Source organism: Pyrus communis, chromosome 4 (assembly GCF_041283825.1).
Source record: "Pyrus communis isolate YQ-2024b chromosome 4, ASM4128382v1, whole genome shotgun sequence".
NCBI classification, from domain to species: Eukaryota; Viridiplantae; Streptophyta; class Magnoliopsida; order Rosales; family Rosaceae; genus Pyrus; species Pyrus communis.
Genome location: NC_142568.1, coordinates 14721121 through 14865299, shown reverse-complemented (window position 1 = coordinate 14865299; position 144179 = coordinate 14721121). Strand labels below are relative to the sequence as shown.

The 144179-nt window shown below is 37.8% G+C and overlaps 6 protein-coding genes, 4 long non-coding RNA genes and 6 pseudogenes across 20 annotated transcripts; 13 read left to right on the top strand and 3 right to left on the bottom strand.

Moving 5' to 3' along the window:
• Positions 1 to 14573: 14573 nt before the first annotated feature.
• On the bottom strand, positions 14574 to 20097 carry PRR7 (pseudo-response regulator 7). 2 transcript variants are annotated; one of them, XM_068461812.2, is made up of 10 exons: positions 19632 to 19972; positions 19058 to 19209; positions 18588 to 18929; positions 17985 to 18146; positions 17727 to 17860; positions 17249 to 17407; positions 16744 to 16915; positions 16122 to 16572; positions 15208 to 16015; positions 14574 to 14966 (listed from the first exon to the last, which is right to left on the bottom strand). In XM_068461812.2, the coding sequence occupies exons 3-10, from the start codon at positions 18916 to 18918 to the stop codon at positions 14865 to 14867; spliced, it is 2319 nt and encodes a 772-aa protein (XP_068317913.2). In that variant the 5' UTR covers positions 18919 to 18929; positions 19058 to 19209; positions 19632 to 19972; the 3' UTR covers positions 14574 to 14864. The 2 variants fall into 2 exon arrangements, with proteins under 2 accessions (XP_068317913.2, XP_088548710.1); XM_088692584.1 differs by having other exon boundaries at positions 18588 to 19209; positions 19632 to 20097.
• Positions 20098 to 22599: 2502 nt separating this feature from the next.
• On the bottom strand, positions 22600 to 24291 carry LOC137723295 (adenylate kinase 1, chloroplastic). Its single transcript, XM_068462449.2, has 4 exons — positions 23925 to 24291; positions 23686 to 23826; positions 23193 to 23465; positions 22600 to 23035 (listed from the first exon to the last, which is right to left on the bottom strand). Exons 1-4 carry the CDS (start codon positions 24237 to 24239, stop codon positions 22892 to 22894), a joined length of 873 nt encoding a protein of 290 aa, XP_068318550.2. The 5' UTR covers positions 24240 to 24291; the 3' UTR covers positions 22600 to 22891.
• A 24409-nt stretch (positions 24292 to 48700) lies between these two features.
• On the top strand, positions 48701 to 49711 carry LOC137722007 (zinc finger BED domain-containing protein RICESLEEPER 2-like). The gene has a single exon (XM_068461014.2). It carries the CDS (start codon positions 48701 to 48703, stop codon positions 49709 to 49711), a length of 1011 nt encoding a protein of 336 aa, XP_068317115.2.
• Positions 49712 to 51500: 1789 nt separating this feature from the next.
• Positions 51501 to 54018, top strand: LOC137722006 (putative disease resistance protein RGA1; annotated as a pseudogene). The gene is made up of 2 exons (XR_015961633.1): positions 51501 to 52721; positions 53167 to 54018. The product of XR_015961633.1 is annotated as a putative disease resistance protein RGA1 (transcript).
• A 2074-nt stretch (positions 54019 to 56092) lies between these two features.
• Positions 56093 to 57476, top strand: LOC148697513 (uncharacterized). The gene is made up of 4 exons (XR_015961244.1): positions 56093 to 56193; positions 56725 to 56841; positions 56901 to 56993; positions 57088 to 57476. It is a non-coding gene; the product is annotated as an uncharacterized LOC148697513 (long non-coding RNA).
• A 3039-nt stretch (positions 57477 to 60515) lies between these two features.
• Positions 60516 to 61248, top strand: LOC137733698 (uncharacterized). Its single transcript, XR_015961626.1, has 4 exons — positions 60516 to 60652; positions 60739 to 60846; positions 60952 to 61078; positions 61190 to 61248. It is a non-coding gene; the product is annotated as an uncharacterized LOC137733698 (long non-coding RNA).
• Positions 61249 to 64503: 3255 nt separating this feature from the next.
• Positions 64504 to 66166, top strand: LOC148697512 (uncharacterized). 3 transcript variants are annotated; one of them, XR_015961624.1, is made up of 5 exons: positions 64506 to 64570; positions 65044 to 65155; positions 65274 to 65413; positions 65505 to 65550; positions 66081 to 66153. It is a non-coding gene; the product is annotated as an uncharacterized LOC148697512 (long non-coding RNA). The 3 variants fall into 3 exon arrangements; XR_015961625.1 differs by lacking the exon at positions 65044 to 65155 and having other exon boundaries at positions 64504 to 64570; positions 66105 to 66166; XR_015961622.1 differs by lacking the exon at positions 65044 to 65155 and having other exon boundaries at positions 64504 to 64570.
• A 631-nt stretch (positions 66167 to 66797) lies between these two features.
• Positions 66798 to 67855, top strand: LOC137722004 (putative disease resistance protein RGA3; annotated as a pseudogene).
• Positions 67856 to 73478: 5623 nt separating this feature from the next.
• LOC148697511 (uncharacterized) lies at positions 73479 to 74482 on the top strand (annotated as a pseudogene).
• A 5413-nt stretch (positions 74483 to 79895) lies between these two features.
• LOC137722003 (putative disease resistance protein RGA3) lies at positions 79896 to 90221 on the top strand. The gene is made up of 4 exons (XM_088691940.1): positions 79896 to 81168; positions 86443 to 88203; positions 88482 to 89628; positions 90193 to 90221. The coding sequence occupies exons 1-4, from the start codon at positions 80020 to 80022 to the stop codon at positions 90219 to 90221; spliced, it is 4086 nt and encodes a 1361-aa protein (XP_088548066.1). The 5' UTR covers positions 79896 to 80019.
• A 54-nt stretch (positions 90222 to 90275) lies between these two features.
• Positions 90276 to 96484, top strand: LOC137723176 (uncharacterized). 6 transcript variants are annotated; one of them, XR_015961632.1, is made up of 10 exons: positions 90276 to 90698; positions 90814 to 90914; positions 91736 to 91795; positions 91981 to 92120; positions 93086 to 93145; positions 93984 to 94101; positions 94634 to 94983; positions 95093 to 95160; positions 95271 to 95420; positions 95511 to 96484. It is a non-coding gene; the product is annotated as an uncharacterized LOC137723176 (long non-coding RNA). The 6 variants fall into 6 exon arrangements; XR_015961630.1 differs by having other exon boundaries at positions 91909 to 92120; XR_015961631.1 differs by having other exon boundaries at positions 91724 to 91768; positions 95263 to 95420.
• A 345-nt stretch (positions 96485 to 96829) lies between these two features.
• On the top strand, positions 96830 to 98531 carry RHL2 (Spo11/DNA topoisomerase VI, subunit A protein). The gene has a single exon (XM_068461957.2). The coding sequence runs from the start codon at positions 96856 to 96858 to the stop codon at positions 98365 to 98367; it is 1512 nt and encodes a 503-aa protein (XP_068318058.2). The 5' UTR covers positions 96830 to 96855; the 3' UTR covers positions 98368 to 98531.
• Positions 98532 to 101834: 3303 nt separating this feature from the next.
• LOC137722002 (subtilisin-like protease SBT2.4 pseudogene) lies at positions 101835 to 102405 on the top strand (annotated as a pseudogene).
• Positions 102406 to 109536: 7131 nt separating this feature from the next.
• On the bottom strand, positions 109537 to 111438 carry LOC148697510 (uncharacterized; annotated as a pseudogene).
• A 5570-nt stretch (positions 111439 to 117008) lies between these two features.
• LOC137722903 (zinc finger CCCH domain-containing protein 11-like) lies at positions 117009 to 120562 on the top strand (annotated as a pseudogene). The gene is made up of 6 exons (XR_015961176.1): positions 117009 to 117115; positions 118822 to 118916; positions 119015 to 119208; positions 119335 to 119464; positions 119648 to 119750; positions 120042 to 120562. The product of XR_015961176.1 is annotated as a zinc finger CCCH domain-containing protein 11-like (transcript).
• An 18084-nt stretch (positions 120563 to 138646) lies between these two features.
• LOC137722904 (zinc finger CCCH domain-containing protein 11) lies at positions 138647 to 141764 on the top strand. Its single transcript, XM_088692583.1, is given in 9 exon segments — positions 138647 to 138932; positions 139561 to 139645; positions 139735 to 139875; positions 139979 to 140070; positions 140218 to 140369; positions 140371 to 140407; positions 140534 to 140664; positions 140847 to 140949; positions 141251 to 141764. Coding segments are annotated over 9 exon segments (1071 nt in total). The 5' UTR covers positions 138647 to 138761; the 3' UTR covers positions 141410 to 141764.
• Positions 141765 to 144179: the final 2415 nt, after the last annotated feature.

Genomic DNA, 144179 nt, shown 5'->3' with positions numbered 1-144179 from the left:
ACGTCTTCTGAAAAGCTGAGAAAGCGTCGCCTAAATTACGCCGGAAATTCCGGCTTTTTGAATCGGTGGACGCGTCGCCTTGGCTTCTTATTGAGGTATCAAACACCGCCACAAACACACTCTGAAGATTTCCCATTCTTGAAAACCGACTCCGGCCCTTTGAAAATTTACTCCATCCACCCATTCTCTTTGAAGACTTTTGAAAAAAAAAAAAAAATGGCAAACTCATCGAACCTTAGCTTAGATTTGAGTCTCAGCAGCGATCCGGTTGCGCCCCGTCAAGGTAACGTATGGCGCCCTTCTTTTTTTTCTTCTAACGGTCCTCTTTCAGGTGAAGACTCTGTGATGCAGGACGCCACAACAGCTACAATAGTAGCTAGGAACCTCCTCACACCAAAAGATAGTAGGCTGCTGTCAGGACGGTCCGATGAGTTGGCCGTTCAAGAGTCCCTCGCACTTAGTGTTCAGTGTGCGAGTTCTGTGTCCAACATGGGCCAACGCCTGCTTGCCCGCTCCCGTCAGGTGGAATCATTGATGGCAGAAGTGGAAAGTCTCAAGCAGGAGATCCAGCAGCTGAAGTATGAGAATAGAAGTTTGCACGTGCTTGCAAACAACTATTCGACGGGCATGAAGAGGAAGCTTGATGAGCTGCAAGAGTCTGAAGGTCGGATTCACAGTGATCGTCAAAGGTTTTCGTCTTTCCTCCAGAGGCACCTTTTTCCTGGCTCATCCAGCGCTTGGCCAAGTATTGAGGCCTGGAATGCTCTATCTTCGATGCCTTCCGCTCCGATGCCTTCTGCTCCTACGCCTTCCGCTCCGACGCCTTCCGCTTCAAGAGTAAAGCCACGTAGTGGGGCCTCAAGCAAACAACCTTTATGAAGCACCATCTTTCTTTGTTTAGCAGTGCCTATCAATAAATCAAACATTTTCTCAATGTTACAATCATTGACTCACACAATTAATAAACAAACAAACAATAACAACTAAACAACCTAACAAGGCAGAAATGAAATAGCAACAAAGAAAAGAATTTTTTTTTTTTTTTTTTTTTTTTTCGGAGTTTTATACCAAGACACTATAAAACACACTAAAACACTCTAAAAACGCTTAAAACAGCAAGAAACAACATTCTAAGTGAAAGGTGAATAAATCCCACGAAATTCATGCAAATACAAATTGTTTACCCCCCTACACTCAAATCAAACTTTGTCCTCAATGTTTTAAGCAGAAAGTCACAACAGAGCAAGCAAATAAACAAATACGAGAAAGAAAGCAAAGTAAAGGCAGTAAAGAAAAAGAAAGGAATAAAAATAAGTCTCTTAAAGGGGTTTCCAAGTTCTTCTCTATTCGGATGCATGGGTTGCCTCCCACGAAGCGCTTTCTTTTACGTCTTGCAGCCGGACGGTACCTCCGTTTAAGCTTGACTAGGTTCCACGGCATGGAAGGGTACCTCCTCCACGACATGCTCCTCAAACATCTCGTAATAGGGCTTCAATCGATGCCCATTCACTTTGAATTCTTGCTGCGTCCTTGAACTTTTGATTTGCACTGCACCATGAGGGAAAACATTAGTAACAACAAACGGGCCAATCCATTTAGAACGCAACTTACCAGGAAACAAACGTAGGCGAGAGTTGAAAAGTAACACTTTCTGCCCAACTGTGAAGGTCTTGGTTCGAATCATTTTATCATGGAATGCTTTGGTCTTGGCCTTGTACATCCGGGCATTCTCATAGGCTTCATTCCGAATCTCCTCAAGTTCATTCAATTGGAGCTTCCTATGAACTCCCGCTGCATCTATGTCCATGTTGAAAGTCTTCACGGCCCAATGTGCCTTGTGCTCTAACTCTACGGGCAAATGACATGGCTTACCATAGACGAGCCGAAAAGGTGACATCCCAATGGGTGTTTTGTATGCCGTACGATATGCCCACAGTGCATCATCTAAACGTAAGCTCCAATCCCTCCTTGTTGGTCCAACGGTCTTCTCCAAAATTTGTTTGATTTCTCGGTTAGACACCTCGGCTTGGCCATTTGTTTGAGGATGGTAAGGTGTGGAGACCTTATGGTTGACATGGTACTTTCTTAGCAACGCCTCAATGGTCCGATTGCAAAAGTGAGACCCTCCATCACTTATGATTACTCTCGGCATTCCAAACCTAGCAAAAATGTTAGTTTTCACGAAATCTGCAACCACCTTAGAATCGTTAGTACGGGTGGCTTTTGCTTCCACCCATTTAGAAACATAATCAACGGCTAGCAAGATATAAGTGAAACCATAAGATGGAGGGAAAGGGCCCATGAAATCAATGCCCCAAACATCAAAAATTTCAACATTAAAGACAGGGGTTTGCGGCATTTGGTCCTTGGTACCTATGTTACCCATTCGTTGGCAACGATCACAAGACATACAAAAGGTTCTAGCATCCCTAAATATAGTCGGCCAATAAAAACCACACTCTAAAACCTTGAGGGCAGTGCGTTGTGTGCCAAAATGACCACCACATGCATATGTGTGACAAAAGCTTAGAATTGAGTGAAATTCAGAATCATGCACACATCTACGTACAATTTGATCTAAGCAATACTTCCACAAATAAGGGTCATCCCAAACATAGAAACGTGCATCATTTTTAAGCTTATCACGTTGGTGCTTGTTTAGTTCATTTGGAATTTGTTTAGCCACCAAGTAATTCACTAAATCTGCATACCATGGTTCACTTACCTCAATGGAAAGCAGCTGCTCATCGGGAAAAGTTTCAGGGATAGGTACGGCATGTTCATGCTCCTCGTGGATCATTCGGCTTAAATGGTCAGCCACTACATTCTCGCTTCCTTTCTTATCCCGGATTTCAATATCAAATTCTTGAAGAAGAAGAATCCAACGGATAAGCCTCGGCTTTGCTTCCTTTTTCGTGAGCAAGTACCTCAAAGCTGCATGATTAGAATAAACGATTACTTTAGTACCAATTAAATATGAACGGAATTTATCTAAAGCAAAAACCACAGCTAGAAGTTCTTTTTCCGTCGTGGAGTAGTTCAATTGGGCATCATTGAGAGTCCGAGAGGCATAGTATATGACATGCGGCCGCTTGTCTCTTCTTTGTCCTAGAACAGCTCCTAATGCATAGTCGGATGCATCGCACATGAGCTCGAACGGAAGGCTCCAATCTGGAGGTACAATAATGGGGGCCGAGACTAGCTTCTCCTTGAGTTGGTTAAATGCCGAATTACACTCTCCATCAAACTTGAATGGCACATCTTTTTGAAGCAATCGGCAAAGAGGGTTGGACATCTTGGAGAAGTCCTTGATAAAACGCCTATAGAACCCTGCATGGCCAAGAAACGAACGTACCTCTCTAACCGAAGTAGGAGAGGGTAAGTGACGTACAAGGTCTATTTTTGATTTATCTACTTCAATTCCTTTTTCTGAAACAATATGTCCTAAAACTATACCCTGTTTCACCATAAAGTGACATTTCTCCCAATTCAAGACAAGGTTAGTTTCAACACATCGTTTCAAAATTAAGGTCAGATTATCCAAGCAATTATCAAATGAACTCCCAAATGCACTGAAATCATCCATGAAAACCTCAATGATCTTTTCAACAAAATCGGAAAATATACATACCATACACCTTTGGAAAGTGGCCGGTGCGTTGCATAAGCCAAATGGCATGCGACGATAAGCAAATGTTCCAAAGGGACATGTGAATGTGGTCTTCTCTTGATCATCCGGGGCTATCACAATTTGGTTATATCCAGAGTATCCATCAAGAAAACAGTAAAAAGCATGACCGGCTAACCTTTCGAGCATCTGGTCGATGAATGGCAAAGGAAAGTGATCTTTCCTAGTCATGGCATTTAGCTTCCGGTAATCGATACACACTCGCCATCCAGTCTGAATGCGTGTAGGCACGAGCTCATTCTCATCATTCTTGATAACAGTTACTCCGGACTTCTTGGGAACGACTTGAACTGGAGAGACCCAATGGCTATCGGAGATAGGGTAGATCACTCCGCAATCCAAAAGTTTGATTATTTCCTTCTTCACCACTTCCATCATCGGAGGGTTGAGACGGCGTTGAGCCTCTCGAGTTGGTTTAGCCCCCTCCTCAAGAAGTATACGGTGCATGCATGTGGTAGGGCTTATTCCTTTAATGTCGGCCAAAGTCCACCCTATGGCCGTTTTGTGCTCTCGCAGCACCCTCTCAAGCTTATCCTCCTCCATTGCCGTGAGACTTGATGAAATGATGACGGGCAATGTTTCGCCTTTTCCCAAAAACACATACTTCAAATGGTCCGGCAACGGCTTAAGTTCAAGCGATGGTGCCTGAACAACAGAAGGTAGCATCTTAGTGGAAACTGAATTTGAAAGTGAGAGTGGAACCTTACCATATTGTTGTGGTAATGACTCAAGGGCTGCCACAACCTCAATTATTTCTTCACTAGAACCCATTGCAAAGAATTCCTCCTCCTTGCCGTGGCCTTGCATTGGCCCAAATCCTTCGTTTTTGCGCTCTATGGCCTTAGTGATGGTTGTTTCCAGGGCGTCCTCATTCAATTCTTCAAGGTATACCTGCGCCAAAGAATCGATAACATCAATGGAAAAACAAGAATGGTCATCAACGGGATATCTCATAGTTTCAGAAATATTAAAATCAATCACTTCCCCATCGAATTCCATTGTCAAGGTGCCTTTGTATACATCAATCTTCGTTCGGGCCGTCTTCATGAATGGCCTACCAAGGAGAATCGGCAAAGATGTAGAATGGGCTGAATCCTCCATGTCTAGGACGTAGAAATCAGCCGGAAAAATTAAATGGTTCACCTGCACAAGCACATCTTCCAAAACTCCTTTTGGATACGCGTTAGAACGATCGGCCAATTGTATAATTACACCATCTTGTTTTAATTCACCCAAATTCATAGATGCATAAATAGAATAAGGCATGACATTTATGGATGCACCTAAATCAAGCATGGCATGTTCAAAACGATTATGTCCAATCACACAAGGAATCGTGAAACTACCGGGGTCTTTGCACTTGGTAGGCAGTTTACGTTGCAAAACAGCGGACACATTCTCGCTTACCTTCACTACCTCTTTGTTTGCCCTTCTTCTCCTTGTATTGCATAGGTCCTTGAGGAATTTAGCATACTTTGGAACCTGTTTGATTGCATCGAGAAGCGGTATGTTCACTTGCACCTTCCGGAACGTTTCAAGAATGTCCTTCTCGCTTTCTTCCTTTTTTTCTTGCATGAACCTGCGAGGAAAAGGTACATTGGGCAGATTAGGACGTGAAGTACATGAATTTGAACTTAAATTACCTGATTTGGCCGAGTTAGGGTGATCTGCCTCAGGTTGTGTCGTCTCTTCATCTACTTTCTGGGCAGATTTGGGATTGTTTGGCTCGGTCCCAACTTCTTTTCCACCCCTTAGGGTGATGGCCTTGGCGGATTCGAATCCTCCCTTTGGATTGACTGTGGTTGAGCTAGGAAGCTTTCCTTGCTCTCTAATCTGTCCAAGGAACTCAGAAATCTGCCCTATTTGTTTCTTCATATCCATCATCTCCTTCTCGTTATTTTCTATCCGGTTGTTTTGATTTTGCAACCCCTGCGAAATAGAGGTTAGTAATTGCATAGCTTGATTACTTTCCAAAGACGTACCTGAATGAGATGATGCCGAAGGTTGTTGGGATTGTTGGGGTGCATACGGCTTGGAATAAAAACCAGGGGGGTTTGGCCTAAATCCTCCTTGTTGGGCAGCTTGTTGTGGCTCCCTCCATTTGAAGTTTGGATGGTCCCTCCATCCGGCATTGTAAGTGTTCGAGTATGGGTTGTTTTGATTTTGTCCTTGGAAACCAATTGCATTGGCAGATTCCCACCCACCATTCTCGATTAGTTGAGGGCACTTGTCAGATGGATGCCCTTGAATTGAGCACACGCCACAGACTTGGTGTTCTTGTGCTTTTGGACCAATCACAACCTGAGAAACAAGAGAAGTAAGATTAGCAAGTTGTGATTGAATTTCAGAAATAGCACTCACCTCATTTACACTTTGTTGTCGTGGGGCTTCCCTTTGGCCCACTCCTTCATATTGTTGAGCGTTGAGCGCTCGGTTGGCTATGAGAACCTTGGCATCCCTTGGTGTTTTGTCCACCAATGCTCCTCCCGCTGATGCATCAAGCATTTGACGTTCGATAGGAAGGAGGCCCTCATAGAAATATTGAAGGAGAAGTTCCTCCTTCATTTGATGTTGAGGACATGAAGCTACAAGGCCTTTGAAGCGCTCATAATAAGCCGGGAATGTCTCACCATGATTCTGTTGAATACCACTAATTTTCTTCCGTAGGAGAATCACTCTCGAAGTAGGGAAGAATTTCTCCAAGAAAGCACGCTTCATACTCTCCCACGAAGTCACAGTTCCCGGGGCTAGTTCGTAGAGCCAATCTTTGGCCTTGTCCATAAGTGAAAATGGAAAGGCCTTCATCTTCAATATACTCCCATCCACATTGACGGGGGTCATGCTCGAACAAACCACCTCGAACTCCTTCAAGTGTTTGTTGGGGTCTTCCATAGACAAGCCATGGAACTTCGGAATATGGTGTAACAAACTGGATTTGAGTTCAAATTCATCGGTCTTGCCTTGGGCAGCCGTGGGGTATTGGATACAAAGAGGCAATGCATTATCCAGACCCGAGGCCGAAAGCTCCTTGATGGTTCTATTATCTGCTGCCATGGCTTGTTCTTCTTCAAAAATCTGATCCGTGGGCTTTTCTTCTACACCTACTTCGTCTTCTTCAAGCCCAGGTTGTGGTGGAGGTTGTGGTGGCTCTTGTTGACTCCTCGTTCTCCTCAAAGTGCGTTCAAAATCACCGTCAAAGTCGGAGATGTTCTCTATAATAGGCCGAGAGCTACGAGTCATACACAGTACCTAAAAAAAAACAAGGAAACAAACAAACTAAGAATTTGAAATAAGAATGCACGAAAAACAAAATATAAAAATAAAGACAAAGGATTAGCAAAGTTGCTAATCCCCGGCAACGGCGCCAAAATTTGATGCGAGATTTACTTGACACTCAAATTAAACCCTCGTTTGACAATTGTAGTAGAATGGATAAGTGAGGGATCGTTCTAGACCGGGGATTAGGAGGGCTTGCTAAAACCTTCTAAATTGACTTAAAAACATAAAAACTAAATTAAAATACTCTTAACAAGACTACTATGACTCAGAAAGGCTTTGAAAAACTCAAATTGTCTAAAACAATCAAATTGACTCAAATAGAAGCTAGAACTTGATTTAGACGAATTTGCAATTGTTTATGACTCCAAAAGCTTAAAGATACAAAAATAAAACAAATACGAATGATTAAGACTTAACAAAATAGGGGGGGGAATTGTGGTTGGACGATATTAAATTAAAAAGACAGAATATAATTAAAGGCAAAATGTAAATATGATGTGATAAAAATATGGATGATGGAATAGCCAAGGGGTTCTTCTCCACACATGTTACACTTGCAAAACAAAATTGATTCTCAGTTGGTCTTTCGATAAGTTATGAAACTCAATGCTCCAAGTTAATTAGGTCCGCTTAAATTAACTTTCAGATTTCCCTAGATTCGTTGGATTGAATGGAATACGCATTACAACCAAATTATTCTTAATCAAAGTCCCTAACTATGGAATACGCATGATAGAGACATTCAACAAAGATCATTAAGTTCAACGGAAATCATAAGCATTGACGAGGCATTCATTACTATGGAATACGCATGAAACTTATGCCAAGAATTCGTTTAACGCGATTGTTTATAAGCAACCTCCACTACTTGTGAATATAAGTTCATAAGGATTAGGTGAAACTCACTTATATTCTAGCGTCATATTCATGCATGAAAATTAAGCTTGCAATCTCAATGAACATACATAAATAAGTTATCAATCAAACAGTTAAACGAATTGAATCCACAACTTATGAAATTCCAACCAAAAGTAATCAATTCATATTGCAAATATAAACATAGTTTCGAATCACCCCCTAGCTAAAGGGGGTTTAGTTCCTCATAACTTTGAAATCAAAGAAACACCTAAACATTCCAACAACTCAAACGTGAATTGTACGAACGTTTAGGCACTCTTCTCTTCCATTCTCATACGTACAAAACAAAGAGAATTGAATTTAAACTTTGAAATCAAAGAAACACCTAAACATTCCAACAACTCAAACTTGAATTGTATGAACGTTTAGGCACTCTTTTCTTCCTCGTTGTTGTAGCACAAGGTCTAAGGTGAGCTTTGGGGATTATGTGAAGTGTTTTGGAGGGATGGGAAGTGGTTGGATAGTGGCTGCAATGAAGGAGAAAAACTGCACAGAAATTGGAAGGGGAATTGCGGCAATGGATGTGTATTTGTGTTGTGTGAAGTGTTGTGAATGGAAATATGAGATATGAATTGAATGGGGAGTGAATGAATGCAAGGGTATTTATAGGAGTAGTGGAGGGAACATATGGTTGTTTGTTTAAGATGCAAGTGGCTAATTAATGATGGAAAAGTATGTGATTGAATTAAAGGATGCAAAGTGAATGAATCATGAATCATTGTGGATGAAAGGTGGAAGTGCATGTGTTGATGACTAGGTTAGTGGGTGGAAATCTGAAAATGGCATATAGGAATGGGAGCTCACGGTTTGAATGTGTAAAGTGTGTGTGAATGCATGTGAAGATGCAATAAATAATGCATGTAGGGTTAGGAAATAATGAAGAAATGCATGTGAGATGTTTGGAAAGGAAATGGGAACCCACGGCAATGAAGTTGTTTTGTGTTGTGAATTATGATGAATGCATGTGAGTTAAAGAGGGAGAATGTGGTGAAATGATGAAGTAGGAAGGTGGAAATGCATGTGAGATGTTTGGAAAGGAATAAAGAATGAATGGTGGAAATGTGAGTGAATGATGTGCATGTGTGAGAATGCATGTGGAATTAAGAGGAGTATGGAAGTGAAATAAATGAATGATATGTTAAGTGATAAGTGAATGATATGTAGTGAGTGATAAGTGAATGGTTTGATAAGTGATAAATGAACTAGTTTAAAGGGCTAGGGTTTAAGTACATAGAATGGGCCTAAAATAGGTTGGTTTGTATGGCATAATGTGTTTGATTGGGCTAGAGGTTTTCCATGGCTCAAAGGATTTGTTTGATTGGGCTAGGCCCTTTGTTTGATGTCCCCAAAGAGCATACAAGGCTTCAATTTCGTCCATCCTCTTTGCTCCATGATTAAGCTATCCAAATCATGCCCAAAAATGCTCCAAATGGCCTCAAAATGCACTTTCTTGCTCCCTAGGCCCTTAGAACCTGAAAACACACAAAAGAAGCATAAAGGACTTAAAATAACAAGAGAAACATAACGTAAATGCACGAGAACAAGCCATTTAAGTCGCATGAATATGCTCCTATCAATAACAATCTAGGACAGGATTGGCATCTACAATGGATCCAAAGTGAGCATACGGTGTGATGTGAACATACACGTGAAAGACAGGCCCTAACCTCGGGCGAGTACTAACATCAGTGCAGCACACGATGAGCAAATAACATAAATATAGTCATGCTAGAGTGATTCGATAATTCTAGTCAACATAATATTATTCATAGCCGTATATCTAATTAAGGCATCCCATAGGATTTATAATGATTTCCTAATTCTCATCGTTACGCCATTTCCTATAAACATTAATTTAATTATGGCATCACATAGAAATTTCGTTATTAGTTGTACATATAAAAACTAAACAAATATATATACTATGTCAAAGAAAAGACCCACTCACAAATCATGTTGTCGAGTCGAACCCCCCTTGTGGGCATCGAGAGTCCTTGTGATGCGCATCTCCTAGAAACAAAACCATTTACATAAATATTTAACGTACTAAAGTATAAATGCATTTTCATATAAAGTACGACTAATAAAGGAACTATTTTAAAATGGTCGAATTTCAGAAAATGGACAGTGGATTCGGGTTCAGCATGTTGAGAAACCTAAGGAGGGACATCGGGTTCCTCCACGTGCCCCCGTACATGCTGCCACAAGGTGACTGTACTGGCAGCCATGCCGAAAAACTCAAATTTCAAACAGAGCTCCGTGTGAGCTTCTGTGCATGATTTTCAGTAACCTAAAGCTTGATTTAACTTTGTAAGGTCGAGGGAAAGAAGGTCTAGGTTCTGAGGCTCGCCGGATTGGCAATGGTCGTACATGGCTGGGGTGATGGCTCGATGGTGTGTGTCTTAGGTAGCTTTTTTGCACTTGTAGAGAAAGAGAGAGACCAGTGGGAGCTAAAAGGTGAAAAAGAGTGAAATGAGGGAAAAAAAAGATGAGGTGGTAGCAAATGAGTGGAGAATGTTGAAAAAATGGGTTTTCTAGGGGATTGGAAGATACGGGAGAGAGGGAAAGAGTTAGGTGTGGGCTCCACGTGGCTCACAAGACAAGCTACAAAATATCTATAAACATGAAATTACCAAGTCGCCCTTCACTTCGTAAGTCCGTAAAATGTCTATCGTAACTCCAAATTCGATTGTGCTTATGCCTACGCGTTCATAGCAACGAGTATTACGACGATACACTAAAAGAATGTTTCATACGTCTCACTATACGTTGGTCAACGAAAGTCAACACCTTCACCTCTAGGGACATTTTCGTCAATTCACTCTTTTAAAATTAATAAAATCGTAAAATTAGGAACGGGTTGTTACACAAATAAAAACCATTAAGGCATGTAATTATAGTGAAGATAATAGACGAATACAGTTTATCAAGAAATCACTAATATGACTACCATTTAATCCAACGGTTAAATGTTTTAACAATTTTTGATAAGTACAGATAATATTTAAGGGAAGAATATAAAAATAATGGTTAGATCATTCACATACAATGTAAAATGGATCCTACAAATGATCCCTCAAATAAACTTATCTGAAAAATCACTCAAATGCGACAAAAGGAGACATTTCACAATGAAACTTTTCACGCGTATACCGACACATGCCACCTTTGTTGTCTAGGTTAGCAATGTGTAAGAATGTTAAACTCAGTGCACACGTAAATAACTATTGGCTATATGTTTAACTAATACATGAGAGAATTGTTTAATTATGAACATTACCCCAATTCTTCTACGAGATACAAGGTTTAATCAATTAAAATAAAGGAAATTAAACAAACAAATAAATAAATAAATAAACAAAATCATGCTGATCAAAGAAACCTGTCACACAGATTGTATTATATATCCTCTGGGAATTGTGCGGGGCGCCGCACATCAATGAAACTGTCAAGGCTGCAGGATGATGACACCAGTGAACTTATTAGAACCTGGGACTGGGTCAGCGGGACCCGGTTTTTCTGCCATCCCAGTTTCTATACACTCTCATCTTCTTCTATTTTATGCGGTCAAGGTTAAGTCACGTCAATATTTTATATTAATTTTTTTTCTTGGAGGGCAGAGAAGCCAGGTCCGGGTCACTGGGTGCATGTTAGTGATTTATTTATATAGTTTCAAGCATAGTTATTAAATAAGATATTGATTAGACTAATCTTCACTAGTTCATCAATTCAACGCAATTAAATAAATGCTATAAATGTAGAATTATCAGAGAGATGGACTGAAGATCAACTTCTAACAACACCGATATTATCTCTAACTTAGTAATTACCACCTACATAATCCGTCAGGTGTGAGATTTTATCATAAGGCCTTGATATTAGTTAGAGTGTGGTTAAGATATTTAAACTCTTCTTTTCTCATTGATACGATCGATGTGAGACAATTCAACACGTCCTCTCACATGGGACCCGATTCCCGATTAGTGGGTCACACGTGGGAGATTCACACATCGACAACCACATGAAGCTAAGGGGACTCACCCTACACGCAGGGCCAAGGCGACCCACCCATCACGTGGCAGTACAGTACAGGCCCGTTCCCTGACTCTGATACCATTTAGAATTATCAGAGAGATGGGCTAAAGACCCACTTCCAACAACACCAATATTGTTCCCAACTTGGTTGGTATGGTAATTACCACTTGCACAATCCGTCAGGTGTGAGATTTTATCACAAAAGACCTCGGTATTGGTTAGAGTAGGATTATGATATTTAAACTTTTTTTTTCTTATTGATACGGTCGATGTGAGACATTTCAACAATAAATACCCTCATACATGTAAGTAACATATACCCAAAGAAGGAGATTAATCAAATTCCCGGAGATGCGCGTTTACACTTGGGTCAATAGGGCCCCATCTTCCTTGGCACATATCCTCAACAAGGTCGGTCTGCCTTGTCCTCCTCCAGCCTAATTTTGTTTAGGGAGTAGGTGGGGTGACGCTTGCAATTATTGTGGCGTCATCTCATGTATCCCCTATTCCAATCTTATATGTGTAGTTATTTTTAATGTTTTCCTTGCTTGCCTCTCGTGGGCTCTCATGTGAATTTCTTTGGCTTTTGCCTTGGTAATGAAAATTTCAGTTTATCAAAAAATAAAAAAAATAAAAAAATAAAAAAATAAAAAAAGAAGAGAGGGAGGTCAAGCTCGAACATGTCAAGAGGTCCTATTCTTTATAGAGAACACTATCTCCAACTTGTGGTGGAAACAAAAGGAGAAATCAAACACATATTTCCGCACATAAGGTCATAAAAATATACTCTTAATTGCTTGAGATACAAATTTTTGTAGGTCGAAAATTTGTTGCATGGTTGAATAGAAGAATGGATAAAAATTCTTTGATGAATTCGATATCTTAAATAGTCATAATCTAACTGGAAGACCTAACATATGTTATTAATTAAAATAACTACTTATTGAGATAAAAATTAACCACATCAAATAAAACGGACATGTGGACTTTTAGTTCAATGTGACAGTTTGACTTTCTTTAGGCGGTGGTTGCTTGCACAAGGACATCCGAGGACGTGTCTAGGATCAACTTTGTAACGTTGGATGTCTAGGGGCTTTCATTTGAGTTCCAAGATTGTAAAAACTCGTTTACCTCGCACAATTGTAAATAGTATGGCTTATCGCCCCCGTCAAGTCAAGTTTACATAGTGTTGATTTAAAGGTTTAGTTTGAAGAACTCTTGACAATATAAGAGACGTACTCTACCAAAATTTGTATCCTAAGTAAGTTTCCTTGAATAAAGCTATCGTTTTCGTTTTAAAAAAATAAAAATAAAAAAAATTGCTAGCAAATACAGTGATGAGGACTATAAAATGGCCTTTTTCTTTTGGATTTCTTCCAACTGAATCCGACCAATCAACAGAAACTTTAAGACATTCCCGCATACAAGGAAGAAAAATACAAAGCAAAGCACATCGTGCTTTGTTTGGAGAAAAGCATATCGTGTTTGTCGGTTGTTTTGAACACTTCTCCTAGTCAAACAAATTAAGCTCACGATTTCTGAACTAACAATGCGTACAAAAAAAAAAGGAAAATAAATAGATACAAAGACAACCAAGAAAAATAAAAGGAATTTGTATCTGAAATATATGTTGTAAGCTGAACTAATTACATTGCGGTATTAACTTTATCTTTCGTGTGATGAACGGAACCGAACCCTTAACCTTATCTTAATTTTGATTCTTTTTTCTCCATCATTCTTACCACCTGAATTAACTCGAAATTATTCAAATCGCTAACAACTTTATGATACAAACGCGTCTATGTAGATGTTCACGGCAATCGTTTTGCCCTTCTTCAGGACTGTTGGCTCCGATGATAATTTTTTTTTTTTTTTTTTTTTTTAAAAGAAGACCAGCTGGTGGCTTTACCGATGACGGTCCGATCAGGTTTAGAGTTTAATGATATCATGTCAAAGTTGATAATTCAATTGCATATATAGGAGATTATTAGGTTTATTATTTTCCCTTTTTTCTTTCCCACTTTTGTTTAGAGTTACAGCCCAAGGGCCGAAAAACAAAAATTCGAATCATAGATAAACTAGGCCCAACCCAGATCTTTACTCCTCCATATCCAAAATGTGCTAACTGCCTGTATTTTTAAGAAAGGGAAGTGGCAGAATGTCACTCCATTTTTATACACTTCTTCGCTTAACTTTGTCTGTTGATTCTTTGTTGATTTGTTCAATCCGCTGATTAAAAAAGAATTAAAATATATATAAAAAATAAAAAATAAAAATAAGAAAGGAAAAAAGGAGCACGTGCACAAGGTCAAAAGAAGAGTGCAAAAATCACTGGTTTGCAAGTAATCTCATAATTCTCCTTCTAACGTTAAATCAATTCCAATTTTAACATAATGGTTTCCATTGATTCATGCAATCTGTTGATGTATATACCTTGGTAAAGAAATAATGCTTTACTTTTAACTACTCTAATTTACGAAGAGGGAAATTTGAACTCAGATTCAAGATGGCGGGCAAACTGCCTTGGCCAACCCACCTGCAGTAGAGAGAGAGAGACCAGAACTCGCATTATTCTCCGGTGAAAGCAACCTAACCTCAAGTGAAATATTGGCCGGCTCTCGGCCTAATGCCGAGAAGCCAATAGTCTAGAGAAGGCATTGAAGATATTTTATTCTTTAACACGAAATAAAGGGACACTGATGGCATAAAGCCGATGGCCTCCTGTTTAAAGAAGCAATTTGAAATCCACATTAATCGACAGCAGCTTCAAGGTGTGGTCTTGTCTGGAATTCTCACGTCCTACACCTCCAAATCTGTCTACACAAATATTTACGTGTAGTACCTTGCTCATAAGAGTTGCAAGAAAATACACATATGCATTTAACTGATAACAGCTCATAGGTAATCACCAAGTTTCAAACCTATGTTACCGGAAGTGCCCGAGTTAGCTATCTGTTATCCTGTTCTCGCTCATTGTATGCCGCACAAACTGTCCTCGAATTCGAGGTCGTTGATCTGCCAGTTTCTTTCTGTTTTGATACCGAACCTGAAAAACCAACCGAAAATCAGATTCAACAAGCTGTCTATATTTTCTCCTATTTTCAGAATTCGGCAACCTTCTGAAGGAAATCAAACATGCAAATGCAAGAAAGGGCACATTTAACAGATTGAACTTAATCATTTAATATAAATGTTGCACGTACAGAAGGAGGAACGAGCAAATTTTTCATAAGCACTTATTCAGATCTATTATTAGGATGTAAAGTTGCAAACTGAATGTTAGTTACCTTTTTTCGGAAGCATCTCTCTTTTCTTTTCTGACGGAACTTGTTCAAGGCAGCTTCTCTCTGCTTGAACTTGTTTTCATCTACTCCATTTCCACTCTGGTTTCCGCTAACATCACCACTTCCACTTTTCCCAGCAACTCCATAATCACTTTCTAGCTTTGTACCTCCAACATTATGTCCACCGCTGCCTCCAGTTTGCCCATTGCTCCCATGGTTACTACCCGAACCACTCCCATTGATGCTATAATTTCCAGGGTTACCTTCAACAGGCCCGGTCAGGGCATTCGATGATCCACAATGTGGGGCACCTGCAGCCAATTTCTTCAAAGATAAATCATTATTATCACGCAGCTGTTGCTCTTGCATATTGTGGACAACATGGTGATGGACCCGATGCTGATCATAATCATGATGGCGGTTCTGGATTTGGAGTTGCTTCTGGGTGTCTCTTGATTGAACCTGTACTGTTGTTTCCACATTGTTAGAATTATCTACTATAACATGTTTGGTAGCATTCTTAAGGTCCTTCACAGGATGGAAAGTAGATAACGGATGCAAAAGTTGGACTGTGGATGCTGCTGCTGACTTGTTTGCAACTTGAGATTTCGGAAGGGCATTATTAGTAGTGGATCCCATATCATTGATATTGCTGCCTCCTTTTGAGCATTGATTGGGAGGGTTATCTCTTGAATGAGATCGAATGTCGCGAAAGAATTCCATTTTTGTAACTTCTCCACTATTATCATGTGGAGAATTGCTTCCAACATGCCCAGAAGGACCCTTGTTAGCATTTGAGGCTGTGTTATACCTGCACAGGAAGTAACATGGTAAAGGAAAATATAGAAAGTTCAAGTGAACGCAGATTCAAACTTCCACAGATAATAATAACTTCTAGGTCCTCCTGGTCCTAATACCTTGAAAAGGCTGAAGAGTCTGACCGTCTCAACACATTGCGGTCATCTTGTACTGTTGTCTCAGTGCCTTTAACTCCTCTAAGCCTTTTCAAACTGAGCTCCACAGATGACATTTCATGAACATTACTATGCGCCTTATTGTTAACGTCTAAGGCGTTATAATGTCTGTTAGAAGCTTCAAATTGTGTGTTGTCCATTTGGGAATCAGTGGGATTAGTTACAACACCTGTCATTGTAGCACCATCATACTTTAGCATGCTGGAAGGACTCTCACGATTCAAGTTCAGCTTGCCCTTATCAATTTTCTCGTCAAGTTTACTGGAACCTATTTCAAGCAGATTACTCTGTCTTGCTCCTGCTAGTTTTGTTGAAAAATCATTACGCTGCCCATGCTGTAATTCTTCAAAATTGGTCAGGCCTGTCTCCAGATCTTTTCCCATTGCAAAGTTGTCTGAAAATAGAAAATACAGCCTAATCACAAAGAAAGTAAAACAAGTACATATGCACGTACATACAATTAGGTGGGCTGTGCGCACACACATCACTATATAACGAAACTGCATAATAACATTTGAATTTAGCACACATGGAATCACACAGCTTTAAATAATTCCAGGAATACCATTTTGTTCCTTCTGTTGCTGGCACTCCCTTGTTGCAGCTGCAGGAACCAATTTGTTACCAAGTGATTCAGCATTTGAGTGAACTACTTGGGCACAAGTACTATCGGGATGGGGCCATGAATATGCATGTTGCGGACTGTCAACTTCTACAGCTCTTTTTGTCCAAGAACTCTACAAAATGAAACGCACTGACACAGTGAGACTGCAGCGTACATATCTGAGTCCAGGTCATTCTTTGAATTTACAGTTTAATCTTTCTTTAAGGAGATGATCATAAAATTGATACTGAGATTGTGCAACAAAAAAAATGTATTAATGTAGCCCCTTTAACTTGTCCACACCACCCCCCCCCCCCCCCCCCCCCCCCCCCAAAATATAGAACTCATATCCCAAGCGTTATATCCTTAGGCATATCTGCAAATTTGTGGATTGTCCTTAATGTCGGCAACACTCTTTTAATAGGTATGTACCATCAAGATATTTAGTATCCAATAACTAACATACCTGAGTGCCACTCCCATTGTCACTTCCATCTCCAACATTCAAATCAGTATCTTCCTCATCATTGCTTCCGCTATTGTTCTCAGACTTTTCAACACTTTTTGATCTTACAGACCTTTGAGTTTGATTGCCACTTTCACTTCCCGTTCCACTACCACTTGACTGAAAAAATAAAGTTTAGATACTAGTCATACAAAAAAAGTAAGAGACATAATATAAACTGCAATGTGAAACAACCATAACCATTTAGCAAACATATTAAATATCATCATATAATTATAAAGCTCTTCTCATCAACATTAGTGCTGCTCAATTCCAATCTGAAGAGAAAATATTACTTTCTTTAAATTTCAGTAGAAATTTATGTATCAGGTAGGGGAGGTGGAAAAAAGATGAAAAAAAAAAATCAAGAAATGAACAGAATTATACACACTTGTGGGCAAACATTCGAATACCAGAACAAAAAGTCTTAAGGACTCACACTATGGCATCTCCTCCAAATGTGCTGCCAGAGGTTCTTAAGCTCATTCTTTCGAATAGGCTTCACTAAAAAGTCAACAGCACCCTTTGACAAACACTTAAAGACGAGGCCCATTGAATCATGTGATGACATCACTGCACACACATATCAACAAAAGGCATAATCAAATGTCTGCTTTCTAAGCTGCATCAAACCTCATAACGGAGATCACTGCTCAATACAGTTGTTAATGAGATGGTCATGGGGAAAAGAACTTACTGATCACAGGAACATTTTTCCGTGTCTTATGGCTCATAATCTTGCTTAAAAGGCTGACGCCTGATACACACGGCATGACTACCTCAGTTAAGACTAGATCAACATGATTAGTCAAATCTTCAAGAATCTTCCATGCTTGCACTCCATTTGCTACCGGAATCACTGAAATTATGAAGATTTAAGTATCACATCCTCAGACTAATAAAAATAAAATATATAAAGAAGATGTGATTAATGCACAAAGTAGTATTGTCTGCTGACAGTGACAGTGTACGAGTTTGTGTGAAATTGGAAGCGATATATCATGTATTTGCAATGACAAATGATTCTACTAACAACATTGATTTCAAATGCACCAATATACACATTTATGCTATTCAGTAACCAAAAACATATAATAGCATATCCGATGATAGCCTCCGCATTATTTGTGAAGAAAAAACAAAGGCTCATACATGCGAACCCTGAGAAGTCGAGTTAACAAGAAAATCAACAACCCCATAAAGTTGATAATGCATCCGTTCAATTTTTCCATAAACAGCAGTTCCTAGACATTGTCATGCATAATGAAGCACTAGGGCTCTCGGAAGTCAAGTTACTAACCTTCATAGCTGCAATTGCGAAGCAGTGCGGTGACAACATGGCGAGTAGAATCATCATATTCCACCAGCAAAACTTTAAGAGATCTTACATGTAGAAACCTCTCCCAGCAAACCGCCGACCCTTGAGGCTGTTGAGTAACAGTCTGGGCTTGAACAGGCCCTCCTAGCCGACCTTTTACATCTCCAGCTCTTCCATTACTTTTCGACTCATCTTCCTCGACTAACCTCCTTTCCTCATCCTCCACTCCATTGTTACCCCTCTCCCCCTCGCCCTCCCATGAGCGGTGGCTTAGTTCCAACAGTTGTCTGTCCTCGTCACTATTAACATTCATCAGGACACTCCCTGTCAGTCACACAAAACACTAGCAGTAAACGCGGCCCAAGTTCAGAACGAAAAAAATATCTTCTTGAATCGGGAAAAAGAATAGCGGACAGCGCTGATTTCAAAAACAAACATCCGCAATTACAGACCCTTGTAAATCTAAGACAAAGTGCGTTGACCGATTACAGAGTGATGCCGAAAGCAAATCCATAACCGAATATATACACAATGGATGCGAAACAAACGCCAAACGTTGTTAGCTGCCTAAAAACGGCTTGAAACCCAACAAATTGCTTTCACCCTGTAAGACCAGAACATCATATCAGTCAAAAAAATCCACCACAAAACATTACCAACGTCATTTGTTCTTAAAGAAAACATACACTTCTTCAGAAATGACAATTACCAGTATGAAATTTAAAAAAAAAAAAAAAAAAAAAAAAAAATCTCAATAAAGAGAAAATTTGCTGCTCCAAGAACTTGCAACTGAATATAATTATTAGATTAATCAAAAAAATATTCCAAATATGCATAAAATCAATAGAAAATTCTGATTTTAGATTACTAAACATTTAAATTAACCATTCTTCAATGACTAAAAATAATAAATTAACTTGGAAGAACTTCCAATCAACTAATACAGAGTAACTAAAAAACAATAATTAAATAAATAAACAAACGGAGAATAATAAGATCAAAGAAGCAAAACATGGCAGAAATCACCTGCAAAGCTTCATTAATCGCCATAAGTGACCTAGATCCGAACTGAAATTACCAAGAAAATCATTGTAACTAAAAGTTAATAACAACGTCAGAGAATAATCCTGAAAATCTAAGTTTGGATCTCCAAAAATGTCTTAGTTCGGATATTTTCAGATTTTGTGTTTCCGACAACCTTGACCGGACCAAGAAACATAAGACTCTGCAAACAGTTACAGAGAGAGAGAGAGAGAGACAGAGAGAGATCCTTTCGTCAGGGAAAGAGGAGAGAGGAGAGAGAGAGAGCAGAGAGATAGAAGAGGAAAACATATGAGCTCCGAGATGAGCTGAAGGACTGCTGACGTGGACAAAACAAGGGCTGGAGATGCGTAGAAGTAGAACGTTCCAGAACGCCACGTCGGAAGGAAGATATTTCCAGCTTGGCGGAAATTGGGGCCGAGGGGATGCTGCGGTGGACGAAATCTAAAGCAGTGAGCGCAAGGACTCGCTAGGCGGGTATGAAGATCTCTGGGATCGGATTTATGACACGTGTGTGTACTGGATGGCGAGTACAGAGGAGGGGAAACGTCGTTATCGCTGGGACTGCCTACTTTCGGTGTCGGGTCCATTATTTGTAAGTTGACAAAAATGTCCCCCACCCCAAGTGCTTTCATGCTTTGTGTCAATTTTCTTTTCCTCTTTTGGGTCTGAATTTTAGCAGGTCATATGAGTAAATATGTCCTAAAATATCCTAAATTAGGGTCTGCAACTTGGAAGGATTGCATGATGAATAATACATTCTTTTATTTTAGGAATGAATTTATTTTTTATTTACAAATAACGTATTTTTATTATGAAAATTTTATTTTGACAAAGAAAAAAGTTATCTGAATTGTCGATATTTTCACGTGGTGTGTTTTTATTAGTGAGTATTGCCAACATGTTAAAAGTAGTGATGAAAATACTAATTTATACTCAATTCTAACAAACGTATAAATAAAATTAGACAACAGGAGGTTAATTGGCCAATTTTAAAAAATTTAAATTCTTAATTTACTAATAAAAGTTCATGGTTGAAATATTATCCTCGTTAATTTTCAAATTTGTAATAATACTGTCTTGTTAACAATGGTGGGTAGGCCCCTCATGAAATATATCATTGAATACTTTTGGATAAATGACAAACCCTACCCACTGCCTTGTGCACTTTGATAGGCAACATGCTCCATAGTGCTTTTACCTTTTAATAGAAACACATTTTTTGCAAACCTCACATATCTTCTTTTGGTAGATTTTAGGGCCCTGCGACTGCCTCCCAAATCCCAATCTTATCCAACAATGAAGATTTTTATTTTTATTTTTATTTTACAACAACCGATATTATCTTAAGGAGAAGAGAATGAGCTTAGCTTTGCAATGAGCTATCAATAATGAAGTTCAAATTCGTTTTTGGCGAGAATCGAACTAAGAAATAAGTGAAGCAAAACACCACTAAACTGAAGTACAAAGTGGCATCCAACAATGAAACCCTACACAGATAAAAGCAGATGCAAAATTATGTGGACGCAGAAAAGGATGTGGTTTCAAAGAGCTTGCTCATATTCCTGAGGAGATGCTTATTAGCACTAAAGTATGTAATTGCGATTCCATGGATGTACAAAATCCTTCTCCAAAGAGACCACAAAAATGCAATGCATAGACGAGGAGTAATATTCATAATTTGTGAAAGAGAATGGTCTTCAACGAAAAACGTCGAGCGTCTATACTTTAGGTTAGAGTTATACCGTTTTACATGGTTTAAATTCGATCGATACCACCACCTTCGAGTTTCTATATGGTCGAGGCGTTTCACAGTCTTCATCGTCCCTAAACCAACCTCAGCGATTGTCGGCAAGGCGGAGTAGAGGTGGGTAGAGCAAACCAGAACTGGAGTTATTGGGTCGATTTGAGATGATAAGCAACACATAAGATTACTGAAAACATAATCATAGTTAGCCCTGATATTTAAACTGAAACTGTCTGATCAGTGATCACCGAGGTAGGCAACGGTTTGGCACCGAAATGGACTGTGTGTCTGCAGAATTTTTAGCTGCAGACATAAAAAGCAAGACTTCCATAGGGTATACAAATAAATCAAGTCCTAATGGAGAAACCCAGAAGGTTGTTGAAGCTTTAATATCATATAGGCGTCGTCAAATGCACGAAACCAGGAAAAAATAAATTGGAATACGAGGGAGGGAGCCTGGAAAACATTTGGAATGAGAGGAACAAAGACAACCTAATATCCTGATCTAGTACAAGGTTTAAAGATGTGACTCCAAGGACATGTACAATCTTTTTCACGGGCAGATTCGCAACGTTCAACAACAACAAAGTGCATGCAGCGTAACTATCAACGTGTCCGCTAGCCATAACCAAAAAAACCACCAAGAATCGAACATGGATCTTCTCTACAATCTGATCTTCCTCTTCAAAGTTTCAGCTGTAATTGAAAGAGACAAAGTATAACCCACTAAGTAGTTCAGAAACACAATCATTCATAATGCATAAGAACCCCATAAAGTCTAAGCACTGGGATTATAACTACGATCTAATTGTAAAGCAAGTGTGAAAAGATTTTTTACTTCAAATGTACGGCACATTCTATCTTGAAACCGCTCAAGCTTACGCAGTCAAGAGCTGGTATTGTGCCGAGATTCAATATCTGCAACTGATTACTTGATGATTGGCAGAACTAGTGCCAATCAACTCGGCCAGTGCAAGAAAAATCTGGAAACAAACAACGTTGAACGAAATATCAAGTCGCAGAGGACAAAATGAGCATGTATCATAACATCGGATATCTTAGCATGACTCGTTCATCTGATACTATACTACAGTACTCTGTGTGTCACTTTTCAAAGGAAAAAAAGAAGATAAGAACGAAATATCAAGTCGCAGAGGACAAAACGAAAAATCATAGGAAAAGGTTTCAGTTGAGAATCAAAACCAATTATTGAGCCCTACAGGATGCAATTTGCTATATATTAATCAATTATACGTTACAAGAATACAGTATGCTCAGCCTCCTTTACCGGGCCTTATTGCTGCCAAAATTGTAGGTAAATAAATCATCCGCTCAACTAAACAATAGTAACGGAAAGACTCGCTCCCGATGCAATATAACTGAATTCTCTCCATGAAAATACAACCTTCCAAAAAATTGAAATTATCCAAAACCCTAGTTCGCACCTTAAGCGTCATGAGAATGGCGTGTTCACCTTTTCAAGGTGCAATATAATAAATTATGCAGCAGCAGACTGCTTCTCCTTGTAATCATCGAGATTAAGAACTTCAAGCAACTTGGGCCAAGACTCTTGGATCCCTCCTGGCAAATCAAACTCCAACAGTTTCCCCCGACTACGGTAAAACTCCTCTACAGGCCGACTCTGCGAGAATCATTGAGAATAAAATTTATCAAAGTTGAATAATTGAAGATAAAATGGAAAAGAACTATTTTCTCTCTTCTGCCCTCATCGACCTTTTGTATTTAAACATGTTATTCAAATATGCCCCTGATCACATGATAGGAAAATAAAGCAATACCTTCTCATTGTACACATGAATCCGATGTTTAATCACTTCTTCAGTGTCATCTGCTCGAGTAACAAGCTTTGACATACAATGTGCAGGGGGAAGAAGTGGAGCCATGCTAATTGCAGGATGACCATTTGCGCCTGTGACATTAATGGATGCCACATTAAAATTTCCACCGCACTGACTACAAGTTCTCCTCCCAAGGCATTTCTCGAGCAGCACATCTTCCCGGAGCTTCAGATTGAGCACCAAGTCAACCTCCGTCACCCCTTCCAATATTTCCTAATACACATAACATAGTTACACTCAATCAATCCTCAAGCACATTTTCACCAATTCAATACAACGTAGCAGTCATAATTCCAAGATATCAGCTTTCAATCAGTCAATTACTCATTTACATCAATCAAATTCGTTTAAATCGCAAAGAACCCACATACATTTCTAAATCAAAGATCTTTCATACTACTTTGAATCACATTATTCCAGCGAAAACACTTACAGCTTGTCTAATCGTTCGAGGAAAACCATCGAGAATAAAACCCAGTTCCCCTTTAGCTCCCCCAGCCTCCAATCTCTTCGACAACAAGTTTATTATGATCTCATCAGACACCAACTTCCCCTGGTTCACGATCTCTGATAACTACAACACCATAAAACAATCGCAGACAATCAAAACCCAATAAAATGCAGATCTGACGGAAAGAAAAAGAAAAAAAAGCAATCAGAAGATTCAAAAACCTCTTGAGAGAGAGGGCCGGAGGAAGCGAGCTCTTCGCGGACGAGATCTCCGGTGGCGATGTGAGGAACGCCGAGGAGATTCGAGAGCCGGCTGGCGAACGTGCCTTTTCCGACGCCCGGCGAGCCCAGGAAGACCCACTGCACGCTGCGGTCCTTGGGATCCTTGACGGCGAGATTGGGCGTGGGCCCCAAGCGCCGGCTGTAAGGCGAGGCGCCATGAGAGGTGGTCTCAGGGGCGGCGCCTGAGTACAGGCACCGGCTTATGCGGTAGACGGAGGAGAAGGAGGGTTTTGATAGGCGGGTTAGGGGCGCCATTGAAACCGCGAAGTTTGCAGAGAGTGGAAGTTTGTTGGACGTTGGAGAGTGTTTGGTTTTATGCCAACCCTAATGAATAATGTCGTTTTTGGGGGGAATTGGCTCGTGCCTGACACGGTGACCCTAAACTTTTAATGACTAATGTCGTTTTTTAGGCTAAATGGGCTCGTGCCTGACACGGGAACACCAAACTTTTAGGGTTCATTTGTTTGTCATCTTTAACATTTTTAAAGGAGATGTCAAATTTTAAACATCAAAATGATAGTTGATAAATTATGTGGCAATTTGACATTTTATACAATATTTTGCTTCACCCGATATGTCAAATAATAATGTCATTTAATAAATTTTTTATATTTTTGTGGAGTCCAATGATTAAAGCAACCAATCAAATATTTCAAATATATAACAACATTTATTATATATTATATTAATTATTAAAATATCATTTAATAAATTTGACATCTTCTGTCAAATTTGACAGCAAAAGGCTTTGTCTTCAAATGACTCAGCATCACTTAAGAAATTGAAGGCTCATTTGGAGAGAGTTTGCTGTCATTTTTTATTGTTGTATGCCTATGTGGCAATTTTGACATCTCCTTCGGAGATACTCTTAGGTCTCATTGAACTGAACTGGACTGCTATTAATGAGACTAAGTCGGACTCGTTCCGACTAACCGCATCGCTAAAAGTCGCTATCTAATCTGGAGCTACAACACGGTATTAGCTAGGATTATCTTCCTTCTTCCCTTTGCCGTACTTTCCGTAAACTTTTCCTCCTGAAACAGTGTCCTCTATCTCTCCTTCTCCCTTTTGTCCTTCTTGCTTGGGTTTGGTCTTTTGCTTTTCGAGTCGTCAATTGATTTCTAGGTTGGTTTTTCGAGTTGTCGTTCAAAGATGGGAAGGGCGCAGATGTCATACAAATTGAAGAAATTGAATTGTAGTAATGAAGGAAAACATAAATTTTAGAAGAAAATCCAACTTAATTAGGCGCAATTTGCAGTGAGAACAAAAAAATTGTATGGATTGGGCTTGTGCAGTTGGAGTGGCGGTGAGGAAAGTAGACATGAGTAGCGTAGTTTGTCTAGGTTTTACAAATAACAATATGTTTTCTCTTTTTCAATTTTTTTTGTCTTTCACATTTATAAATTCTAAAAAAGAAAGGATTTTCCATTACAATTTTTATTTATAGAGTGCATCTTAGCCTTTAGACAAGAACAAGAAAGTGGAAGTTTTCATATATATATATATTGAACAAATGATATTATCTACACTAAGGTGGAGGGGGGTGGGCTTAGCCTCACAATGAGCTAACAATAATGTGGTTCAAATTTGCTTTTGGTGAGAATCGAACATAAGACCTCTTACTTGCAGGTGAAGAGGATACCACTAGACGTAGTACTCGGTGGCAAGTTTTCATAATTAAAAATGAAAAAAAAATAAAAATTTAGTCCTAGCGAGTCCAGCACGCACCAAACGCTTCACAATTCTAGTACTGCTTAGTCAATGCCAAGCCAATCTGGGTTAGTCCCTTAAGCTAATCCAGTCCGAGATAATCTGGTACAAAAAACGCACCCTTAATGACTAATGTTGTTTCTAACACTATTCTTGTTTCCATCTTGGTCTAAAGTTCAAGTATTGTACGGTATTTTGGTTCACTAGTCGAACTATTCTCATAAAGTATTGTCTTTGAGTACACCCATAATCGTTCATATGCTAGATGCAAAATGAGGCCCCTTAAGAAGTTATTGAGCTTGAAGTTTTACATCTGAGTGCAATTGGCGTTAATAGCTCCACTAAATCAAACATCTCTTTCGCTGTTAATCTTTTGACAAAAACCACAATGTGCCTACACTCCACCCCCAAATTGGTGATAAAATACGTTTTTTTAATACTACGGATTTGAGCTTATTTTATCCCAACGTCTCTTAGAATATGGTCTTCAGAATATGTTTGCCTTGTTAGTTTGCTCACACTGTTTTCTGGTCTGACCCATGCAAGACACATTCTCAAATCAATTATGTCTTTATCGTTAGGAACACTGCAACGTTTTGGAGGTCCACCAAATAGACTTCAGTTGCAACGTCTTTGAATTTGACAAGATCCAGGCCTTGCACGAAGCCACATGTGCATGTGAGAGCCATTTTCTTTGGCCATTTCAAAGCACTTGTATTTTTTCGTCCACAAGTTCCAACGATGATTCATAAAGACAACGTTGCTTGTATCAACTAGATCAAGGAATGATACATCCACAAAGTCAACACTAAGTTTATTGTTTCTCCACCATGTCAGCAAAGCATCAGAAGATTGAAGTCAAGCAAATCCGAACCCAACACAACCTTACCGACCTCTTTACGAAGTCACAATTGAAGTAAATCTTCTAGAAGCTTGTCCAAGGAATTGGCATTTGTAAATATCTCATTTGCAATGCTCATAGTTCTCAAGAGGATTTTATCGAACTCAAGGGGAGTATTCTGCAATATACTCACTTGGCCTTAATGCACTTTTTTTCCTTTAGATCATGAGCATTCTTTCCATTGAGGTTTTGACAAGGTTTTAACGAGGCACCCACATTAGATGGTCATACCCCCCCTTGTGTACTTTCTTACTACTTATGTGTTGAAGATGTTAAGTATCGACATGTTACATTAACTCACATTTTCTCCTTAGATTATGGGTTTTGACTCATTGGCTTTTACTATAGCCAGATTTTGATGAGACTTCTATATACAATCAGGGGCGTATCCACACTTGGACCAAGATAGTCCCAGGACCACCCGAACATTTGAAGAAGCGCCTGTGAGAGCCTCTAAGGACCACCCAACGGTCTGGACATATGGTGGAAGAGAAAATACTACCAAGGCTTTGCTGTTCTTGGACCTCAGTTACAACAAAGAAAAAAGACTTTTTCTCTTCATTTCCCATGTCACAAACTCTCACTTTTATTTTAATTGTTGTTTGTGCCACCTAGCATTTTGATTAGTAAAGAGATGATGTACTACTCAACCAATATTTTTATACCATATGTTTGGCACCGTTATTTTTGAAAAATTCCCTATAAATTCATACAACTTCTGAAAAGTATTTCGTAAAGTACTATGAAATCGTAGCCGCTTGCACTTTCATTTCATACCATCAAATTCACTAAATTACTAAAGCCAAAATTCTGATATTTGTGTATGTTCTATGTTGAATAATAAACCTCAAATTCTCAATACAAGTATAGGTTATTTATTTATTAATTTGTAATTGTAAATAGGCACTTACTTTATGAGATAAAGTAAGTTTCTTAAATCCACCTAGTACTTTGCCTAGACCCCTTCTAGGCGCATAGGCACCCTAACCTGTCGTCGAACTAGCGCCTAACGTCCATTGATTAAGACCACTCAAAGTTAAAATCCTGGATCCTCCATTGTATACAATATCTATTTGAGACTCACGTTTGCTAATTGTGTCAACTTGACGAGACGACTTCATCAACTACTTCTACATTTGCCTGAAGATCTAATGTGCCGACTACTTGAGTATTTGCACACTCAAGGGAGAGTGTTGTTGTTAGAATTATAGAACATGTGTGTTTGTATAAATCCTACTAGATTGTATGTAGTATTCCTATGTGATCTAAAAGATCATGTTCCTATAGGTTTCTTATTACTTGTAGGGCAAGTAAGCCAATTATGTTTACTACCGATAAAGGCACCAAGTGAGGGGAAAAGACGCACAGAATTTCTCAAACCACTCTTTTCTCTCTCTATCTCTATGCCGCCGCATCCATCTCTCTCATTCAGTTAAATTTAGGCCTACAACACAGTAAGATTTTTTTTTCTTTGTTATCACTAAAATTTTCGTTTATTTTCTTGTCCCAAATTTGAAATTTTAATTGTCAAGGATACATGCAATTGTGGCAGTTTAAGGGACTCCGATGGAATCGGTACCTTCAATATATTTGGGTGCTCCAATAATTTTTAGGTAAAATTTTGGTCCTGTTATATTAATTATATTGCTGATAAAATTATAGCTATCAAGCAGAAGATAGACGCACCTGCTTATACATGTCAAGGCAAACTGCATGCACATTAAAAATGTTTTTACCACCATGTTTAGTTCCGGATTAAGATATGGCCAATGAATCCCAGATTTCATTAGCCACGGAGTTGTGTCGTGTTGCTCTCTAGAAAGATAATTGGTGAATGACTTCACTAGTTTTGAAACCTATCTTCATTCACCTTGTGAGTTGTGACTGCTAAAACTCTTTAACACGGAAGTGAGTGGGTTCGGTTCGCTTTTTTGTCGAAACCAAAATTACTGTGCGGTTCGATTTGATTCGATTTTTCTTTCATTTTTTTTTTGTTCGATTTCAGTTTCAGTTTCAGTTCGGTTTTTATTTTTTATTTTTTTTCTTTCTGAAACTCTTTTGCACACCATATAGGATAGGATTGTGCGCGCCCGGCCCCTTGGGTAGATCAAGTTAACTAAGTACTAGTTGTTGCATGGTTCAATATATCACTAACGTATGCATTGTTGATACCTCAAAGGGAGGGCAGATGCATATACATACCATTACTGTTGTGTGAGTTGGTTTAGAATAGGAATGTAAATATTGTGTAAATATTAGAGTCCTTTAGTAGGAATGATATTTCTTATGTCCTTTTTTAGTTTACCTTGGAGAACAAGAATTATATGTATTATATTCCCAATTATGTAATACATGAAAATTAAGTCGTAAAATTCTATTTGGCATCACAGCCACGCTGCCGTACCCCTAGAAATTGTAAAACTTTTTTTTCCTTCCGCTGCTGTGTCGGTCGAATTGGTTCCTGCGCAGTTGTCGCAGAAATCGGTTCAGGTCGTGTATCCTGGCATTGCAGGCTGTGATCCTACTGCTGCTTCAAAGTACAAATTGTGCCGTGTATTGAGGCATGTGGCTTTTTCCTATTTTATACCGTGATTGGCTGCTGTTGCTGACCAAAACAAAAGGGGATTTTGATGCTTCTTTTTGGATGATTGCAGCATGTAAAGGCATTAACCAAATAATAAAATAAAAAAGGGATTTGCTCAACTCTGGTTGCTTGTTGCCTTGGGCAGCGAGTGATAACCTTTAGCACTACAATTACGTGGTCTTCCCTTTTCCCGTGGCCGCGTGGTCTTGTCTGTATTTCCGTGAGTGGTCTTTCAGAAGTTGTAATCAAGCCTCAAAAGCAGCAATCATCGCGCATTCTTGCTACAATTATCGTGTATTGGGATAATTGTTGCGTATTTATGGTTGCCTTGTAATACTGTTTCGTGTGTTATTACAATGGCAAATATTGGCTGGATTTTAGATTCCAGTGCAACGGATCATATGACATATGACAAAACCTTATGTCGATCTATGACACGTCCTCATAGAGAGTATGTGACAACTGCCAATGGTTCTGCTGCTGTTGTTGGAGCAGGAACAGTGTCTCTTACACCCTCTATTCCCTTACATAATTGTTTATTGGTTCCGTCATTGTCCCATCACTTATTGTACATACCTCAAGTCACTGAACAATTGGATTGTGTTGTATTAATGTATCCTTTATTTTGCTTGCTTCAGGATATTCAGATAAAGGAGATCATTGGCCGTGGCACTAAGAGAGAGGGGCTATATTATGTGAATGAGCTAATTTGATTCGTGCGTCACGAATAGTAATCTATAGAAGGTATTGTTAATGCATCGTCATTTGGGACATGCATCATTTGGTTATTTGAAACATATATTACCTGATTTGTTCAGTGGTATTGAAGGCTCAGAATTGAAATGTGAAGTATGTATTTTAGCCAAAAGTCATCGTGCTTCATTCTCTCCAAGTATGAATAGAACATCTTCTCCATTTGCGCTAGTACACTCTGATGTGTGGGGGCCTTCCCCTATTAGTACTACTTCGGGAATTAAATGGTTTATTACATTTGTTGATGATTGCACTCGTATGACATGGGTTTATCTGTTGAAACATAAAAGTGATGTTAGTATGATTATTCAGTCTTTCTCTCAGATGGTGGCTACACAATATTCCTCCGTTATTAAGGTTCTTCGTTTTGATAATAGGGGTGAATATGTTAACTCTGAGCTTTCTTCTTTTTTTTCCGAGATCAAGGAATTCTCCATGAGACCATTTCTCCTTATACCCTGCAACAAAATGGCTCGTGCATTGCTTATTGGCGCGTCTGTACCTAAGAGTTTTTGGCCGGACGCCGTTACGTATGCCATGTATGTCATCAATCGCATGCCATCTCGGGTTGTAGAATTCCGTACTCCACTCCAAGTTCTGACAGAACGTGTTTCGATTGTCTCTACTAACACTCTTACTCCTTGAGTATTTTTATACTCCCGTATTTTCACCCTCCGATCCCAAGTGGGAGAGTGTTATTTGTAATCTTGATGATGTGTTGGGGTGGTTGGATGTCCAAGACGTGCGTCCTTCAAGGGAAGATGACAATATCGTGCCAAGGGAGGAAGCAAGGTCTCAATTGCTTCCTCCTGAAGATGATATAAATGGGCAGCCATTGATTGTCGATAAGGAAACTTGTACCAAGAGCCCTGTGCTGCAGGTGGTGTTCAGCCAGCTGCTACTGAGGCCGAACTAACCTCACCACAAGCATCTACCGAAGCTAACAGTCATGAGATTTATGTCGAAGCTTCCCCCTCTCTCTAGCTCGATCGTGCCATCGTCCAATACGTCTTCTCTGAATATCCCTGAGGTAAGTACTAGTGATGCTCATGTAACTAATGATGTTATAAGTACATATAAACTGCCACCAAGGCAAAATCGTGGTATACCTCCTGATAGGTTCTCTCCAGAAGGAAAAGTAAAGTATCCCATAGAAAATTATGTGTCATGTGAAAGCCTTTCACCTGAACGTCAAGCTTGGGTAAACAATGTGTAGTCAATTCAAGTGTCAACTGGGGTATAGGAAGCTTTGAAGAGTCGAGAATAGGTGGAGCAATGAATGAAGAGATGAAGGCACTGCAGAAAAATAATACATGGGAAGTAGTGGAGTTGCCAAAAGGAAAGAAGCCAGTTGGGTACCGATGGCTTTTTACAGTTAAATACAAAGCTGATGGTTCATTCGACAAGTATAAAGCACGGTTGGTAGCAAAAGGATATACTCAAACGTATGGTGTTGATTACCAAGAAACTTTTTCTCCAATAGCTAAGATGAATATGGTACGAGTTCTTATCTCATTAGCTGCAAATTTGAATTGGCCATTGAAACAGTTTGATGTAAAAAATGTGTTTCTTCATGGACATTTGGAGGAGGAAGTGTATATGGATTTTCCTCCAGGATATGATAATGGAGGAAAAATAGGAGTGTGCTGATTGCGAAAGTCTCTTTATGGGCTAAAGCAGTCACCTCGTGCATGGTTTGGAAGATTCACTCAGACCATGAGAAAGAATGGGTATTATCAGAGTCATTCTAATTATACTCCATTTGTGAAACGGAGGAACGGTAAAGTAATAGCTTTAATTATTTATGTGGATGATATGATAATAACAGGGGATGATTTAGATGAGATTATCAAACTAGAGAATAACCTTGCGGCCGAGTTCGAGATGAAGAGTTTGGGTGACTTAAAGTATTTTCTAGGAGTTGAGGTTACTCGTTCGTCCAAAGGTATTTTCTTGTCTCAAAGGAAGTATGTTCTTGATTTGTTAAAGGAAACAGGTATGCTTGGGTGTAAACATGTGGATACGCCTATTATGGAGAAACATCACTTAGGGATTTATTCGAATCAAGAACCAGTGGATAAAGGCAGATATCAAAGGCTGGTAGGAAGACTAATTTATTTAGCTCATACTCGCCCAAATATAACATATGCAGTGAGTGTGGTGAGTCAATTTATGCACTCACCAGGTGTGGATCATATGGCTGCTGTATTTAAAGTCGGCCCTAGGGAAAAGAATCTTGTACAGAAATTCTGGTCATCTAAAAATTGAGGGGTTCACTGATGCTGATTAGGCTAGTGATGTGACTGATAAGCGTTCTACTTCTAGATATTTTACGTTCATTGGTGGAAATTTGGTTACTTAGAGAAGCAAGAAACAGAATATGGTGTCTAGGTCTTCTGCGGAGGCCGAATTCAAAGGTATGGCGCATGGAGTGTGTGAAGTTCTTTGGTTACGTAAGTTGCTTTGGGGTCTTGGTTTCAAACCAAAGGAGGCTATAGAGTTGTATTGTGACAATAAGTCGGCACGAGAAATTGCAAAGAATCCGGTACAACATGACAGAACGAAGCATGTGTAGGTTGATCGACATTTCATTAAGGAAAAGCTTGAGAAGAAGATTGTGCCGGTACCATTTGTGAACTCAGAAGAGCAGCTTGCGGATATCCTCACTCATGCCGTGTGTAGTAGAGTTTTTGGTGTCTCACTTGTCAAGTTGGGCATGTTTGACATCTATGCTCCAACTTGAGGGGGAGTGTTGCGTGAGTTGGTTTAGAATAGGAATGTAAATATTGTGTAAATATTAGAGTCCCTTATTAGGAAGGATATTTCTTATGTCTTTTTTTAGTTTATCTTGGAGAACAAGGATTGTATGTATTGCATTCCCAATTATGCAATACATGAAAATTAAGCCGTAAAATTCTATTATTACCAAAAACGATAAAACAAGTTAAAGAAAAAAAAAGGATACTAATAATTGTATAAGCTAAGGTTACATGGAAACCAAACAAAACAACTGGGCAAAAGCCTTACTCAAATGTGAAGCACTAACCTCAAATAATTATAATGCAAAAACTAAATTCTAATAATTGTATGCAATGGGAAATCAACATAAAATTTAGTTCATACCGTGTATTAAATATGCAATTGGCTCTGCCAAAATCCATTTCATCTTAAGCAGTTGGCAATTAAAAACAATAACAAATCCTTAAGCTAATTGCACATGTACATAGTCAAATGTATTAGTTAGTTAGGGTTAGTTAAGTATCATAAAACTCGTTTAAGTTTGTTTAGAATTTAGTTTGGTTTGGTTTTTGAACTCTTAAAACCGAAACCAAACCAATATCATTTGGTTCTGTTTATTTTGGTTTCGGTTCGGTTTGTCTTCGGTTTTCAGTTTTTTGAACTCACCCACTGTTTGTAGAGGGAGAACAAAGGAGATGCTGCACTTTCTAAGCAAAAAGGAGAAAACAAAGGTTGTAGATTTATGAAAAAAACTAGGGAAATTGCCAAAAAAGACCCATTTTGTTAATCTTAGGACTGAAATAGGACAAACTGAATATGCATAGAGCATGCACATGCCATGCACAACAATAGGACACATATAGGATTTTCTTGAAACTTATAATTACCAAATTGCCCTCTCATGTAAATGAGTTGCCCAGAAATTTCAACCCTAATTTCTCATTTTGTAGGGAGAGAAACATCATAAATGGGTTCTTAAGCGTAAAGTGCAGCAGCGATGGCTGAAATGGGTTTTGATGAAATGAGTTCTGATGGATCTCTCTCTTACCCTCCCATATAAATGGGTTACCTAGAAATTTCAACCCTTAATTTCTCATTTTGTAGAGAGAAACAGAGAGGAGAGAGAGAGAGAGACATTAGAAGAGTTCTTAAGCGCAAAGTGCAGCAACGATGGCTAAAATGGGTTTTGCTGGCTCTCTTTCTCTCTCTCTCGGCAGTAGCGATGGCTACACTTGGAGGATTTTCAAGTCACACACTTGACGCTTCAATAGGTTTCCAAGATTTATTGTATACACTGCAAAATTTTTCAATGTGGGCGCAAACTAAAAGCAGCTTATAGGAGAAGCGAATGGGAAAGAAATTTGATTTCTTCGTTTCAACATCATGGTTAGTGTTTATATTTTTCAATTTTTTTTTAACTTGAATTTGCAGACAAAGTTGAAGAACAACTTTTCAAACGCTTTGAGGATCGATGATGATGTGAATTCTTGACGATCTTGTTTCAAATGAATGAGGTGGCGATGGTGAACCCTGGAAATCCCTTAAAAATTTGTAGTTCACAAATTTTTGACATGAACTTAGATTCTGAAAATTCCATTAAAAATCATCACTTTTCAGTGACATGCACACAACATGCACACGACATGCACACAACATGCACATGACATGTACATGATATGCTCACAAATCACCCAAAAACACAGAGCTCACAACTCTCTCTTCGAAATTAGAAAAATGACAGAATGAGCTGTGACTGTCTCCTGTTTTACATGCAGGTATTTTCGTCATGTTGCTTTTGTGCATGGTGTGTATGGCAGTTTGTCCTATTTGAGTCCAAAGATTAAGCAAATGGATCATTTTTGACAATTTCCCAAAAAAAAAATATTATCAAAAGAAAGTAGAATGATAATATTATGATTCAAAATGGTGAGCACTAATGTTTTTAAAACTGTAAATTCATTAGGTAAACACTTTCTGTGAATAAAACATTGAATGATGCAGCAATGTGTCCGCAGTGTGCTATTTCAAAAGAAAGCTCCCAGTCTAATCGATAACCCTCTATGTCCGACTAACTGTATCAACCCAAAGAAACAGCTACTTGTTCAAAAAATTATCTTGGAATGCCAATGTCTTGAAGATTTGATTCAACACTGGCCTAATCCCATCAAATCGGAGCTTGTTTGTGTAGTGTCGTATCAACCAAAAGACATTGCCGACTGTTTTTCAAAACAATCTAGCTGCAGAAGTACAAGAGCTGGTCTGAATTTTAGTACTATCTTAACGAAGAGAACAAGACGAAAAAAGAAGAGGTTTATGAAATTTGAGATTCACTGGCCATTCATAAATCTGGAAGTTATAAAGTAACATACTGGTGAAAATTTATTCAATGAACTGCGGTTCGTTGCCATACATATATAGGTGCATCCTTTTTCAGCTTGATAGCTTAATACTCCTAAATTTATCTACAATTTAAATGATATAACACAATGGCAATTTACCTAAAAATAAACTGGAAAGTGCTGAGCTCATCGGAGTCCCATAAACCACCACAATTTGACGTCTCATTCCTTTGTTCACGTGCTGCCCAATGCCTTAAAGCATCCAAGTAACAGAAGTTCCTCTTTTTTTCCATTCCCGAAGTTTATGTAGATCCAAGTAAGTAATCCTAATCCCATTTATTTAGGATATTTACCTAATTACTCTAAAATATTTATTTACACAAATATCTTAAAATATTCACACCCAAAATACCATATAGGGCCGGCCCATTTCCTCATTTTCTCCTATAAATACCCACTTTATCTCCAAACTTCAGTAAGTTTTAGCTATCCTAAGACCATCTCCAATGGTGGGCTAAAACCTAAAATTTCCCTTCCCCCTCCCCCCCCCAAAATCCACTCCAACACATGACCTAAAATTAACCTAAAACCCAAATGGAGGGCAAATACTGGCCCAATTTTAGGTCATAAAGCAAAATCGGCCCCACCAACTGAGACTGAAACGGGGGCTGTGAAGCCCACTGCCCAATCCCTACTTGCCTATGCTCTTCACTAGGCTCTTTTAGATTTTTGTACCAACCCACGTGGGGTTGTTCCCCCTGTGTCAAACCATCAAGTAGCCGTTGGGCTACTTTTCTTCATCAAACAACTCCATTTAAATGGCCCGTTGGTTAATCCATCGGTCCAGATTCAAATTTTTTTTTTAAATTTTATATTTATATATTTATTGAATCTAACGGCTTAAATCGAATATAATCAAATCTAACGGTAAAAAAAAAAAAAAAGATATAACGGTCCAAATTTAAATCCAACGGCTAAAATAATTTAAAAAAATTATTTAAATTAAAATTCAACCAAAAGTCTATAAATACCTATGTATTTGTTCAAACATCCACACAAAACTCACTTTTCTCCTACAATTCTTCCAATTTTTCTTTCTACCATTTCTTCTCATTTCCAATTTTTTCAAGATAGCAAAAGAGCATGTTAAAGGTCGTAATTGGACCTTTGATGAAGATATTGCTTTATGTTTGGCATGAATTTCTGTTAGCAAAGATGGTGCCGTCGGCACAAATCAAAATAGAAAGGTTTTGTGGGGATAAAATCGTTGATAAGTTCCATGAAAACTCCAACGCCAGTCGAAGGGAAGTTGGTGGTGTTTATGATCGGTGGAAGATTATCAACAAAGCGTGCACTTTGTGGAAGGGAAGCTTGGAGAGAGCCACGGTTGACATGCCTAGTGGAAGGGGCGCCTCAGAAATTGTGAGTTTCTTTGTTGATATTTTAGTTGTCATGTACATAATAGTATTTTGCAACAAATTGTTTTTATGTATTTGTTGCATAGGATGACAAAGCAATGGCAATTTACAAGACAAAAACTACACCAAAAAATCAAGCTTTTAAGTTGCATCATGCTTGGAACATCCTCAAGGATTGTCCAAGGAGGGGAACCGATGCGAACCAACAATATGGAAGATTATTTCATAGTGAAGCCCCACCCCCAAATGATGTCAATGAAGGTGTGAATTTTGCCGACAATGAAGGTGTCGAACAAATGACCCCAACTTCTTCTTTTGCAAGGCCCTCGGGTAGAGATAAGCAAAAGGAAGTAAAGAGAAAAGGGAAGTCCCAAGATCCGATATGTGCACAATTTGCTAGCGAAATGGTAAGAATGAATGAAAACCATATCTCTCGGCACGAAGAATTAGCCCAAATGCGTTTGGCCATGAAGGAACAAAGGGATAGGGAGCAAGAAAGGTTCGAAATTAATTGGATGATGGAGGACCTCGGCAAATACACTTCAGAGATGAAGAAATACTTACGTGGTAAGCAAAAGGACATTTTACAAAGGAATGCTACAAGGAGTATATTTTAAGATGATGATTCATTTCAGAACTATCACCCAAGTCCATCATCAAGTCAAGATGGTGGATATCATTATTAAGTTTATGAGTTTTCGATTGTATTAAGTTTATGTGGTTTTCGATTATATTAGAGGTGCAGTTGGCACAAATCAAAATAAAAAATTTTATGGGATAAAATCATTGCAAAGTTTTAAGAAAATTGAAATGGCGGTGGGCGGGATGGTGGAAGACTATCAACAAAGCATGCACTTTAGGGAAGGGAAACTTGGAGAGAGCTGTGGTTGGCATGCCTAGTGGAAGGAGCGCCACAGAAATTGTGAGTTTTGTTCTTGATATTTTATTTGTCATGTACATAATATTAGTTTGCAACTAATTATTTTTATGTATTTTTTGCATAGGGTGACAAAGCAAACAAGACAAGAGTAACACCAAAAAATCAAGTTTTTAAGTTGCAACATGCTTGGGACGTCCTCAAGGATTGTCCGATGTGGGGAACCGTTGTAGACCAACAATGGGGAAGATTATTTCAACATGATGCCACACAAACAAATGCCGGAGATAAAGGTGTCGATGAAATGACCCCATCTCCTTCTTTTGCAAGGCCCCCGGGAAAAGATAAGAAAAATGAAGCAAAGAGAAAAGAGAAGTCCCAAGATCCAATGAGTGGACACTTTGCTACCGGAATTGCAAAATTGAACGAAACCTATAGTGCTCGCCAAGAAGAAACGGCCTGAATGCGTTTGCAAATGAAGGAAATCTCAGATAGGGAGCAAGATAGGTTTGGAATTAATTTGATGATGGAGGACCACAGCAAATACACTCCAGATAAGAAGTTCTTATGTGGTAAGCAAAAGGAAATTTTGCGAAAGTCTGCCTCAAGGAGTATGTTTCAAGATGATGAATCCTTTAAACCCTATATCCCAATTCAATCACGAAGTCCATCACCAAGTGAAGATGGTGGATATGATTATTAAGTTTATGTAGTGTATGAATTATGTGCTTTATTAATTAAGTTTATTAATTGTCGTTTGTATTAAGTTTATGTACTTTATTAATTATGTGGTTTATGAATTATCGGTTGTATTAAGTTTATGTGGTTTATTAATTATTGTTTCTATTATTCTAGATGCCTTCAATAATTATTGTACTTATTATTCCACACTTTGATGTAGAATAAATGCCTTCAATAATTCAACCTTCATTCAATAATTTATCCAACGTAGTAGACAAAATACTTTGCACAAGAAGACACTTAAATTTATTACTAGAAAATAACAACATAGTTTGGTATTGAACGGTTGGTGAATTGAAAGTTTGGTGAAAGTTGAAAGATTGGTGAAAGTTGAAGGCCTGCTTTGTGGGTGCATTGTTGTCGTCAAAGAAAGAGACGACGAAAATTTGCATCCACAATCTTCAATATTTATAAATAAGATTTTAGGTTTAACTTTTATGTTATGTTAAAATAACAAATTCCAATTTACATCATCCATAAATTGAGGTTTTGAGTTGACTGCTTGCCGGTTGGACACAATATGCTTCTTATACCAAACTCACAATATGATTGGACCAAGAGAAACACAACTTCACAATTTGAATCTGAAAACTTCAGGGCACTATCCCTGGTGTTGAATCTGAAAACTTCAAGGCACCGTATCGGTGTTTTTAAATATGATTTCAGAAGGTTTGGTGAACTTCGAAAAAGAATTATACAAACAACCAGCACATTCGTAGCACCATTTTTATATAATTTTTAAAATTCATTTTTGTGAGCCTCACTATGTCATGTATTTTTTTATTTTTTTTAGTACACTATGTTATGTATTTTAACATTTTAAATTGTTTGTTGCAGTCCTATTAAATTAGGAATATGATTGTATAAATCATACTGTATCTAGGGATATCTTTGAATATTCCATTTAGTAGTTAATATCCTATTAGAGTTGTAAGCCTAAAAGTGTAAGGAATTAACCTTTCCTACTACTATAAATAAAGCCACAATAAGGTGGAATAGAACACACCTCACAATTACACATCTCTCTCTTTCTCTCTATGCCGCACCCTCTCTTTCTCTCTATATGGCCTCCATAATTGTTCAGTAAATTATGCCTACAACACGTTATCAATATGCTCTTGACGCTGTGCTAAGCCATGACCCTAGCTTCGCTAGGCCTTATGTGAGATGACCCGCAAGCCAGCTTCAGCTGGGCTTGCTTCCCGCGTTGGTCTCGTCCCAAGAACGCCAGCAGCTGCTGGGCTTCTTTTTCCCTCGGTCGGTGGCCTGTTGACACTTTTGGGTTGCTTTTGCAGCCAACCCAAGCCTAAACCCCTTTGGGCTATGGTTATCAAATCCAATGCTATTTTTTGACATTTTAAATAATTTTAACCCGAATGTTATTATTATTTGTTGCTTCTACAATCGACCCTGTATGGTCCGATTTATTGAATTGATTAAAGTGACCAGTAGTTTATTAATCTGACAATTAATCCAAAATTATTGGCCTGAAGTCCATTTTTTGGCAATTAATGATTCAATAAATTATTTCTCTTCTTTGAACCATTGACTCACTTTTGTAATCCCGAAGCACTCACACTTGAGTTCCTGAAGCAACCCAAATCCACTACACTTAGTTGTATATTGTATTCTGTGTTCTTACAAGTACCTCCTTTTATGAACCGGAAGTTTATAACTAAAATCAAACCTGTAGTTTCGAATTTAGTGCCCTTGAAACTTGAAGTTTTCATAAAACATTACACCTATGAAAACCCAACGTTTTTCATGTAAACCATGTCTGAGAACCCAAATGATCTAACTTTGATGCTTATGGATATCTTATTTCTATAGCACTAATCACAATCTTGTTCCCTCCAATTCAGTGGATTGTCGAACTGTCACAAGTTTGATTTTCCTGATTTGGACGTTTCTAATAGAAACCACTTTATGTGGGGTACAAGACGTAAATCTCCACTTGACTATCAAGAAGCTGAGAAACCATTGAAGTTAACAATGGCATGGAATAGCTAAATAAGCCTCTGCCATGATCTTCATTCGAAGACTTATACCCTAAGCATTACCACGGAAGTACCTCTTGAATGAGGATTCCATGACTCTTTGGCTTACTCCTACGGACCGTCTAATCATGCAAAACATTGCTTGAAGCACACCATGATTACATCAATGAATGAGTACGATTCTGAAGTTTATAAATCCGATAGAAGTTTGACTCGAGTATACTTTTTCTCGTCCTTCCATGTTTCTAACTCACTCCTAAGGCAGCAGTGTAGAAAATGGAAGTTTACCAAATTCTCGGATATGATTACTACCACAAACATGAGAGAAAGGTAGAGACCTAGTTCGACTGGAGTCTACTGAATGGCTCAACCTAGTTCGGTCAAAGCCTACCGAATGGTGGTGCCCTGCTTCAGTAGGCATACACCGAAGGGCATGCTCTACTTCGGCAGAGGTGCATAGAACGGTACTTCTCTGCTTCGGCAGAGTCTTACCGAACAGACCCATCCAACTTCAGTTAGAGCCTACCGAATCCAATTTGGGTATGTCTCTCTCACAATCCAATTTCAAGTTTGTTTTTACAACATATGATACAATCAGAGCCTGCCAAGGTGTGACATCATGCCCGAAGCATGATCCTTGGCACCTAAGACTAAAACTTCAAGAATAAGGGATAATATTCCCAAACCCTAACCCTGCAGAATCTACTTTCGTCTTGATGAAATAGATCATTAGTTATGCACCTGTTTGTGCCTTTACCAATGTTGTTAAGGATTACCATTCTAGTAGTCAATATGTGAGATTGATTTTTCTCCACTGAACATCGTTGGAAGAGTAGAATTTTGACATGGATGACCTTGTTGGCAGAATCCCCTTAGTAAATCATTTACTTCGTGAACATTTTTCCATGTTCTTGGATTCACGTTTGCTGTTTGTTTTACTTATGGATAATCTTATTGATATTGTCCTCGAATATGAGTTAATTGAATCACGTTTCTTGTATACATGTGACCAAATTCAATTAAACACGTGATTAGGTAAGAATGTGGGAAAGTTAGTTGTCTGGATGAATGTGATATTACGCACACTAACTTTACACCTAAATTACATCTTTAGCAACGACTTCAGGTCTATCCAACTTGATTAGGAGCATTGACACGTTCCTCGTTGTATGAATGGTATTGAATTACCATGTCAAAGACCTTATATTCTCCCGGTTTCGAAAGAACGTTGTTGAATTTTAAAAGGATATTCGAGATGACAATGATCATGAATGAAACCACTGATGGAAAATAGAGTGGAATATCTTTGCACCACCTTTAAAAATGAGCCTGAAGCTTTGATTCGGGGCCAATGAGCTACCTCCCAACTGGGAACATGCCATATGTGGGCTGCCTGGAGCTGGGTAATTGAGCAGTTTACTTGCTTTGGCACAACCTTTTGGGACACTTAGGTCGAACAATAATGCTACTATGCATCTCCTTACTCAAAGTAAGGATATTATGCCTACAAGCACACTTTGCCAAGCCTGCTCATTGGGAAATTTGATTTCTATATCATTCCTCGCAAAGATACGACATGACTGTCTTTTTGCAGTGGATTCAAGGGAATATATGTGGACTAATCCAACCAAAATGCAGACCATATAAATACTTATGGTTTTGGTTGACAAATCGACAAACTGGTCACATGTTTGTCCACACACATTGCTGCTAAACCTCCTGGCCAATTAAGGGTTCACCACTCTACTTATCCCATAAGGTCCAGGAGACTGGATAATGGTGGAGAGTTTATATCGACGGTTTTTTGATAAAGTATTGCATGTCTTTTGGGTTTATAATTCAACATCGAATTCCCATGTTCACCCCAAATAACCTCGTCTAGCGATCATAAAGTCCAATTTAAATGATAGCCCGAACCTTGGTGAACGTACCAAGTTTTCGGTTTCTGCCCAGGGCTATGCAATCTTGTATGCAACTATGTTGGTTCGCTTTGAGGCCCATTGCCACTCAACCTATACGACATTACAGTTGGTTACTGGGTACGAACCTAACGTTTTTCGTATTTACACATTAGGGTGTGCATTACATGTGCCAAGTTGTGCCACCATAAGGTACCAACATGGATCCTCAAAGAAAGATATGAATCTTTGTCGATCATGATTCTTTTTCACACTATCTCTCTTAGAGCCCTTGCATGCGATCTTTTTACCGTTCATTTGTGGATTATCACTTCAATGAGACAATCTTCCTGCCGTTAAAAGGGAGATAAGAACATTAACGTTCTTGTAAAATGGCGCGAATTTACGTAGACGTTGCCCACTATGTCTCATCTCGATCCTTATATTGCACAAGTGTGATAAGCAAGTACGATGAATTCTATCTTTTAGAATATTACTTCAGACACATTCCTCTGATCTAACTAAAGTGACGAGATCATATACCAGTTGCAAAAATGCCTACAAAGATAGACATACTTAACGGATGTCGAGTTAACATCCCCGAAGGGTGTGCCGCCCCTATTAGACGGTTTAGACGCCCCTATTGGATGATCCGGTACACCAGCGGATAATCAATCAATCTATCTTAGTCTGGAGCACGACAGATCACTTGGTTCATAGGATTCACTTCCCTAGAAGATGAAGACACAACACAATAATGAATCCATACTAATCGCTATCTCAAATCATTTCCATCTTATGAGATTAATTCGGATTACTCCTGAGACTTGAAGTTCTTGGTCCAGTATACTAGTTTGGATGAGTTAATGGAATTGAAATGAGATTACCATTAATGATGTTTTCACTTATACGGTAGCTACCGACATAAATGAAAAGCGACAATATCGAACTGTGTTCTGTTGATTAAGTGACAACCTAGAACTGATTGGACAATCGAAATTACAATCCAGGTCAAATTCCTTACCAAAGTATGTTTTGGACCTATCGTTCCTATATTGCCCAAGGTAACCCTGCTGTGTTACAATTGAGAAAGGAAGAGTAATAAGATAAATGAAATAATGCGACATGATGCACGCCTTACGATGCAAGGTTTCTCTCAAACGTCTTGTGATTGATAATAGCATTATGAAATGTGGTTAGTGTTTTCTCCATGGGGATATAGATAGAAAGATTTATATGTAAGTTCTCGATGAATTACATGGACTGGTTCAAATAGTTCTAAACCACGGAACACCTTCTTAACTTGTTTAAGGCGTTCACTTACTGATTGAAAAAATATGACGGATTTGGTATACCTATCTAAGTGATTATTTGATCAGTTAGGGATATGAATGAATGCCCTTACGTGTTAAACTATGAAGTCTTATTTCGAATTGCTAAAGTTACAGTTTATGTCGTTAACACGAATCTCACTAAGAGCTTGAGAAAACTGCCTCGCACCTGAAAATGGAATTTGAGATGAAGGATCTTGGGAAACTTGTTTATGCCCTGACCTGAAGTTGAAACATTGTTCTGACGGTACTTTGGTCTACCAGTCGAACTACACCCTGAAGGTGTTACCTTTGAGTATACCTGTATCGTCCATACTTTATATGCAAATGAGACCCTTGAAGAGGTTATGGAATCTGAAATTCCATAACCGAGTTCAACTTTGTGCTTCATTGTACTTAACTCATTGTATTAGATAAGACATCTCATTTGTTGTTGATCTATTGGTAAAGATGCAGCACCGCGCCTACACGCAACCACTGAATCGATATTAAAAATGTACCCTGAAGGTACTATGAATTTAGGCAAATCCCAACGCATCTCAAGTGGATATGATCCCCTTGATTCTCGGAATGATGCTTGCCTTATTTATTATGATGACGCTGGTTACTTATCAAATCAGCATAAGGCAAAATCCTCAAATGGTTATGTATTTACCGTTAAGGGATATTGCAATATCTTGAAGGTCCACGATATGACCTTAGTTGAGAAATCTTTGAAACGTTCCAAGACTCACCTTACTTCACGACACCACAAGTGAGACATGGTTAGAAGTTCTTGTTGAGCATATTCGAAATACTTGCTGTTTTCATCAATCGTTAAGTCCCAACGATGATCCATGAAGACTATGTCGTATGTATCAACCCGACCAAGACATAATACATCAACGAAGTTAACGCCAAGACATATTACATCTGCGTTACATCAGCAAAATATTAAGAGATTGAAGTTATGCAAGCCGATCCCAAACAACCTTGCCGACCTCTACACGACGTCACTGCCGAAGTCAACCTTCCAAAAGCTTGTCCGATGAATTAGTATGCCTAACTATTTGTATGCAATGCTTATAGTTGTCATTTGGAAGTTCTGTTAAACTCAGGGGAGTATCTAGAAGTATACTCACTTGATATTAATGTACTTTTTTTCCTACGATTAGGAGCATTTTTGCCACTGGATTTTGCTACCTAACTAGGTTTGATGAGACACCCATCATGGGCTAATCATACCCTTGTGAGCTCTTCTACTCACGTCCAGAAGATGTATAGTTTTGACTTAATGCAACTTCTCACTTTTCTCCTTAGTCTATGGGTTTTTCTCCCACCTTGGGTTTTACCATAGCGAGGTTTTGTGAGTTTTACTTTTTATGTATTCTTCCGTTGATTTGGGACTTGCATTCGCTCATTGTGCCGACGACTTCATCAATTGTACTTACTTCATCACTGAAGACCAAGGTTCTAAAAAACGCTAAGCGCTAGTAGGGCGGTGGGCTGCGCTTAGTGCCTAGGCGGCTAGGCGGGATCTAGGCGGATTTAGGTAAATTTCTTATATATTATATGAATTGATTAAATTTACTATATCAAATGTAAATAATTATTGAATAATATGTTATTTCTTATATAAGAACATACATATGTGAATGTTTTATGTACATTTCTAATATGCTTGCCTAGAAAAAAAAAATTATCTAATAATTTATAATTTATATAACATTTATATACATATAATATACATGCCAAACTTTTAAAATATAAAAAGCCCACTCCCACGCAAGTGGGTGGTTTTCATAATAAACCATCTGAAGCAAGTAGCTGTCCACCTTAACTCTTTCACATCACCCAAGATGGGCCTATCACCAGCTTTTGACCTTTCAGAAACTCAAGAAGAAAATTTCATTTCTTCTTCTTTCTTTGCCCTTTTAGAAACTCAAAATTGAATCTTTCAGTCTCTCTCTTTCTCTCTCTCTCTCTCTCTCGGCATTCTCTCCTCCCTCATCTTCATTCTTCTTCTTCGCCCTTTCACTTTCAGAACCTCAAAATTGGATCTCAAATCCAACTTGTGCCACCACAGATTGAAATATTTAATACTCTCTCTATCCCCCCTCCCTTCACACTCTTTCTTCCCTCATCTTCACAGAGAAGAGCTGCAGAAATTCGTCGGAGCTCTGCTGCTACGTACGAGATCGAAAGTTGTAGATCCGGTTGCAAAAATTGCAGTGAGTTTGGGATTTGCAGCTAGATTCAAACCGCCCAGACTGCCGCCTAGCCTGCCTAAGGTGCCTAGTGAGCGCCTAGGCGGCCGCCTAAGTTCTCCCCGTCTAACTGAAGGTTTTGGTCTAAATTGGGTTGGAGCTCCGCCGCCCAGCGCCTAGGCGCCACCTAGGCCGATTTTTAGAATACTGCTGAAGGCCTGATACGCCATTTACTTGAGTATTTACACACTCAAGATGGAGTTATTGCAGTTCTATTAGATTAGGAATGTGATTGTGTAAATCCTAGTATATCTAGGGATATCTTTGAATATTCCCTTTAGTAGTTAATATCCTATTAGAATTGTAATCCTAAAAGGGTAAGGAATTAACCTTCCTTACTACTATAAATAAAGGCACAATGGGATAGAATAGAACACACCTTATAATTACACATCTCTTTTTTTCTCTCTATGTCGCATCCTCTCTCTCTATATGGCCTTCATAATTGTTTAGTAAATTATGCTTACAATATTATTTATATTTTAGAATATTATTTGTAGATTACTCTTGTCTAAACTTAGACAAATTTAAAATTATTAATATATTCAATAGTAGTGAGGATTTCAATCAGGGCTGGAAAAAAATCCCAAAAATATCAAACCAAACCGAAAAATTCTCGAAATCGAACTGAAAATTTCCCAAAATGAAATTCCCGAAAATTTTGGTACCCAATATCGAACTGATCCCGACATTTTGGTATGGGAATCGGTCTCAAGTTTTTGGGATTTCGGTAATCCCAAACCGAACCGAAAAAATATATATATTATTTAAATTTTAAATATATAATTAGAATTTTAATAGCCGTTGGATTCTGTTGAGATTTAATCTCAACCGTTGCATATAAATCGAAGTTATCAACCTGTGTTTGACTCTCTATCTCTCTCGGTCTCTCGACATTTACTTAGTCACACACACAGAGTCTCTCAGACCTAACCTCACCTCAGTATCTCTTTGCCGATTTGTCTCTCCTCCCACATCCGTCGCCTGAATCCCGAATCTGCCCACAGCAGTCCTCATTCCTCTTAGTCCTCACTCCTCACCTGAATCGTGCCTTCATCGAACCACCGAATTCGGCTCCTGAATCGAGCTCTCAATCTCAGTCCGCACTCCTCACCACTGCAAAAGGTAAGAAATTCCTGCAATAAACTCAACCAAAGTTCATACAAATTGTTTGATTCCAAATTCGATTAGAGAATTTGAAATTAGATTTCTGAATTAGGAATTTCTGAAATTAGGGTTTTTGAATTAGCACTTTTGGAATTAGGGATTTAGAATCGACGGAAAGGTTACAGAGGGAATATGAGAGGTGAAAGGGGGGAGGGAGCCTGACTTAAATGTTTTGTAAAATACCTTCTGCAATCAGAGCTTTTTTCGTAAATTTTGGCGAGGTACTCAGGTACCCCATTCGTTCTTTTCATAAATTTTTCAAATGGATTTTAGCGAGGTACTCAGGTAGCCCATTTGTTCTTTTCATAAATTTTGTCACTGCAGTTGATTTAGGGTTATTCATATATGGTGCACCAGTTCCATAATTTTATAAAAATGGAAGCTCCATTAATTAATAAGTTTTTATAATTATTCTTAGCATATTTAATTGCGTGTGATTCTGTAATTTAAATTTATTGGAATGGATGGGGTTATAAAAAGGAAATTGTTTGCACGTCAAGGCACAGTTTGTTAAGGTTTTGTTTAGTTATGGGCTAATATTCGAAAGAAAGTTAATGGAGTGTGGTACAAGCTATTGTTGTTGTTCCCTTGTTTGTGTTAAATATATGAAATCTGGGTCATATGCATTCAAACAGACCAAGGCATTTCACTTCTTTCTTTCTTTGTTTTATATTCCTTTTGGGTGAGGAGATGAGGGTCGTGGGTTGTAAATGGTGTTGATTAGTATTGGACTCGGAATATGGATTAAAAACATATTGATTGTAGGGAAGTGGATTAAAAAGTTAGTCTCAAATGTTACCATGATATATCAATTTTCTTTTGTTGTCCATATACAACATAAAATCAGTAATTGAACGATACAACAAAGCAAAAGAGGAGCACTACCAATTTGGGAATCCAGCTTCTAAGGTTAAGGTATTCTTCAGTGAAACTGCATCAGCTTCAGACTTAAGTTATCAATAAAACTGCATCAGCTTTAGACGACGTCCTGCGGCAGTTTTATTGATAACTGCATTATTGATAATTTATCTTTAAAACATTGTTAACTATTACATATTTGAAAAATGGTTTTATATTAAGAGAAATGGTTTTATATTGAATATGTTAATGTTATTGCATTTGAATTGGATATGTGTTATTGTGCTTTATTGATTGGAATTTGGATATATGCTGAACTGTGGTTGTGATATATTAATGTTCATTGTTATTTTATTTGTTAGGATGGACGGGTCTAGTAGCCAATCTAGTACACTTATGGTCTCGGTATTAGGAAAACGAAAACAAACTCAACCTAGTGGTACCCTTCAACTAGGCACTTCCTCACCTCAAGATTATTTGCATAATGATTATTATGAAGATTGTTGGGATGATAATCCGGATGTGGAGGAGGATATTGCATTAGAACAAATAGAAGAAGAGGGGGAAGAGGGGGAAGAGGAAGTAGAAGAAGTAGAAGAAGTAGTGAGACAATGGGATGGTCATCCTCGGAAAAAGGGCAATAGGAGAAAAGGTCCAAGTCCGGCATGGAATGATGCTAAGAGGGTAACGATCACCGATAATAATGGGGAGAGATTGTTCATGGCCGAATGCAAGCATTGCAAACTCTTAGTACCGGCATACCCTAGAACTCATGTGATGGTGGGAATTCTTAAGCATTTGAGGAAATGCTCGGGTTCTAGTCTCTTTGAGAATGTGGATATGAACCAACCTACATTGACACAAGTGAGGATGGGAGGTCCAGTTGTCACTCACACTTTCAATAAAAAAAGGCTTGATAGGAGATGTGTGAGGTGGATTATAATAGCGGAGATGCCTTTTAGGGTGGTTGATCAAGAGGACTTTCAAGCTTTTATTCGTGACTTGAATCCAAAGTACAAACTTCCTAATAGGCATAAGGTGGCGGCGGCGGTTTTGGAGTTGTATTTTGAAGAGAAGGCAAAAATAAAAAGTGTGATGGAGGTATTGAGATGAGTATCATAACCAATATTTGGACCTCGATTCAAATGATAAACTACATGGTCATCACGGCCCATTTTTTGGATGCTAATTGGGGATTGCATAAGAGGATCCTAAACTTTGTCCAAGTTACTTCTCACAAGGGTGATGATATTGGAAGATGCCTAGAGGTTTGCTTGAATGATTGGGGCATAGACAAGGTGTTTAGCATTACCGTTGACAATGCTACTGCAAATGACACCCCTATTGCATACATGAAAAGAAGACTCAAGTCAAATGGTACTCTTTTACTTGACGGGACTCACTTGCACATGAGGTGTGCTTGTCACATCCTCAATTTGATAGTTAAGGATGGAATGGCGGAGCTTAGTAGGGAGATTGATGCCATAAGAAATTGTGTGAAGTTTATACACTCATCCCCGGCAAGGTTGGAGTCTTTTAGGGAATATTGTGTCATGTTGAGATTTGATAGGATGTCAAGTATCCCCTTTGATGTTGTCACAAGGTGGAATGCCACGTATCAAATGCTTAATAGTGCTTTCAAGTTTAAAGAAGTGTTCTCTAAGATGGCCTTTGAGTGTGATTCTTTTATTGCTTACTTCAAAGAGGAGGTCTTGAAAGAGGCTGATGGGGTGACAACAAAGGCCAAGCGGGTGGGTCCTCCGGAGGTGGATGATTGGGAAAGGTCGGTGAATTTTGCTCACTTTCTCAAAAAAATTTATGATGCCACATTGACATCGAGTGCAACCCTCACTCCAACATCACACTTAATACTTAGCGCAGTGATTGCCTTGCAAGTGGAGATAAAAGAACAAATTTTAAACGTCTCTAATGTCACTTTGCAAAGTGTGGCTACCTCAATGAAGCTCAAGTTTGACAAATATTGGGGTGACATTGAAAAGGTGAATCATATTCTCTTTGTGGCCCAATCACTCGACCCGAGGTACAAATTTGATATGTTGGAGACAAATCTAGAAGAGCTCGACTATGGATGTGACAAAATAAAGGTGGAGAAAGTAAAGGTTAAAGCTATGCAACCAAGTTGTATAATGCATATAAGGAGGGAGTAGTCCTTAGTGGAAGTAGTGGTAGTAGTACTAGTAGTAGTGCTACCTCAAATGTGGAGCAAAGATCGTAGTAGTGCTACCTCAAATGTAGAGCAAAGATCAAGTGTTATACTAGATGATGGGGCGGGGGGTGTGATGGTAGATATTGATGTTGCTTCAAGGATGACAAAGAAGATTCAAAGAAAGAGAGCGGAGGCACAACAAAATGAGATAGCCAATGAAGTGGATATGTACTTTAATGATCCACATCAAAGCCTAACATATAAGGGTTTCAATCTTTTGGATTGGTGGAAAGGAAATTGTGGTCAATATCCAACTCTTAGTAAAGTTGCTAAAGATGTATTGGCCCTTCCTAGTAGCACCGTTGCTAGTGAGAATGCCTTTAGTCTTGGTGGGAGAGTTGTTGATCCTTTTAGAGCTTCCTTAACACCTAAAACGGTTGAGACTTTAGTGTGTACTAGTGATTGGCTTAGAGGAAAAGAATTTTGTTTCTACAAGGAGCCTACACTTGACGAATTATATTTCTACGAGGAGCTTGAACGCTTAGAAAAAAAGTAAGCAAACAATTTAATTTCCTCTTTTATTTTCTTAGTATTTATTATCTATTACTATTAGACTATAATTCAATCTAAATGATTTGTGGTTTATTGTTTTAGGCATGGCTAATTTGGGAGGTGAGGAGAATACAACACAAGAAAATGAAATGCCACCTCCACCCTCCACCTCTTCGACCATCTCAAGTTGAGGTTCAACGTCAAAATCAAATTAATCAATCACTACCTCCACGACCACCCATTTTAAGGGGAAAGGCTCAACCATCAATATCAAGGGGAAAGGCTCAACCAAGGGAAAGAGTACATGTACCAACAAAAAGGGAGCAACCACAAGCATCAACAAGATCAAAGGGCCGAAGGGGCCGAAGAGGCCAACAATCTTCATAAACGTTAAGCTTTGCTTTTTTGCTTTTGGTTTGTAACTTAATTATTTTGAAACTTTGGCTCATAACTAATTTTTTTTTTGCTTTTGAGTTTGTTACTTTATTTATTTTAAAACCTTGGCTTGTAACTAATTTTTTTTGCTTTTGGATTTGTTACTTAATTTATTTTTATTGCATGCATGTCATGTGTAGTAGAAATTGAATAGGTAGATCACATATGCTATTAGTAGAAATTAAATAGGCAGATCACTATGGTATTGTGCACAGATTGCAGATTGGCAGATTGCACAGATTCAGATTGCAGATTGCACATAGCCCAAATTTTTAATATAAAAGGTTGAATTTTAGCCCAAAAGCATAATATGTCAAATTTAGTCCAAAAGCCTAAAACCATTTCAGGATTCTGATTTGTCCTGAAATTCCGAAACTATTTCAGGATTCCCAAAAATTGGGATTCCTGAAAATTTGGTTTGGAATCGGTATTGAATTTGGAATTCCCAAAAATTTAGGTTTAGAAATCGGGACAAGAGTTTCGGTATGGAATCACATACCGAACCATCCCTAATTTCAATAATTTACCCTTTTTAATACAAACAAACGGAAGACTTAAATAAACGGTTCGGACCGGAACAGTTGATATGAAATAGACCTCGTAAGACGTGCGCAACAAAATAATGTAAAAAAAGTGGTCCAGCTGTTGGGCTATATAAACAAATGTTGCTTCTCGGCGATGTGCTTCCCTAAACTAATAAATTAATAATACATGAATGCCATGACAATTACCGACAGCTGGTTGCGACTTTTGAGGGAAGCCACGAAACAGAATTATCTATAGTTCTGTCACGACTCAGCAAGACTTTGTGCCTTAAATCTTCTTGTTGGTTTCTCAACGGATTACTCATCGTGTTCTTTGCCTTGGGTAATACAGAAGGAAAGATGGACGGACTTCTTACTTTTGGTGCCAAGGAAATACTGAAGAAGGTGGCTTCACTTGCCGCTCAAGAATTCAGTCTTCTCTCGGGATTCGAAGAAGAAGTCACAAGGCTGCGTGATTCATTGTACATCACTGAAGCTATGTTACGAGATGCCGAACAATCACAAGTTGGGAGCGAAGCGGTGGAACTTTGGGTGAAGAAGCTTGAAGACATAGCTCATGATGCAGATAATGTGTTGGATGAATACGAATATGAAGTTCTCCGGCGCAAGGTGGAACTGCGAAACCAAATGAAGAAAAAGGTACTGAACTTCCTTTCACACCACAATCCCATTGCATTTCGTCACCAAATGGCACATAAGATTAAGAAGATGAACGGATCTTTGGAGGATTTGAATAAGATGGCAGCTGGTATTGGACTAGTTGCTAGGTCCGCAGATCCAACGTCCTTTCGTGATACTGGATTACTTGACAGTAGGGAGACCGTTTCTTGCTTTGTTCAAGATGAAATGTTCATGGTGGGAAGGGACGAAGTTGCATCAGAGATAGTTACAACCTTGATCAACTCAAGCAATACACAAGAGATTGGTTCTCTTTCGGTTATGGCCATTGTGGGAATGGGAGGCTTGGGAAAAACAACATTGGCTAAAAAAGTTTATAATGATTCCGAGATAGGCAGACACTTCAATAAAAAAATATGGATATGTGTATCTACCAATTTTGAAGTCAAGGCGGTTTTAAGTATGATTTTGGAACATCTTAAACCAAAAAAGACCGGCATGCAAGGTAAGGATGCAATACTAAAAAATCTTCAAGAAGATTTGAATGGGAAAAGATATTTGCTTGTACTGGATGATGTCTGGAATGAAGATTCCAATCAATGGACGGATTTTATGAGTTGTTTGTTAAGTGTTAAGGATACTCAAGGAAGCAAAATCCTTATCACTACCCGAAGTATTACTGTTGCTTCAATTGTGCAAACATTTCCTCGGTGCGATTTGGAAAAACTATCGGATGATGAATGTTGGCTCATATTAAAGGATAAAGCATTTCTAGATGATAGTGCTCCTTTAACTGAAGATCAAGAGAGAATGGCAAGGGAGATCGCCAAAAAATGTGCAGGTGTTCCATTAGTGGCAAAGGTAAGTTATATTATCAATTTACTCAAGTTTTCAAATGCTTTTTTATGGTTATTATATATTGTTCCAATCCGCGAGTTTCTTAGCCTAGGTTATTTTAAAATGTTACTATTCATTATCATCTTCTTCTTTCCTTTGATCCCTGCTGCGTTCTCTACCCAAAAAGGCATAGAAGATCATACGGCTGCAGTTCAAATTTTTCCAAAAAAACTCAGCTAGGCCTTGCCCGCCTAGTGCCTCTGAATGAGTTATTCAATTTTTCTAACAATTAGGTCCATTGGCGATAGCCTAAAAATGGTTGGGGTCAGATATGGCCAAATATAACAAAATGACTGTACCTCTGCTCTATAAGTTTTGATATTTCTTAAGTTGTATTGTTATTACTTCTTCAATTTTATAGCCCATTATTGTGTAATAAAAATTTGAAATCATGATCGTCTATCTATAGGTTTTAGGAAATATGATGCGATGCAAAAAGAGTGATGGATGGCAATCGATTCTAAACAACAGAATGTGGGATTTAGAAGAAGGAGATGATAGAATTTTGTCGGTTTTGAAGTTGAGTTTTGATGAATTGAAAATTCCATCTTTAAAACGGTGTTTTGCATATTGCTCAATGTTCACCAAAAATTTCAAAATTGACAAGGATGATTTGATCCAAGTATGGATGGCTCATGGGTTACTTCAGTGCCCTTCTCCCAACCAAAGTAATCTAGAGATGGAGGATATTGGAAATGAATATTTTAATATTCTCTTGGAGAACACTTTTTTTCAAGATGTTACAATGGATACGTATACTGCTACTACTATTACTCATTGCAAGATGCATTATCTTGTGCATGATCTTGCAGAATATGTATCAAAATCAAAGAGCAAAGAATCCAATGAGTTTCGACATGTGGCGCAGATTTCTACCTCAATATTACAAGGAATATCAAAAGGAGGAGTACATAAATTGCGCTCAATTTTTTGGAATGGTGAAGTTCATGGTGACATCTTATCAAGATTTAAAGGCTTACGTGTGTTAAAATTATGCGAGGCTTTTATCAAGGAGTTACCAATTTCAATTGGGGAGTTGAAACACTTGAGGTATCTAGATGTTTCGGGAACAAGGATGAGGACGCTTCCCCAATGTATTGGCAAGCTTTATAATCTACAGACATTGAGGATGTTCAGACTCAAAGTTAAGTTCCCAAAGGAGCTGCTTAAATTGATCAGTCTGAGACATTTTTATTTTGATCGAGATGATGAGATATATCCAGTTGGGGTTGGGCAATTGACTAATCTCCGATCATTATCTTTTTTCATTGTGGGTAAGGAGAGAGGTCGTGGAATAGAGGAGCTGGCTGGCTTAAAGCAATTGAAAGGCCGATTATCCATTCATAATCTCGAGCTTGTGAGAGATGGAGAAGAGGCAAAGAAGGCAAAATTAGTGGACAAGACAGGCATTCGCAGATTAGTCTTTGTATGGGACAGGTCACGGATCAATATTAACGACCTCGATGTACTAGAAGGCCTTCAACCACCGAACACAAAACTGGAATTTTTAGAGATTCGCAACTTTATGGGTGATAAATTTGCATCGTGGATGATGGGAAGTCCCTTTCCTTCGTTAAAAAGATTAGCTATCATCGGTGCCAACAATCTAATTGAATGGATGGAAGCACCAGAAAACATTGTGCTCTTTCCATGCCTCGAGGAGCTGCGTCTGCACAATTGCAATCAATTGAGAAGTGCTCCTAGTCATTTTCCATCTCTTAAAAGGTTAGTCATATATTCTATGGCTAGCGGCATGCCAATATCCAACATAAGCAGCAACCTGACCACTCTGACCTCTTTGGAAATAAAGAATATAAAGGGACTTGATTATCTGCCAGAAGGGATGTTAAAAAACAACAAGAATCTTGCATATTTGAAGATTTACAATTGTTGGGACTTGAGTTCTGTTACCATGGATGATGTATTTGGGTGTTGCACTTCTCTTAAGTCCGTGATTATTTTTGACTGTCATAAACTTAGGTGTCTGCCGGAGGGGTTGCAAACTCTTGTTTCTCTTGAGATGTTGTATGTGCGGGGTTGCAGTAGTCTAGAGCTCGTTCCAGATATGCACAGTCTGACTTCTCTCTGTGAATTATCCATTGATGGCTGTCCTCAGTTATCCAGTCTACCTAATGGACTTGAACACTGCACTTCTCTTCAAATGTTGAAAATAAGGGACTGCTCCAAAATAACATCCATTCCAATCACACAGGGCCTCGCTTCTCTCTGTGTATTAGATATTCACAATTGCCCTGAATTATCAAGCTTGCCGAGTGGGTTAAAACATTGTACCTCTCTTCAGGACCTGACTATATCTTCTTGCAAAAAGCTAACGTCCACTGGGGTTCACAGCCTCCCACCCTCCCTCCACTCTCTGGCGATATATGATTGCACAAGCCTAGAGTCCATTCTAACTTTACAGGGCTGCCGGTCCCTCCGAAAATTAGAAATTGGTGGTTGTGATGGAGGGACAAGCCAACTTGTAACTGAGCTGGAATACTGTACCTCCCTTCATTCACTGTCTATCAGAGGTTGTGAAAGTCTGGCCCATTTTCCAGATGGGCTACAACTGTCTTCTTCTCTTGAGATACTCAGTATAAACAGGTGCCCAAATCTAGAAACTATTCCAAGTTTAGGAAACCTCACCTGCTTGAAGAAATTCGAAATTGGTGGATTTTGGAAGGAGCTCGATTCATTCCCTCCTTTTCAGGTTCTGCCACAACTTGAAAGGTTAGGCTTGTGGGGTTGGCGTAAGCTCAAGTCTCTGCCTGAACAAGTTCAACACTTTACTTCTCTAGCACATTTGGATATATTCGAGTTTGAAGGAATGGAGGCTCTTCCAGAGTGGTTGGGGAACCTTGCATCTCTTGAGTCCCTACATATATGGGAGTGCAGGAATCTGATGTATCTACCTACAGTTGAAGCTATGAAATGCCTCACCAAATTAGAACACATAACATTTTCTGATTGTCCTCTTCTAAAAGAGAAGTGCAATAAGGACAGCGGCCCAGAATGGCCCAAAATTTCACATATTCCAGAGATTGAAGGTATTTCTCTCTCATTCAATTTTATATTATTTTCTTTTAGTGTTCTAGATTAGAGATGTGCTCTGAACACGTTCCTTATTTGCATTTTCAGTATTCTTTTATATTTATAAGCCTTATTTATCCCTTATTTTCAGCATTTGCACTCAATAAATGGCTTTCGTCACCCTCGGGTGTCGGCCAGCACGTGCCTATCCTGGTATTCGGGATATCGGGGTCGGGGCGTGTCAGCTTTTTCATCCTTATCACTTTTTCTTACCTCAGGCATTAACCAAAGTTGTTGTATTTTATTAGTTCCTTGAGGCAGATGACACGTTGGTCAGGACGGTTGTGGCTAATGTTCGATGCCAGCAGTTCCCAATTGCTTGAAGTTGCATTTAACCAGATTCGGGGTAAGCTTCTCTCTTTTTTTTAGATTTTACATTGGCATCTGCTTTAGCTTCCTACCAAACGTATATTTTTCACTGTTTTACAGTCAGAAGGCATCAAATTTTTCGCAATTTTATCCAATGTTGCTTTGTTTTGTACAGACTATTTTTCACTTATATATGATTTAGAGTTTGCAATAATTTTCATTCGATCCTTAGACCAAAATTTGAATGTTAAACAAAAGTGAAAGGGAAGGAAGGTTCTTGTAATTTGGTGCTTCTAAATATAAGTAGATTGACAAACTAACTTAATCTTAGACTGTTCCAAGTTCCTAACCTTTTCGATACAATATCGGAAAATACATCCATACAACTTAATGAAGGCTGTGTTATTGAACATAATTACCTCATTTTTTTTAGCGCTATTGAGTGTAAAACTGTTGGATTTCCATATTACGGCAGCTTCATTCAATTTGTGGCTTGTGACATTTGCTCACCTTCCAAATGCAAGATGAAAACTAATAAAGGCCGTTAATTTATTTAAAACGCATGCAGTCTTGATTCTGGGCAGCTAGTGAACAAAGAAGAGTCTCAAATTACAATTGTGGCAATTTAAGGGACTCCGATGGACTCGGCACTTTCCAATTTATTTGAGTGCTCCCATATTTTAAGGTAAATTTTGGTTCTGTTATAGCATTTTATATCATCAGCATGGTCTTAGTTTGGGTCAGGAAGCAATTAAATCAAGTCTCGGATTTTCATTGCGGCAGTTTTCCAACGAGCTCTAAGCGTTTCAATGATTTTGGATGTCTTGATTTTTAAAGGTAAACATTGGTATTCTTCTTATATTAGTTCTATCACCGACTAAATTCGGGCTAAGCTATCGAGCTGAAACTTGTCGCCTTTTATCTATGGCAGCCTGGCAGGGACACTGCAGTGGATTGAAGATGTCATTGCCAGTTTGTTTTGGTTTATAACTTCCAAATTTATGAATGGTCATGCAGTTGTTTCTTGTTGCTGTCTAGACAGAGAATTTCACTTCACCAAGGCATGCAGCAATGTTTCTAAAATTGTAATTTCTTTAGCTAAACTTTCTTCAAAAATAAGTTCAACACTGAATGATGGAACAAATTATGTACTTCAAAAGAAAGCTCCCCCGTATTGTATTACAAATTAGACCAGCCACCTTTGCTTGGATGCAGTGTGCTATTTCAGCGGAAACATATGTTGGAAAATTTAATATTATTCTTGTTATTATATCAAATTTATTAATTGAAAAGAAATTAGAAGTGGAGCATTTTGGTAGAAAGATGTGTTTATTCAAATGAAGAATTGCAACTTTTGACTCTTTATGAACAGTCACATGTTTTCCAAAGAGGTATCTCACATTCTATAAATAGGGAAACCCCCTATAGTCATTAAATAACTTTTTATCATACGTAGAATCATACATAGAGTGCACTAAACATTAGAGAGTCTCATTGAGTCTATATGAGAGAGTTTTGAACACAATAGTGATTCATGGAGCCTTGTGATTTGGAGTGCTACAATTACAAGGACGTGGCCATTGTATCATAGGATGATATTACATCTCATAGTCTGGTTTAAAAAGGGACCTCCCATTCTCTTAGCCTATTCTGATGTAGATTGGGCATGTTGCACTTTTGACAGGAGATCCACTGGTGGATTCTGTGTATTTATGGAATCTAATTTATTAGTTGGAGTGCTAAGAAACAGCCAACAATGGCTCATTCTTCCACTAAGCCTGAGTATTGATCCTTGGCACACAATGCAGCAGAGGTCACTTGGATATGCAAAGTATAAAGATTTTGGCTTTCCTCTATGTCACAGACCTACCATTTGTTGTGACAATATTTTGGCATCTCTCTTGCCTCAAATCATGTATTTCATGCTAGAACCAAGCATGTAGAAGTTGATTACCATTATATTAGAGACGTGGTTCTTGCAAATCTGGTTCAGGTGCAATATGCTGCAGTCAAGATCAAGTTGCATATTTACTAAAGTCCTTGTCCAAAACAGGTTTCTGTTTCTTCAATCCAAGTTGCATATTTACTAAAGTCCAAGTCAAGATCAATTCGCATATTTACTAAAGTGCAAGTCAAGATCAATATGCTGCAGTCAAGATCAAGTTGCATATTTACTAAAGCTCTTGGAACCTTCAGTTGTTCCAAGTTTAGCTTGAGGGGGGTGTAAAGATGAAGATGCCAAGTCATGACAAGTTTGTTATTTCCTATTCTAGTCAGCAAATCAGTTTATTACAACTGTATGTAATTAGATAGAAGTTGTTAGAGATTCTTAGAAATTCTTTTGTACATAGAATAGTGCTATATATATACACACACACACACACAATACTGCAAGTGTAATAATTAATCAATGAAGAGGAATATTGTTACAGAAAAGTAAAGCTTTCAATTTCAATAAAAATAAATCCAACAATTTCATATTCTATAGCGCACAAAAATTAGCACAAAAATGTTCCACAACTGAAACTTCATTAAGTTTTATATCCGTATTTTCGGCAGCTGTCTAACTATTGTATCAATAGGGTAAGGAGGGCCTAAGGTTGCATTCATCTACTACCGACTTATATTGAGATACACCATACATGAACCATCGTTAAAACATAGAACAGAGGCCAATGAAGATTCTAGAACTGGGCAGCTGCTTATTTTGCCACAAACAGGCTGACTTTACCAATTTATCATTTGTTTCAATTCCATTTCATTGAAAGATTAATCATTTTCACAATAATATTTTGGAGTGCCGATAACAGCATTCTTACTGTAGTACCAACATATTCATTTGAGCAAGACATCTTACAATGTCATGACTCATGACGCCCTTATTTTTAGTTTGTTGTTTTCACTTTTGTGCCTAAGATTCGATATCATGAAAGCATGTCGGGGACAAGGAATGATGAAGGGTGAATCTTGAAAAAGAAAACAATCTAAAATAGCTTTTTTGTATTTGGTTTTAAGTTTCCCTTCATTCACTCTTATTCATCCCTCATTTCCTCCGTGTATTTTCCCTGTATCACTAATACAAAAAAATGAAATTCAAAAACCGAATTGGTTATTAAATAGGATCTTAATAACTGAGATTGTTTTTTTTTCATTCATGTCCAACAATTCTAAACTTGCCGTCTAATTGTTATTTCATGGAATAACTGACATTGGCCCAAACAACTCGGCATCATATATGATACAGTGCATGGGTAACAAATATATTTAAGGCTTTAGTGACTTCTCATCTCTCAAAACCTTTGTGACCTTCTCTTTTAATTGAATTGCCTAGTAACTATCCTACTCTTAAATATTTAGTATATCAATGCTTTGTAATTTCCCTATTTAAATGGCTCCATATGTATCCTTAAAGTAGTCAATCTAGTGAATTATAATCAATTTAAGAAGAGAGTGATTTTCTCCTCCTTAAAATCAAGTGTGAGACTTGGTCATGTTGAACGATTCCACGATTAGCGAAGTGAGTAATTCCGTTGCCCCTAGTTTAGTGATTCTCAAGTTACTTCTCCCTCCCTTTTTGAGACCATTGCCTTTTCTGCGTCAATGTAAGTTTGTCACTATGTAAAAATATGACAACAGCATAAAACATCCTTAGGAAAAAGAAAACTCATCCCGATAGCTCAGGTAAGTTTGTCACTATAATTTAATAGTATTCATCTTTATTTACAAGTGAAAGGTCTTAAATTTGATTCTTATATTATAATTAAAATAAAATAATGCAACATCGATGTATTTGAGGTTTTGATTTCGTTGTTTCTTGCCGGCTAGATGATGCGAAAGAAAGACATTCACAATTTGATTCTGAAATTTTCAGCGCACTTTCCTTGGTGTTCTTTAATATGATTCCAGAAGGTTTGGTGGGCTTTGAAAAAGAATATATATACACAACTATTGCTTGCGAGCGGTGTGATTCTCTAAACTGATAATACATGAAAGGAAAGACAAATTTTAACAGTTGGTTTTGTAGTAAGCCACGAAAGTCATATATCTGTAGTTATTAGTTTCAAATTGATAGCATTGATATAATTTTATAATAAGTAAGCTATCAGCAGCCGTTGATGCATCATGCATGTAGTATTTATTGCTAATTACTTTAGTCTAAAGTAGGAGGGGAAATCGCACTATTCATATGAACAGTGTTTTGGACCACATTTCAGTTTATTTACGAAGCTGCCACTGTCTCTCTTTGCCGCTGATCTTGATGCCGCGTGTTGATGATCGTGGAAAGGCAGGGTGCGATCGTCACTTTACCATTCTCTTCCTCCCCTCTTTCTCCCTCAGATCCCATTCTCTTCATCATTGTCTTTCTCTCTCCCTCAGTTTCAATCTACTCACCTAAAATCCCCAGATCGAACATCATCCATCTCAAATAAAAAAACCTTCCCCCTTTAAAACCTATAGAATCAGCACTCATGGAATAATCATGGATTTTTGTTTAGGTAATTTGATTTTTTCCTCTTCTGTAATTTGTTTTCGTTAGTTTATTGTTCCTGAATTTTAATTTTTCTGTTTTCTGACTTGGAAGAGTCGACCTTCAGGTGATAAAATCATGATGTGACCATCACATCTCAAAACGATGAAATCGCACAGGGCTTTGTTGATTTCTGTCAACTCCGACCACGACCAGTGTCGGGTAAGCTATCGACTACCCCCTATTCATCTTCTTTTTCTTCTTCTGCTTCTCCATGCGCATTCCAGTTTGACTGTTTGTGTTTTGGATGCATCTTGATTTCCTTAGTATGTGTAGACGGTTCAGATGCGCCTAATAAACCAACCTAATTTGCCTCGCGCGTTTAGTCATCTCCTTCCTTCGTCTATAACCTCACGCAGAGACAGAGTTCCCCCAAAACCCTAAACGCCCAAAGGTAATTTTGTTTAATTTTTCAATTAGTTTTAATTATCTGGCGAATCCCTAGCATAAATTCATTCTTTTTCTACTCTAAATGCGTATAATTTTTTGTTTTAACTTTTTGCAGTATTGATCACAAAGCTACGGAGCTGAAATTGCAAACATTATCCATGGCTCGCTTCAAAAATGTAAGCTTGAAATTTTTAGGTTTTGTTTGGTTGTTGAGAAAACTGAATCAAAGAGGGTTTTTTTTTTTTTGTTAATTTTCTCGAAAACGTAGTTGATTGTTGTGTTTCTGAAAATTTGTAAACAGAAGAAGAAGGTGTTTGTGAAGTCGGTTTCGACGAAATGATGTTTGATATGGTTAAACATATATATTCAAGATTTTGATCTCTGTGTGATTTGGCAATACTACTTTTCACCTAATATTCCTCTCTCTCTCTCTCTCTCTCTCTCATGAAGTCGCTGATTGCATTAAAAAAAAGGTTCCCAGTTAATCAAGTATAGCCGGAAAGGGAAGCCAAAACTTTGTCCATTCAGAATTTCTACTATGAGTAATTTCCTTTACATTAGGATATTGGATTCATTTCATACTAATAAGTTTTTTATCTTACATCTTCTTTCAGCTGCGTATCTCCACGATCATTACTAGATATCTTAACCGCTTGAATGGCTTCATTTTTCGTATCTTTAACAGGATGAAACCACACTAATCTGGTTTAGGGATTTAGGGTTTTTGAGTTAGTTTTTGTGAAGGTCATTTTTTGATTTTAGGCACACTATAATCGATTACGGGTTTTGGGATCCTAAACACTTTGAAATGGTTTCCAGAAAAGACATCTTTCTAAAGGCAAGTAGTGACACTGTAAATTTCCTCAACCAATCTTCACTGGAATTTTCTCCGTCATCCTATATATTGCAGCATTAACACATTTGATAACAAATTTTCAGTTTCTGGCCACTTAAGATGGCAGGAAAATGGACACAATAAATTATCCATGGTCTTTATCATAGCTGAAAATTGGAAAGTGCCTGAAATTATTAGTTATTAAACTCTTCCTTTTTGTTTGAAATGCAGGTGGTGTTGGACAAATGGGATAAAAGAAATGGTTGTTGACTGGAAAGTTACCTGAAAATAATGGAAAGAAATTTTTCTGCATCGTTATTCTTTAATTGTATGATAATGTTTTCAATGTTTTAGATTACATTGATCTGTATTATTTTAAAGAATATATAAAGATTAGTTTATAGGTGTATGCACTTAATATTGGATATATGGTATTTTTCATGTTATTTGACATACAATTGCATATAATCTCAATTTTCTCCTGCAGATTTTATCTGAGCTTCGGAATCGTTGAAAAATTTGTCTAAATAATAAATTAATTGAAATGGTTATTAGTAATGAATGAGGTGTTTACTGTGTTTTTTTGGTGTGTACAGAGCCAATGGTATGTTGCTAACGAAGGCAAAAACAAGATGCAGTTTGCTGCATATAGAAAACGGAGGTTAGTTTGATTCCAACTCCTTTTTTCAGTTTATTTGAATAGAAAATTGGTAAGTTCGAGTCCAATTTGATTATTTCTTGCTTTTCTGCTGCCTGTCTGCTCTCCCCCCTTCTTGCTGCCGTCCATTGCTATAAAAAAAAAAAAAAAAAAAAAAACCATTTGCCAAACCCACCAAAGCCACAAGAAAAGACAAGTAGAATTTTATATTCTCTGCCCACTTTTTTTCATGATTGCTGTTGGCTTCCATTTTTTAGAAAGGAAAAGTCCCGCTCTTCTTGGACAGTACCATCTTTCTCAAAACATGGATTCGGAAAGACATCTGACAGAATTTATTTTGAGTCTAAATTATTAAATTAGGAGAGCTAAGAAGATATGAATAACTCTGATTTTCTCTTTTGGCTACCACCTTGCTCTCCATTCCTCTTTTTCCTCCTGCTCTGCTACTTTTTCAGTGTTACAACCTCTATGCAAAAAACACATTGTCTGTGTTTTGCATGTTTTTGTTCATGCTTCTATTCTTTGTTGTCATTGTGGTGATTCTGAATGGAATTCTCAGTTATCTATTCCTCTACAATACATGATACATCTTATTTTTGTTCATTGACAGATGACGCCACATGCTTGAGATTTTTATGCCATCACTCTGTTGGTTATTTTGTGATTGTTATTATTTGTTTTAAAATGTGTATGCTGTGTGTGCACAGATTAGAGCAGAGATCTATGATTTAAATTCAAAATAATCCTCACATCAAACTTAGTTAAGTTCAATGTTGTTTTTTGAAACTTTGTATGCTGTTACCAATAACGTTAAGTTTAAATCATTTTATCATAACATTATGTATTTAAATTTAACTAATAATGTTAAGTAATAAAACGATGTAACAAAACAACATTCATTGAGACACGCCAAAAACAAGAATCTTCATTAACGTTATTAATAAACCAATCAATATTTCATAATTTTTTGCATGTAAGTGTACTAATATCGATCCAAAGCCGCATGGCCTACCTGTGTGGTCAAATCTTTTGATATAACAATCACTCGACGTTTTCAATGTACATAGCATTAATCTTTAGTACATTAATTCAAATAAAATTGTGGCTCAAGGGAACAGTTAATGATCCACATGGCATCAAAGTATCTTACTCAATTGTATATTACACATGTGTATTGCATTATGTGTGTGCGAATACCTTTTTTCACCGTCAATCTATATTAGTTTTGAATTCTGAGTTGATTTAACTAACAGGTTTCTTTTTATTTCAGATTAATTTGGTTCTCGCTAAATGAATCAAAGATCATAAGACTAGAACCAATGGTTTCCAAAAAAGGTTGGTTCTTGAATATTTTCATTTATGCTTTTTCAGTTCTTTGAATGGACTTCCTATAATCCAAAATGAGCTATTGAACAACTCTTTTGCTACATTGTGTTTGCAAATCAATATTTAGGCTAATAATTGAAGGATGATTCTTTTTTGTTGAAAAATGTAATCTGGATTCTTAAACTGTGGCGGTTAATGTGGTTTTTAGGTGAACTTTTCGGGTGGGGGAGAAGGGGTGGGTGGGGGATTTAAATTGTTATTCCCAATTGGTATATAAATATGTGCAAATCATGGATATCATGGAAGAATTCAAATGTTTTTTCTGCATTAGGTTGGAGAGCATGATCATTTTCTGTTTACACATCACAAAGTTTGTTTTGAGTACTTCTCACGCCATTGAGGCACAAATGTTCTTCCTGCATTAGTTAATGTTTTTTATATCAAAATTTAATAAATTCAATTTTCCTTTGTATCCAAATATGTATTAAAGTAATTGTGATTGAAGTTTGTTTATGTCTGCTTTCCAAGATTTATTTTTTGTTTATATGTCGTACTCCGTTTATGAATGGTTTTTGGTTAACTGAAAGAATGCTTTTCATTCTTGGTTTTCAAGACTTTATCTACCGTTTACAAGTCAACCCCATAATACCAAAGTACAAGAGAAGCAAAGATTTGAGGTGATTTTTGCTCTAACTTATTTAGATTTTATATTCTGGGTTAATTATCAGCCGGATTCTGTTGCTAGATTTAGAATTGTAATTTGGTACCACTGCTGCCACCTGCCGCTTCAGTTTTCACATCCAAATGCCACAAAATGCTAATTTTAAATTCTAGGTTATGGGTAAGCATTATTATTTGGAGGCACAAATTATTTTCAGCCGCTAAACCAAGTTCTAAATCTTTTTTTTGTGTAGTTTACATTAGGCTATCCAAGCCCTATTTTAAAAGGTATGATTGGTTTGCGTGAAATGAATGAAAAAGAGAGTCAGAATACCCTGTGAGATGACCGATTCCAGAAACCATTTTAAATAAAACATATCAAAAGTGTTGAACGGAGAGCTAAAAGATTATTTGGATGGAAAACAGATTTCACTTTGTTTTCTTTACTCAAAGTGCTTTTATTTAATCCGGTTCTGTTTCGGTTGCGTAGTTCGTGGTTCGCAGCGACTAAGAATTGTTTCCTAAGAAATCTATTGAGCTAAGTTCTTTTGGTGGGAAATTAGGGTTGCTGATGTTAGCAATGGATTGAGTCTTTCTGTTTGGTATGATTATATCTCTGAACAAGCATTAATAAATAGAACGATTTTGATCAATAATTTTATTCGGTCAAGATTCAAACTCCCATTGTAGAGCAAACTATAACTCAAACTCCCATTGCAGAACAAACTAGAAGTCAAACTCCCATTCCAGATCAAACTATGAGTCACACCCCCATTTCAGAGCAAACTGGGAACGAGGAGAAGCAATAGGGCATGGCTATTTCCGGGGCATCGGTCGTTTTGAGATTCTGGTGTAATTAGGTTTGAACATTCTGCTCCTCTGCTTCTTGATTTATATATATCTCGAATTTCTCTCAATTGCTAATGGATTTATCTTCTTGGGAAATTTCAGAAAGTCGGGTCGTGTGAGGAAGAAGCTGGTTTGTTGCCATTTTTAGGTATATAATTATGTGCCCTGATAGCATATTCAAAGCCTATTTAGTTATATGGGTTTTTTTATTTATCTTTCTAAAGCTTTTGTGCCTGGATTTTAAATATGTGATTGATAATTACGTAGCACGATAATTGTCAAGCATTTGATCGTTATTCATGAATAAAAAATCTTCATTCACAAATCACAAGTATATGATGAGCTATTTAGAAATTCAGCATTTCCGTCATCCAATTCAATAGCATTGGGGATACTATGCTAGAATTCTATTACAGCTCCAGTTAAGAGATGTGAAGCATGAAGAATATATTTTTAGGAAGTGTTAGCTAATCCGGTTAATTGGTCAACGAAATTAGCCATTTCTGTCATCTAGATTGGATAAGCTAGGAAGAATGTTAGAATGATTGGTCATATTCGTTAGCCCTACGTTTTTTTATTGCATAATGATGGAATTGACACGTCATTTAGTCATAGTAATTGATGTAATAAGTACGTATCAATTGCAGCATTCACTCATCTATTCTTCTCTTCATTTAGGTAAAATGTATCTTATTCGTGTAGTTCAAGGTGATGCATTCAAGTCCCGCAGCAACGCGCGGGCACATTTTCTAGTTAATATCTAATCAAACATAAAATACGATATAATTATTTTTTTTTGCAATGGCGTCAGCCACTTATACCTTTAATGTAAGTTGTTAGTCTATAAATGCATAATAACCCTCACGACTGAGGCGAGAAGCAATACATTGTGCCCTTGATCATCGTGCTGTTTGTCTTGAGTAGTCCAGAAATATGGACGGATTTCTTAGGGGGGTGAAGTCAAACTAGGATTTGAGAGAATTTTAAAATCCTAGTGTAGTCAATTAAAAGATTTTAAAGGATTTTGAAATCCATTCAAATCTAGGTGTAGTCAATTAAAGGATTTTAGAATCCTTTAAAATCTAGGTGTAGTCAATTAAAAGATTTTAAAATTCATTCAAATTCAAGTGTATTAAAAAAATTAAGATTTTGAAGAATTTGAATAAGTTGTGGATTTTTTGGGATTTGAGAGCCAAAAGTATATATAACCAAGGCTAAAAAGAATCCAACCTCACCCCCTAGGATTTCAAATCCTCCCACCACAATCCACCACGATGCATTCAAATTATTTAAAATCCATATGAATTTTGTAAGAGTCTTTAATCCTCTTAAATCTTATCAAATCTATCACTTTTAAAATCGTTTAAAATCTTAGTTTGACTACACCCCCTTACTTTTGGTGTCAAGGAAATAATTAAGAAAGTGGCTTCACTTGCAGCTCAAGAATTCAGTTTTCTATGGGAATTCGAAAAAGAATACACTAGGCTGCGTGATTCATTGTCCATCACGCAAGCTATGTTACGAGATGCCGAACAATCACAAGTTTGGAGCGAGGCCGTGGAACTTTGGGTGAAGAAGCTTGAAGACATAGCTCATGATGCTGACGATGTGTTGGATGAATACGGATATGAAGTTCTGCGGCGTGAGGTGGAACTGAGAAACCAAATGAAGAGAAAGATGCTCAACTTCGTTTCACACCAAAATCCCATTGCTTTCCGTTTCAAAACGGTACATAAAATTAACAACATCAACGCATCATTGGATAATTTGAATAAGATGGCAGCTAGTACTGGACTAGTTCCTAGATCCACTTTAATTGTTGATCCAACGTCCTCTCGTGATATTGGATTACTTGACAGTAGGGAGACCGTTTCTTGCTTTGTTCGAGATGAAATTTTCATAGTGGGAAGGGGCGTAGTTGCATCAGAGATAGTTACAACCTTGATCAACTCAATCAATACCCAAGAGAGTGTTCTTTCGGTTATGGTCATTGTGGCAATGGGAGGCTTAGGAAAAACAACATTGGCTAAAACAATTTATCATGATTCCAAGATAGATACACACTTCAATACAAAAATATGGATATGTGTATCTACCAATTTTGATGTCAAGACAATTTAAGCATGATCTTGGAGCAGCTTGAACAGAAAAAGACTGGGATGCAAGGTAAGGATGCAATACTCAGAAATCTGCAAGAGGATTTGAAAGGGAAAAGGTATTTGCTTGTACTTGATGATGTTTGGAATAAAGATTCTCATAAATGGAATGATTTGATGAGTTGTTTGTTGAGTGTTAAAGATACTCAAGGAAGCAACATCCTTATCACTACCCGAGGCAGTAGTGTTGCATCAATTGTGAAACACTTCGTAGGCATGATCTGGGAAAATTTTCAGATGATGAATGTTTGGCTCATATTAAAAGATAAAGCATTTCCAGATGGAGTGCTCTTTTAACTGAAGATGAAGAGAGAATGACATGGTAGATCGCCAGAAAATGTGCAGGTGTTCCATTAGTTGCAAAGGTACGTCATGTTATCAATTTGTGCAAGTTTTCACATGCTTATGATTTTTAATTCTTTTTGTTGAGAACGGCGTAAGGGTTATTTTGGTAATAATGACCTTGGGAGAGACAAAATTATGTGCAGAATGTTATTGTAAGATATATTCTGAAATCATAACAATAAGACATTAGGATAACAAATATAATGAATTGAATCAATATAAAATAGAGATGAACTATAGTATATTGAACTTATTTGTAGAATACGGAAGACATGGCTCTTCCGGATGACAAAGGAATCAACGTATGCATAAGAATGTCTTCTACTCTCTCCAAACTATATGTTACTGCTACGAATATGGTTTAGCACATAATAGAGCGACTATTGTGAGAGTATAGACAATCTTTATGTAGTTGTTGGGATATCTCTCAATTAAGCCTATTATCAAATGAAAAATACCATAATCACAATTGTAGGGTCCATAAAATTACTTTGATAATCAAGTCACCTAAAAATAAGTTCCTCAGAGAATCAAATGATTGATTGACAAGTCATTGATACTAACAATTATGTTTACATTCTTTACTTGAGTGTCAATGAACTTGTAACAGAATATGCCAAATATAACCAAAATATATAATAGTGATAACTGAGTCTACAAAATTTTGTAACCAAACCCTTGTAACAACTATCATTGTTAATTTGAGTGCTGAACTATAGAAAACAAGATGCATATCCAACTACACCTTCACTCTGTAATCACATACACTCAAAACAGTAGTACATGACGCTGACAACATTATGGCACCAAGGATAGTGTTCAATTATACTAATCCTTCAAAACAAAAGTAGTTCACAAAAGAACTCAACAACATTAGTAACACCAAATCCAACTTTTCTATTAATTTAGAATATGACAAGAGAACAAGTAAAATACCATATATTGTTTACAAAATCAGAACCTTTTATTAAAACTCTTATTATACAAAATGGTCCCTGAGATTTGCATGATCAATAGAAATAGTCCCTGAGATTGAAAATCAATAGAAATGGTCCCTGAGATTGTCCACCATCCATGATTTTGGTCCTTCCGTTAAAAACTCTTTGGGCAATTTTCAAAGCTTCGTAACTCAATCGATTCTTAACCAAATTTGACCCATAATATATCAAAATGAAGATAAGAAAGTGTAGAACAGGATTATACCTATTTGGAAGCCCAATGATTGCCTGAGATGGCCGGAAAATAGCCTGAAAGGTGACTGGGCCGCAGGAAAACTGGAAAACTCGCTGGAAAGTGGGTAAACTTTAAACGTTCATAACTTCTTCAATACTCAACGAAATCGAGTGATTCACAAATGAAAATCATACTTCTCGACGAGACAAAGAGAATGATATCTTTATTTACTACTAACTAGTCGTGATTTGGCCGGAAAACTACTCAAAAGTGGCTAACTCGAAAATGGTTAGCCACTTTCGAGCCGTTGTCCGACCAAACCATGGCGAGTTAGCATTCGACAAAGGTACCATTCTCTTCGTCTCGTCAAGAAGTATTATTTTTTCTTTTTAATCACAATATTTCGTTGAGTTTTGAAGAAGTTATGAACGTTTAAAATTTACCCAGTTTCTGGAGAATTTTCTAGTTTTCCCGCAGACCAGTCACCTTTTAGGCTATTTTCCAGCCATCTCCGGCAACCATTGGGCTTCCAAATAGGTATAATCTTATTCTATACTTTCCTATCTTCATTGTGATATATTATGGGTCGAATTTGGTTAAGAAACGATTGAGTTACAAAGCTTTGAAAATTGCCCAAAATCGTTTTTAACAGAAGGACCAAAATCATGGATGGTGGACAATCTCAAGGATCATTTCTATTGATTTTCAATCTCAGAGACCATTTCTATTAATCATGCAAATTTCAGGGACCATTTTGTATAATAACCCTAAAACTTATGAACAAAACTTAAAGAAAATTTACTCTTAAAATGTCAGCCACTAACACTTCAAATTTTTAATACAAAAGGTAATCTCTAGATCCCATTGATTAAAGAGACAAAATTATATAGATAAATTATTACTCCCACTGATTAAGAGAGTAAAAAAAAAAAAAACTTTATCAATGTCTACAAAATGAATCAAATATCTTTCAAATACTTTCACTAGCAAAGCATTAGTCATGGGATCTTAAACATAAAATTTGTGAGCTCAACATCTTTATTCCAGATATCTATAGTGAAGTGATTCTTGTGACTGAAAAACTCTACAAGATCATTTGGTCAGTTTTGTTCATCTAACATTTGACAGAAACAGAAAACTTTAACTGAATGTTTTCCGATTCCATCCAGAGCATATAGTTCCAAAATCATCATTGAACATAAATTGATTATATTAGATTTGCATAGCTAAAACATAAAACACAAGGGCATTCATACATAGCTTCAACACTTTTGAGCAGATGAAGTATATAATCTTGTCAATTCCATGTTTCACTATACATTGATTTATAGTTGGAATGAATAAAAAAAAAAACACTTTTGAGCAAATTAATTAACCATCAATAACATATAAATCACAAGTTCAATTTCTTGAACAACAAACAAGAATTAATAAGTAAAACACTTTTGAGCATAATGTACTCATTAATCCTTCTTGAAAATGAATTGAGTCGTATTGTATTTATCAATTCAATATTGATAAATAATGATAGTGTTTCAAAATAAAAGTTCTTGCAAGATTAGTTGCATATAATAAATAAAGTATAAAGAAATATGATCATTTACGTTTTATCTTCCCAAAATACGATCATTAAACTAATGCAAAATTCATGAGTGTGAAGCCCATAAATAAGCGTTGCCAAAATATTTAGTAATCCTGAACATTTATATGTATATGTGTAGATATATATATATATATATATATATATATATATATATATATAGGGTATTGTTATTAGCACTCCAAAAATCTCATTTGGCACTCCAAACTTTCTATAATTAGAAAGAAAAATACACTTGTGAGGAGTGTAGAATGAGATTTTTAGAGTGCTAATAACAGTTCCCTATATATATATATATATTATTAGCATAAATAAGTGTTGGATTCGGTTGATTAAATCTCAAGGGTTGGTAAAAAACTCACGCTCTCTAATAGCTCAAATTAGGTATGCACGCTCTCTCTCAAACCTCTTGAATCTATCTACTATTTCCTTTCCTCCTCTGCTCTGTTAACACTCAACACTCAACACTTTCTCAATTCTCTCGAATCGTCTTTGCACTCTCTACTCTCTTCCTCCTCCCTCCGTCAACAGACTCGATACATTAGCCGTCGAACCATCAACCACCACACCTCTATAACTCATCCATATTCCAGATCCAGACTTCCACGGTTCCACCTCCATCTCCCACCGCAACCTCCAATCCAAGCTTCTTTGATCTAAACGGTACCAAGATTCACAAAATTATTGTACCTTCATTTGTATTTGGATACTAAAATTGTGAATTAGGGTTTTGAACTTTCAATTTGGGGATTTAGAATTAAAATTAGGACTTCTATTTTGAAAATCATGTAATTTCAATTACTGCTTGATGTCCCTATATTTGGTTTCAATTTGTTTACTTTTGAATTTTGATTAAGGGCTTTCTTTGATCTCTGTATTATTTTCTCTTTGATTTTTTAGGGATTGCCTGCAAATTTGTGATTTGGGGATGCATTCATTCGATCTTTCTAAATTAGGTTAGTATCTGTTAATTGTATTCATTCCTGATCTTGTACCAAAACAACTTCGGGAATCCCGAAATTCGAGAATACCCACAGATCGGTTCGGTTTCAGGTTTTGGAATCCTATCCCGAAAGGATCGGTTTGGGATTTGGGGTTTGGGTTTTGTTTCGGGATCCCACCTAAACCAGCCCTAGCTACAACTACTTGTTGAAAAAGTTGATATAAACAACTCCACCAGGACCTTTAGCCCGATGGACCGGCAACTTCCCCATCCCAATAGCCCTAGCTGTAAGCTCCAACCCATGTAGGCGTATGGGCTGAGGGGGGCCCAAGCAAGAGGTTCGGCTCGAATTGGTGGCCAGAGAGCCTGAGGGCTGTGTGATGTGTGGCTAACGTCAGGGTGACCCGGCTTAAATTCATCCGTTTTCCTTTGTCAGAATATGGAAAAAGAATGGGATGTGTGCATGGAATTAAGCCCTCGAATTAAACCACAAGAATTGCAACGCAACAAGATAGTGATAGAAACATCACCTGGGTTTGAGATTGAGAGCTCAAGCTCTTGGCTTCAATGGTAGAACCTCGCACCATGCACTGGTACCGCATGCAAGGCCATGGTTGGGTTCTTTGAGTTCGAGGGATTCCAAAAATATTATTTTCGAGCTTGATTTGTTGAAGGTTTGAAAAGGAAGGAGGAAGAGAGCTCACGAGAGTGAGTTGGAAAAGAGGGAGAGAAAGAAAGAAAAAGGAAGAGAGATAGAAAGAAAAGATAGAGAGAGAGAGAGAGGGGGGGAAATAGAGGAATAACCGGTCTAATGAGGGGAAAAAGGGAAATGGTGATGGGGATGTCTGATAGATTGGTAAAGGAAAAAATACTAATATTTTATTGCCTATTGCCATGACTATTCAATTTAGAGCAACTCCACCGTGCTCCATATCCCGATGGATTGGCTCCAGAACAAGGGGTAATAGCCTCAACAATCATGTCTAGCCCATGCGGGCGATTGTGCAGAAGGGGGCCCGAGCGAGAATTGCTGGCCTAAGAGCCCGAGGTGGGGATGATGCAACGCTGACGTCAGGACGACATCAGCCATGTTTTATTATTTTTTTAGTTAGGCGCGTGCATAACACGCACGGGTGAGGCTGCATCCCTGACATGTTTTAGTCTGGGGCCCGTGACGCAAGCGTGCGTAATGTTACCGTTGGAGGCTACATGGCAGCTCCGCATCCGTTGGATTTCAACTGTCACTTTTTGTGGACCATTGGATTTTCAACGGTAAAAAAAAAAAATTCAAACCTTCATTAATTTCAGCCGTTGGATTTGAGATCAATGGTCCACCTTATTTGCCTTTATAAATTTAAAAAAAAAAAAGAATTAACATTTAAAAAATCTAAAAAGTTTCCATTGTGCCATGTGGCACAATCTGGAGGGTTGGATTTCAAAATTTGTTTAATCCAATGGCATAAACTAATTAAGTTAATATAAAAATTAATAAAAAAATCAGAAATTAAAAAAAAAGAAAAATTGATTTATATTTTCTATAAATACCTTCTCATTATCGTCTACCTTATTCCAATCTTTCTCTCAAATACTTTCAACCATATTTTCTCAAAGTTTCAACCACAATTTCATGTTTTCTCAAAGTTTCAACCATAATTTCATATTTTCTCGAAGTTTCAACCACAATTTCATATTTTCTCAAATACTTTCAACCATATTCCAATCTTTCTCTCAAAGTTTCAATCCAATTGGTTTCCAACAAAATGACTAATGATGCAGGTACAAATTGGACGATTTTTTAAGATGTTACATTGTGTTCTAGCTGGGTTGAAGTTACTCATGATCCGATTACGGGTAGTGAGATGCAGTTGCGAGAAATGTGGAGTCTTATTCATACCAATTATCTTGAGAAAATTGGTGGGAAAAGAACCAAAGAATTGATGTCCAGTCGTTGGAGAATACTCAGCCAATCGTTTACTCTTTGGAAAGACGCCTTGGCACAAGCTAGTGCTAATCTTCAAAGTGGGGAAAATTTAGCAGATCAGGTAACAATATATTATTTATTTGTTTGTACTGTACCCAAATTTACATTATAATTATTTGTTTGCATTATTTATTTGTTAGCTACTTTGATTATAATTATTTCTTCTCCCGCATTGTGTAGATACTTCAAGCACAAGCTTGGTATAATGCCAAAACCAAAAACAGAAACAAATCATTCACTTGGTTGGAATGTTGGAATATTGTCAAAGATTATCCTAAATTCAGAGTTATGCCTGTCGGTCCAAAAGTTGTCATGAACAGCACCCCTCTACACTCTACGCCCGTTCATGACTCGCATGTTGAAGGAGACAAAGAAGAAGTGCCAGAAACACCCCTTGAACAAGCGTCGGGGTCGACCCGTTATCCAATTAGGCCTCAAGGTAAGAAGGCTTCCAAGAGAAAAGGGAGTGCTTCCAAGAATGATTATGCAAAATATATGGAAGAACTTGCTCGCCAAGGTGAATTGACTTTGGTGCGGGAAATGGTTAAATTTAAGGCTGATAAGGCTAGAGAGGAAGCAAAAGCTGCAACTGCTAAGAGATTATTTCAAGCTAATGAGAGAGAAAGAGAAAAACTTAGGCAAGAAAGGGAAGAAATTAAAGAAGAAAGAAGGGCTCAACAAGATCGTGACATTATTAAGGAGCCTTCAGAGGGGAAGTCACCGAATTCTAAATATTTTTGGAATTCGGAGAAAGCGGACGTGGTGTGAAGAAGGCGTGCAAGGGAAGTGAGAGCAAGAGGAGATGGTCCTAGCACCACAAGAGGAGATGATCCTAGCACCACTAATTGGTTAGGTAATGATTTTCCATTCACGAAGGACTAGGGAATTTGTTTTTAATCGGAGCCCATAAGTTTCCAATCACTTTGGATTGTAATTTCTTACTTATTGAATAGAGTACTTTATGTTCCATTTTAAAGCGACGTCTAAAGTACGTATTAGGGAATGCACTGTTACGGACAAAATAATCGTCCAAGAGATCCGTACATCATCGTTGCTTGCTTCTATCAAGGTTTGCAGAACGGTTGGGCTTGCAAATTTGAGCCACAACTTGGATGACTCGATGGGAATGTGAGACTGTTTGGCTTCTTGTTTCGTCATCTCTCCTTCTACGCTCCTCATCCTCTTCATCTTCCATCTCATTTTGGGCCACCTAGAGATTGAACATTTCTTCCCCTTGCTTAAACAATTCTTTCTTTTCCCACAACATCCTTGAAGAAGAAGACATTGTAAGAAGGAAGCAGAAACTATGAATAATGATAGAGATTTTGATTTTGGTGTGTGATTTCTGGTTCTGGATGGTGGGTTATATGGAGGAAAAAGAAAGGATTAGATTGTAGATAATGCCACGTGGCATGCCGTCATTTGTTAAAAATCTGATCAAAATCTATCTTCAAAGATTGTCTTTAGATTGTGACACATGGCGCGACGTGATTGGTTAAAAATCTTATTGGAAATCTATCCTCAACGATTCTGAAAAGGTAAGGACACGTGGCACGAGGGCATTGTATAAATATCTTATCGAATATATCATCAAAAATTGTCTTCTCAGATAATGACACGTGGCGCAACGAGAACGATTAAAAATCTTATTTAAAAAATTACAAATAAAATTATTTTGTATTATTTTATAAAATAAAAAATATTAATATTTTATTACCAATTGCCATGGCTTTTCAGTGTAGGATGGAAATGCAAAGGACAGTTACTGTTCATTGGAGGCTATTCAATAATGACTTGCCCTAAGAGGCCTTTGCAACGGTAATAAATTTGAATGTAAAGAGATATTAATTCTTTAATAAAAAAATTGAATGTAAAGAGATCTTAATTCTTTAATAAAAAATAATATGAATGAAGAGAGTAACTTAGATGTAGAAAGAGATTACATAGTTCAAATGAAATTTTCCTTAACTGCATATCTTCTTCCCCACCCTCATCTCTCAAACCCTATCGAAGCGAGGAAGAATAGTGAATCTATGAGAGTGAAGATCCGACTTCATTCCAGCATCTACACAGATCCAAAATTCACAACCGGAAGATGAGATTACCGGCCATGCAGGACGTAGGAGGATCCTTCTGCAGATCTTTGAGTTCCTTCAAGATCCGCTATTGCAGTTGATAAATCAACACCCACAGATGAAAATCCATAACCAAAAGGCATGCGACACAACCAAAAGCTTACAAACCTAAAAACGCAGCTCAATTCTCTCCCTCATAAGAAGAGATCGTACTCGTGCCTGATAGGTCGCGACGAATCGAATTTGATTGAAGTGGAAACGGAAACGGAAAGGGAAACAGAAGAAGAAGGGAAATGCGATTTGGCTTCCTTCGGCGGTTCTAATGTTCATGAGAAATTACAAAGAGAACACTTACACATGCGATCGAATTCTATAACAGTCCTCCTGCGGTTCGGCTTTTTTTGGGCGTATTTCTTTGTATTTTTAATTTTTAAATGCTAAATAAAAGCTCAGAGAGTTAATTTTTGGGAATTTTTATGAAAATGACTTAAACTAAGTTTATTTTAAGAAAAATTTTAATTGAACTCACATATCTTTTTTCTACACTCAACTTAACTTTAAATATGAATTGTCTCTCTTACCCTATTGCATAATTACCACAAGTACAAGATGAAATTAACAATAAAACTAAAATTGATCAATAAACCCACACCAAATAATCAAATTATACCATCACGCAATCTTTATCATACGTTCATTCTGTCTAAAACCCTAAGAGCTCTGAAAAAAAAACGAGCTCTTTTTATCAATGGATGGTGGTTTGAAGTTTTAAATTCTCCAACTAAGGTATGATCGATTTATGCAAGTATTTTTCACTTGATTTCAGTTTATTTTTAAGTTTAGGAAGAAGAACTCAGTGATTGTGGAGTTTCTTATATTTATGTGCCCTATTCGTATGTTCCTCTGAATCAGTGGCGGATCCAGGATTTTAAATTTGGGGGGTCCCATTAATAAAGGTAAAATTTTTTATAGACAACATTAATATTGAAAAGTTAAATATAATATATTTCATTCAAAAATCATATGCAAAACAACATTACAAGTTATAAAATCCTAATTTGAGCGTCTACGACGGGGTTTCATAGTCTGAAAATGTTCTATGATAGCTTCATTATCAGTACATAAAAAAACATATTTCTCAATATAAATAACTAATTAAGTCACTCAACTATCTTTCTCAATGAACAAATAGATGGTGCTATTGTCTTTGGCTTGAAAAATATCTCCATATTTTTTATTTCTAAACTACACATTTAACAAAAAAAAAAAACACAAAACATATACCAATTGTTAAAAAGGGTCCTATTTTCTTTCTTCTCTGCTTGCGATCTAGGCGAACTAGGTGAATTTAAGTAAATTTATTATATACCTTTAGTATTTTGGCGAATTTAACATATAAGATAAAAGTTCAAATAATTACAAGTTCATAATAATTTACATAATATTTTTAGAGATCATATTGATTGATATTGAATTTTAAGACAAATAAGTGTGTTAAATATGTGGGTGTAGAAAGTAAAATGAGGCACTGGACGCAGAAAGAGGCAGCCATGCCAATTAGCAAAAATACACCTAGGGACTGACAACCCATTTTCTTTTTTGGAAAGATCAACTTGATGTTAGCTGTCCAAACGTGATTGGACCAATTAAAAATACATTAAATGGGAAAGTTTGAGGGTGGTCACGTGGGAATGAAGGGATGAGAAAGACTCATTTAATCATCTTCTTCCTGCTTTCGTCTTCACAAGAACAAAACCACTAAACCCAGAAATTACAGAACACCCTGAACAGACCTTGTGTTCGAGTACGAGGGGTCCCCGAAAAATTTCTAGCAGCGATTTAGGGCGCTGAGGGGTCCTGGGACCTCCCAGGTCCCTCTGTAGATCTGCCATTGCTCTGAATTACATATTTTAGTTTTAAACTAAATTCTTTTGAGGCGTAAGAGAAACTCTTTGGTCCTATCTTGATTAGCTTGTGCAAAACATTAATCTGCCATGAATTTTGGTGGTTGCTTTCAAGGAATTAAAGTTCAATCTTGGAGATTGACAAAAGAAGAATTCCAATACATGCCAAAAGCCTTGGATCCAACTCCAAAACAAAGAACATTGATTAATCTAAAAAAACTATAACTACCTCAAAAATAATGGGAACTAGAGGCCAGCAAGATGACTGACACTTTGCAAGTTGAGCACAGCCAACTAGAAAGGAAATGACAGAAATCAAGGCCGGAAAGCCAAGCAATGGCCAGGTTACATAAACAGTAAACAAAAGAGCCATGACCTTGAATCCTGTGGTGAAGAAAGCAGATGTCAAGTATCCTCTTATGCCGATGACAAGACCCCATCTCTTTGGACTGGACTGCAGATATGGCCTTTGCACTCTATCAGTTAGAAGCAGGAATGTTGCAAGACCCATATAAAATATGAAAGCACAGGACTTTATGCTCATGCAAATAAAACTATTGGAACATGGATATCAAGAAAACAAGATATTGAAGTGTTAGGTATATGGATATTCATAAACAAATAGAAATTTCACCAAATTATTCAACTTGTCCACAAAAGTCGAACTCTAGAAAGATTTCATTCCCTTGAACAAGTAAAAACTTCACCAAATTATTCAACTTATCCTCAAAAGTTGAACTCTAGAAAGCTTTCATTCCCATGAACAAGTAAAAACTTCACCAGATTATTCATTTGGGATTTGATTTACTAAATGGGTGTAAAGATAAATTTACATTTTAAATTGGGTTTGTTAGGGTAGTTTAGGTAATAAATTTAGGTTTAAAGAGATATTAGTTCTTTAATTAAAAATAATATAGGCGTAGAGAGTAAATTGGGTGTAAAAAGAGATTAGATGAGTTCAAATAAAATTTTTTATTTTAATAAAAAAAATCATGCTATAACTTTATTTAATGAAAATACTTAAATTTTAATGAAGAACTGTTAAATTTTAATAAAAAAGACAAAAGAACTTAAATTTTAATGAAAAAAGATATAATTTTAATATTAAAAAAATAAAATAAAATAAAAAAACTGACGCTCGGACCCATGCGTCCTCACACAAACTGTTTATGAAATTTACTACACTGTTTATGAAACTTAACTGTACTACACTGTTTGTGAAACTTTCTACACTGCTTATGAAACTTAAAGTTACTGCACTATTTATGAAATATAACGGTACTATACTGTTTATGAAACTTAATGGTAGATGAAGATTAATTATATATGTGTAAAAACAATAGAAAATTCCTAATTCTACTTTTGTGTATATAATCTACAAGGGATGAATTTGACTAAGTTCGTGCACAAGCAATAGTCTACTACAGATGCAAAGAAAATATTGGAAAATATAAAATTGTTAGAGAGAAAGAGGAGAGGCGTTGTTGTCAAGGAGAGTAGTTGATGGAGGAGTAGGTGATGAAGAATAATGAGGCGATGATGAAGTATTGCACGCACTTTACTTAGGTTTTGTTTTGGTTTTTTTTTTTTTTTTTTCATTATCTTGTGTTTATCATTAAATAAAGTTATGTGATAAACTTTTTGTTAAAACTTCAAAGTTTTGAAGTCATTTTCATTAGTTTTCCTTTAATTTTTCAGTTAAGTTAGAAGATATGTGCCAAAATGACCTGCAACCCCATGGTAATAGAAGCCTATCATTATAATCTAGTATTCCTCCTCATTTATAGCTGGAGATTTAGGTTGGTGTCTTATCTTATAATTAAAATAACTAATTCCAATGTACATGAACCATAAATTTGAGGTTTTGATTTGTCTGCTTCTTGCCAGCTGGACTCCAAATGCTTCATATACCAGATTCACAATTCAATTGGATCCAAAAGAAAAACACATTCATAGTTTGAATCTGAAAACTTCGGGGCACTTTCCATGGTGTTTTTTTTTTATATAATATGATTCGATAAGGTTTGGTGGGCTTTGAAAAAAAATATATATTCCTAAACTAATAATACATGAAAGCAAAGACAAATATTGATGGTTGTTTTTTACTTTTGAGGGAAGCCACGAATGAGATACATCTGTAGTTATTCCAAAGTTTCAAATTTGGACGGCGTTGATATGTTTTTATAATAAGTAGGCTATTAGTAGCCGTTGATCAACCATTCATGTAGACCTCACAAGTCACTAGTATAATGTACCTACTAATTAATATCTAATCAAATATAGACGACGATTTCAATAGCGTCAGCCATTTAACCTTTAATGTAAGTTGTTTGTCTATGAATGCATAATAGCCTTCACGACTCAGGCCGGGAGAAATTTTCTTGTTGGTTCCTCAACCGGTTGATCATTGTGTTCTTTGTGTTGAGTAACAGGAGGAAAGATGGAAAGGATTCTTACTTTCGGTGCCGCCCAGGAAATACTGAAGAAAGTTGCTTCACTTGCCACTCAAGAATTCAGTCTTCTCTGGGGATTCAAGAAAGAACTCACAAGGCTGCGTGAATCATTGTCCATCACGCAAGCTATGTTACGAGATGCCGAACGATCACAAGTTTGGAGCGAAGCCGTGGAACTTTGGGTGAAGAAGCTTGAAGACATAGCTCATGATGCTGATGATGTGTTGGATGAATACGGATATGAAGTTCTCCGGCGCAAGGTGGAACTGCGAAACCAAATGAAGAAAAAGGTACTCGAGTTTTTTTCACACCACAATCCCATTGCATTTCGTGTCCAAATGGCACATAAGATTAAGAACATCAACGCATCTTTGGAGAAGTCGAATAAGATGGCAGCTAGTATTGGACTAGTTGCTAGGTCCACATTAATTGCAGATCCAACGTCTTCTTGTGATATTGGATTACTTAACACTAGGGAGACCGTTTCTTGCTTTGTTCAAGATGAAATGTTCATAGTGGGAAGGGACGAAGTTGCATCAGAGATAGTTACAACCTTGATTAACTCAAGCATTACCCAAGAGAGTTCTCTTTCGGTTATGGCCGTTGTGGGAATGGGAGGCTTGGGAAAAACAACATTGGCTAAAAAAGTGTATCATGATTCCGAGATAGACAGACACTTCAATAAAAAAATATGGATATGTGTATCTACCAATTTTGAAGTCAAGACAATTTTAAGCATGATCTTGGAACAGCTTGAACAGAAAAAGACTGGGATGCAGGGTAAGGAAGCAATACTCCAAAATCTGCGAGAGGATTTGAAAGGGAAAAGGTATTTGCTTGTACTCGATGATGTTTGGAATGAAGATTCTCATAAATGGAATGATTTGATGAGTTGTTTGGCGAGTGTTAATGATACTCAAGGAAGCAACATCCTCATCACTTCCCGAAGTGTTACTGTTGCATCAATTGTGCAAGCACTTCATCGGCGCGATTTGGGGAGATTAGCAGATGATGAATGTTGGCTCATATTGAAGGATAAAGCATTTCCAGATGGGAGTGCTTCTTTAACTGAAGATCAAGAGAGAATGGCAAGGGAGATCGCCAAAAAATGTGCAGGTGTTCCATTAGTTGCAAAGGTACGTCATATTACCGATTTGTTTCTTATGAATTTTACTTTTTTTTTTTTGGGCATAAGAGTGAAAGAAAAGGAAAGATCACATAAGAATATCAAAAAGGGTTAGTTTGGTAATGATATTGGGAGAGCCAAAATAAAGTGTAGAATGTTATAACAAAAATTTAGATACAAGTTGTAGATTGTCCTGTTAGCTAGGACATTCCTCTTTAGCCTAATGTGTCTCAACTTTAAATCATCATCCTCCCTATAGATTTGCTAGCAAAACTCACTTAAAAAGCGAGTCCGGCACGACTTTACCTCCAGAGCCTCCACGTATAATCCTCTTCCTTGATAAGCTTCAAATGGGTCCTGCAGTTAATATTATTAATTTTATTAACAAAATAAAATGTACAATTGAAAAGAAATCATTCTCTCTCTCTCTCTCTCTCTCTCTCTCTCTCTCTCTCTCTCACACACACACACACAAGGCTGGTTTCAGTTTAGTAATCAACCCAAAAACCAGTTACCAAAAAGCGAAATCAAGTTATTCGAGAATAAGAAATAAAAACTGAAACCGAACCAAAATTTTGGTTTACCGAATATCAGTAAGACAGAAATAATATCGATTTGCCCAAAATCGTAAAAGGATTCGACGTAGGAATTGCAAGAGGATTTGATAGAGATTTGCCTATAATCGCAAGAGGATTCTACGAAGATCCACCTCAAATTGCACCAGAAACGCTTCTCCTTTAAAAATATTTAGAACCCACATGATTAGAGATTTAGAATTAGTACAATTATATTAAACTCTAACTCGATTTTAAAATTCCCAAAATCAATTTCAAAATCCTCAGGTCGAATGACACATCCCGATCTGAAATGTCCACCTGGACACTCTAGTATGATGATTGACACTTGAAATTTGTCGAAGCCATAAAAGTGGAAAAATGTGAATAAATTAAAAACTTAAAGTAACTAAAGTGAGAATGCGCAGTGTGCGAGTTAAAACCTTTATTACAAAGCACATTGCCAGAGCATAAGTACGAGTGCAACATAAAGGAAAAAAAAACTTCCTACATCATCGGTGATCAGTGATTGCTAGTAATCCTTGTCACCACAACAACACCTTTACTAAGTTCTGAAGGGGCAAAAAACAAACATGAATGATCCAAAAAGTAAAATTTTGTAAAACCATTATTTTCGTAAAAGTATATACACTGAAATGGAGTGCGGAAATAGAATCGGCCCTTCAAAATACCTTAGGAGGGGTCTTAGAGCCAATCCGGTAAAAAGTCAACGGTTAACGATTCGGTTGAAGTTGCTCAAGTCGATTCGAGCCGATTCGCATTAGTTTGAGCTAACTGGAACCAACTAGAATATTAAGTCTCTTAATGGAATATTTCGTTAAAGCTAACGGAATATTTTGTTAAAGCTAACCAAATAACCTGAGATTCCAACAGAGACGTTGACGCCGTTAAGAATATTATGTGGTCTTCTCCAATGATGGTTGCCGACGCAGCCGTTCACCGGCTGGAGTTTTTGCCATAAATTGAAAATTACTTAAATCATAGGCATTTCTCAACCAAATTTGACCTAAAACATATCAAAATGGAGCTTAGACTGAGAGAGTTCAAATTATATCTGAATCGAGGCCAAAAGGTGGTCGGAGATGGCCGAAAAGGGCCCGAAAGTCTTGGCTAATTTGGGTTTTGTCGAGAAAGTGGCAGGTTCTAGCATGCAAAGCTCAAATTTGGTCCATGGGATTGTGGGGAATTCATTGGTGGTGTTAATTTCGCCCAAGACGACGAGATTTGGCTGGAAAATAGCTTGGGAATGACCATGATTGGAAATGTTGAGAAATTCACTAGAGAACTTGAAGTTTGAATTAGAGATCGTTATCCCTCTGGTTTGGGTTCGAGCTCGAGGTTTCTATCCTTGTTTCTAGGTTTGAGGAGAAGAGAAGGGACGAGTTATGGTGGTTTGGTGGTGATCGCGGTGCCATGTGCACAGAGAGCAATGACAAAAAGGAGAAAGATGAAGTGAGGGAGTTTGACAGAAAGCAGAATGAGACATAGATGAGAGGGAACTAGGACAAGGGAAAGAGGTGTGGACCCCAGTTGCTCACAAAATAAGACCAAAAAAGATGAAACACAAATCTCTTCGGTAAATGGTGAAATTATCAAATTGCCCTTGATATTTCGTGTTTTGTAAAAATCTTTATTTAGCTTCAAATTTTGTTTCTCTTGTGCTCACACGTTCGTGGTGACGACTACTACAAGATTATGCTAAAAGAATGGGTCAATTTACTCTATGTGAGTGTTTGGATCAAGCCCAAACAATAAGCTAATTAGGCATTAGGCCTAATTAGGAAATAGTAACATAAATGGGCCAAGTTTCCCACTTGTTTAACAAGTCCTGCCGTTTATTTGAATAACAAGTCCATCTAGTAAATCAACAATTCCACAAAATGCAGCTTGCATTATTGACATCCCACTGCTTTCTTGGAAACAAGTTGTGGGTTATCGAGGGTGCAAAATTACCATTTTGCCCTTCACCTTGGAACATGCGCAAATCACTCTTTACACGTTTGATTTACGTCTTGTCTCTATAGACATGCTTGTAAGATCGAGTACTATCTAATAATACAAGAAAAGAGACGAATTATGAAAAGAGTTTCAAGGTTTACGTGGGATTCCCATTTAAGCCTATTAGGGCCATTTTTTGTAATTTCACATTGTCGGGTGGATAAATTACAATAAAATTTGGGGCGGGATTGACACCGAATGCCTTAAATCAATTTCAAAATCCTCAAATTGAAACCCTAGTCAATTTCAAAATCCCTAATTTTTTCATTCAAACAAAAAATTTCAGAGTTATGTTGAAAAATCCCACCTTTGAAGCTGGAGAAGTTGTAGAGAAGAAGAAACTGTAGTGGAGGAGCTTGTATGGCGTCAAGGTGGTGTGGCATGGTGTGGTGTGGCGTGGTCTAGTGTGGCCAGAGGAGTCGAGAGAGGGGGAAGTGAGAAAGTGGGAAATTGAGTGAAGAGAGAGAGAGAGAGAGAGTTGATTTTAAATGAGGGCGAAGATTCAATTTGAACAAAATTCAACGGTTAATAGTAATTCATTTATTAAATAAATAACATTTCCCATCCAGTTCGATTTTACCGAGCAAACCCTTTATGGAAACCAAATACCATATTTGAATTCAATTAAGTCATTCAAGAAACCCATAACAATATCCAATCTAATAATAAACCGAAATACAAAACACCAAACTCAGAAATCCGAAAACATAAAATTGTTCGCAAACTTAGACCGAAATACTAGCAAATTTTGACCAACATAGGGCCCATGTCTAAAATTATAATCTTTCAAAGGTGCAGCAACCTCTTGGAAATCTGAAACCTCCAACATCATATCTTTAGGATTCTTGACTTGGGCGATTTTGAGACTTGAGCAAAATTAGCTTCCCTAGTCTGCTTCTTGGTGTGGTACCCTTTCACGACATGTGTTGGGGCTTTGCAAACCTTAAACCAATGGTTAGGTGAGCTACAACGCTAACACATATCAAGGTCGGCTAAATACCTTTTTTTTTTAGTTTTTTTTGCCCTTATTCTTGAAGTCTTGAGCCTTAGTAGCCAAAGACTCGTGTTTAGGGGCTGCGATTCACACTCTTTGCTTGCCCTGTACTTTGCCTCCCCCTGTCAGCTGAGTGGGGCGACTTGCTCCTGACCTAACCCCTACCCCTCCTTTGGTGTTTTAGGCCTTAATGCGCATTCGCGTTTGCTTCTCACAAAGGAACGACGTTTCAACCAGTTGGGCATGGCGAATGGTTTTTCATCAGAAGCTGGTTGTTCTTCTTAGCTACTAGTAAATCCGATAACTTTTAAAAGTTTTATGCCTGATATTGTTGTTGCAAGCCAATATTCTCGGCATAGAAGGTGGATAAGGTATTTTCCAAAAGATCCCTATCAGTCAACACCTTGTTACAAAACTTAAGATTGATGGATCGCCGCCGTGGTTGGTGGCTCACCTTTGGTGGTGTCACCATTGCTTGGCCGAGCAAACCTCAAGGCCACCATTGTATTTTTGACTGGTCCAATCAAAGGGAGAAAGAGAGAGTTCGAAAAATTCACTTTTCACAGCAGGAGGACGACGTTGTCGAGAAGGAAGGCTGTAGGAGCTGAGGGTGGGCTCTACCAGAGTTGAGACTTAATTGTGTCCGAGGTTCAAACCTTCCCTCTTTTTTTTAGTGTAGATTAGTGTAGAATATAACTTATAGAAAAAAAAAAAAAATCAAAGTCATTAATAAATAAAATCACTTCTACATCTAAGTTGCATCTAGATGAGTCCAAAGCAATTAAAAATATTATGTAGTCAATAATTACATTAAAAAATAGAACTTGGCAACTGTACCTGCATTTACGTAATACATTCACTATTTAACGGTCATATATGGTTAGATATGATATTTTGATTCTCTCTTTTTAGTTTCATATTTGATTGTCAGATGATGAATGTACTAAGTAAATGCATGTATCATAACCATTCTTCCAATATTATCATTATTACAAACGATATTCTAAATTAATTTACACCAAGGGAAATGGAAAGTTTAAAACCGGAATATAGTGGGTTGAAAAAAAAAAAAATCCTAACCATCAAAACAATCCACCACTCGTCTCCCCAAGGAAATTAACAATAGTCTAGTCTAGCATTTTGTCTTTTACCAAAACTGTCTGCCATATATCTTTTTGGACCCATAAAAAAGTTAGCTTCTTCACTATGACTCTAGGGAATGGGTTTTAAAATAATGTGTGAGAGGAGGAGAGGAAGGAAGATAAGAATAAGAGAGAAGAAAATCCTACTTCTTCAAAACAGTAATGGGTGGAGCCCCAGTGAGCAACCACATTTTTTATTGTTTGGTCAAGAGGTGATCCACCACCTGCAACATTGAACTCTTTTATGAAATAATTGTCATTGGATTACTACTTTTAATTTGTTTTTGTCAAATGTACGAATAGCTCTATATTAAAATGGTCCAACATCTTTTTCTTTTTTTTTTTCCTTTCTTTTTTTATAAGGTCAAGCATTTCTTCGATTAAAATGTTTACTTTATTTGTTTTTACTTTTAGATATGTACAGTAGTGGAAGGAAAAATTCGTACAAGGATACTTAGCAAAACGACTGTACCTATGAAACTTTTGATATTTCTTAATTTATATTGTTATTTCTTCTTAAATTTTAGCCCGGTATTTTTTGATAAGAATTCAAAATCATGATTGTGTATCAATAGGTTTTGGGAAATATGATGCGATGCAAAATGGGTGATGGATGGCAATCAATTCTAAACAATCAAATATGGGATTCACAAGAAGGAGAATATAGAATCTTGTCAGTTTTGAGGTTGAGTTTTGATGAATTGAAATCTGCATCTCTAAAACGGTGTTTTGCATATTGTTCAATGTTCATCAAAGGTTTCAAAATTTCAAAGAATGACTTGATTCATCTATGGATGGCTCATGGGTTAATTCAGTGCCCTACTCCGAACCAAAGTAATCTAGAGATGGAGGATGTGGGAAATGAATACTTTAATGTTCTACTGGAGAACTCCTTTTTTCAGGATGTTGAAGTGAGTAGATATAGTGCTACTACTATTGCCCATTGCAAGATGCACGATATTGTGCATGATCTTGCAGAACATGTATCAACAATGAGCAACGAATCAAATGAGTTTCGATATGTGGCACAGATTTCTACCTCAATGCTACAAGAGATTCCAAAAAGAGGTGTACATAAATTGCGCTCAATTTTTTGGAATGGTGAAGTTCTCGGTGACATCTTATCAAGATTTAAAGGCTTACGTGTGTTAAAATTATACAAGGCTGATATCAATGAGTTGCCAATGTCAATTGGGAAGTTGAAACACTTGAGGTATCTAGATATTTCCAAAACAAGAATCAGGATGCTCCCCAAATCTATCGGCAAGCTTTATAATCTACTGACATTAAGGATGTTCGGAGTCGAAGTTGAAAAGTTTCCAAAGGAGCTGCTTAATCTGATCAATTTGAGACATTTTTATTTTAAAAGAGATGATGAGATATATCCAGTTGGGGTTGGGCAATTGACTAATCTCCGATCATTACGCTTTTTCATTGTGGGTAAGGGGAGAGGTCGTGGAATAGAGGAGCTGGCTGGCTTAAAGCAATTGAAAGGCAAATTATCCATTCATAATCTAGAGAATGTGAGAGATGGAGAAGAAGCAAAGAAAGCCAAATTAGTGGAGAAGACAAACATAAACAGATTATTCCTTGCATGGGGTGGAGACAGGTCACGGATCAAAATTAATGATGAGGATGTACTAGAAGGCCTTCAACTACCACGCACTAAACTGGAATATTTAGAGATTCGCAACTTTATGGGTGAGAAATTTGCATCGTGGATGATTGGGAGTCCCTTTCCTGCATTGAAAAGATTAAGCATCCATGACGCCAAGAACCTAATTGAATGGATGGAAGCTGCAGAAAACATTGTTCTCTTTCCATGCCTCGATGAGCTGTTTATGACGAATTGTGATAAATTGAGAAGTGCTCCAAGTCATTTTCCATCTCTTAAAAAGTTAGAGATATATTCCATGGATAGCAGCATGCCAATAGCAAATATAAGTAGCAACCTGGCCACTCTTACTTCTCTCTCACTACAGAAGATAAAGGGACTGGATTGTCTGCCAGATGGGTTGTTAAAAAACAACAAGAATCTTGCATACTTGAAGATAGAGAAATGTCCGGACTTGAGTTCTATTACTATGGATGATGTATTTGGGTGTTGCCCTTCCCTTAAATCCGTGCATATTTCTGATTGCCCTAAACTTAGGTGTCTGCCTGATGGGCTACAAACTCTTGTCTCTCTTAAGGAGTTGCATATACAGAGGTGCAGTAGTCTAAAGCTCATTCCAGATATGCACGGTCCCACTTGTCTTTCCAAATTGTATATTATGGACTGTCCTCAGCTATCCAGACTACCTAATGGACTTGAATACTGCACTTCCCTTAAGTTCGTGCGTATTTTTGATTGCCCTAAACTTTGGAGTCTGCCTGATGGGCTACAAACTCTTGTCTCTCTTGAGGAGTTGGATATACTAGTAGTCTAGAGCTCATTCCAGATATGCACGGTCCCACTTGTCTCTCCAAATTGTATATTATGAACTGTCCTCAGCTATCCAGACTACCTAATGGACTTGAATACTGCACTTCCCTTAAGTTCGTGTATATTTCTGATTGCCCTAAACTTAGGAGTCTGCCTGATGGGCTACAAACTCTTGTCTCTCTTGAGGAGTTGGATATACAGGGGTGCAGTAGTCTAGAGCTCATTCCAGATATGCACGGTCTCACTTCTCTCTATGGATTACACATTTTTCACTGTCTTCAGTTATCCAGTTCACCTTATGGACTTGAATACTGCACTTCTCTTCAAGAGTTGGAAATAAGGTACTGCTCCAAAATAACAACCATTCCATTTGCACAGGGCCTCCCAGCTCTACGTAAATTAGTTATTGACCATTGTCCTGAATTATCAAGTCTGCCGAGTGGGTTAGAATATTGTACCTCTCTTCAGGATTTGACATTATTTTTTTGCGGAAAACTAACATCCACTGGGATTCACAGCCTCCCACCCACCCTCCACTCTCTGGCGATATATGATTGCAGGTGTCTAGAGTCCATTCCAACTTTACGGGGCTGCCAGTCCCGCCGTAAATTGGAAATTGGCGGTAGTGATGGAGTGATAAGCCAACTGGTAACTGAGCTAGAATACTGTACCTCTCTTGATTCACTGTCTATCATCGGTTGTGAAAATCTGAAGCATTTTCCAGATGGGCTACAGCTGTCTTCTTCTCTTGTGATACTGAAAATAATAAGATGCCCAAATCTAGAAACTATTCCAAGTGTAGAAAACCTCGCGCATCTCCATCTCCAAGAGTTGCAGATGGTTAGTTGTGGTGGATTAAAAAGCCTGCCCGGTGGATTAAATAGCCTCACCAGCTTGAAGAAATTGCGTATTGGTGGGTTTTGGAAGGAGCTCGATTCATTCCCTCCGTTTCAGGTTCTGCCACAACTTGAAAGCTTAGGATTGACGGGTTGGTCTAAGCTCAAGTCTCTGCCTGAACAAGTTCAACACCTTACTTCTCTTAAAGATTTGAGCATATCAGAGTTTGAAGGAATTGAGGCTCTTCCGGAGTGGTTCGGAAACCTTGCATCTCTTAAGTCCCTACGGATATGGTGCTGCAGGAATCTTAAATATCTACCTACAGTTGAAGCTATGAAATGCCTTACCAAATTAAAAAACATACACTTTACTGATTGTCCTCTTCTACGAGAGAACTGCAAGAAAGATGGCACAGAATGGCCCAAAATCTCACATATTCCGTGGATTACAGGTTTTTCTCTTTCCTTTTTCCTTTTCGGTTGTCCTGAGTACTTATCGTGTATTTTTTTTCTCTTTTACTTTTCATTAAACTGAATTAGTTGTCATGTTATATGTATGTTTCTGTTTCGTTTTTCCTAGACTACACTTTAATGTACATGATATGAATTAAGAAAAAAAAATACAACCTTTTGTCACAGAACTCAATACCTAATCATATTTAAGCTTTTTTAAGATTACAATAGATGATTAAGTTGATACACTATTTATATTGTAAAAAATGGATCATTAACTGTCTTTTTAAATATTTGGCAATTTTCAACTTTACAAAATTGTGACAAGATATGTTTACATCATAATATGCATCTGGTTACTTGCCTATTCCAATCATATCCTTGCGTCTCTTTTGGTTGTTCTCCACTCTCCCCACTTCAGTTAATCGGTGAATTAGTTGAAATAAGGATATGGTTTATATTATTAGTTGAAAAAAAATAAAAAAATAAAGTTCATCTCTGAGTTTTGAAGCGTTGTTCGTATTCATACATGCATTTAAATGTATCATTTGTTAGAGTCGATTAGTTAAAATTATGGTAAAGTTTCTGACATATTCTGTTTAAATCTATAGTTGAAGGGACCACAATTCAGTATCCTTGAATTTATCAATAGTTGACTGAGCCATATTTCTGGGTCATTCACCCTTCTAAAGGTACCCACTTCTTCATTCTAAACCTTGACAGTTTACGTCATCACTTTTTGTTTCCTCTGGTATTAACACCAAAGTTATTATTTTTAATTGGTTCCTTGAGACAGGTTTTCGTTGGGACAGTTTACGAGTAGCAGAAATTCCCCAATTGCTTGCTCATTTTCCATTTGGTTTCAGATCGCTCGGCTTCTCCGTCTTCACCCATCGTTGCAAATTGCATCTCGAATGCCATTATGTTCCCCCAAATGCTGCATTTCTGCATATCACTCAACTCCCTCTTTCTCTCATCAAATCAAAACCCCAGATCCAATTCTCTCCCTCATCAGACCCCATAACATCATCTGAATTACAAGATTGGTGCGTGGGGAGTATGCATGTGGCAGCTCCAAGGATTTGAAGACCCAGAGAAGAAAAAGGAGGAAGAAAAGGTAACATCTTGAAAAATTGATTCCTTTAATGTTATAATTGCAGACCCAGAAGGATCATTATGTGAATTACTGAGTTTTCGAAGGAAAGTAATTTCGATTTTTTGATATTTGGCAGGCAAGAGAGAAGGAACTGAAAAGCAGAAAGCTTTAGAGGATGACGGATTGGGTTCCGAAGCTCCGACCATTCTGACCGAGAACGAGTTCAATAACAACAAGGTAACGGAATTCAATGTTTTGTGTTTGTTATGGAGGCGTATTTGCAACAGTATAAACCTCTTCAAGTCTTAAACGGATTGGAAAACACGATGTACAAAATGCAAAGCACTTCCGGTTTGCAAGTCCTTTTATTTTTTTTCCGCTGTGTTCACACCCAACTTAATTAGTTCCATTCTATCACCTAAATTACATCATAAGTAATCCATAATATATCAACAACACACATTATTAATTAGCCAAGTTGCAATATATTTACATTTATAGAGGGCATGCAGGGAGCATATGATGGTTCTTGCATATATATTCTCCTTGAGAAGGCAGACATGACCGTGGCATTTAGAACACATTTATACTCATGAGGCATTGGGGTAAAGTGACTGTTCTGTTTTTTGTTGTTATTTATTTATCTGGAGGGACAACGTAACCTTTTACTGTTTGTTGGAAGGAATATTAAAAGCACACTATTTTGTCAAATTGTTCTGAAGTATTTGATGATGATTTTAGAATTCTCCTGACTTTCTAACTGAAATTTGTGCCAAGGGAACCCAACTAAAGTGGTTTGCTGCTCCACCTATGAAGTATTAGTGTATTATTTGTTGTTGTTAGAGTTTTGATTGGATTTTGTGTGGGATTGTTTGATTATTTTGTTATTTTATTGCGGTCTTTTGTGAAATTTATTCGACTATTATATTTTGGTTTTGTCAATTACATTTTACTGTGCTTCGTGGTGTAGAATCGTCCTAGAATATCAATGCCTGAGATGGCTGATAAAGGATAAGGTATTATTTGATTGTTTTATCTGTTTTTAGTTATTGGTGCAGAGCTTGAAGGAAGTTGTGGATAACTGCACTGAGGTTCTCACCATGAAAAAATTTGTCAAGGTGTGGACAACTTCTGTTCCTTTTTGGATAATTAATTGTGTTAAACTTATGAGTTTATCTCTACGAAATGAATTTACTCACATCTTTATCAAATGGATTTTACTTTTTTGTAGGATTCTTCATTTAAATTTCAAGGGATTAGGTCAATATTTTCATTTGAATTTCTGGGTTCTTTTGATGTGAAGATTAGTGAAGTAAGGGATTGGGTTTTCAAGAAGCACTAAGCGCTCGAAAGTTTCTCCCACAATTTTTCCAGCCTTAACTTCTTTGCAGGGCTTTGGCATTCTCTCATTCAAGCATCAAAGAGGCTTTTGGCTGATACGAGGTTCGTTTCCTAGCTCCAAGGTGGCTGTCTCTACAGTTTCAACTAGAATATAAAATATCAAAGCCCTAGTTATATGCCTAAAAATTTTTACCATCATGTGACTTACATTAATCGAATTATAGGTAATTAATTTAAGATCTACCAATGTAAATACAACTTTAAGCACACAATAATTTTGTTCTATTGTAGTTTTCTTAGATACTATATAATTACGTTTCTTATGAGTTATGAACAATAATAAATGAAAACATAATTGAAGAAAAATGATAAAAACTCAAATAAGATTGCAAATTCCCACTTTCGATTTGTACATCAAAGCCATTTTCTGTACTGTTCATTTTTGCATATCACCATGCGTATGATGGATCATATTTCCATCTTCAATTTTAATGGCATAAGCCATTGTGGATCAGTTGTAAAAACAAGAAAACTACATGACTCAAATTACCAAATTGGAACCATGAAAACGAAAATAAAAGATCTCTAAACTACAAGGTGCAAAACTGTGATTGGCCAATTTATGTACTTGCATCACATCATATCTAATATAGTAACAAACTAATTAACAATAAGTAAGAAAGACTGATTTGATGATGTTGAGGCTTTTAAGAAAGACTGATTTGATGATGTTGAGGCTTTTGATCATTGTTTTATAACTTGCATTTGCCCTTTGCATTGTTACAAATGGGTATAAAAGTCACACATTCCACTTCAGTTAACAACTACTATATGGTATGTTTTCTTTTTCAATCATTAGATACCTAAGCCTACAACCTAATTCCAAACATTAAGCCAGTTCCATTCAACATGTTTTCGAATTTAGATTCTTTTAATATTTATACCTTTTAATATTTATACCCTTTGTTCACTATTGATCTTACCGTGCACTCTTTATTTTGTAGTGTGTTTTTATTTGTCAATGTTTCAGTACATTTGTACTTAATTGATTATGTTTGTGTCTTTAGGGCTTTAAAATGAAGTTTCAAGTGTTTCTGAATTCAGGACAACAAGCTCTACACGTCAAGGTAAGCGATTTAGAGTTTTGGTTTAGTATGGCTCTAAGGTGACTAAATTAACTGTGTTTCTCTCATATATTGAGTTCTTGATTGTTTATGAAGCTTTTGTCCAATTTTCTTTTTATTTAGAATTGTAAGTTTGAATTTGGAATTGGTTTTCTATGAATTTTTAGATTTTGTTATATTGGCTAAGTGTAAAAGTTGTGTACGGGAAGAAGCTTTTCAATTTTGGTTTTTTTCTTATGTTTTATTTTGTAACAATAATAAAGAATAACCATATGATTCTGTGCACTGTTGAATGATTATATTTTCACATCTGCAAAATTGTAGTAGCAACTTAATAAGACATGGACTACATGTTTAGGCTTAATAAACTTGAAATAGAATTCATTTTGCTTATGGAAAAGTACACATGATGTGGGTGTTTAAAATGTTTACCTGCACACAAAATCACATTTTCTTCGATAATTCAAATGTGGTACCATGACTTCAAAACCTATCATTGTTAATAAGTGAATAAATACCGTGGTTGAATATCAAAGCTCTGTGGAACTTTAGATAAGTTTAGAACAGACCAGACCAAAGGGTTGTTAGAATCCCCTGATGGCAGGGCTAATGAGGATGGTTCAGCTGCATATACAACTGAAGTTCTCTCTATCAACTTTAATCTGTTAGTAGGGAAAAAAAACATTTATTTCATTGTCTCATTTTTTCGTGTGAAAAAAACATTTAGTGTTTGAAACTTTCCATGGTGCTTTGTTTATAGAAGATTCAGGGTGGGGATTATCTAGCTTTCATTAATTGGCATCTTTTTTTATTTAAGTATCGTCTGTGCTTTTGTTTGTAGGATCAATTTGTGAAAGAACTTAGCATAGCATAGGCATTATCAATTTATCAGCTGAAGTATTGTAGCTATGTGCACGACTCCAACAAGTCACCCAGTCATACAATGGGCTTGCACGTCTGTAAGCTCCCCATCCCCTTCCCTCTTTCCCCCCTCCATTTTCTTCTTATAAGTTTCATGCTAACATAAATTTATACATCGGTAAAATAGGAGCCGCTATATTTTGATTAACTCTTTATATGTATTAAGAGTTGTCAACAACTGCTATATATTTTGTGTCAATATTTTGTACATGTTTTATATAAATAGTGTTTACATATCTAGGCACAATCCTTACAACACATTCAGTTCCTTATTCTAACACTTGTATACAATGCTTATAATTCATTTGACATTCCTGGGGCAATGCGCGGGCTAAAGCTCTAGTATCTACTATTTGACATAGCCATCTGTTTAGCTTCTTGCCAAACATAAACTTTATTCAAGGTTGCTCTGTTTTGTACCGACTATTTTTCACTTATATATGATTGGAATTTGCAATAATATATGTATGGCAACATGTACTGCATTCAGTTCATTAAATATGTTCTCATCAAAATGTTAGTTTACAACTTCCAGATTTAAAATTGACGGTCTTCCTTATTCTTTTGCAGTGAGATTATGGGACAGGATATTTTGCAACTTTTGTATTAGGGGATTTTGGTCGCTTGTATTGACAAATTAGTACTGCTGTTTACTACAATGCAACTTTTAGCCATCAAAAGGATATTCTCGGATAGCAACATGATATCTTTAGGATGATATGAGACTGACAAACCAGGTCAGATTTGAGGGGATTGGGTCAATGTTGAATGGATTCTTCAAGGGAGTCCAAGCAAATGTTCAAGATTAGAAGCATTCTAGGCGAGTATTAAGATGTCCTACAAGAAGCTTTATTGATAGAGTGGAAGCATTCTTTTGAACAGGACACCGTATACTCATCTCACTACAAGTACTATACGATGTATGTATCATCACGAGAACATTTACAAGTTGTAATTAACCATTTTTATTTTTTGGCAATAATTGTAGTGCTAATTTTATGTATGCGTGAGAAATTGTTTGTTTCACAGGCAGCAAGGTGGTATTGTATAACATAGTTGCAGGCCCCGCTAAAAAGAACATCTTGTACATTGACAAGGTAATGTCTCTTATCCGTCTGAGCCAATTTTTGAGCATCTTTGATTATGTTTGAGCAGTAAGCAACAGATGACAAGTACTAAGGCAGCTATATGATTTCAAGTGCATCAGCATGCATTGACTTTTCCGGTCAGGAAGCGATTAAATCAAAGTCGCAGATTTCCATTGCCAAGCATAAGTTGTCCTGGAGACATTCAGTTGCCGCAATTTTCCAACAGACTTGAAGCTTTTCAATGAGTTTCGAAGTCCTGAATTTCAAAGGTAAACAATGGAATTATATAAGTTCTATTGCAGATTAAATTCAGGTTGAGCGATCGAGCTGAAAATCGTCTCTTCTTCTATCTATTGCAGGGGCACTGCAGTTGATAAATGACTGGCTAGGGTTACTAGTTTTTCATTTGGCTAGAGTCTCTGGATGTAGAATGATGGCACGCTTCAAGTGAAATGACAATATTTATTCATCAAGGCTAGTAGATCGAATATTACTCAGTTGGTATGATGAGTCGATATATGCATAATTCAAGTAAAGAGCATTGACATGCAGCTAAGTGGACATTGAGTTATCTCCGTGATATTAGAGATGTTGGTTTATGCTTTGAGAGGGATGACTCTGGTATTGGCAACTTTGCAATTGGTTACGTTGATTCAGATCATGCAGGTGACTTGGATCAAAGGAAGTCTACTATAGGCTATCTGTACTATGCTAAAGGGCCAGTTTGTTGGAGGTCCATTTTGCAGTGGTTTGTTGCCTTATCTACTGTAGAGGTTGAATATATGGCAGTTGTGGAAGCTATAAAGTGTGTCATTTGGATGCATGAACTTATCAGAGATTTAGGGGTTGATCAGAAGCAGTGGAGGTGCATTGTGATAGTTAGAGCACCATTTATTTGGCTAAGCATCAAGTTCATTATGCGAGGACTAATCACATAGATGTGCATTATTACTTGTGCGTGAAGTTGTTGGTGAAATCTCCAAAAGATTCCAACTAAATACAACCCTTGTTGAAATGTTGACTGAGGTTGTTGGTGTAGCTAAGTTTGTTCATTGCTTGAACTTGGCTCACAGTTTGCATATATAAAGAAAATGTTGGGCAGTAGGAGTTTGGAGCATTTGGCTTTGTATAGAGAGGAAATTAGTCTCTATATTTTCTTTTCTATTTGTTTCTTTGGTGTGTAAGAGCTATTGGGTATATTGGGGTATTGAGTAGTGAGATTGCCAAACACTTTGTAAATACTCCCATTTGATTGATAGTGGATTATTGGGTGAGCTCCTACAGCTCCGAGGACGTACTCCAGTTACACTGACTGTTGAGGAACCTCGTTAAATCTTGGTGTCTTTTCTATTTTGTTCTTGCATTTCATTTGATATATTTTTTGTGGGGTAGTTTATGTGTATTTCCAATTGGTTTGGTGCTATTGTAGCAGAACAATATATCGTATTGCAGATTAAATTCTGACTAAGCGATCGAGCTGAAAATCGTCTCCACTTCTATCTATTGCAGGGGTATTGCAGTTGTTTAATGAAGGGCCAGGGTTACCATTTTTTTCATTTGGCCAGGATTATGTGGACGTCGTCGTTCTCTACCACCATCTTCGTGTTATCAGCGAAAGTGTTCATATTCAGTAGACGACGAATGTCTATACTTAGTACGTCCGTGATACTACTGGGTACCAAATATCTTCGTTCAAGCTACTCCATGTGTAATGTAGCGGGTCACTTTCGACCGTCTGAAATAATTGATCGGGCCTTCGCGTTCGGGTTCGGGTTCGCGTTCGGGCCTTTAAAGTTTCAACTTGGGTTTTGTTGGGCCTTAGGGTTCGGGCCTCCATTTGTAATCAGAAAACCTAAATACAAATACCTAGAGTGGAAAAAATCAGTCGCAGCCACCAACCTCAGCGCTTCCCGCCACTTCAACCCTTCTCTCTTTCCCCATATCCCAACGATGGCGGACAAGAAAGGGAAACGCCGTCGACCCGACCCGAGCTCCGACGACGAAACCCACCATCCCAACAAGAAGGTCCCCAAGAAAGACACAATCATCAACAAAACCCTCGAGAACCTCCGCTCCACCACCGCCGCCGCCTCCTCCTCCAAATCCCTAACCCTCGCCGACCTCCCCATCTCCTCCACCTGCCGAGAGGTCCGCGAGCTGGACCACGAGTCTGTACAGTACGAAATCGAACTCCAAATGCTCAAGGTCATCAAATCCATTCTCGACGGCGACGGCTTCACATTCCAGGTCCCCTCACGCGCCGCCGCCAACCAGCTGTACATCCCGGAGCTCGACCGCATCGTGTTAAAGGACAAGACTTCCCTTCGCCCGTACGCCAACGTCTCCACCGTCCGCAAGGCCACCATCACAGCTCGTGTTCTGCAGCTGATTCACCAGCTCTGCCTCAAGGACATCCACGTCACCAAGCGTGACCTTTTCTACACCGATGTCAAACTCTTTCAGGACCAGAATCAGTCCGATTCGGTCCTCGATGATGCGGCCTGTATGGTTGGCTGTACGCGCTCTAGTCTCAATGTGATTGCCTCCGAGAAAGGTGTAGTTGTGGGGAGGCTTATATTCAGCGACAATGGCGATATGATTGATTGCACCAAAATGGGAATGGGCGGAAAAGCCATTCCGCCCAATATCCACAAAGTTGGTGATGTGCAGAGTGATGCATTGTTCATATTGCTGGTTGAGAAGGATGCGGCTTTTATTCGATTGTCTGAGGATCGGTTTTACAATAGGTTTCCGTGTATTATTCTGACTGCGAAGGGGCAACCGGATGTAGCCACCAGGCTCTTTTTGAGGAAATTGAAGCTTGAATTGAAGCTACCGGTGCTCGCCCTTGTGGACAGTGATCCATATGGCCTGAAGATTTTATCCGTTTATGGTTGTGGGTCGAAGAACATGTCATATGACAGTGCGAATTTGACCACACCGGATATCAAATGGTTGGGGATACGGCCGAGTGATTTGGACAAGTACAAAATTCCAGAGCAGTGTAGGTTGACGATGACAGATCAGGATATCAAAACAGGGAAAGAAATGTTGGAGGAAGATTTTGTGAAGAAGAATCCAAAATGGGTTGAGGAGCTGACTCTTATGGTGAAGACCAAGCAGAAAGCAGAAATTCAGGCTCTGAGCGCATTCGGCTTCCAATATTTGACTCAGGTTTATTTGCCGCTAAAACTGCAGGAGCAGGATTGGATATGAGCCTCAGGCTTGATGTTTTATGGTAAGTCATGAATTTACTTTGAGATTAGTTTGTCATGGTGTAATATCCTTGGAATTGTTAAGTTGAAAGGAAACGGAATGAAATGAATGAACAATGATTTTGTAACTTTGTTTCCACATGAATGATAAATTCTTTTTTCTTATTTCCCTGTTGATGTTGCATCTCTGTGTGTATATAATCAAAGAAATGTGTTCCTAATGTGGGATTGTAATTTTATAAACTTCTTCCTTTGGCGAAACTAGTTTTACGTTGAATTGTTGTTCCTCATCATCATTGAATCTGTCGTTCCTTATGAACGTGCAAACCTATTTCTTGGGGCACTTCTTTTCCACAGCCGCTGTAGCAGCGATCCTCTGGTTACCTTTAGCCTTTCTAGTGCTACAGGTCTTCCAGATCTCACTATGTCAGTTTTGTCGTGGGAACTGAACTCTCCTTGTTTGGCATAGCTGTCTTGTATAACTCCTTCGCACCACTCCTCAACCAGTTGCTCGAGTGATGATCGTTAGATTTGTAACTGCGAAATAAATGCATAAAAAGCAAAATGTACTTGTTCATGACAACCAAAATATGTGTTGGTATACCCCGCATTCCTCATGTCCCGATATATAGCCAGGCATTGTTGTATTTCGCTCACAGAAAGGTATCTGCTACGAGCCCTCAGAATTGTATTGGACTCGTGATCATTTTGTTTTCATTGGCATTAAAATTATTCGTAAAATCGTGTCCAGACATGTTTGGAATTTCTTGTATCTTATATAAAAGAAAGCGAAAAAATGGCTGGCCATTATGTTTTCATACATCTTGGAGCAGTTCCGTCCTTATGGCAGGACCAGTCGAACATAACATGCGAAAAGGAAATCCAAAAGTAAACCAATTAACATGAAATTATTTGTAAATCGTGCTTATTTGTACGAAAACTTTTCTCAGAACGTGTTAGGACATATGATTGGAAATTAGAACCATTTGTTCTTGGTACTCACGAAGTTTGGGTGTATCTGATATTTCTTCATTTCTGCAAACAGCGACAATGCTCGCTCCAAATTTCCACTTTTCACACACACCTATGAACCAAATGACATGATGCATCACATTTAGGGCGGAAAAATAATGCAGTTTTGTATCATTTGTACAATGAAACGTGTCGTACCATTTTGTGTGCCAGTCACATTGAAAAATCTTTCGGATTATTGACTAAGTGTCGATTAACGTGCTTATTTCTTATTAGAACACATTATTTGGTTTCCTAATTTGGTTCAAAAATTTAATCTCCCTAGCATTGTCCTTTTTGAAAATCTGCACTGAACCAAAAGGCTTTTAGGTTCGTATAGTTTTTGCTCTTCAAAGATTGTAAAAGGCGAAATGCCCAATCGTACTGGCAAGCCTGGACACAAGCATGACAGTTATGATCACCACATTTTATACCAAATAATGTAAAATGTATTGAATTAGGATCCAATGATATTACATTTACATTCTCTCTGTGAGTGAGAGCAGCAACAAACCCTAGAATTTTCCTTTGTAGCCGATCCTAATTCTGATTAGGGTCGGTGGCAACCTTTTCTTCTTTCCCTTTGCAACCTTTTTCTTTCCTTTCCTTTTTGTTTATTTCCCTTGCTTTTCTTCCAGCGTATTCCATAGCCTTTTCACCACTGACTATCACTAATCTCTCCATCCACTCAGATCCACTCATCGAACTCTCAAATCCTTTTATCCATATGCCCACATGTCTTTCTTCCGGATTCCACCGATTCCATCTCTATTTAGACTTATAACCAATTTTGACCATGAACTGTTGCAGTCACCAACTAAGAAGGTGTGTAGAGTTCCGGTGTTCACACCGGCTTGGGTGACCACACCACCTCCTTCTCTATGTCTGCCTTTTCTGGCAGTGTTGCTTGTGGTAATCCCACAGGTTTCTTTGCTTTGGTGGTCTTGTTAGTTGTTTGATGAAATGCTATCGTTTCGAAGTCGGAATCCATCTTCTTTCCACCTCTGAGGTGATGGTTCTTGGTAATAGTTGGTGGTGGTGGTTCGAGATCGTCGGGGTGTGCTGCTACGGCGGCGATATGTTTTTTTTTTGTTGTGGGCCAAACTTTGTTTTGGGCTTTGGGTTACTTTTGAGGCCCATATTTTTGTTTATGTGGATATTGTACTTGAACCTCTAGTTTTGTAATATGTTTGTTTTGCTAAGGTATCCAATGAGATAAAAATCAACACTAAATGAGATAAAACACTAATTTGATGTGGCAGTTACAATCTCGTACCACACATCATGTGGTATGAATAGCATTATTCAATTTTTTGTTATTTTAGAGGAGAGGGGCTAGAGGTTAAGAATTTTTAGAAGCAACTCCTACGTATTGTTTGTTGGTTGGTCAACCAATTAATGATTTTAACGCTTAATTGTCTTTTAATTAATATATACTGATATATTTATATTTAGTGGTGAGAAATTTGATCTAAGTTACACAATGAATCAACTATATAAAAAAATTAGTATTGAACTCATCGATTTGAACCTAAAACCTCAAAATTATAAGCAAAAATTAATAAGACTAGACATATTACTGAAGCTCCACCACAAGCCTGGGTTGTACCAAGGGCTAAAGTGGTCCCCAAAGAGCATGGGCTCCAAGTAACCGAGGCCTAATTACCCCCTTGGAAATCCACAAGCAAAAGAACTCGCGCGATGGCGCCGGTTTTAAGACTTTGTTAAATGTGTGGGACTTGTAAAAGTTTATTTACATTTATATCAAAATCTATTTACATCCCTATGTTCTATGAAGAACAAATAGTACGTAAAATTTATCTTATGTACAGCCATGTAGTTATAATATATAAAAAATATCGTGTTTTCTATGTCCCAACTTTTCACATGTGATATAGAAGTTATGTGTTTCACTTGCTTATTGATTGGCTTACAATCTCAGCATGAGAAAAGCATTCCCTGATCTGAAGAAAAAAACATAGTTAACAATTTCTTTTGCTATTCCTATTTATTTTTGGTATCATGTACAAAAAATGTAAACTCCAAGCAACAGATTGATAGTGGGAGGAGCATGCATAAATTAAACTTTAAATTTCCATCACACTTGTTTGTAATTAAATAAAGTAAATATACAGTAATCATATCACAATCACAGAAGTAAAGATTTTCAACTGCCACAATATTTAACAACTACTAGGAATCACTTACAAAAAAATACACAATATATGCTCATGTTGATCTGAGGCCCTAAATTATGTGAAACGAATAAGAAGTACAACACGAACCTGAATGAACCTTTGTATGCCTACACAGCTCTTAGACTCTTAGTTATTCTCGAAGCTCCAAAATCTCTCACAATTGAAGGATGATTTGTGGGGGAAGAGAAGTGATGGTAATTTTGATGGTATGATGGAGATGGTGATGGACCTTGCCAACTATTTGGATATTTAGAATGAGATGGCAAACGTCGTGGTCGACGTGTGGAAACAACTCGATCAGAATCATCCTCCACTTCAATATCTTGATAGCTCCACACTGCCAAGTGAGATGGCGATGGCTGCAATGACAATTGCTTTGCGTGCAATTGTCTGAAGCACCCACTTCCACTTCCGGATATGAAGATTACATCAGCTTCTTGTGCTCATTGCCTGAAATCAGTCCAGCTGCAGTTAGAAATGCAACTGGTGAACCGTGCAATAACACACTTGACCATCCGGCCAATTTGAACCTCCCTTCGATAACATTATCGGCATTGAGGGGGTCTCAAATCGTCCGACGGATTTTCAATAACGTGGGGAGCAAGTCAGAGACTTATGTTTGCTCTGCGGTGTCACCTAATGGGACAATAGTAGATCTGTGTCCAACTTGGTTTAGGATTGCTCCAGAAGGCATCCAAGAACTGCATATACAAGTTAAAGTGACGCAAGCGATGGATGATTTTACATTTGGTGAAATTGTTCTTACTGGAAGTTTAAATCATATTGTCAGGATACTCTTATCGGTTTTTCCCGTTTCGATATCGAAATGATGAGAAGTTTTAGCTGTCACAACTCTGATAAATGGAATTTGAATGAATAAAATTATGATTGGATCAATGGTTAGAATACAGATCATGATGAATTTTACATATTACAATTGAATCAGCAACAAGGGGAGCGCTCATGCAGGGCCACCTCCGGTTGTTTGTCCTGGCCGGTCAGATTAAAGGGAGGATTATACGTACTCTTCAGGACTAGTCAGATATCCGAATGGCGCAAGTTCTCAGGAAAAGCATGACACAACTCTAGGAAACAATAGTCAGGAGGTTATTGTCATGTTGCACATACACTCGTCGCACCGTGGATATCTATACATACTCCTCGCCTTAGGCCTTGGTTGGATATGTTTAGTTTGTCTAACCGCCTTTCGAATTCTCTGCTCGAAAACACGCCATTCGATAGCGGAATTCTTCATAAAAATGCTCACAAGCCTGCGTTTGTTTGGTCGTATTGTTGGCATTTTGGATATATATGCTAATCTTCTCTTTATGTTAGTTATAGTTGGGGGACAATAAATACTTGGTAGTTGTGGTTGACAAGGTCTACAAAGACAATACTTGTCTGAATTGCGTTCAATTCAAGTCAACAAGCTCAATACAAAAACTGTCTGAAGCACCCACTTCCACTTTGCTAGAAACTATGATAGTAGCCATTGGTTAAGCTTCCATGATAAACTAAAGATCGAGATATTATAAAGAAAATAGATGTGAATGCAAATTTCTTCCTCCTTGATTTTGGACAAAATTGCACCTACAAAACAAATAACACCTTTGGTCAAGGCCAAGAGCCTCATGCGCCCATGATGAATTTGGGGGGGAGGGGGGGGGTTGTTTGGCCAAAGAACCTCCGATGCCAAAGTTAGAATTTTGAGAGAAAAATGTTTAGGGAATTTTTGAGTGTTTAGGAGGAGTCAAGACCTAGGTATTTAGAGAAAATGGGGTAGTATATATAGGGCATGGCCGGCCGCCTTGGGAGAGAAGGTGGCCGGCCCTTTGTGGTGTTTTTGGGTGTAATTGGTGGTTTTATTGGCCATTAATAGATTAATTAGGTAATAAATCCATTAATTAGCCAATTAACATAATTTAAAAGAAATGTTTTGGGGGTTACCTTGTGGAGAGGATTTGATGAGGATGGATGAAATAGGTTTAAAAATAAATACCTATTTGGGCACTTTTGACTTGATTGTGAGATGTTTGTCCACTGCTTGCGCGTAAGAATTCTAGTGATCCTCAAGGGTAATTTTGTCATTTTATGCCCAAAAATCCACGTGTCGCCTCTTGATTATTTTTGACTCCACAAATGCCCCCACACCTGTTGGGCTGCTCATAGGAAATGGCAGCAGGTGTAGAGATATTCTTGCTTTAGGAAACGTAGGATTGTTTCCTATTTTGGTGTTGATTCCATCATTAATAGGAAATTTGATCATTCTAGGAAAGAGAAATAAATTTCTCTCAAAGCCTATTTAAGTCCACCTTAAGCGGGTTATTAAATCAATTTTGGAGAGTAATTTATTCTACCCTACAAGAGAGAGAGAACTTAGAGGATATTTGTTCCCCCTCCTCTAGCAATCTTTGACATCTTACCCGTGTAAAAGATCGTCTTTCGTTGCTTTTTTTGTCTTCTCCGCACTGCACCGAGGTAAGAAAAAATTAATTTTCCTTGTCTTCTTCTGGGATAATGCTGTTGCGGGGCAATCGTCGAGGTGGTGCGGCACGTCGGTTGGCAAGGGCTAGGAGTTGGCTTGGCATGGACCGAGGAGGTGTTGTGGCAAGGACCACTGCTTGGGCTGCTCGGTTTGGCTAAAGCCAGCTTACGCGGCTGGGGATGCGGATTGAGGCATTGGGGCGCAGTGCTAGGCGAGCAGCATGGCTTATGTTCTTTGGGCTCTTCTTCTGAGATAATGCTGTCGTGGGGCAACCGTCAAGGTGGTGCGGCACGTCAGTTGGCAAGGGCTAGGAGTTGGCTTGGCATGGACCGAGGAGGTGTTGTGGCAAAGACCACTGCTTGGGCTGCTCGGTTTGGCTAAAGCCAGCTTACGCGGCTGGGGATGTGGATTGAGGCATTGGGGCGCAGTGCTAGGCGAGCAGCATGGCTTATGTTCTTTGGGCTCTTAGACCTGACGGGGACCAGGCCGGCGATTGAGAGAGATAAGGAGCTTGCGGGCCTCATGGGCTGTTGGAATGTTGGGCATACAGGCCTCCTGCTTGCTAGTTTGAGAGAAAAAAATGAGGAAAAAGCCAGTATGGGTTGAGTTCTCCTGCTGAGTACTATGAATAGCATTGGCTGCTTAGTTTTCTTCGCTGGGAAAAATGTGGGTTGCTCTAAAGAGAAAAGGTAAAGAGGATAAATGTAGATACCTTAGCTTGTCTGATCGCTATCATGGAGTCTACTGTGAATGAAAGTGGAAAAAAGGGATCTTCCTCGTCTACTCAAGAGATGTTGGTTAAGAAAAAACTGAAGACTTCCTTTGTTGCTTGTGAGGGTCCACCTGTTGTTGAGAGGCCTGTGATTGACATGACTTCTTCCAATGGGAAGAAAAATGAGGCTGCTAGATCTGAGCCTGTGGAGCCTCCTATGTCGAGAATGGCTAATTCGATTACTGATAGTATTGCTCAGTGTAGAGGTCTTGTCATGCCCCTAATGTCGAAATCTGTGCCAAGACGTTCGTTGGAAGCTAAGTTCGATTCTCATTCGGAAATGCTTGCTATTATGCAAAGCGATAAGGTGGACTTTGCTTCTAAAGTGGTGCCAAGGCCCACTCCCTCCGCTGCTGAGATTGATTCGCCTGCTAGGAAGAAGGAGACTACTCGTATGGGTAGCTATGAGAAATCCACTAAGCCTGCTTCTGGGGAGGCTGCTGAGATCTGTGTGCTCTTAAAACCAAATTTGCTTGAAGGCATGAACGCTTGTGCCAAGTTTGTTGATGGCGTTAGAAAAGTTTGTTAGCCCAAGTTCATTTGCGAAACATACGACCTAATATAGAAGGACTGTTCTGCTTGCTATAATGTAGATATAGCAAGGCTGCCAAGGAGGTGGCGAAGACTATGGCAGCTGAAACTTATTCCTTGGCCGAAGGGATCAAGAAGTTGGATTCTGAGCTCGTTGATTTGAAGAGGTCTAATATTTCTGCCGAGGGGATCATGAGGTTGGATTCCGAGCTTGTTGCTTTGAAGGGGTTTAATATTTCTGCCCCCACTTCTCTAGAACTTGAGACCGCTCACCAAGAGATCGTTTGATTTGAAGACTAAGCTTGACGCAATCCAAGTTAAGTATGAAAGTACAGAGAAGGAGATTGGATATTACATACCTCAGATTCAAGATCTTGAGTTTACAGTTTTTGAGCTTCGTTTCGCTGCTTATAAAAAGGATGAAGAGTTGATTGCTGCTTATAATCAAGTGACCCACTTCAAGAAAATCGTCGATAGGCTTGAACCACAAGTGTTGGAACTTCAAGGTGTATTAAAGATCAACGAAAGTCTGAAGAAGGTAGTGGATGAGCTGCAGCGCGTCCGTGTTGGTTTACTCGAGGAGAATGAGAAGCTGAAGGGTGAGAATGATGGGCTTGAGGTTTTGAGACCTTCTCTATTTTGCCAGAAGACTTACTTACTTTTACTTTTGAGGCTTCCATTGGTGAAGTAGTTGAAGAAGTTGATGCCTAGGCCAGGGCAGCCGGGGGTGAACCGCTGGATGATACCGTTGCTAAGAGTGTCGCGGCTGCTGAATGTGTGGCAACCGAGTAGTCGTGGGATGTCCAAGCTACTGAAGTGTAGTCTTTTAGGTAGCCTTTAGGATTTTCTTTGTTTTTCCTTGTAGCTCTTGTTTTTCTTGAACTCATTCGACCTTTGCTAGTTGTTTATAAACATGCTTCATTCGTTTTTCTTCATCTTTGTTTCTTTTGTTCATGCCTTAACCTTTAGACTTTATAGACTATTGGTAGGTGTGCTACTTTTCTATAAGCAGACAGGCCTGAGTAGCCTATGTAGCCATAGGTGTTGGTGTAAAACTTTGCAAAGTTGTTAGCCATAGGGTTGGCAGCCGGATGCCTTTCTTGCAGAAACAGACAAGTCCGTGTAACCACTAGGCTGTTAACCTTGGCTTTTTCCAATTCCATAAGTTGCGTAGCAAGTATCACAACACTTAGGACTTGGTGTATTATGCGCTTGGCAAAGGTGAAGCTTATCAACTACATAGTATGTCGGCAGTGGATAAAGCTTCGTATATGCACGTTAGCTTGTTTAACCTTTCACAAGAATGTGCAGTTGTATAAGTCTAGCGTGGTTTTACTACTCGAAGGGCGAGCCGTAGGCAGTCTTCCGGAAACCATAGGCTACCTTAGTGCACTCGGTAACAGTTTAGGGTTCCAGGGCAACTGTTTATAGGGCGTACTGAATAATGTTCCCCCTCTATCTTTAGGGCCTGGTTTCCCGCGGATTAGGCCAAGAGACCCAAAATTCTTCAATTAGCTAAGCCTTAAAAAAGACCATTGTGGCTACATCTAGGAATCCTGGTGTAAGAAATCGTGCATTTAGTTATACTAGGGCAGCCAGGCTCATCTACGTCTGGATATTCAGAGTGTAGAGTTTATCTTCCCTTCTTGGAGAGCTGATCCATGTGGGTGTCGGGGAATTGGTTTACCCTCTCGCACTAGAGAGTATGGTTGGCCCCTCGGGGGGCGCAATTCTTACGATGAGTCCTTAAGAAGGGTGCAGTTTTCTTTTGAAGTCCAGGAATGATCAGTTATTGCAAGCATGCAGCTGAGCCAAGTTGTGATTACTTCTGAATTCCTCATTGAAAAACGAGTGAAATGAACGAGAACTTAGCTGTAAGGTAGGAACTGTATAACAATAGGATAGTCCTTGACTTATGAAGTGGTGCCCATCGAGCTGCTTGAGTCTTCGGGCTTTGATGTAGTGGGAGGTCACATATGGTACTTCCTCAGATTGTAGGCGCTCCACTGCTTTTCGATCTTTTTGTCGTTTCATGGTGGCGAGGGTGTAATTACTCTTGCCGCCTGCTCTACTGATCTTATACAGACCTTCCTAGATGGGATCCATCTTTTTGGAGCCTTCTCTGCAGGCAGTGACAAAGGCTTTTCTTAGGACTAGATCTTTAGACTGGAATTGCCTGATCTTGGCCTTTTTGTTGTAGCTGGAGAGGAGCTTCTACTGGTAAGCCGCAATGCTAGTGATTGTTTGCTCGCGCTTCTCCTCTGCCAGATCTAAGTTTGTGGCCATTTCCTTACTGTTATGCTCAATGCTTGGTAGTAGAGCAATGATACTTGGCTTGATGACATTGGGATGAATGATTACTTCTGAGCCAAATGCCAAAGAGAAATGAGTCTCACCAGTTGTTCGTTTTTTGGTGGTGCGATATGCCCATAGAGATCTGGGGAGTTCGTTTAGCCATTTTCCCTTCTTCTTGGTTAGGGATTTCTTAAGGTAATCGAGGATCATCTTGTTAGATGCTTCGGCCCACCTATTGCCTTGATGATATCTCAGCATGGACATGTATTGCTTGATGTCATACTTTTGGAAGAACTGCGCCACATCTTTGCCTATGAATTACGGGTCGTTGTCAGTGATGTTGGACTGAAGGATTCCAATCGGCAAATGATGTTATTCCATATGAAGTGTTATATGTCCGTCTGAGTCGTGGTCGTCTTGGGCTCTGCTTCTACCCATTTGGTAAAGTAGTCGATTGCCACGATCATTATGCCTCTGCCCCCAGTAACAGACGGCGTAGGTCTTACTAGGTCGATTACCCATTGCATGAACGATCAAGGATTCGTCTATGGGTGTAGCTCGCTAACAAGCAGTGCTGGTACCAGTTTGTAGCGTTGGCAACGGTCGCACTTTTGTACTAACTCTTTAGCATCTCGATGTATGGTATGCTAGTAGTAACCTGCGTTAAGAGCCTTCTGTGCTAAGGATCAACCTCTGGAGTGATTTCCACAAACGCCTTCGTGAGCTTAGAACCTTCAAGTCATTGGGAAGCGCTAGGCAGCGGAGATGTGGTCTGGTGTAGGATTTTGGGATGAGAATGCCGTTCTACATGTAGTAGAGTGCTGCCTTGATTTGGAGCTTCTTAGACTCCAATTTTTCCGTGGGGAATGTGCCATTGACCATGTAGTCTACAATGAAATCTTGTCAGTTTCGAGTTGTATTAACCTGTGACACCTCGGTTGCTGGTTTCACCTCTATGCTTAGCTCGTCTAGATACTCAACTGAAATAGAGTGTTTGAGTTGGTGGTCGAGGGCGAAGCCTAGGCTGGCTAATGATTAGCTGGGAATCAAAATGAATTGCAAGTTTTTTTACTGCTAAGTCTTTTGCCATTCAGAGGCTTGCTAATATGGTTTCGTTCTCTACTTCATTGTTAGATGCTTTGAAGCCTAGAGTGGTTGCTTATTTGGGTATCAAATCATATGGGGGTGACAATGACTACATGACGCACCGTCAACATGCAAATGCCAGAAGTCTTCATCGGGTAGAGCAGACACGGCTAGGGCGTGCTCGAGTACCTCTGGGGCTTTATTGGGCTGCTCTGTTGCTTCGTGAATGCATGGTAGGGAATCATAGAGTTGGGGCCATGTTGTACGTAGCAGGAGATGCTCAACTGCCGATATTGAACCACTCTAGAACTAAATTATGGAGCAAGGGTCGGCTAGGGCCGTGTGACACGCAGCATGAGGTGCTGCTCAATTGCTGGTACATGTTATTCCTGTGTAGAATCTTTTAGGGCGATGATGACAAAACTTGCTTTCAAGTGTGTCATTCCAATGTTCGTCTGCCCTTGATGTTTCTTTTGGGCCAAGTTATTGCGTTTGTCAAAAAATTTTGCATCCGTCAGTGTCTACGCCTTTATCGTCGTGCATTTGGATTGGGCAAGATAGTGCGTCATAAGGATGACTATATGCATCTGAAGGTAAAACTTGATCTTCCAGGTTGCAACAACTATCGCCAAAGTTAGCTTTTGGAATTTCTGGTAGCATCGAGGAGAGCTTTTGAACTCTGGAATATAGGTAGTCGGGCCCCCAGCTCTTCTCATATGATGGTAAAGCATATTGCTGCTTCAGATAGCGTCAAACATGTGAATAAGTCCTCCACTGCTTTCGGTTTGGATACTAGAGAGGTGATGTTGAGTACTTCTTCAAGTCCTGGAATGTGCATTGGTGAGCCTCGTCCTAAAGTGCATGATTCTCTGCTAGAGTGAAAGAGTTTGCCAGAGTTAGATCTTCTTTCATGATTAATTTTTTGAATAGTGGGTGGTCTGTTGGAAGTCTTTTTTGGAAGGTTGCTCTAGCTATTGAGTCGTTGTATTCGACTATCCTTGCATTTTCTGCTTTGAACATCTTCACATAGTCACGAAGCGACTCTTTTGGGTTCTTCTTGACGTTGAACAAATAGTTGGACATCTTTTTGATCGAGTGATAGGATGAATATTCTTTGGTGAAAACCAAAGAAAGTTCGTCGAAACTCCGGATAGATTATGGCGGCAGGGTGTAGAACCAATATTGCGCCTCACCTTGTAGAGTGGTGGCGAATATCTTGCACATGAGATCATTGTTATTTTGATAGAGGATCATTGTGCTTCGGTAGTGCTTTAAGTGTCTCTTCGGGTTTTCATCCCCTTTGAAAGATGTGAAATGTGGCATAATGAACTCGCCTGGAAGCTTTGCCTATTCGATCTCGTCCGTGAAGGGTGACATGCTTATATTGGTCATGTTCCGTCATAGTGCCTCGTCGGCGACCTCGTTGTGTTGGAAATTACGTAATCGCTTGGTCAAGAGTCTCTCTACTTTTTCCTGAATTTGCCTTTGTTGGGGTAGTGAAGCTCTCGGCTGCCCCCAACCGTGACTTGCTGGTCTAGGCTGCTTTTCCATGTGTTTAGCTCGTCCATGCTGGGGATGCGGTGTGTGTGGTGCGTTCCTAGCAGGCGAGCAAATACTTTGCAAGCTGCCACTTGAACGTGAGCCAGATTGAGTAACTGCTTATTTTCGTCCGTCTTGCTGCCTACTCGGTTGTGAAGTGGAGAATGCTCCTTGCGGGCTTAGCCGCGAATGAACACTTCACCTGGAAGGCTGCTCATATTGACTATCGGAGTGTGACCCCAACCGTGCATGTACGCTCGTCCATGGGCTTAGTCGAGAGTGCACACTTCTCCGCGCGCTAAGACGGAAGTATACGCTATCTCAAGGGCCCAATCGGGAGTGTACACTGGTCGAACGCTCAGTTCATGGCTGGTCGAGTGGCTGCTTGCCGGGACAATGCTGGAAAGGTTCTTTGTCTGCCATTGTCCTACTTCTGGACACCTCGTCTAGGACACGTTGCATCTCGGTACGCTGCAAAAGCTGGTTCACCAAGGTCGTCTGCTATGCGAGGGCGCTCGTCAACTCTATGACTTGTCAAGACAAGTGTTGTTCTCCATTTGGGTTGGAACAGCTTGGAAGGAATGCGTCTCTTTGAGCAGTGGAAGTGTGGTAGACTCCGGGCGCGAGATTTGAGTTAGGAAATGTCAAATCCGTAAAAAATTGTGATGAAAATGCTTTCAGTTCGATTGTCGGTACGGAAATTTGGAGCCGGGACTGTTGAACTAATCTTGGATCGATTTAGGCTACCTGGAAGGCCACGGGAGCAGACTGAACCGCGGGAGCAGGTTGGGCCGCGGGAGTAAGCTGGGCCTCGAGAGCAAGCTGGGCTGCGGAAGTAAGCTTGGCCACGGGAGTGGGCTGCTAGGTGGGAGCAGGCTAGGCCACGAGAGTGGGCTGCTCGGTGAGTGGTGAACATGGGTGCGAGGCTAGGGCTCAGCTTGGCAACGCATTGGGCTTGGAGTGACATGGCTTAAGTCGTGGCTTTGGTGCCATGGGCCTTGGATGGCACGGCTTGGGTTTGCTTAGATGGCACGGCTCGGGCCGTGGTGGTGACACCATAGACCTCACCGCGGGTGGCCACCGCGATGGTTCCCGTGGTGGTGGTGCCGTTCGTCTTATTGTCACATTTAGCCTTATGGATCGCCGCAGTCTCATCTCTTGATTATTGGAATTTTCACTTGTTGAATTTTCTAAATTTCTAGCCATTGTATTTCTCTTTTACATTTTATCAAAGAATTTTTGCAAATAAAAAATTCTAATAATAAAAACGTACGAAAGATCTACAAATGGACAAGAAAATAGAAAAACTTTGGATGCAAGAGTCTTCTACGAGTGTGGGACTCAACTCTCAATGAAAGCACCAATTTGTGGATGCAAATCTCTTCCTCCTTGATCTTGGACAAAATTGCACCTACAAAACAAATAATACTTTTGGTCAAGGTCAAGAGCCTCACGCACCCACGATGAATGTTGGGGGGTGGGGTGGGGGGGGGGGGGGGAAGGGGGCTTTGGCCAAAGAACATCCGATGCCAAAGTTAGAATTTTGAGAGAAAAGTGTTTAGGGAATTTTTGAGTGTTTAGCAAGAGTCAAGACCTAGGTTTTTAGAGAAAATGGGGTAGTATATATAGGGCATGGCCGGCCCTTTGTGGTGTTTTTGGGTGTAATTGATGGTTTAATTGGCCATTAATAGATTAATTAGGTAATAAATCCATTAATTAGCCAATTAACATAATTTTAAAGAAATGTTTTGGGGGTTACCTTGTGAAGAGGATTTGATGAGGATGGTTGAAATAGGTTTAAAAATAAATACCTATTTGGACACTTTTGACTTGATTGTGGAATGTTTGTCCACTGCTCGCCCGTAGGAATTCTGGTACTCCTCAAGGGTAATTTTGTCCTTTTCTGCCCAAAAATCCATGTGTCGCCTCTTGATTGTTTTTGGCTCCACAATAGATAACACTAAAACAGAGAAAAATCAACAAAATATAACCATCTCTGAATCTATTCCAAACAACCTCCATATAAGCATGAGCACATCTTCATACACTCCATCTTTTCTTCTGTCTCAAATCAAAATTGTTTTAAAACAGGTCTCAACAAATCAGACCCAAAAAGCTTCCTTGTCAAATAGGGGTAAACACATCATTGTACTGGTGAGATACTTTGATATTTCTTACAACGATTGAGATGCTTTGATATTTCTTAAAACGATTGAGGTTCCTTTTTATGTCAAACAACCATTGAGATATTTAAGTAAACTAAAATATATAAATATACAGAGCTGCTTTCCTAACGTCCTTATTTTGAGGACTTGTAAGCACCTCTTTCATCTGTACCCTTATATTAATCTAAGGGTAGCTAGGCTTATTAAGTTAAATCCTCCTAGTTACACCTAAACAAAATTCTAATCGGAAAGAAAATGAGAGGGAGAAGAGAACTACAAAGCCCAGTCGTCCTCACCGTTACACCAAATGGAAAAACCTCCTCCCACAAATTCAATAATGTTAATCACAAAGCACCAAAAAAAGAATGAGATTCCTGGATTTTAAAAATTGCTTCTCTTCTCCATCGCGAAACCATGTCGGGCTGTGCAACGTGGCCTATATCTTGTCGCCCGAATTCAATTTTCTATTGGGAGTCTAGGAACATGAGATGTATGGGTTGCCATAAAATTGTAAGCAAGACTTGGTGAGTCTCTAAATACGAAGCTCCAAGATAAAGGAATGTGATAGGATTTTTACCATAAACGCAAAAAGGTTAAAAACATCTATAATACTTGCAAGAATAACAAGGATATTGTAACAGAATTGGTTCTCCATAAGGATTATTAATTAATTCGTATAAAACCAAATCTCATTTAATTATTTAAAGGCAAAATTTTGGGATGATTGATTTTATGACCTAATTTAATAAAAACGAATTTAATTTTAAAGAGTAGAAAAATCTGCAATAATAAAAGAAAGAGAGAGAAATAGTTTTTAGAAATCAGAATGAGAAAGCACTAGGTTTTTGCCATCACCTTAATAATCTTATATAGTCCTCTCAATTACTTATGAGCTATACATGCATATTTTGAAGTTTAGGTTTTCCTAATATATGCCTACTTGGATCCCCAATATAGGACGTATATTAAACATGCAATCCGTCTATAGTATTCAGATCAAATCTAAACATGCATAACTCATTACGTTTTGTGAAAACCCTCTTAAAAACAATGCAACCTTTAAGACGTGGTATTCATCCTAAGTGAGCTTGCACATATTAACCACAAGAAGCCTTCGTCAATTTCAAGGACTGACCTCCGACTAAAATTGCATCAAATTACTTTTCTAAATATCCTAATGATCGCGAATCAAGACACTTAGATAGTTTAAACCAGTGATTAATAACTCAAAAACCTGCATACATATTATCATAAGCAAATTGAAAGGAAACTACATATTCATGCTAAGGCTCATTGCCTCACCCTAACAAAAGAGATTAGTTACGCATATTTATAACTAAAATCAAAGGGAATTGTATTGAAATAATAAAAGATCGAAAACACCTTGAATGTAAAAGTCTAAAAATCCCTATGCTTGGCCAATTTCCTGTCTCAGATATCGCACAAAGAAGAAGAAATAATAGGGCCGGCTAAGCTTATTTAAACTACTATAATTCAATTCTCCTAGAAAAGGGTCTTCCAATTAGACTAGGAAACCAAAAAATAAATAAAATAAACTAGGAAACATAACCCTAAATTAAATAGTAAAATTCGCCCAAAATCTGCATAGCCATGTTTTGGACCCATATCTGCTCCAAAACCGGATCAAAATAGCTCAATTTAATTATGAACACTTCTCCAAAATGCCACAAATCCATCAGAGATCATATTGGGCTCCAAAAATCACAATTAAGCTCAGAAACGTTACTTTCTAGCAATGTGCACTGTTTCTTTAGTCCATTGCCAGAAAATAATTGTTTGGCAGAAAAAGCTGAAATTTTGATACAAACACGCGAAGAGACACATGAACGTCCTCCAATTTGAATTACTCCAAAATTTATCTGTTTGGTCATGTTTTGCTCCATAGGAAGTCGAATGTCCCATATTGAAAATATAAAGCAAAGTATTAAAATTCTACCAAAATAATTATGAAAACATATTAAGAATATGGTAAAATATATAATATGAAATTGACTCATCATAAGGGGTTCAGAAATTCATCTACACACACCCAAACACTTAAACTTCCAAGCACTTTACACACTCAGAAGGCTTTCTGTGTTCCCAAGCACCCATACACGTGCTGATTCCTTTATTGCCAGAAGCCAAATCTTTGCGGCATGCATCGAGATCAAGTCACTGTGGCCTTCGGATCAACGACCATAGATATACACTCTACAACCCCAGGATTGAATTGGAGCATTCAAACATTGCAACAAAGATCGTAACCCTAATTCTACATTAATACAATCGTTTACTTTGTACAAGTGTTCTTGTGTTATTTGTCGCAAGAATTTCACATTCACACTTACCATCCTTTTTTTCCTCGTCATTCGATTTCTTGTTTCTCCTAAAAAACACATCGCCGTTTGTGATCACCACCTTGCAGTTTGGCTAGATGCGCATTGCACCGTCACATAGCTTGCATTACCATCCTGACTGCGACATTCACACCAAACAAACACTGACCCGATTCAGAGGCATAACATAAAGGATGGAGCGAGACAAAGAAAACCTTTTTCTTCATTCTAGAAACAACAAAACAACGTTCAAATGTTTTTGCAGGATCGAACGCTGGTAAAGAAAACGAGAATGAGTGCAATTGAAAACATTTCGAGTTGCGATGTGACCTCATCGTCCAATGAGATGCGTGCTTCGATACAATAGACAAAACTAGAGATAGGGGAAGGAGACAGAGGTGAGTAAGGACTTTGAAATTTCAGAAAAGGGTCATCGATAGAAAAAGGAAAACAATGGAAAAGTCTTAAAAATTTATGCATTTTAGAGCATCTTCAAAGGAGATGTCAAAATGTCCAAATCAGCAATAACGGTAACAAAAGACAACAATAATGTTTTCCAACCGAGAAGCCAAATCTGATGTGGTATGACGTAGAATGATATCTCTCCAGCCCCCTTACTACCAAATTTGACAGCACCTTCAGCTTTCTTTTAAATTAAATTTTAAATGCTTTTTATTAATTTTATTGGTTTAAAACATTATTCTTTTGTCTCTTTCATTATTAATCCAATGTTTAAATATTTTTATACTTTTTAATTAATTTTCTTTCATTCCCAATGTAAAGAAAATAGATATGAAATTTTATTTTATGTTTAAAATTTGGCATATCGATTGGAGAGTAAAACTTCGAAAGATGTCAAAGTGCCACATAAGTCTTCATATTTAAATTTTAGGTTTAAAATTTGACATCTCTTTTAAAGATAATCATTTTAAACAGTCGTACCTGTTTTACATAAAAAATAATTAAATACTATAAGATTGCATTTTTGCCAAAAATATTTTTACAACTACAGTTTATTAAACACTTTTTATTGTTTGTTGAAAAAAAAAAAAAAAACACTTTTTATCGTTTTATTTCACATCACAGCAAAAACAAGTTTTTTTTTTTTTTTCAAAGCACAATAGTACCAAATTAGCCCTTAGTCACACACATACAAATCCCCTTCAAAGATAAGTCCTTGCATGGGTCCCTCAAGGTGAATATTACTTCTTAAAAAAAATACAGGTTTCAAACATTTCAGATAAGGAAATTATGGCACATTGTTTTCTTTTAAATTATTATTATGATATTTTATATTAAACGGGAAGGAAAGGGTTTGCATCCATGAGGCAATGGGTAAAAAATGAAGACTCTAAACACCAAAGTAATCCACCACTTACAATTATGCCGCATTGTTACAAGATGTTTTCACGGTTCAAATCTCATAAGCTAGATGAATTAGTTTGTAGTGTTGTTGAATATTTTTATTTTCCTTTTGATATAAACAATATCCAACTCTGGATTATCTAAATTATGAGAGGATGTATGAGATTTAACCTTGGATTCAAAATAGGAATACACTACACTAGCTAACTTAGCAAATCTATATCTGCATTGGGTTGTTGAATTTTTCTCTTCCTTTTTGATACAAGATATATTCAAACAAAGGGATGTAAGAATAAATTTAGGGAAGTGTTATTGGCACTTCAAAAATCTCATTCTACACTCCTCATAAGTGTATTTTTCTTTCCAAATATAGAAAGTTTGGAGTATAGAATGAGATTTTTGAAGTGTCAATAACAATTCCTTAAATTTATATCAAACCTGTTACGAAATAATAATCAAATTAATTAGGAGATTAAGCACACTGTCTCAAAACGACATGTAATGTTTAAAAAAAAAACACGAAATATATTTTTTAAACGACATGTAGTTAGGTAACAGGCTAAGCATTTTTCGCGTCCAACTCCTACGTGGCGCCAATTCTGGCAAAAGGCGGTAGAATTACACGAGGTTAAGACTAACCCGCTCCCAACAATCCGCCACGTCCAGAATTTCCAAGGGCAAATCTGGAAATCCACACAATCCCAAGCTTTTGGAGTGTCCCGTCCCGTCCAAATTCCTTAACTAGATTACCGGACCGGATGTTAGCGACACATCATTTCTAAAATTCGAACAGAAGATCAAAACCCTGCAATCGTCCGAAATTTCAAAAATCGAAAACATTTGATGCCGATAAGAGATGCCGTCGAAGCAGCAATCGAAGGCCGATTTGGCGAAGAAGCAGAAGATCATAGAGGACAAGACCTTCGGGCTCAAGAACAAGAACAAGAGCAAGAATGTCCAGAAGTATGTTCAGATCCTCAAGCAATCTGTCCAGCCGAAACCCAATCCTTCCAAGACCACCGCTAAGGTCTCATTTTCTTCATCTTCTTCTTATTTTCTTTGATTAATCGATGAATGATTAAATTTTGATTGATTGGTTGATTAAGTAACTTGATTTTGATGTATTAGAAATTATTTTTGATGGAAGTTTCGATTTTTGTTTTGATTCTATGTGACGTGACAGAATGGATGTGATCCATCAATTTAGATAAGAATTAACGTTGCAGATGTTGATTAGTTTAGTTGGTCAGGACAATTTGCCCCTTGCTCCCAAGTTCGAATTAAAATAGTTAAGGATACTGCCTTTTGGAAAACAAAAGATTAGAAAATAAAATTTTGAATTTGCATGGTTAGGGAAACATTTCAATTACACATATATTAGTTTGGGGAGAAGGGAGTTACTACAACCTGGGATGCCACCGTGGCATCCCGAAATAATGATGTGACACCATGTGTTTTAAATTTCTCAGATGGCGTTGCATGATGGGTTCGGGACACTGGCACCTTGCCATCTCTGTTTCATTATAGTTGTTCTCGAGTTTTAGACTTCGATTTTTTCAAGTGTTTGAGTATTGTTTTGCTTCATATGGAGGGGCTTTTTTTTTTTTTTTTTTTGGTATTGTAACTAAAATGAGAGAAATTTTGTAAAGCCATTGCAGTTGGGCTAATCTGCCTATAAAAGGAGGAAGAGGCCCCAGAGACAAGGACACTCAATCAATCAAACAAACAAACATACAAACTGCTCTCAAGCCAGATTTGCATCTAAAACCTATAATCAGCCTACATATCAGTCCTTTTCAGGACCATTCCCTACAAAAGCCATCTTTTGTCTAGTTTATAAGCTCTACTACCACCCCTAGTGGCGTAGTATCGATTCTCTTGTGTAAACTTGTTTACCATCCATCTCTTTTTAGAGTATAAACCCTGTAAACTCAAAAGTGAAGTGATTGCAAGAAGTTCAACCTTACCCGACAAGGTGAAATCTTGCTCAAAGCTCTTTGTTTGTTTCATAAGTTAATAGATCTACTGCTTAATGCATTCTCCAGCATGTATTCAAGTCATATCCATCTGTTTTCCTACTAGAAGAGTCTCATTTGTGCCTGGATCTGGTCACTTTAATGCATACGCCTTCATTTAAAACCAATCAAGAACCGAGTAAATGACTTAAGGGGATATGGACTCCCCTCATTCGAACATACAAGACTATGAACTGAAAGTCCTTAGTCACAAGGCAAGAAAAAGAACTTAATGTAGACTTAACCCATCCACGACAATCCTTTGATAACAAGAAGTCCGAGTAACTTGGGGCGCAAGTAATCGACTAAACACACTTGTTCTACATTTGCTATGCTGAGATAGTAGTGGCACGCCTAACACTTAGTTAGTTTTGATTGCGAGTCTCAAGGCCTACACCTAAGGCCCTACAAAGTCACCTTTCAATACTAACTCTATCCTCTTCTTGCAGCACATCAGCAAGCAAGAGCCTGACTACACATCCAAAGTGCCAATCCCTTGGGGAGCTGTGCTAAGAGCTGAGGAGCCCTCTCTAGAGGAATCTTCGCCCGAACAATACCATTATAATTTTTAACTTCAGTATGATGCTGATTGTTTGACAATTTTTTATTTTGTTGTGGTTTATGTTGTTCTGAGTATGTTTATATCTTTTATAGAAGAACAATCGAGGATTGGGATCAAGAAACTTTGGAGAAGGTGGTGGAGTCAAAGAAAAATGAGTACCAGCAGAACAAACCAACTGATATTGTAAGTTTTCTCTCTCCGAGGTGTTTCGTACAACCTGCATTTTAGTTCCCAACTTCGCATGCTTATTTAATATAGATGTTTGAACATCAATGAACTTGTTAGACTTCAAAATGATTTTTCCTTTTGAAGCAGTGGAGAAGAAACAATATGGTTGGTTTTGGGTCTGTCCCAATGGCAGCAAAAATTGCCACTATGGGCATGCTCTTCCTCCAGGATATGTTTTGAAGTCACATATGAAGGCTCTGCTGGAGGAAGAGAGTGAAAAAATACCCATTAAGGAGGAGATTGAAAATCAGGTTATTTGAACAAGTCTTTACTAATACTTATAGCATTCCGAGTTTGACTGTTTAACCGCTTTCAGTTTATCATTGCTATCATTTCCTGATATGTAACCTAACCGAACATTTGCCTCTTGGTTTTAGCGTGTTAAATTGACAACTTCAACACCCATGACTCCTGAGCTATTTATGCAATGGAAGAAGAAAAAGATTGCAGAAAGAGATGCCGGCTTGCTGCAAAAATGGCAGAGCGAGCTAAGAATGATCGTATGAGGTGTGTTTATCTTCCATTTTCTCCCATTTGTTATCACCCCACCCTTTCAAAGAAGAAAACATAATAAAAATAAAATGGATACAAACATTAACTTTCTGATGTTAACAAAGGAAATAGCTATGAACAATGAAGGGGCATTTTGGATGTGGAGAACTGATTATGTTATCGTTTCCACTCTTGCAGTGGCCGTGAACTATTTTTGTCAGATTCTAGCTTATTTGTGGATGATGCTGAGGTAGATGAGAAGTACCACAAGGAGGAAGAACTTGCAGTTGCGGAAAAGAAGGTTGGTTTTAATTTTGAATTTATATTGGCGATGAATAGAAGGGTAGTTTCACTTGTTAGCCTTCACGCTTTTATATTTCTAACCTCAAAACTGTGTATTCTATTTCATTGGATGTTATGAGATAGAAGTGCTCAGGTCTATTAAAGCTTATGATAACTGCTTTTACACTATTGACCGTAGATGCCAGTGAGGAATTTGGGTGCTTTTCTATGGTGTGTTATATTTGATTAGCACAAAATTGAATGGACAGTGTTAATTGTACCACTCAAATTTTCTATGGTTCGAATTCAGGCCAATGAGAACTCTAATGGAGATGGACCGAGCAACTCAGCAACAGCTGGTGGTGATGCTGAAGTTACCAATGTTGATGATGACGATGAACTGGACATAGATGAGTTAAACGAGTTGGAAGCAAGCTTATTGAATGTAGCAATTCAAGAGCCAGGCACTCATGCTTAGTCCACAATAGCCAATCTGAAGTCTGCATACTTGTTTTTTGAGTGTGGAATCATGTCATTATCTGTAAGCTCATGACCCCCTCAAGGAGCATAACCTCTCGGATGCTCTCTGAAAGGTTATAATGTTCGCCAGTCGATGATCTTAGCATCCTTGGGGATCATTATGTGCATTTGTGTTATTTATCTAATTTTCCCGGGTCAATAGTCCTTTAAGAAGGATACAAGAATAATCGTGTTGCGTTGTATTTTACCTGAGCATTGTAGGATGCAAGTAATGTCTCCTCTCAGTTAATGCCAGAACTACCTAAATGTTGAAGAATTTGAACAAATGTTTCTCTTGGATTCAAGTGGTAATTCTTGTGCTTCCAGATGCTTAGTGTTAATCTGTCAAATGTGGCGGCTTAATTTGGTCCCAACAATCCGAACGCAGGAGACTGAATCATAAGCCTTCATCATCAACTCCATGGAGTTTTTCATTGTCTGAAACCTTAAACTGAAGTAACCAAAATGCAGCCGAAGTTCGTTAATATTCTGTAAATTCATGCTAGGCCAACATTAAACACTTACTATTGCGTCCATACAATAGTTCGGCGTCTCACAACCCCAAAATAAATTGTGTCATAGCATCAGTTAGATACGGTCATCATTACCCGTCACCGAAAGACGTATTCTATGGTTTCTCAAGAACCACGAGATGAAGCATTCAACGTTTGGTGAGGCCTATAATGCCTATATAGTGACCAACATAGTGACATAAATCCAAATGAACCTAACATAAAAGACATTCAATTACCATTGAGGGAACCAACTTACATTTCTCAATTTAGTGTTCTCTCAAAGCCTAAGCATGTTACATCAAGATGTGGGGGCAATTCAGCTTGCAAAAACAATACAACTATTAACATGATAATCAAATCACTAATATAGTACTTGAGAATAACAAATATAATTTAATGTCGCCACTATCATGTCATCTCACACACTACCTTCTTAGGATCATTTGCATAGAAAAATATGCAGTAATAAAGGTGAGCAACACATACGACATCGCTCTCCCTTAGGGTTTGCCCTTTTTTTTTTTAAATTTTAAGTACAATATATATATATATATATATATCATATAACATTTGGTTAAAATCTCAAATCATGAGCATGCTCGATCGATAAGTTAAAACCAATGGTATGCGATACCCAAACGTCACTGTATACCAACAATGCCTAATTGACCAAATAAAACATAAGACTTTAGTCCCTGAGATTTGTAAAACACATCACTTTGGTCCCTGAGATTGAAAATCAATAGAAATGGTTTATGAGATTGTCCACCATCCATTATTTTAGTCATTCCGTTAAAAACTCTGTTAAGTGTCCCATAGCCCTTGGCCGAAAGTTTGGGCAATTTGCAAAGCTTCATAACTCAATCGTTTCTTAGACAAATTCGACCCATAATATATCAAAATAAAGATAGGAAATTGTAAAACAAGATTATACTATTTGGAAGCCCAATGGTTGCCGGAGATGGCCAAAAAATAGTCTGAAAAGTGATTGATCCGCGAAAAAACTGAAAAACTCACTGGAGGAATATAGCACGTATGCCAAATATCTAAATAACAACTGATCATCACCACTACAAGACGGGTGACACATTCGGAGAAGCCCAAAACCAAATTCAAATACAATTTCATAATCAAGGCCAAAATTAATTTACATCCAAGACCAAATAATCAACAATACAATTTAAACGTAAATCATTCCCTACAAAACACTTATAAATAATAGTATGGGAAACTCCGATAAGGCAAGTGAAAGGACCCTCGACCTCGTCTCCAAGCTAAATTCATATTTTACTATAGGTAATGTTAGAGAGACAAAATTTGCAAACTAAATGATGTGTCACCAATACAGATGAACACGTTTATCAACGCTTAGATCATAATCCAATCATCAACTTTCATGTCATTTAGTTTACAAAATTTAGTTTACAAATTTAGTCTTCCTAACATTACCCCTTCACCATAGCCGCAAATTATTAATCACCACTCGAATTCATGTACATCTCCCAAATCCCTAATTCCATAACAAACCATAATTATATTTTTGTCCACAGGTTTTTACATGCCTCGTCAAGCCACACACATAAAATCCAACTTAGATTAACCAAATCCTTGACTAAAGACACACATTGAATTCAGACTAAGAAAAAGAAGGAAAAATGAAACAGAGGGAACTCTGTAGCCTTCCCACTTCTTCACGTATCTCGTTTATTTGTTTTTATTTTATTTTTATTGGTACACCGGATGTGGGGTTTATGAATCAAATCCTTGACTAAAGACATATATATCCATTCAATCCAGCACTGGTATTATTTCAACTTAACTACTCGTGTCTAACATGGATTGGTTAGGCCCAATACTACACCTAACTTGATTTATGAAGTGTGAAGTTTTATCTTAAAACTGCTTGCTGCTTTTACCACATATGGATTGTTGTGACATTTTTCAATGTGAAATTAAGTCCATCATGACCTGTATTAAACCGTACAACCCCGACATAACTAAGTTTGGTACGTTTGGACGGTATATAAAGACAGGTAATGGATAAACCTTTTTTTGGGCAATATTCTATCTTCATGAGGAAAACATGGCAAATAGGAGAAATTTTTCATTGTGACGGGAATATAAGTGATACACCACGTGTTTTGATAAAAATGGTGGGAAATTTTATTTTTTAAGTTATTAATTTTTTAGCATACATGAATATCATTTATATAATAACACGTGATGTACCATACTGTATACCGATCACACTAAAAAATCTCTCAACAGGCAGAGCTTTTTGGATGCATGAATTTGGAAAAACCTTTTGCAACTTCTATAATTGGGAATACAAGTTTTTTCTGAGGAGTGGGCCATCAGCGAACGAAAAATTTACACATCTTCATTTTCTAACGTTGTAGAAACCAAAACCAGCCATTTCGTGTTCACCTTTTTAATTTAGTTTAGATTTTATTTTTTTTATTCATACTTCCTTCTTATTTCTATCCTTTTCACCGTTTTTTTTTTCTCTCCATTTTGCCCGGATATTTTTTCATGTCACAAACGTAAATTCAAAAACTAAAAAAGAAGTAATATCAAATGAGCCCTTAATAATTGGATGCTTAAAATTAGATATATGATTATTCTTTTTTATTTTCTGGTTGACAGCTATATGATTATTGATTGGTAATAAACCAAATTTGACAAGGAATAGTGCTGCTTTGCTCCCTAGCAGTTAAGACTTTTTCTATTGGAATTGATCAACATCACAATCAAGGGTTTGTCGGGTTCAACTGCAAAAGTTTGTCTTTCTTTATGGTTACAAATACTGTCTAGGATAAAAAGGCCTCAAATTTGCACGACTGGATGAACCTTGTTGCCCATATCATTGCACATTGTATATCTGTGCTGAAAGTTGCAGAAACTTACTGAGAATTAAAAAACGAATAAATGAAAAAATAAAACCCAGGTAAAAAAATTAAGTAAACAGTGTGTGGAGTTTTCTAAGTTGTGTTTTATTCTGTAAGATTTCCAACGTGGGACTTGACGTTCTTCAACAAGAGGCATCCCCTTAAGACTACATCAACATTTTGATAAACTGAAACAGATGCATTAGGCATATCTGTTGCATACTTGCATGATTCCCAAACGCGAGCGGTTAAATCTGGAATCGGATAACAGATAGCTCTATTAATTCGTGTTTGTGAAACACCGTTTTATTCTAAAAGTCATGCAGAACAACAAAGAGTTCATCGTCTACAAGAACAGTACCCTTCATCCACCATAAAAATGTAGAGAGAGAGAAGAAAAAGAAATTTTTATCACGAACATAGGATCAGTACATATATATAAAACCAAAAGCAAAGCCACATCACAAACTTTGTCATGCATTTTTAAGAGTATATGAATGTGCTCTACTAATACATATAGTACTGCAGTACACTGCTATAATATTATGCAGCTAAAGACATTAGCGCTCGTATGACCTACACGTGATTAATTTGATCACCAGCCGGCTGCATAGGCGCCTGCACAACCTGTGTCGCCACCTTTCTACGGCAGCTCAACCCTCTCCTGACTTTCGAAGCTACTCTCACCACCAACTTGACAAGACTGGACACTATCTTAACTTTGATCCGGCCTCTTTTTGGAGGAAGCCTAGATAGAGCCATTGGTGTGGACTTGGAGTAACACAAGAAGCTAGGTAAGAACAGAAATTAACAACCAATGTTTTGTATCCAAGTACAGAGGAAATGGGAATGAGACAGCTTTTTATGATGTTGGTGTGGGAGCAGAGTGAGTAATGCAGATAGGCTGCTAAGTGCGATAAGGTATTTATATATAGTATATGCTGAAGAAAACACATGCATGAGGAAAATGCACTGTTTTAAAAAGGTTAATTTGATTTCCATTTGATATTTTAATCCCAATTTTGATAGTTTAATATAGAGATTGCTTCCCAATGTCTGATGTCAACTAGTGAAGTCATGTCCTTGATAATTGAAACTTTCAAATGATGAGTTGGTAACCTCACGGGTGACACCAGTTGGTTCCCCTTAAAAAATGATGAGCTGGTTATATGCCTATGTTGGTTTAATAGGGTTTAAAATGTTCACACTCTCCACTGAGGATAATAATACGAGAGACACCAACTTGTTATATTAATTTTTGGTTTCTAAGATGTGATGGTTTCTTATTTTATTGTGAATAAATAAGGTTTCAAATGGGACACGACACGAGCTAAATGAAAAACTGTCACATTAATTGAGATATTAAAACGTGGTGTCTATAGTACTTCCACATACATTCACACAAAATGTTTTTAGTTCAAAGATTATAAAGTCAAGCAAGGAAGATAGAATAAGTCGTAATTTGATGGAAATAAACTGTTGTGATGGCTACCTAAAGACTCAAACCTAAGCAGTCACTCAAGTCCATGAGGCAAGCTCCAAAAATTCGCGAACACAACAATTAATTGCCCAATCTCTCTTGGTAGTTCTAGACATGAAATCTCCGCTGTCCCCTTTGAAAAGGACCCGAAAAAGCTCTTGCTAGAAAAGCAGCAGACAAACCCTAACAAAAAAATGGAGGTACAATAGGCTACGACTATAATAAGGGCACTAGCTAGAGTTTGCTTAGGTTATTGGAAAACTTAGTTACGACTGCTGGGGTTTTCTGGTTCTGCCTTTGAGCTGATCCTTTGGACATAATAATTGCCAAATCATTAATTACATTTGTCCTTCTGCATGTAGCATTTGGTGATGAGGTTTGCAAGGAGTATTTGCAGGTTTACAGGAGTCTATTCCTGCATTGTGGATCAAATCCTTGATATATTTGGATTGATTGACAAAAGATATCTCCATTCTCCTTATATTGAACCCGTAAACCTAGAAAATAGGTAAGCTGCCCCATGTCTTTCAATTCAAATATGGAGAACTGATTCTGTTATTGTTTCCACTCTTGCAGTGGCCGTGAACTATTTTTATCAGATTCTAGCTTATTTGTGGATGATGCTGAGGCACATGAGAAATACCACATGGAAGAACTTGCAGTTGCTGAGAAGAAGGTTAGTTTTAATTTTAAATTTTTATTGGCAATGAACAGAAGGGTGGTTTCACTTATTAGCCGTCACGCTTTTATATTTCTAACCTCAAAACTGTGTATCCTATTGCACTGGAAGTTACGAGATAGAAGGGCTCAGGTCTATTAAAGCTTATGATAACTGTTTTTACACTATTGACAGTAGATGCCAGTGAGGAATTTGGGTTGCTTTGTTGTGTTTGGCTCATATAATTATGAGTTGGCAACAATTTTGATAGTGTAACTTTCTGAATGCTACAAGGAAATGGCAGCAGCCATTTGTGACTTTGTGTTTGGCTTTCGGTTGTGGCATGGAAGTCTTGTTTCAAGAGAAGACATGGTGACTGCCACAAGCAAAGTTGGAAGCAAGCAAGTCTTGACTTTGTGTTTGCTTGCATGCAATTGTGCATGTTTTATTTTCTATGCATTAAATGGCAAATGGAGAAAACGTTGTACTGGGTGTTGAATATGCCATGTGAACTTAAGATTTTCTTGGTCTTGGTTGGCAAAATTGTTGGTGCATGACTATAAGTGAAGGAAATAGTTATGCATTGTGTGAGCATCCGGAGGAGAACACAAAGGCGAGAAAATAGAGAGTGAGAGTGAGAAATTTTTGGGGGTAGAGTGAGGCTCTTGGGAAAATTATGTGAGTGTACAAGGGATTGGGGTTTGGGTTAAGTTGATTTAACTCAAGTGTATCTTGTAATAACCATTCTCATAGTGAAGAGCAATATCTCTCCGGGGATGTAGGCAGAATTTTTCCGAACTTTGTAATTCTTTCGGTGTCTTTATTTCTTGTATTTTAAACTGTTCAACTGTGGATTTGTATTTTGGAGAGATAATCTGAATTTGGTTTCGCACTAACCAGCCAAAGCACAACAATTGGTATCAGAGCTTTGTTGGAAGCTTCGGTTCATTGAAGGTTCAGATTTGTTATTCACCATGACGACTACAAACATGTCATTTTCAGTTGAGAAGTTTAATTGGAAAGGCAGTTTTACTCTCTGGCACATGGGAGTAAAGGATGTCTTGACTCAACAAGGCTTGGCTAGAACTTTGAAGGGAAAAGATGGGAAGCCTAAAGAAATGACAGATGACCAGTGGGGGGAGCTGGAGTCGCGTTGTGTTAGCACGATTCGACACTGTATAGCTGAGATTCGTATGAGAATCTAGTGACAACCTTACTGCATGGAAAAGATATAGTAAGCTTGGAGCAGGTGCAGGCTTCTTTGCTGCCTTATGATACACAAAAGAAGAAGACCATTGTTGATGGTGGCCACGAGACTGCTTTAGCTGTTCAAGGCAGTAGGTTCAAATCGAGTTCCGGAGGCAAGGGTCTACAATGCTACGACTGCAAAGAATTCGGGCATAAAAAGAAAAATTGTCCTTTGAGAAAAAGAAAGGATGATCTTGGTCCGGGTTGTAGCAATTTTGTGGCAGAAGACTTCGAGTATGCCTTCTAGGTACTCGAAGCAACACTTCTCCTGGTGATGTGTAGTCTCAAGTGTTGTAGGGGTTTTGCAGCAGGTGGCGCTATGGGATTCGCAAGTGATAAGATGGTCCTAAAGGAGGAGAAGTGTGAGGACTGTTTTGTCTGGCTCGACAGGTGTTGCTGGAAATGGGCGCGCTGACAAGTTGCCAGGTTGCAGACAATAAAGAGGGGAAATCCTACTGGAGGAGACGAGGGTATGTCGAGACCTTTTGTCTGAAGCTAAATGGTGATATTTAGCTTGCAGCAGCTGCACATGCATTGGCAGTGACTGAATCGGAACAGGACCAACGAGGTTGATTCAGGGTGTGTATGCTGGTAAATAAGGCCAATGGAGGCTTTGGCAAGGGATGCAAGGATTTTTTCATGGTATATTCACCAAGGTGGAGATTGTTGTGTTTGGCTCATATAATTATGAGTTGGCAACAATTTTGATAGTGTTAACTTTCTGAATGCTACAAGGAAATGGCAGCGGTCATTTGTAACTTTGTGTTTGGCTTTCGGTTGTGGCATGGAAGTCTTGTTTACCTCTAGCCTTTCTAGTACTACAGGTCTTCCAGCAGAATATATCAATTCTGTCGTTAATTCATTCCTCAACTCCCTGACATGTATTCCGACTCTTGATCTGAATCAGTAATGTTCTATGGTTCTATTGTCGTATCAAGTCCAGTTTTAAGTCCTGTTGCAAGAACATCGAGCCCCAATTCATCCTGCAGAAGTTTGGTTATTGCATCTTTCACCTCTAAATTCTGTGTAGTTGAGTCTTCATCAACATCGTGGACTCCCACAACGATCAGCATGTCATCTTTTGCGCAAGGCCCTCCAAATCATAAGTCGGTCTCAACATCAGCGTGCTGAAAGTTTGAAACTCAGGATCCTACATTTCTTCTTCCTTTCTCATTTGTTACTGTAGTTCGAGTCTGACTTTTTTACCCTGTCAAAAATATCTGTGAATAAATGGCTTTTCAACTTAAATAAAGGCATTCATTGCATTCCTTTCATACGCAAGCTATAGTTCTCTTTGATCATTCGTAGAACGGCAAGAAGAATGATCCAAGCTTCAACCTTTCAACAATTATTATAGCAAACTGAGAACATTTAACGAAGGGACGATTCCTTACGAAATCACATAATAACATAATCTCCGAGATTCTGCAGAATATATACCAATACCTTTCAACAATTATTGTAGCAAACCGAGAACATTTAACAAAGGGACGATTCCTTACGAAATCACATAATGACATAATCTCTGAAATTCTGCCGAATATATACCAATACCTTTGTCAGTCCTTGAAGGTCAACTGCTAAGGTTTCAGCAATATGCTTTTGCAAACCTTCCAGGTCTCACTATATCAGTTTTGTCGCGGGGAACTGAACTGTCCTTGTTTGGCATAGCTGTCTTGTATAACTCCTTCATACCACTCCTCAACTAGTTGCTCGAGTAATGATCGTTAGATTTGTAACTGCGAAATAAATGCGTAATAAGCAAAATGTACTTGTTCATGACAACCAAAATTTGTGTTGGTATACCCTGCATTCCGCATGTCCCGACGTACAGCCAGGCATTGTTGTATTTCGCTCACAGAAAGGTATCTGATACGAGCCCTCAGAATTGTGTTGGACTTGTGATCATTTTGTTTTCATTGTCATTAAAATTATTCGCAAAATCGTGTCCAGACATGTTTGGAATTTCTTGTATCTTATATAAAATAAAGCGACAAAATGACTGGCGATTATGTTTTCATACATCTTGGAGCAGTTCCATCCTTATGGCAGGGCCAGTCGAACATAACATGCTAAAAGGAAATCCAAAAGTAAACCAATTAACTTGAAATTCACTGTAAATCGTGCTTATTTGTACGAAAACTTTTCTCAGAACGTGCTAGGACATATGATTGGAAATTAGAACCATTTGTTCTTGGTACTCACGAAATTTGGGTGTATCTGATATTTCTTCATTTCTGCAAACAGCGACAATTCTCGCTCCAAATTTCCACTTTCCACACACACACCTATGAACCAAATGGCATGATGCATTACATTTAGGGCGGAAAAATAATGCAGTTTTGCATCTAATTACGTACATGTAGGAAGAATAGTAGTTACAAACAGGATAAATCGCGAGACAGGAAAGCTTCAAACCTTGGTAGCTGTTATATATGCAATAACATCAGGTTTCATCCCACCTGCACGCATATTTTTCTGGCGAGACCAAAATTTTTAAACCAAATTTGCAAACCAAATGATGTTGCTGTAGATGATTGGATTATTAACTAAGTGTCGATTAACGTGCTTGTTTCTTATTAAAACACATCATTTGGTTTTCAAATTTGATTAAAAAATTTAGTGTCCCTAGCATTATACTTTCTGAAAATCTGCATTGAACCAAAAGGCTTTTATGTTCGTATAGTTTTTGCTCTTCAAAGATTGTAAAAGGCGAAAAGCCCTATTGTACTGGCAAGCCTGGACACAAGCGTGACAGTTATGAATACCACATTTTATACCAAATGATGTAAAATGAATTGAATTAGCATCCAATGAGATAACATTTACCTTCTCTCTATGAGTGAGAGTCTTTCTCTCTGAAAGTGAGAGTTTTTCTCTCTGTGAGAGAGCAGCAACAAACCCTAGAATTTTCCTTTGCCGCATCCTAATTCCGATTAGGGTCGGTGGCAACCTTTTTCTTCTTTCCCTCTGCAACCTTTTTCTTTTCTCTTTGTTTATTTTTCCTGCTTTACTTCCAGCGTATTCCATAGCCTTTTCACCACTGACTATCACTAAACTCTCCATCCACTCAGATCCACTCATCGAACTCTCAGATCTTTTCATCCATATACCCATCTACATGTCTTTCTTTCGAATTCCACCGATTTCATCTCTATTGAAACCTATAACCAATTTTGACCGCGAATTCTTGCGGTCACCAACTGAGAAGGTGTGTAGAGTTCCGGTGTTCAAACCGGGTGGCCACACCATAAGTGTCTGCCTTTTCTGGCAGTATTGTTTGTGGTAATCCCACAGGTTTCTTTGCTTTGGTAGTCTTGTTAGTTGTTTGACGAGATGCTATCATTTGGAAGTCGGAATCCATCTTCTTTTCACCTCTGAGGTGATGGTTCTAGTTAGTGGTGGCGGTTTGAGATCATCAGGGTGTGCTGTTGCGGCAGCGATTTCGACGGAAGAGCTGGAAGAAAGCAATTAGGTTTAGGTTTCATGTTTTTTTTTTTTTTTTTTTGTTGTGGGCCAAACTTTGTTTTGGGCTTTGGGTTACTTTTGAGGTCCATGTTTTTGTTTATGTGGATATTGTACTTGGACCTCTAATTTTGTAATATGTTTGTTTTGCTAATGAAGTAACCTTTGATAAAAAATAAAAAAAAAATAAAAAAAGCATCCAATGAGATAAAAATCAACACTAAATAAGATAAAACACTAATTTGATGTGGCGGTTACAATCTCGTACCACACATTATGTGGTATGATTAGCATTATTCAATTTTTATTTTTATTTTAGAGGAGAGGGGCTAGGGGTTAAGAATTTTTAGAAGCAACTCCTACGCACTGTTTGTTGGTTGGTCAACCAATTAATCATTTTAACGCTTAGTTTTTTAATTAATATACAATGATATATTTATATTTAGTGGTGAGAAATTTGATCTAAGTTACACAATGGATCAACTATATAAAAAAGGGTGATTTTGTGAAAAATCAATAAAAAGGTTACAATATTAACAATGGATCAATAATATTTATGTTAATTATAAATAGGTCAACCATTTATTGTGATATTTAAATGCATTTAAAATAAACAAAAATTACAAAATCTGCAACTACAGTTGGCACCCACGTCAACTAATTTTATAGGTCAATCATGTATAGTTTTATATTTGGAATAAGTCAATACGGATCAGACATTGCCATGCGTGTCTGTTTCCTAATTTTGTTTTTGACATTTGGATTCAGACACTGAGTTGCAATGTCCATTTATTAGTTTCATTTTTTCCATCACTTACACGCCTCCTACATGTTCCTTTGTACATTTGGATTTAGACACTGTAATGCAGTGTTCATTTCTTGGTTCTGTTTTTCACTTTTGGATTCAGAGACTAAGTTGCAGTGTCCGTTTCCTGATTCTATTTTTTCCATCACTCACACATCTCCTACACTTCACACGACTCCTGATTTTACATTTAGATTTAGACACTGTAATGCAATGTATGTTTCCTAGCTCTGTTTTTTACATTTAGATTTAGACACTACAATGCAGTGTCTATTTCCTGGTCCTAATTTTTACATTTAGATTCGAACACTGCAATGTAGTGTCCGTTTCCTGGTTCCCTTTTTTTTTTTTTTACTTGAGTAGATTCCTTCATGTAAACGTAAGGCGAGAGAGAGTGATAGAAATATACATATTCTAACTATTTATTGGATTCAGATCCTCTCAAGATCAGTTCTATAGAAATAGAAATCCAACAACCGAATCCTCTTCCCCCGCCTCTCTTCCCCCTCAACTTCTATTTCTCCCCCGCACCCCCGCACCCCATCATTGTTAACAAACCCCAAATTCAATTGTAGGTTATCTGTGTTCTAAGTCTGATTTATTTTTTCACTATCCCTTACTATTTTAGCTTTTTATTTGTCATCTCTTTCTTCTTCTTCATCTTTGAGACTTCTTCACTCTAATTCTTCCATAGTTATGAAAAAGATCTCTGCAACCAAAAGACACTGGTTTGCACGACCCTTCTCTTTGTTGTTTGCTGAGATTTTAAGGTCAAGAAACTTGCAACTGAGGGATGTGGTGGTGGTGGGGCTGATTTTGGAGAGGGTAAGGTGAAGGACTTGCAATTGGTGGTTGTGGGTTAGGTGGGTTGTGGTAATGTTGGGGCTAATTTTGTGGTGGGGTTGAATTTAATTTGGAATTTGAGGGTTGGTGGTTTAAGGTTGAGAGCTTCGAAGTGACGGAGAAAGAGAAGAGTTAAGGGGGAAAAGAGGAAGGATAAGAGATTTTGACCGTTGGATTTGTATCAATGGATGAGATCCATCGGTCTGGAGGATCTCCACAAATTGATCCAGAGATGATCTAAATCTATATTTATAATAGCTTAAGCCCATATAACATTTATAGAGAGAGAAAAAGAGAGTGAATGATAGAATAATCAAATTCTAACTATGTATAATAACTTAAAGCCTATATGGCATTCATCATTGACATATCCCTAATTAATAAAAATATATCATTGATTAAGTCCAAAACAAAAATATGTCATTGATATATGCCTTAATAGTAAAGTTTTATTGACTTTTGGCTAAATTACCTTAAAAAAAATTGGTGTCGAACTCGTCGATTTGAACCTAAAACATTAAAATTATAAGCAGAAATTAATAACAATAGACATAGTGCCAAGTAATTTGATTGTTTTTTTTTTTTTTTTTGACGAAGATTTGATTGTATTTAAAACGTAAAAAATTGCAAGCTCCACCAGAAGCCTGGGTTGTACCAAGGGCTAAAGTGGTCCTCCAAAGAGCATGGGCTCCAAATAACCGAGGCCTAATTATCCCCTTAGAAATCCACAAGCAAAAGAGTCGCGCGATGGCGCAGGTTTTAAGATTTTGTTAAATGTGTGGTATTTGTAAAAATTTATTTACATCCATATTAAAATCTAGGGGTGTAATATTCACACACTCCATTTTACTTCTCACACACCTTTCTAATTTTTGACCGTCGGATCTGATGAATTGAAGAAAATCAACGGACATAAATTAACAAGGGATGTGTGAAGTAATTTAGGGTATGTGAATAGCACACTCCTAAAATCTATTTACATCCCTATGTTCTATAAAGAACAAATGGTACGTAAAATTTATCTTATTTACATCCATGTAGTTATAATACACACAAAAATATCTTGTTTTCTATGTCTCAACTTTTCACATGTGATAAAAAAAAAAAAGGGAAAAAGCTAGGAGCTTTTCGCGTGAGTTTCCGTCCATACACCTCCACGACCACCTATCTTCCAAGGCCGATTCCGGCCAACTCTGATGGAGTTTTTCGACGTCACCACCACCATCTCGAAGCTCTCATTCCCCTCTTAAAAACTCACCCAAGAACCATCTTGATTAACCATGGTATGGAACTTCTGTGCTTCACTTGCTTATTGATTGGGTTACAATCTCCGCATGAGAAAAGCATTCCCTGATCTAAAAAAAAAATAAAAAATAAAAAATCATAGTTAATAATTTCTTTTGCTATTCCTATTTCATTTTGGCATCATGTACAAAAAATGTAAATTCCAAGCAACAAATTGATAGTAAGGAGGAACATGCTTAAATCAATCTTTAAATTTCCATCACACTTCTTTGTAATTAAATAAAGTAAATACTCAGTAATCATATCACAATCACAAAAGTAAGGATTTTCAACTACCACAATATTTAACAACTACTACGAATCACTTACAAAAAAAATACACAATACATGCTCATGTTGATCTGAGACCCTAAATTATGTGAAACGAATGTGAAGTACAACACGAACCTGAATGAACTTTTGCTTCATGGAATGCTGCATTACCATTTGCATGTCTACACAGCTCTTAGAGTCTTAGTTATGCTCGTAGAGCTCCAAAATCTCATGACAGAGTTGCTCCATCTGCACTCTCATGTCTTATATGAATTCCATTTCTTGCAAGTTCAAGAGAGTTAAACTCACAATTGAAGGATGATTTGTGGGGGGAAGAGAAGTGATGGTAATTTTGATGGTACGATGGAGATGGTGATGGACCTTGCCAACTATTTGGATATTTAGAATGAGATGGCAAACGTCGGGGTCGACATGTACAAACAGCTCGATCAGAATCATCCCCCACTTCAATATCTTGATAGCCCCACACTGCCATGTGAGATGGCGAGGGCTGCAATGACAATTGCTTTGCGTGCAGTGTATCATTTGGTCTACATACCAGAACTGATAACATTATCGGCAATTGGTAATAAGGAGTCTGGTATTAAAAGATAAAGTTTTAAATCATAAAGAGAGATACAGGGAGAAAGTCTTACATTGCTCGCAAATACATATAGTTATGTGCATACAAAGAAAAATAATACAGAAACTGTTCTAAATCATCTCATTCAAACCATCAAAATAGTTTAAAATTATCACCAAAAGAGTTATTCAAGTCAACAAGCTCAATACAAAAACTGTCTGAAACACCCACTTCCACTTTGCGAGAAACTATGGTAGTAGCCATTAGTTAAGCTTCCGTGATAAACTAAAAGTTGAGATATTATAAAGAAAATAAATAATACTCAAACAGAGAAAAATCAACGGAATATAACCATCTTTGAGTCTATTCCAAACAACCTACATATAAACATGAGCACATCTTCATATACTCCATCTTCTCTGTCTCAAATGAAATTTGTTTTAATACACGTCTCAACAAATAAGATGCAAAAAGCTCCCTCGCCAAATAGGGGTAAACGCGTCATTTTACTGTTGAGCTAAAAATGTGAAGCGAAGGAAGAGAAAAGCAAGGGCAATTCCATCATTTTACTGTGCTTAGGAACAGTAAAGTTGCCAAACTGGGTTTTAGTATATATAGAATTTTTGTAATATGATGTTAAAAAGAGACATAACGTAGGCCATTTGGTTGCACTAGTGAAAATGTTAATGAATATTCAAGTAAATTGGAAGTTGGTGACTATGAATTATGATTTAAGTCATAGCGTTTCTATTTCTATGAAAATGTTCATGAACTTCTTACCGTTATTTTATGCCACTCATGATTTTTTGTGTACATATATACTTTTCCAACTACGTACGTATTTTTGAGATACTTTGATATTTCTTCCAACGATTGAGGTTCCTTTTTTGTTAAACAACCATTGAGATATTTGAGTAAACTAAAATATATAAATATACAGAGCAGCTTTCCTAACATCCTTATTTTAAGGACTTGTGAGGACCTCTTTCATCTGAACCCTTATATTAATCTAAGGGTAGCTAGGCTTATTAAGTTAAATCTTCCTCATTGCACCTAAACAAAATTCTAATCGGAAAAAAAAAATGAGAGGGAGAAGAGAACTACAATGCCCAGTTCTCCTCCCACAAATTCAATAATGTTCAAAATCCAGTAAATGTTAATCACAAAGCACCAAAAAACAAAGATTGAGATTTCAGGGTTTTAAAAATTGCTTCTCTTCTTCATCGTGAAACCATGTCGGGTTGTGCAACGCAGCCTGTATCTTGTCAACCGAATTCAATTTTCTAGTGGGAGTTGAGGAACATGAGATGGATGGGTAGCCATAAAATTGTAAGCAAGACTTGACGAGCCTCTAAATATGAAGCTCCAAGATAAAGGAAGGGTTCAGAAATTCATCCACACACCCAGACACTTAAACTCCCAGACAATCTACTCTCAGAAACCGTTGCCACAAGCCAAATCCTTGTGGCATCCGTCGAGATCAAGTCAATGCAGCCCTCAGATCAACGACCATACATACACAGCCTACAACCCTGGATATCGAATTAGAGCATTCAAATATTGTAACAAGATCGTAACCCTAATTCTACATTAATGCGATTGTTTACTTTGTAACGTGTTCTTGTGTTATTTATCGTAGGAATTTCATGTTCACAATTACTGTCTCTTTTTCCCTTGTCGTTCGGTTTCTTGTTTCTCCTGAAAAACACATCGCTGTTTGTGATCACCACCTTGCAGTTCGGCCTGCAACGCACCATCACATAACCTGCATTGCCATCCTGACCGTGGATCGCACCAAACAAACACTAACTCGATTCAGAGGCACAACTTGGGGGACACAGCGAGACAAAGAAAACCTTTTTCTTCATTCTAGAAACAACGAAACAGCGTTCAAATATTTTTGCAGGATCGAAATGCTGGTAAAGAAAACAAGAGTGAGTGCAATTGAAAACGTTTCGAGCTGCGATGCGATCTCCTCGTCCAATGAGATGTGTGTTTCAGTATAGTGGATAAAACTAGAGAGACGAAGAAGGGGACAGAGGTGGGTGAGGACTTTGAAAATTCAGGAGAGGGTCGTCAATAGAAAAAGGAAGAAAGGCTAGAAATTGGGATGGCAGAACGAAAAAAAAAAGAATGAAGAGTATAAAAAAAAAGACTTTGAAAATTCCAATGCAAAGATAAGTCCTTGCATGGGTCCCACAACGTGAATATTTTTTTTTTTTGAACAAACGATATTATCTACACTAAAGGGAGGAGGTGGGCTTAGCCTTCCAATGAGCTAGCAATAATGTGGTTCAAATTCGCCTTTAGCGAGAATCGAACCTAAGACCTCTCACTTACAAGTGAAAAGGAATCTTACATTTCAGATTGAATTTTTAGATAAGGAAATTATGATGCATTGTTTTCTTTTAACGCTACGAAGTGATTAAGACAGAGAGACGGCCAGCAAAAAGAAGGAAGTGATTAAGACACTAATCCACTACACCCCTGTTAACGCTATGGCACCCAAATTATAGGTAAGGATTTCGTATTCTTTATTCTTTCCTTACAACTAAAATGAGGAATATAAGGGATTGACCTAAACAGAAGCAGTCAGCTCTTATTAATTCCGTGAAGTTAACTCATCTGCCGTGGTCCATGGGTGGTATTATTCAAGCTAGTTTGATACTCTTATAGGAATCTGGGGTTTAAGTATTTATACAAGCTAATATATATGCATATATGCAAAGGGTTGTGCAATTACAAAGGAAGAGAATGAAGAGTTTTCATATAGGTTGAACTGTAAAATAAGAGGGAATGCATAAATGCATATATGGCTACACGTGTAGATTAAGGAATTAGGAAGAAAGAAAAGGAAAATAAGGAGAGCAGGGACCTTAATATGAGAAATATAGGCTATTGAGATTTGTTTTGCACAAAGTGATCTTACCCTTGTTAATTAAGGGTTATGGTTTTATTCTTGGGTTACTGAATGCAGAAATGAATGTGGAAAATAAAGGGAGAACATCGGATTTCACAAGGTGTGGTCACTGTGATTGGTTAATGATTGCTTGCTTTGGAATTCAGGTAGGGGAAATACGGCAGACCTTTACGGATATTGGCTTTATTAAATTTCGTGAAACATTATATTATTATTATCGATCTTCTTGGTTGATTAATGTGATTTGGCTTGCTAATTGAATAAATAATGCCCTTGCGTGTTTACTTGCTATTGGTTATGGAATTATTGATGTAATGCTATTGGTTGGGAATATAATGTGGTATATGTGAATGATAAATGAAAGTATTTGTGAATCATTCATAATTGGTCGTGTGATTGGAGTTTCGGTGTTGAGGAAGAAATTCTAGAAATGAGGGTAGTTGGAATGAATCTTTTGTGTAGTTGAGCCAAACTCTTAGTAGGTACCAAGTCTTAAGCAAGTCCACAGTGCACAGTTTTTTTTGGGTAATTCGGGATTGGCGACGAAGGGTTTTGGCAAGATGACTAACAAAAGGGGAAATTGGGATGATTGAGTTACAGGGGATTAATTTGTATATTAGAACATTCGAACCACCACTGCAGAGGAAAAATGCATGGTATGGGACGTGCAAGTCCGCGTGTTTTACTATATGAATTAACGGGTAAAGATGAAGAGTGTTGCATTGCATTCATACATTGTTATCGATGATGATTTGGTACTTGATTACATGATTATAACACGTACTTTAGTATTGTTAATTTATTGTGGTAAGGTTATGTACCTACTGAGCTGTTAAAGCTCACCCTCAATTTTTATGCAGGTTTACTAACCAAACTGTCAAAATGGTAAATCAGATGAGACGAAATAGATGTGAGGCTAGAATTTGTATTTATTTATTTAGCCTTGTAAAGAATTATTGAGTTATTTTAAATAAGAAGAATTTTATTTTCCACCTCGTTTCAGTTTTAATTTTATTTATTTAGTTTTTAGTTTGTGTTTCGGACTCAGGTTTAAATTTTTCCACCGATTCTAGGTTCAGGGCGTGACAGATATATTCACGCTAAGGAATGTAAAAAAAAATTTATATCAAACTTGTTACGGAATAATAATCAAATTAATTAGGAAATTAAGCACACTGTCTCAAAACGACATGTAGTGTTTAAAAAAAAAACACGAAATATATTTTTTAAACGACATGTAGTTAGGTAATAGGCCAAGCATTTTTCGCGTCCAACTCCTACGTGGCACCAATTCTGGCAAAGGGTGGTAGAATTACATGAGGGTAAGACCAACCCGCGCCCAACAATCCGCCACGTCCAAAATTTCCAAGGGCAAACCCGGAAATCCACACAATCTCAAGCTTCTGGAGTGTCCCGTCCTGTCCAAATTGCTTAACCAGATTACCAGACCAGATATCAGCGACACATCATTTCTAAAATTCGGATGGAAGATCAAACCCTTCAATCGTCCGGAATTTTGGAAATCGGATACATTTGATGCCGATAAGAGATGCTGCCGAAACAGCAATCGAAGGCCGATTTGGCGAAGAAGCAGAAGATCGTAGAGGACAAGACCTTCGGGCTCAAGAACAAGAACAAGAGCAAGAATGTCCAGAAGTATGTTCAAACCCTCAAGCAATCTGTCCAGCCGAAGCCCGATCCTTCCAAGACCGCTGCTAAGGTCCCATTTTCTTCATCTTCTTCTTACTTTCTATGATTAATCGATGAATGATTAAATTTTGATTGATAGGTTGATTAATTAACTTGATTTTGATTTATTAGAAATTATTTTTAATAGAAGTTTCGATTTTTGTTTTGATTCTATGTGACGTGACAGAATGGATGTGATCCATCAATTTAGATAAGAATTAACGTTGCAGATGTTGATTAGTTTAGTTGGTCAGGACAATTTGCCCTCTTGCTCCCAAGTTCGAATTAAAATAGTTTAGGATACTGCCTTTTGGAAAACAAAAGATTAGAAAATAAAATTTTGAATTTGCATGGTTAGGGAAACATTTCAATTACACATGTATTAGTTTGGGGAGAAGGGAGTTGCTACAACCTGGGATGCCACCGTGGCATCCCAAAATAATGATGTGTCGCCATGTGTTTTAAGTTTCTTGGATGGCGTTGCATGATGGGTTTGGGACACTACCACCTAGGCGTCTCTGTTTCATGATAGTTGTTCTCGAGTTTTAGACTTTGGTTTTTTCAAGCGTTTGAGTATCTGTTTTGCTTCATATGGAGTTTTTTATTTTTGTATAGTAACTAAAATGAGTGAAATTTTGTCTGTGAGATTTGTGTAACAGAAGAAGAATGAGGAAGAGAAGGCCAAGGACAAGGAACTAAATGACTTATTTAAGGTTGCTATTAGTCAACCGAAAGTACCAGTGGGTAAGTGATTACTTTATGTTCTAGTGTCCAGTTGATTGACATTTTTGAAATTCCAACATGATATAAATGGTTAATTGATCTGTGCGTAGGTGTTGATCCCAAGTCTATACTATGTGAGTTCTATAAAGCGGGGCAGTGGGCAAAAGGTTTCAAGTGCAAGTTCTCACATGATTTGAATGTTCAGAGGAAAGGAGAAAAGATTGACATTTACACTGATAAGCGTGATAATGGTACCGTTATAATTTTTAACTTCAGTATGATGCTGATTGTTTGACAATTTTGGATTTTGTTGTGGTTTATGTTGTTCTGAGTTTGATTTTATATATTTTATAGAAGAAACAATGAAGGATTGGGATCAAGAAACTTTAGAGAAGATGGTGGAGTCAAAGAAAAATGAGTACCAGCAGAACAAACCAACCGATATTGTAAGTTCTCTCTTTGAGGTGTTTTGTACAACCTGCATTCTAGTTCCCAACTTCGCACATGCTTATTTAATATAGATGTTTGAACCATCAATGAACTTGTTAGACTTCAAAATGATTTTTCCTTTGTTGTTTTTAATACATGTGCAGATCTGTAAATATTTTTTAGAAGCAGTGGAGAAGAAACAATATGGTTGGTTTTGGGTCTGTCCCAATGGCGGCAAAAATTGCCACTACAGGCATGCTCTTCCTCCAGGATATGTTTTGAAGTCGCAGATGAAGGCTCTGCTGGAGGAAGAAAGTGAAAAAAATACCCATTGAGGAGGAGATTGAAAATCAGGTTATTTGAACAAGTCTTTACATCAAGTTACAGCATTTCGAGTTTGACTGTCTAAACGCTTTCAGTTTATCATTGCTATCATTTCCTGATATGTAACCTAACCAAACATTCGCCTCTTGGTTTTAGCGTGTTAAATTGACATCTTCAACACCTATGACTCCTGAGCTATTTATGCAATGGAAGAAGAAAAATATTGCAGAAAAAGATGCCAGCTTAGCTGCAAAAATGGCAGAGCGAGCTAAGAATGATCGTATGAGGTGTGTTTATTTTCACTTTCTCCAATTTGTTATCACCCCACCCTTTTAAAGAAGAAAAAATAATAAAAATAAAATGGATACAAACATTAACTTTCTGATGTTAACAAAGGAAATAACTATGAATGATGAAGGGGCATTTTGGATGTGGAGAACTGATTATGTTATCACTTCCTCTCTTGCAGTGGCCGTGAACTATTTTTGTCAGATTCTAGCTTATTTGTGGATGATGCTGAGGCAGATGAGAAGTACCACAAGGAGGAAGAACCTGCAGTTGCTGAAAAGAAGGTTGGTTTTAATTCTAAATTTATATTGGCGATGAACAGAATGGTAGTTTCACTTGTTAGCCATCACGCTTTTATATTTCTAACCTCAAAACTGTGTATTCTATTTTACTGGATGTTATGAGATAAAAGTGCCCAGGTCTATTAAAGCTTATGATAACTGTTTTTACACTATTGATCGTAGATGCTAGTGAGGAATTTGGGTTGCTTTTCTATGGTGTGTTATATTTGATTAGCACAGAATTGAATGGACAGTGTTAATTGTATCACTCAAATTTTCTATGGTTCGAACTCAAGCCAATGAGAACTCTAATGGAGATGGACCGAGCAACTCAGCAACAACTGGTGGTGATGCTGAAGTTACCAATGTTGATGATGACGATGAACTGGACATAGATAAGTTAAACGAGTTGGAAGCAAGCTTATCGAATGTAGCAATTCAAGAGCCAGGCACTCATGCTTAGTCCACAAGAGCCAATCTGAAGTCTGCATACTTTTTTTTTTAGTGTGGAATCATGTCATTATCTGTAAGCTCATGACCCCCTCAAGGAGCATAACCTCTCGAATGCTCTCTAGAAGGTTATAATGTTCACCTGTCGTTGATCTTAGCATCCTTGGGGATCATTATGTGCATTTGTGTTATTTATCTAATTTTCCTGAGTCAATAGTCCCTTAAGAAGGATACAAGAATAATCGTGTTGCGTTGTATTTTACCTGAGCATTATAGGATGCAAGTAATTTCTCTTCTCTCAGTTAATGCTAGAACTACCTAAATGTTGAAGAATTTAAACAAATGTTTCTCTTGGATTCAAGTGGTAATTCTTGTGCTTCCTGATGCTTAGTGTTAATCTGTCAAATGTGGCGGCTTCATTTAGCCCCAACAATCCGAACGTTGGAGACTGAATCATAAGCGTTCATCATCCACTCCATGGAGTTTTACATTGTCTAAAACCTTAAACTGAAGTAAGAAAATTGCAGCCGGAGTTCATTAATGTTCCATAAATTCATGCTAGGCCAACAGTAAACACTTACTATTGCGTCCAGACAATAGTTCGGCATCGCACAACCCAAAAAGAAAATTTGTCGTACCACCAGTTAGATACTGTCATCATTACTCGTCACCGAAAGACATGTTCTATGGTTCCACAAGTACCACGAGATGAAGCAATCAACGTTTGGTGTGGCCTATAATGCCTATATAGTGACCAAGATAGTGACATAAATCCAAATGACCCTAACATAAAAGATATTCAATTATCATTGAGGGAACCAACTTGCATTTCTCAATTTAGTGTTCCCTCAAAGCCTAAGCATGTTACATCAAGATCTGGGGGCAAATCAACTTGCGAAAATAGTGCAACTATTAACATGATAATCACATCACCAATATAGTACCTGAGAATAACAAAAGTAATTTAATATCGTCACTACCATATCATCTTACACATTATCTTCTTGGGATCATCTGCATAGAAAATATGTAGTGATAAAGGTTAGCAACACATACGACATTGCTTTCCCTTAAGGTTCACCCCTTTTTTATTTTAAGTACAAATATATATATCATATAACATTTGGTTAAAATCTCAAATCATGAGCATGCTCGATTGATAAGTTAAAACCAATGGCATGCGATTACCCAAACGTCACTGTATACCAACATTGCCTAATGACCAAATAAAACATAATAGGGTAAATTACATAAAACTACCTCAACTATGGGTTGAACTACAATCTCATACCTCATGTTTTAAAAATGACAATGTCCTCTTTACTTCTGTGATTGTGATATGATTATTGTGTATTTACTTTAAATAAAAATATTATGAGAGAGATCGGATGTGAGAGAGGGGAGAGAGAGAAGGGGTGGGTCCCACATGTTTTTAAATAAAAATATTAAAATAATTTATCTTTCATTTATTAATATTTAATTAATATTTTTATCCATTTGACAAGGGGGTGGACCTCGCCTCAAGTCATGTTAACATTTAACAGAAAAATTAACAGACAAACTAATTAACGTATGACATTGCAACAAATTCATAAGATGAGGCATGACATTGTCATTTTTAAAACATGAGGTATGAGATTGTAGTTCGACCCATAGTTAAGGTAGTTTTTTGTAATTTACTCAACATAATAACTATCTAGTGTTATGAATAGGCAAAAGTTAGAGAGGTAACCTTTGCTAAGGACAGGAGCGAAATGGGTGCAAAATATAACACCGTTTAGTTTCATAACTATAACACAAAAAGATTGCAGGTAAAAAGAGGAAGGGAGGGATACTGATATTATTACTTTCATTTCTTTTCTTTGTTATGTATTATGATCACACACGGAGTGCTCTTTATATAGAGCGACATCCGTGAAGGTTTACAAAAAATTGAAATGAATGTCTTTTGAAAAACCTCACATATCAACAACAACACAACTATTCTCAAGTCTTCCTCACTATTAGCTAAAGCATGTGGGCATACATTTTCACAATTTTTACAACACTCCCCCTTGGATGCCCACATATCAACATCAGTTGCCTCGTTAAAACCTTGCTCGAAAAAACCCAGTGGGAAAAAAACCCTAGCGAAGGAAAAATAGTACAACTTTGCTTGGATTGTTGATATAGGGTTAAGTATGCTTATGTTGCCTCTTTAAAACCTTGATATGAAAAAGCTAGTGGGAAAAATCCTAGTCGAAAAAAAAAAGAGTACAACATGCATGTATCATGGATGCTTCTTCTTATATGTATCTCCCCTTGATTCCGCATTCTTCAAATTTAACTGATTAGTAAGTCAACGTAATCCAATATCATGCACTAGCTTATGAAACGTGCACTTTGGTAAAGATTTGGTGAATAAGTCTGCCAGATTTTCATTGGAACAGATTGTCTGATTTCAATAACTTTATCCTTCTGAAACTCATGTGCACTGAAAATTTTTGGAGATATGTGTTTAGTCTTATCACCCTTGATGAATTCTTTCTTCATTTGGGCAACACAGGCTGCATTATCTTCATGAACGACAGTTGGACTGTTTGTCTTTGAAGATAGACCACATAAATTTCGGATATGATGGATCCTTGATCTTAACCAAGAACATTCACAACTTGCTTCATGTAAAGCAAGTATTTTTTTAGTGATTAGAAGATGTAGCAACTAATGTTTGCTTTGTTGAGTGCCATAAGATTGTTATATCTCCATTAATGAACACATATCCAGTTTGTGAGCGGGCTTTATGC

Excerpts from the sequence above, each read along its gene's own strand:
- RHL2 (XM_068461957.2), top strand. The coding sequence starts at position 96,856 with ATGTGTAATGTAGCGGGTCACTTTCGACCGTCTGAAATAATTGATCGG.
- LOC137722007 (XM_068461014.2), top strand. The coding sequence starts at position 48,701 with ATGGTCATCACGGCCCATTTTTTGGATGCTAATTGGGGATTGCATAAG.
- LOC137723295 (XM_068462449.2), bottom strand. The coding sequence starts at position 24,239 with ATGGCGCCCCTAACCCGCCTATCAAAACCCTCCTTCTCCTCCGTCTAC. Across the intron at positions 23,466-23,685 it reads CTCGAACGATTAGACAAGCT|GAAATATTGGAAGGGGTGAC; the intron begins GTAAGTGTTTTC and ends TATGTGTATTAG. Across the intron at positions 23,036-23,192 it reads TTCATGTGTACAATGAGAAG|AGTCGGCCTGTAGAGGAGTT; the intron begins GTATTGCTTTAT and ends TGATTCTCGCAG.
- LOC137722003 (XM_088691940.1), top strand. The coding sequence starts at position 80,020 with ATGGAAAGGATTCTTACTTTCGGTGCCGCCCAGGAAATACTGAAGAAA. Across the intron at positions 81,169-86,442 it reads GTGTTCCATTAGTTGCAAAG|GTTTTGGGAAATATGATGCG; the intron begins GTACGTCATATT and ends GTGTATCAATAG. Across the intron at positions 89,629-90,192 it reads TTGTCCTGAGTACTTATCGT|TTGAAGGGACCACAATTCAG; the intron begins GTATTTTTTTTC and ends TTAAATCTATAG.
- PRR7 (XM_088692584.1), bottom strand. The coding sequence starts at position 18,918 with ATGAATGTTAATAGTGACGAGGACAGACAACTGTTGGAACTAAGCCAC. Across the intron at positions 17,861-17,984 it reads GAAAAATGTTCCTGTGATCA|TGATGTCATCACATGATTCA; the intron begins GTAAGTTCTTTT and ends ATGTGTGTGCAG. Across the intron at positions 16,016-16,121 it reads GACTCTTCAGCCTTTTCAAG|GTATAACACAGCCTCAAATG; the intron begins GTATTAGGACCA and ends CTTCCTGTGCAG.